The sequence below is a fragment of the Vigna umbellata genome, chromosome 1, assembly GCF_029865625.1.
Source record: "Vigna umbellata cultivar VRB3 chromosome 1, Vumbellata_1.0, whole genome shotgun sequence".
Classification (NCBI taxonomy): domain Eukaryota; kingdom Viridiplantae; phylum Streptophyta; class Magnoliopsida; order Fabales; family Fabaceae; genus Vigna; species Vigna umbellata.
This window is the reverse complement of record NC_142165.1, coordinates 10,951,750-11,056,990: the sequence shown is the minus strand read 5'-3', so window position 1 is coordinate 11,056,990 and position 105,241 is coordinate 10,951,750. Positions and strand designations below refer to the sequence as shown.

General features: G+C 31.5%; 10 protein-coding genes, 1 long non-coding RNA gene and 1 pseudogene across 13 annotated transcripts; 6 read left to right on the top strand and 6 right to left on the bottom strand.

Annotated features, from left to right (window-relative positions):
- The first annotated feature begins 1,265 nt into the window (after positions 1-1,265).
- LOC124836001 (UDP-glycosyltransferase 92A1-like) lies at positions 1,266-3,707 on the top strand. 2 transcript variants are annotated; one of them, XM_088094427.1, is made up of 2 exons: positions 1,266-2,788; positions 3,144-3,707. In XM_088094427.1, exons 1-2 carry the CDS (start codon positions 1,367-1,369, stop codon positions 3,204-3,206), a joined length of 1,485 nt encoding a protein of 494 aa, XP_087950553.1. In that variant the 5' UTR covers positions 1,266-1,366; the 3' UTR covers positions 3,207-3,707. The 2 variants fall into 2 exon arrangements, with proteins under 2 accessions (XP_087950553.1, XP_047167008.2); XM_047311052.2 differs by lacking the exon at positions 3,144-3,707 and having other exon boundaries at positions 1,268-2,944.
- Positions 3,708-5,927: 2,220 nt separating this feature from the next.
- On the top strand, positions 5,928-8,914 carry CER10 (3-oxo-5-alpha-steroid 4-dehydrogenase family protein). Of its 2 annotated transcripts, none has more exons than XM_088094418.1 (5): positions 5,928-6,120; positions 6,491-6,612; positions 6,821-6,860; positions 7,696-8,447; positions 8,590-8,914. In XM_088094418.1, exons 2-5 carry the CDS (start codon positions 6,544-6,546, stop codon positions 8,656-8,658), a joined length of 930 nt encoding a protein of 309 aa, XP_087950544.1. In that variant the 5' UTR covers positions 5,928-6,120; positions 6,491-6,543; the 3' UTR covers positions 8,659-8,914. The 2 variants fall into 2 exon arrangements, with proteins under 2 accessions (XP_087950544.1, XP_087950548.1); XM_088094422.1 differs by having other exon boundaries at positions 5,928-6,224.
- Positions 8,915-11,976: 3,062 nt separating this feature from the next.
- Positions 11,977-15,711, bottom strand: LOC124842653 (3-hydroxy-3-methylglutaryl coenzyme A reductase 2-B). The gene is made up of 4 exons (XM_088094410.1): positions 14,581-15,711; positions 13,890-14,071; positions 13,026-13,369; positions 11,977-12,932 (listed from the first exon to the last, which is right to left on the bottom strand). Exons 1-4 carry the CDS (start codon positions 14,940-14,942, stop codon positions 12,690-12,692), a joined length of 1,131 nt encoding a protein of 376 aa, XP_087950536.1. The 5' UTR covers positions 14,943-15,711; the 3' UTR covers positions 11,977-12,689.
- Positions 15,712-23,574: 7,863 nt separating this feature from the next.
- Positions 23,575-27,243, top strand: LOC148204612 (putative pectinesterase 52; annotated as a pseudogene).
- An 8,088-nt stretch (positions 27,244-35,331) lies between these two features.
- LOC124842656 (TCP-1/cpn60 chaperonin family protein) lies at positions 35,332-41,007 on the bottom strand. The gene is made up of 14 exons (XM_047319190.2): positions 40,848-41,007; positions 40,503-40,763; positions 40,182-40,307; positions 39,596-39,799; positions 38,210-38,379; positions 37,988-38,123; positions 37,519-37,635; positions 37,312-37,431; positions 37,116-37,214; positions 36,948-37,037; positions 36,546-36,633; positions 36,349-36,437; positions 36,189-36,263; positions 35,332-35,735 (listed from the first exon to the last, which is right to left on the bottom strand). The coding sequence occupies exons 1-14, from the start codon at positions 40,860-40,862 to the stop codon at positions 35,643-35,645; spliced, it is 1,683 nt and encodes a 560-aa protein (XP_047175146.1). The 5' UTR covers positions 40,863-41,007; the 3' UTR covers positions 35,332-35,642.
- A 1,792-nt stretch (positions 41,008-42,799) lies between these two features.
- Positions 42,800-46,092, bottom strand: LOC124842654 (3-hydroxy-3-methylglutaryl coenzyme A reductase 1-like). Its single transcript, XM_088094401.1, has 4 exons — positions 44,978-46,092; positions 44,286-44,467; positions 43,433-43,779; positions 42,800-43,325 (listed from the first exon to the last, which is right to left on the bottom strand). The coding sequence occupies exons 1-4, from the start codon at positions 45,907-45,909 to the stop codon at positions 43,083-43,085; spliced, it is 1,704 nt and encodes a 567-aa protein (XP_087950527.1). The 5' UTR covers positions 45,910-46,092; the 3' UTR covers positions 42,800-43,082.
- A 1,272-nt stretch (positions 46,093-47,364) lies between these two features.
- On the top strand, positions 47,365-48,039 carry LOC124824494 (pollen-specific leucine-rich repeat extensin-like protein 3). Its single transcript, XM_047296920.2, has one exon. It carries the CDS (start codon positions 47,365-47,367, stop codon positions 48,037-48,039), a length of 675 nt encoding a protein of 224 aa, XP_047152876.2.
- A 14,149-nt stretch (positions 48,040-62,188) lies between these two features.
- LOC124842655 (uncharacterized) lies at positions 62,189-64,075 on the bottom strand. Its single transcript, XR_007029196.2, has 3 exons — positions 63,940-64,075; positions 63,632-63,766; positions 62,189-62,392 (listed from the first exon to the last, which is right to left on the bottom strand). It is a non-coding gene; the product is annotated as an uncharacterized LOC124842655 (long non-coding RNA).
- A 9,126-nt stretch (positions 64,076-73,201) lies between these two features.
- On the top strand, positions 73,202-80,803 carry B73 (molybdopterin biosynthesis CNX1 protein / molybdenum cofactor biosynthesis enzyme CNX1 (CNX1)). Its single transcript, XM_088094395.1, has 12 exons — positions 73,202-73,642; positions 73,911-74,041; positions 74,218-74,319; positions 74,460-74,543; positions 75,102-75,329; positions 75,509-75,687; positions 75,770-75,874; positions 76,042-76,350; positions 78,381-78,538; positions 78,630-78,736; positions 79,327-79,383; positions 80,462-80,803. Exons 1-12 carry the CDS (start codon positions 73,363-73,365, stop codon positions 80,672-80,674), a joined length of 1,953 nt encoding a protein of 650 aa, XP_087950521.1. The 5' UTR covers positions 73,202-73,362; the 3' UTR covers positions 80,675-80,803.
- Positions 80,804-82,531: 1,728 nt separating this feature from the next.
- LOC148204611 (uncharacterized) lies at positions 82,532-83,650 on the bottom strand. The gene is made up of 2 exons (XM_088112331.1): positions 83,488-83,650; positions 82,532-83,273 (listed from the first exon to the last, which is right to left on the bottom strand). The coding sequence occupies exons 1-2, from the start codon at positions 83,588-83,590 to the stop codon at positions 82,651-82,653; spliced, it is 726 nt and encodes a 241-aa protein (XP_087968457.1). The 5' UTR covers positions 83,591-83,650; the 3' UTR covers positions 82,532-82,650.
- A 1,417-nt stretch (positions 83,651-85,067) lies between these two features.
- LOC148204610 (HSP20-like chaperones superfamily protein) lies at positions 85,068-86,443 on the bottom strand. Its single transcript, XM_088112280.1, has 2 exons — positions 86,303-86,443; positions 85,068-86,031 (listed from the first exon to the last, which is right to left on the bottom strand). Exons 1-2 carry the CDS (start codon positions 86,400-86,402, stop codon positions 85,298-85,300), a joined length of 834 nt encoding a protein of 277 aa, XP_087968406.1. The 5' UTR covers positions 86,403-86,443; the 3' UTR covers positions 85,068-85,297.
- Positions 86,444-94,326: 7,883 nt separating this feature from the next.
- Positions 94,327-101,832, top strand: LOC124845305 (abscisic-aldehyde oxidase-like). The gene is made up of 10 exons (XM_088094389.1): positions 94,327-94,643; positions 95,067-96,761; positions 97,413-97,672; positions 97,782-97,991; positions 98,165-98,383; positions 98,873-99,838; positions 100,066-100,155; positions 100,315-100,413; positions 100,784-100,973; positions 101,385-101,832. The coding sequence occupies exons 1-10, from the start codon at positions 94,496-94,498 to the stop codon at positions 101,600-101,602; spliced, it is 4,095 nt and encodes a 1,364-aa protein (XP_087950515.1). The 5' UTR covers positions 94,327-94,495; the 3' UTR covers positions 101,603-101,832.
- Positions 101,833-105,241: the final 3,409 nt, after the last annotated feature.

Genomic DNA, 105,241 nt, shown 5'->3' with positions numbered 1-105,241 from the left:
TAAAAGTTCATCATAAGGTCTATAATATAATATATGTTTGACATTAAGATATTTTACTTACTTTTCACAAGTCATTTTATTACAAAGTTATTGATCAAAATCACGATATCAACTTCAAGAAAATTTATAAACTATTTGACTATCAAAGATTAGGAGCATAGAATTATTCAGACAAAAAAACATACACTCAACCCATAAACCAAAACAGAAACTAATAATATATTAGAATTAATTTAAAACTAAAAATATCTAATAAAAGTATTAATATAACATTTATTACACTGAAAAAATAATTTTAATTTGAAAAAAAATATAATATTGTTTCATTTTAAAAATTTAAAATTAAACTAACTTAGAAAATAAATATAAAAACTAAATTAAATATAAACAAAAATTATGGGACATATGACATGCGGTTGATATAGTCATGGTATAAATAACTTAAATTGAATCAATTTTAAAAAAAAAGAAGATAAAACTTAATTAAAACAAAAAAAACTATTTAAATTATTTTAACAATGAGACAAAGAACTAATTTAATTATATATAACTCATTTCCTAAAGTAGCATAAATGTTGATTTTTCAATACATTTCAACATAAATATAGGAGTGTTTTTGAAAAAATATATATATATATATATAATGAAATATAAGTAGAAGTAAGAATTAAATACTTTTGTAAATTTAGAATCAGAATTAAAATTCGTTTTTTATTATAAATTTTAATAAATTTTAAAAATTAATAAATATAATATTTGTAATTGAATTGCATTATTTTTGTTTACTTATTAAACATGATTCTTAGCATTTGAGTAATAACGTATTAAACAGTATAATTATTTAAATATAAGTTTAAAATCTCGTTTGACATAAATAAAAAACTTAAACACTTAAATTAAAAAATATATCTATTTATTTTAAAATTTAAAATCAAATTACATAAATAATTTTAATTTTAAATATAAATTTAAGACTTAAAAGATATTTATGTTTTAATAACTATACATTGGCATCATAAAATTATAGTAATTTTTTGTAATTTGGAAAAGCCAGGTTAGATAAAGACGGGAGATGGTGGTGTGTCTGGTCTTGTTAAAGTATACTTTATTCCATGTTCACATGATAAGGTTAAACTTCTGATATTACTATTTTATCCCCATAAAATTTAGAAAATGATAATAAAATGGTTTAAAGTAAATCTTTTGTTTAGTGTATCTTGAATCTAATTTAATTTCATAATTTAGTTATATACTCTAAATTAATCTTATTTATATATTTTAATTTGTCTTTATTTATTTATAGTATTTCATCTAGTTTATCAATACATTCAGAAGAAGTCAAGACCATTGGTTTGAGCTACTTCTAATGGCAGAGACAACCAAGAAAAATGGGCACATCGTGATGGTACCCTTAATGGCACAAGGCCACATCATCCCATTACTGGCACTAGCAAGAAAAATCCTACACTCAACGACGATCTTCACCATCACCATAGCCACCACCCCTCTCAACATTCAACACCTTCGATCTGCACTTTCTTCTTCTCCTTATCAAATCCGTCTTTCTGAGTTGCCATACAACTCTACCCAACATGGTTTGCCACCCAACACAGAGACCACCGAGAACTTAACTCCCACTCAAATAATCAAACTTTTTCGTTCCACACACGCCCTTGAAGCTCCTCTTCGCTCTCTGATATCGCAGATCGCAGAAGAAGAGGGTCATCCTCCACTATGCACAATATCTGACTCTCTCTTGGGTTGGGTTAACAATGTTGCAAAAAGCTTAGGCATTAGGAATATCTGTTTTTCCTCTTCTGGTGCATATGGAACTTTGGCCTATTTCTCTATCTGGGCCAACCTCCCTCACAGGAAAACGCACTCTGATGAGTTCTGGGTTCCGGGCTTTCCTCAAAACCACCGCTTCCACCGCACTCAATTGCATGGATTTCTAAGAGAAGCTGATGGCAAAGATGACTGGTCACAGTGTTTCCTTCCACAGATTGCGCTTTCTATGAAGTCTGATGGATGGGTTTGCAACACTGTTGAGGAATTAGAGCCTCTGGGGTTGCAGCTTCTGAGGGACTACCTTCAACTTCCTGTTTGGGCTGTGGGGCCTATCCTTCCATCTTCTGCACTCGAGGGTTCAAAACATCGCACAGGAAAGGAATCTGGCGTGACTCTTGAAGCGTGCATGGAGTGGCTGGATTTGAAAGATGAGAATTCTGTTGTCTACGTTTCTTTTGGGTCGCAGAACACGATCAGTGCCTCCCAAATGATGGCGTTGGCGGAAGGGTTGGAAAAGAGTGGGAGATCGTTTATTTGGGTTGTGAGGCCACCTGTTGGTTTTGACATTGATGGAGAGTTCAAGGATGAATGGTTGCCGAAAGGGTTCGAGGAGAGAATGAGAGACACCAAGAAAGGGCTGTTGGTGCGGAAATGGGCACCCCAGTTGGCGATTCTGTCACACAAATCAACAGGAGTGTTTCTGAGTCATTGTGGATGGAACTCTGTGTTGGAGAGTCTTAGCAATGGGGTGCCATTGATTGGGTGGCCACTGGCTGCAGAGCAAACATACAATGTGAAGATGTTGGTGGAGGAAATGGGTGTGTCTGTGGAGCTCACTAGAACTGTGGAAAGTACCATTTGTGGTGAAGAAGTGAAGAAGGTGATAGAGATAGTTATGGAGAAAGAAGGGAAAGGAAAGGAGATGAAGGAGAAGGCAAAGGAGATTGCATCTCATATGAGAAAGGCCATAACAGAGAAAAGGGAAGAAAAAGGTTCTTCTGTAAGAGCAATGGATGATCTTGTCAGGACCATTCTATCACCCAACTCTCTGTGATTTTCTTCATTTAGAATTTGACTAACAAAGTTGCTTGTGTGAGCATATCTGTCATAAACTCCTCTGCAATTTATAATTAGACTTTGACAGTGCCACTGTGAATATGTTAAGTTAACTTATATTAAACGTTTTAATATAAAATGATGATTAGTTATCTGAATAAATTTAGCATATATTAACTTACAACACGACAAAACACTGATACGACATGTACGAGTTATGAATTATTGTGTAGTATATTCTGCTGCTTCGCTTATATCATTAACAATTCTGAATCTTTGTTCCTATTTTCTTGTTCCAGACTGTAATTGTTTACTCACTGTCCCCTTCTCCTTGTTTCAAATGCAAAATCTGCACTTCTTAGTTGCAATATGATTAGTATCTCTCCAATCTGGCTATAACATCACGTCCAGAGAAATATTAGATTGACTTTTTCACTTTTCGAAGATATCAAATTTCTGTTCTGATTGATGAGTACATAAGGGAAAACTTGAGGCCAATTTTTTCACATTTGTCTTGTTAAGAATGAGCAATATGTGAAGGGTTTTGTTGTGTTGTTCATCTTTGATACCAATGAGGAGTCATGATTGAGTTGCAGGTCGGTGTTAGGGGAAAAAAATGGAAAAATCCTGAGTGTTATTTTCTTCTATAAAAGTTAAAGTTGACCAGATAGAGATGAAGGCCGGTTGAAGACTTTTGATATTGGTGGTAGGAATTTAATGTTTGTATAAGTTCAAATGTGAAGACAAAGACAATGAATATGCAAGAACAAAAATCTAATGTCAGTCATTTTAACTTCATTTGACTTTGTTTATGCATAATCTTGTTGTTGATGAATTTAATCATGCTTTGCCACTTCTGAGAACTTATGTCTATTTCAAGGTTCACTACGATGTTCATGTAAATATAGCTATTGAAGTTCTAAAAAATTCTTATAATATAAACACTACTGTTAACAATATAATAAAACTGTTTCGGTTATTCCAATTGTACGTTCCAGTTTAGATCGATTGGTTGTCACTTTGAACCGGAGGGGAAGTTACCTGCAAAAGGCACTCCGACGCTCAAGTTAGGAACGATTTAATCAATTGGTCTATATTTTATTATCATAGATCAAGGTGTAGCATTAACCCTATATTTATAGGGCTTATAGCACTTAAGCTCATTAATTCATATTTGATATGACAATAAATCCAATAATACTTGCTAATGTACCTGCTAACTGTCCATTAATATCATATTTTTGTTATGACCTGTCAATCAGTGATAAACAGCGTATATTCGCATTTAATATGGCCATTAACCGTATTAATTGACCATTAATAATATTTACCTTTCTTGATTAGTGTGTCTGATAGTCGATCGGTTACTTGTTTTGACTCCGGATTCTCCTTAGTCAATCGATCACCAGGTATAGTTTAAAAACAATCACTTTCATGTTAGATTTGAACTAGTTTAATCTAATAGAGTCTATGTTAAAGTATAAAATATTTTCTTTCTGTTCTGACAACTATTTTGTACTTATAGAAGACTTAAATTCAGTTTTGCTTTCTATATTGTTATATAATTTTAAGTTCAATGTTTTTTTTTATTGTTTACTTAGATCTTTAAAACTTCACAATTGTTCTTCAACATTAATCTACCATTAATATTCTCAGTGAAAATTGCTAACTGCAACTTAATTGATGACAAGCTAACACGTTGATGTATAAGATGTCTTTAAAGAAAATAAAAAATACACCATAGTAATATTTTATAATTAAAATATTACGTAATAGTGAAGTCGTAATAACCAAAATTTCACAATTATGGAACTTAAAAACTAAATTGCATAATTTTAGATTTTCTCTTACCTATCATTTAATTCTATTTTAAAAAATTATCAAATTAAAAAAATGTGCACACATAATAAATAAGAATTAAAAAAGGGACAAAATGAAAGAAATCTATGGTGTAATTTTGATTATGTTCGATAATTATGTTTTGTTCTCTTTTTCGATTTTTTTATGGTTTTTCTTTTGTTTTGCTTTATTTGAATTGTGTATGGGCGTATATTTTATTTTATATTATTTTTTTATTCATAGACATTATTTTAATTTTTGTGACGAAATTAATTGAACAGTTTTAGTTTCTATAATACTATAATAGTGTAGTTTTAGTCGTTTAGATCATATCCTATATTTTTTGATCCTTTAGTAACATCATACACATGTCTGAGATTGTAATAATGTCATCATCATATTAATATTCTTATCTTCTTCTTTTTGTTAAGAAAGCTTGTGGTTAAATTTTAAAATATAAAAATTAAGTATGCAATTAAAAAAATTGAGACTAATGCTAGAAAAGGATAAAACTAAGAATCAAAAGTGAATATAATATTTCCTTAAATCTCCATAACATTGAATAATAAAAGTTATTTTTAATTGCATATATCATTACTTAAGAGATTTATAGGTAAACAAAATGAACAGAATCATTTGATTTTGTTAGGCAGAACTATAATGAAGTCTTAGGTAAGCAGAAAGTCGGTAGTAGTTAGTTAGTAAATGCACTACCATCCAACTAGATATGTCCTTGCTACTTTGTTTTTCTTTTATATTTTTAATGACAAAAATATTAATTTAAGAATTTAATAACTAGCATTTTTTCATCTAAATAACCATATGATATTTATCTTTTTTCACGTCTTTGTCTAGACATTATCTCAGGTTATAAGCAAATTAAAGATAATAAGGTTAAACTCATCAAACTTTGACAAAATGGGATAGATGATTGGAATGTGCCACTGACAACTATTTTAGGGTTTCTTCGTTTGAAACTTTAGAAAAGAGGATGAAACTAACTCATGCAAAGAATTTGATAAATATTTACACTTTTTTATACCATTCAAACAAAAAGTAATTCTTTTAAAAGAAAAAAGAATTATTTACAAATACAAATTTACTTTTTCATATTTCAATCTCTCAAAATAAAAAATTTCAGTATCAATTTGAAGAACACAAACCAAGTTTGTGGTGAGTTTTAGATTATGAGCTAAAATGGTTAGCTGTCCAACCCCAACTGCATCACATTAATGTTTGAATATGCATATGCATGCCTTCATCTGCTACTCACCACACTTCACATTAATTCATATCTCCCATCTATAATCTTTTTCTATATATCATATATTATATTCAAATTCAAGTTTTGTAAGCTAACATTTCCTTTGTGTTTGTCAGTGACTACAACTGTCAGCACATACATCCCTTCTCCTTCTCTATCTCTTTCCAATTCTGGTGATTCCCCTTTCTTCCTCGTTGCTCTTTTCTTATTTTCCTCCAATTGGGTCATTCAAATCTTAGCAACCAGCTCTTGTTGTTCATTTTTGCCTTATTTTACGGTGACTCACATTCTTTGTCATAATCGAATCACAAGTTTCTTCGTGAAATTTCGGGTTTTTTGCTAGCTTCTTTTTTACGAACGATTACAGAATCTAAAAAGCTTGAAACTTGACGGATATTCCGTCATAATTGATGCAAATTAAATGGGGGGTTTCTTCTATATTAACGTGGTTGTAAATGTTATAGCTTCGAAGAAACAAAATCACACTTTTTGCATTGTGTTTGTGGCTGCTGATGTGAATCTTCATTTGTTTTTTGGTTTCAGACACGCAGTACTGTTGGATCTTGCATATATAAACCCTTTATCCATTCGCAAAGATGAAGGTCACTGTGGTTTCTCGTAGTGGAAGAGAAGTGGTTAAAGGTGGTATTCACCTCAGCGATTCTGTATGTCTCTCTTTCTCTCTAAATTTCTTGTTTTTTTCATTTTGTTTACTTTTTTGCTGTCATGGTAGTTCTGATATCGCGGATTGATTATGAGGAATTAGGTTTTTGTCTATACAATTTCCCCATTTTGACCAAATTTTCAATTGGCAAACGGGGACTTTATTTTTTAAGAGTAATAATTTACTACTATGGTTTATCTTTTGTGTAGGCTACTGTAGCAGATCTGCAGGAGGCAATTCATAAGCAAAGTAAGTGAGAAGCTTGTTCTTACTACCGTTTTTATGTATAAATTACTTTTTTAAGGTAATATTTTAGATGTAAAATGACTAAAATCGAGTTAGCCTGGGCTTAGGTCGGGATGGTGCTACTATAGTTGTAGTGTTGTGATGTTCTTTCCGTTGTTCTGGTGATGGATTTAACTTATTGCATAATGTGATGATAGTTGATAACAGCCTTAGATGTGCATTGATGTTTGTCATTCTTACTACACACTGAAGAAGCCTAAGACATAATAAGATCTGTGTCTATTTAAACTTAAACTGTATTCTGAGGTTTTCATCTGTATCTTAGCCATATCAGGTAAATTTGTATTAAAAAGTATTAATGAATTGAGGCAAATTGAAATTGGTATGAATACTTTTGCATTTATGAAGTATGTGGACTGCATAAATTATAAGTTAATTTAACTTGTGAAGAAACTCATTTCATTTTGTTCTCTCTCTAAGAAGTTTTACAGAGATGTTTTACCTAACAGGTCATTAGTATCTTTTATTAGATTATCAGATCTGCAAGTGTTTTTCAGTAACTTCTTAGTTAAACCTATTCTAGGTTGTTGAACTTGAAATATTCTGATGTTCCTTAGTTTATGAAACACAACCCATGTTTCATTGGATGTGAAATCAAATGAATTATTATTGTTGATACTAACACTAGTTCAACCCTGCATATAACTCCTGTTATTATTGTATGGCTTTGTTTTTCCATCTTAGTGCCTCTCTTGGAAGAAAAAAAAATGCTTATCTGTAACTGTAACTCTGTCTCTATTTACCATTGGATTAACATGATTTGAATGTTCACTTACAGCCAAGAAGCACCCATCAAGGCAGCGTTTGACGCTTGCTGTCCAACCCGGATCAAAGGAAAGGCCTGTTGTGCTTAATTACAAGAAGAGTCTGAAAGACTATTCTAGTGGAAACTCAGAAACCTTAACTGTTGTATTCAAGGACTTGGGCCCTCAGGTTTCTTATCGAACACTATTTTTCTGCGAGTATTTGGGACCTTTGCTTCTCTATCCAGTCTTCTACTATTTCCCTGTTTACCAATATTTTGGTTACCAAGGTGAACGTGTCATCCATCCTGTGCAAACATACGCCTTGTACTACTGGTGTTTCCATTATGCCAAACGAATTCTGGAAACGTTTTTCGTGCATCGCTTCAGCCATGCAACCTCACCCCTTTCCAACGTGTTCCGTAACTGTGCTTATTACTGGAGTTTTGGATCATACATTGCTTACTACGTGAACCACCCTCTGTATACTCCTGTGAGCGACCTTCAAATGAAGATTGGGTTTGGGTTTGGAATACTTTGTCAAATTTCAAACTTCTACTGTCATATTATATTGAAGAATCTCCGCAGTCCTGGCGGTGAAGGTGGATACCAAATCCCAAAAGGTTTTCTCTTCAATATTGTTACCTGTGCAAATTACACGACCGAGATCTATCAGTGGCTGGGCTTCAACATCGCAACGCAAACTGTGGCAGGTTATATTTTCCTTGTGGTTGCTACTTTCATCATGACCAACTGGGCTTTTGCCAAGCACAGGCGTTTGAAGAAGGTATGTTTCCTTACCTTTTACAATTCAGTTCATCAATATGGTCTACAGGAAAAATGTATACATTTCACCACAAAGTTTTCTTGTCCTGCCATGTTAAACATGTGGATTCAACTGTTGATCTTGTTTTTGGTTGAACGTGCAGTTATTTGATGGAAAGGATGGGAGCCCTAGGTATCCTCGTCGATGGATAATATTGCCTCCATTCCTGTAGAAGACGAAGCTGATCAGGCCGCTACTCTCTGCTCACAGGATTCTGAGATTTATAATTGTAGCATAATGAAATTTTCGTCATCTCTTTTTATTAGATATGGATTTGTCTTGCAATGCTTTTGATTATCAAGTTGATTGCTAAATTGTTGAATCAGTGTTTTGCAGAATATTTATAATCATTTCAAGATTGTAGTACTGAGATGCATGTTTCTTCGAAGTCTTCATATTGTTATAACCGTGTTGATTTTGCTGTTTAATATTTGTTGGCTATTTTAGTGTTTCCAGATTAATCATTTTAAAAAATGAAAGCTCTGTTTTCTAACTTATAGACGTAGCAATGACCAGGCTTCATGTCACAACTATTAATCTTCCTTCACACTGATGCTCATGTAATACATAACTTATTATTCTTAATGGCAAGATTTCTCTCCTTTCAGAAAATATAAAGAAAAAAAAATACTTACAAGGTCTGGAAATGTGTTTGTACCGTTCAGTCCTCCGGATTCATAAACCGAACGTCCCCCAAGTCGGCCATCAAGACCGAGCGTCCAAAGCTGACGCTGTCCGACCACACATGGACCGAACGTCCACCCAGGTCGGCCATCCAGACCGAGCGTCCAGAGCTGACGCTGTCTGACCACACATGGACCGAACGTCCACCCAGGTCGGCCATTCAGACCGAGCGTCCAAGCTAACGTTGTCCGACCACACATGAACCGAACGTCCACCCAGGTCGGCCATCAAGACCGAGCGTCCAAAGCTGACGTTGTCCAACCACACATGGACCGAACGTCCACCCAGGTCGGTCATCCAGACCGATCATCCAGTTTGACCGATCAGCAGAACCGAGTGGCCGCCCACCCAGGTTGACATCCCTGGCCGACCACTCTTCTGACCGGCTGTCTCGACCGACCCTCACTAGGTCACGGTTAAACACTAATGACTCATTAAAGCCCTTAATGAAGATTAAGGTATGATTGGGCCGTTATCAGGCCCACGAAAGGTAAAAGCCCATTACAATCATTATAAATAAAGGTTCCAGGTATGATTTCTGGACAGATTGCTTACGATGCAATATATACATGCATTACAGACCACTCGGTCATGTTACTGACTTAAGCATCGGAGTGCCTTTGACAGGTACCCGACCGCCCGGCTTGGAGAAAGAGGAGAGAGCCCGTCCGACCCTTCCCGGCGCGCCCAGTCCCCAGCAAGGAGGTAATTGTCCGGTCTTCTAGTGTCCCTAGAGACAAAGTCGCACGGTCTGCTTCAGTTCGTGGATTTCAGCAACGTTCGCCCGGTCTTCCCCACAGAACTCATCCGGTCTTCGGCAAACTCATGTTTTAGTAGGGTCATCCAGATCCGACCGAAACATTTGGCGCCCACCGTGGGGCCGAGTGGGTATTCCCCATTGTAAACATAGGGAGCCAATGAGCAATGAGGGGCACCTCAAAATAACGTCAACTTCCATTGTTCAGCCCTTTGCACTCGGCTTCATCAGCCCATTGTAAGTGATTATTATATTTTATTGGACATTTATTAAATCATGTGTAGTGACAACATTACATATATTTTGTCTTAGGGTGTTGCTCCCTCCACCACCACACCTTTCTCCCTCCACCTCCCCTTTACTATTTTGTCCCTCAGTAAAATTTTATTTTTAGGGTTATTATTTTTTAATTTTACCCATTCACAACCTATTTCACTAATAACCTATTCTAGTCCCGTACATGAGTAAAATACTTTTCTTTCATTTTAACATTATATTTCTTCCTTTCTTTTTTTCGTCGTTGTGAGATACTACAAGTTGCAAAGGTTGGTGGTGGTGGAAAGAATTATCAAGCAGTCTCCCTCTCGTGGTGCAGTATCGCTCTCGTGGTGCAGTGCGTGGAGTGATGCAGTGCGTGTCGTGCTTCCTCGTATTCGAATAAACCTTGAAATAAAATCCTAAAATAAAAAACGTAACCTTTAAACGGAGGTGACATCCTTCAACGGATGTCAACATCCTTCAACGGATGTCAACATCCGTTTAAGGAAAAACGGATGTCGACATCCGTTTTACCTTAAACGGATGTTGACATCCGTTGAAGATGTCACCTCCATTTAAAGGTTACTATTTTTATTTTAGAGTTTGTTTTATTAGGGGACATCCGTTGAAGGATGTCACCTCCGTTGATGTATACTTCCTCACGCTGGTTGATGCTGGACGCTCCTCGATGTTCTTCCACATCACGGCGGCGACGCTCCTTCACACCACGGCGACAATGGAAGCTTTCAAACCAAAAAAAAAAAATAGGGAAGAAAAAGGAATGGAAGTGCGGGAGGTGGGGAGGTGAAACGAAAATTGGGAAAGGGGAAGAGAGTTCCGTGGGTGCTGGAAAAGTAAATTAGGGTTTCAAATTATTTAAAATAGGATAAAAGTAAAAATCATTTTAACTTAAGGATATAATTGTATTTAAAATAATGTGGGAAGGTAGAGAAAGTATAGGATGATGGTGGAGGAAGCAACACCCTTTATCTTATATTTTTCTAGGGTCTAAACTTGGGCTAGGCTCGACCAGCCCGTTAACACAATATAGACCAAACAATATAATAAAAAATGTTCAATAAAGCTTAAAACACAAAATTACAAAATTTGCCATCATACACCTTTTATAAATAGGAGATCAAAAGAAGATTAGAAGAGGAAAGAAATAAAGGAAAAGTAATTATTTGAATTGAGGAAAAGAAAAAGGAAAAGGTAATAAGTAAAAAGATTGTGTTCTATTTAGAAAATAACTTTTAAAATTGTTATCATGTAAGAAATAGTTTTAAAAATATAAGTTAGAGTTAAAAGAAAATTAAAATTATGACAAACTTAAAAAAATAATAACAATATGTTAAAATAAATAACTTTACAAATTATTCATAATTAGTTATATACCAATCTTTCTTTCATAAATCTTCTCAATTTTAGACGGAAAGTTTGGCGAGAATATTTTGTTTGTTTTACCTATTTATTCTATCTTCTTTTGTGAATTAGAATACATTTACTCCTTTCTTTGTGTAGAAACAAAAATATGGAGTGAAGTGAATATTATTTTTCTTATGTAAACTAAGGACATGATTAGTTTTTAAAGTGTGAAAATCATTCAAGTAAATTTTACCACTTTCAACGAACCAATTTAGAACTTTATTAAACAAGAAGTTCATGTTATAACATAGACTAAAAAAAATAACCGAGTGATGATTCTTATACTTCATTAACTGAAAACACATGTTGCTAATGTATGCCTCAAACACCAATGTTAAAAACATTTCAAGAAGTTAGAACAACAAATAAACTGACAAAAATATATTATTTCTAGTCTCTATCGTGCACATAAACTAAAACATACAGTACCCTTTACAAAAATCTAATGTAAAATTCTGTCAACTTCTACAATACCTTCTCCAAAATAGTTATCGAGATAATTATATTCTCACAATAATACAGTTAAATAGACATAACAAACATTGAATAGATTAATACTAAACAATGGAATCTCAATTTTCCTATACACAATACTAAGAAAACTATAAAATTATTTGCTGGTGAGTTTAATACTACTACCAATTTAATTCTTATGAGGTGGTTGAAAGGAAAGGAAAGGAAATGGTATATATAGAAGTGTTGGTAAATGATGAGAAGTAATTGGTGAAATCTAATTGATAGCACTGGCGGACAAGAATTCCACATTTATGCATTGGCTTCATGAGAGAAATTGCGTGAAGGATAAGCTAAGCATATTATACAGGTGGGAAGAATTGCGATACCACATGACAGATGCCTTGGTTTGCTAAAACGAAGAGATTCAATAATGCAATGAAAAGTGTCCAGGAAAGGAAGGACCCAGAGGGAGAGGGAACAGGTAGAGAAGAAATCTACTTTCCCCTCTCCAAATATAATAAAAGATTCTACAGACAGGATACAAAGCTAATCATGGACAGCAACAGCCTAATCTAATTTTATTCTAGACTCCACAATTAATGGCTACAACAACGTCCACCACATCAAGATGATATTTTGGTTATATCTTTGCTTGATCTGTTGTATTTCATGTGGCTGTTGACTAACTGCCCCGCTGCAATGGCAGACATCAGAGACAGCTCTCCGGCTAAAACAGATCCAGCAACAATGGCGGCCAAAAGTCTTGAGTTTGATCCTGGTGACTCCTTGCTCGCACCCTTCACACCAAGTAAATTCAAGCAAGCAGACTGGGATGCAAGTTGAGTTCCACCCCCAACAGTACCCACCTGAGAGGAAAATTGAAGAATAAACCTTAGCTATTAACTAAATTGGAAAATTGGGTAACGTGTAAGAAAGGATGGGACGGGATGCCAAATCACCTCAATAGAAGGCATGGTCACCGAGATGTGAAGGTCCCTCCCATCATTAACGGCTTCCATCATGGTTATGCAATGGGAACTCTCAATATTTTGTGCTGGATCTTGTCCAGTGGCTATAAAGACTGCAGAAACAATGTTACTAGCATGGGCATTGAATCCACCAAGAGCACCAGCAATAGCGGAACCAGTAAGGTTTTTAAGCATGTTAAGCTCCACCAGGGCAGACACGTTGGTCTTCAATACCTTCTTCACCACTTCTTTAATAATTGCTTCACAAACAACTGATTTCCCACGTCCCCCGATCCAATTTACTGCAGATGGCTTCTTATCCGAACAATAATTTCCTAAAGGATCAAATCAGAACACAACCATCACATTTTTCGTATTAATTTTCCCAGTAAAACAATTTCACCATGCCGTGATTATAGGCATAACAACCAGATCAATATAAAGGATAAAGTCAGAACACAGTCATCACATTTTCGGTCTAATACTCCCTTTTAAAACAATTTCAGCGCCCTGATTATAGCCACCAAATTGAATAGCCAAACAAATAGATAAATATAAACGATCGAGTCAAAATAGTGACATCATTATAGGATACCAGTCTACTGTTCAAATTGACAATAGCTACAATATGTGTGTGCGTGCATGAATGTAAAAGCTAAGACGTCAAAGATGGTAGGGGAAGAAATAAGATAATGTAACTGGACCCACTTCACGATGAAAGAAACCAGTACGGAAAAGAAAGAAGCCAAATAAACGATGTGTAATAGCATATAAACAAACACCGTTGGTGACATCGTCCGATTTAACAGAAGAAAGAAATATAATTCATCAAAACGGGAAAGATAAAGAAATTACCAGAAATGCCAATAACATCCATGTCAGGGAAATCATTCTGAAGAAAGTCAAGAACGTTTTGCACCCCTTTGGAAACCATGTTCATACCCATGGCATCACCCGTGCTACAGGTGAATCTCAAATAAACGTTCTTTCCAGCCATAGCACACTGAATACCTTGCAGCCTGGCAAATCTACTCGACCTGAAACCATTAAACCAAACACCAAAACTCAGCACAAATAAATAAATCTCCCACACTCAAATAAACGACATCCAAGTTCTAGTCATCTATACTAAAAAATTTCCTCCACTCATCCCACTCTCCAATTATCATAAACTTTTAATGGAAAACCATATCTCGCCTAACATTTAAAAAAAATCAACCTAAATATCATTCCCTAAAGTACAGAAATTCACTTAGTATGCGGGTAATAACAAATCTCATTTTAATTTTTCTTATTCAACACAAACACTATTTAAAATTACTTCAACTCATAATTAATTTTGGACTCAATAAATTCTTTATGTGCAACCAACCGTATATATTAATATTCATTTAAAATAAATTAACTGGATATCGACATTTCAACAAATTTTTCGATGATCCGATGAATCCAAACATGCAATTAAAGTGGACAACGACTACGGAATGATAAATTCTAAAATCATGATCACGAACCCAAACTCCCTCTAGAGAGTACCAAAACAAACCTGTTGAAAACAACGGAAAGGGTATCAAAATTGAGAGGATCCTCCAAGAAGAACTTCAACTGTGCAGCCCTCTTAGCAGTGGAGAACCTGACAACAGGGGCCCTTGACATGCAATCCCTCAAAACAACACTGCTGGCCCCACCAGATGCATATATAGCTTTGCACCCTCGATTGGTGCTGGCAACAAGGCACCCCTCCGTGGTGGCCATCGGCACCGTGTACTCGAACCCGTCCAGCAGCAACGGGCCCGCCACCCCCACAGGAATCTGCACGTATCCCACCGGCATTTTACAGCACTGCCCCAAAATCGAGTCGTAATCGAACCCGTCCAGCGCCTGCCCCTCCAGCGACCGCCCCGTCATCCTCTGCAGAGCCGCGCGCCGAGTCGCCGCCGCACGGCGACAGTCTCCAAGGCGAGACTCGAGCGCATAGGACGGCGTAACGCCGTTCACAACGGAGCGGACAATGTCCTCATCGTCTTGGGAGATCAACGAGCACTCAACAGGGGGCAATTTGGTAATTGACGTAGAGGGCGAGGGCCTGGGCGAGGATTCCGAAACAGCTTCATCGACGTCCCACGCGTCGTTCGAGGCGCGTGTGATGAAGGACTGGACGAAGTCGATGCCGAAAAAGCCGAGGAGGTAGATGAATGAGGCAATGAGGGAGAAAATCACGGCAATCTCGGAGAGCGTGACTACGTGCAGAGGTGTGTGGCTGCGGATCTTGTCGCGCCACCGGTGCAGGAGGAAGTATGCGACGGAGAAGAAGAGAGTGAAGAAGATGGCGTTGGTGAGGTATGGTGGCAGAGGGAGCACGTCGGAGGCCTTAGGAGAGGACGCTGATGATGTGGGAGAGGAATCCCTCTTCCCGCGGTTGCGATGGTGAATAGCTCCGTCGTGGGCGGTGGCGGCACGCGGTGGCGGAGGTCCATTGCGCGTGCGAAGAGGGTTGCGGAAAGAACGGTGAATGAATGAGTGAATAAATGGTTAAGGCATGTGATGTGTTATGTGTGACAGCGAAGAACGACGAGTGTTCAACGGAGTGACCGGACCCAACAGCGTCGTCATTTGCTGTTGTTTTGTTTTTATTAAGCACTTTTCTTCTAACTTTTCTACTTTCCCGAACGGCCACAAACACGTAATTATAAAACTTTATTACAAAAAAATAATTATTTTTTTAAATGGTAGTTGCCGTATTAATTATATTAAATAAATTATTAAAATAATTTTTTAATTGAAATTGAAAAGTAAAACAAGTATATTCTTGAAGTTTCTAACCCGATAGATCTATTGAAAGTAAATTACCAGCTAGATCATTTAGTTCATAAACAGTTTCATTGACTGCATCTCTCCAAATAGAGTAAAATAAAGATTGAATTGTTTAATAATAAAGTTGTATAATTAAAGTGAAGTATTATTCTTTCATTAGGTATGTCCAAAGATTATAAATAGGAAAAAAAATGTTTCACTAGGTTGATGATTTCCATAAAATATTTTTAATTAAAACTTTTTTGTCTAAGCTTTAAATAATTTGGGTGTACCTCTTTAATATACTTTAACTAAGTGATTAATTCGATCTAAGTTACAGTAAAATTTTAAATTTATAATAAATACAATAACTTATAATTATTAATTTTTAATCATGATTTATTGGCTAATAAACAACATTTATCGATAATTTTAATTAGATAATACTTAATAATATTGATCATTTAGATCGATAAGTCCTTTCAATGATATTGATTATATTAACTTTCTTCATGCCATACGATACACAAAAATAACTTGACATGTGTTTGATTTTTTCACACTCTTTGTACATGGTGGTTACTTCGGTCAACTTGTCACCCAAGCCAGCAATAATCTTCTCATATTAATTATTACAATATAATAAAAAATAATACTAGAAAAAATTTGCTAGTTTTTAGCATTTGATATTTCTATAATACTAATTATTTTTTCTATATTACTATTTTTTATGATATTTTATTACATAATTAATCAATAAAATTAAATTTAAAAAATATATTTTAGCTTTAGTATGTAAACTACTATCATTTAAAAATAAAAATATTAATATTTATTTTAAAGTAAGTTGATTTTTAAATAAATAGTTATTTTAACGTGTATCCTTACACACATTTTAATCATCATTGAAAAAATTTCTAACATATTTTTTACATATTTAATATGTTAAAAAATGACTTAAATTTAAAGTATTACTTTTTTATATAGTCTTTTTTCTTTTATGATTTCTAAATACTTAATTATTTAATAAAATTAAATTTAGAAAAATATATTTTACTTTTAATTTTTAAAATAATATTATTTAAAAAATAATATATGTTTATCGATAATAAAATATAAAAATACTGTGATGAAATAATTTTGTCTTAAAAAATTCATTATTAAAAAAATATTTATCATTTTAATATTAAATAATAATATAAATATTTTTTTATTAAATATTTTATTTTTTTAAGTATGTAAAAATTAACTTAAGGTTATCTAATAAAATTTATAATTAATGATATTTACATAAAACTTAGTATAAGGTTTTAAAAATAATTACGTTTTTAAAACAGAATAATTAAAATATTATATTAAATAATTTGTTTTAATGGTTTAAAATATATATTTGTTATAAAAAAGTTATACTACTTATGATGTTTATGTTACTTAATATTTTATTTCAAATTTTTAAAGAACATATTTGTAATAGAAAAAGTTATATTTTACTTTTTTAACTTTTTTTTTATTTTTAAAATTTTGTAAATTTTTTCGGTGAGTCAATACTCTTTCATTTTCATATTCATAAATCAATTACAATCTATATAAACAAACAAGAATGAAATTCACCTTTTTTATATCATAAACAATACGTAGTCTCAAACAAAAACGATTATAATCTAATTTAATGTGTATTTATAAAATAATCAAGAGTTTGTGATAGTCAGTGTCAATAATAATTAATGAATTCAAAGTTATGTAATGATTTCTAATAAATATTTTTATTCCATTGTAATATATCGGTGAAATGTAATTATAATATGCATATGACTTAATATATACAATTATTAAAAGTAATTTAAAAACTCTATCTTATCTTATCGTGTCATTTGCATGTTGTTTGTATAGTGTTTTATGGGAAAATATAAGGTTGCAAAACAAAAACCTCAAAAGTGATATAGACTGATGATATAAAACGGTAGCAGCGACACATGGTGGTGACGGCGGCCTAGGGTTTGTGTGGAGAAGATTATGCTGATGAGTTAGGGTTGAGGTGGCAAAAACTGGTTGGTCTATTTGGTGTGTAGAGGATTAATGACGTGGCAGTTTCTCAATGGTCAGATCTGTGTGTAGAGGATTTGGACACGTGGCAGAATATGGTATCTGGTGAAATCTGATTTAGGAGGGGTAGGAATAGGAAAATTTAGGGGTTGCAGGAGAAAAGGCTTAGTGTTTGGGCTTAGTTGTTGGCCTGTTTTAGAAATAGTAATGTATGTAGAGAAATTTAGGAGGTGCAAAGGTAAAGTCTGCCTGTTTGGCCCATTTTTATTTTGCAAACAAAATCTGATTTTGGCCTTGAATTGCCATTTGGACAAATAAAACTTATAATTTCAGCTGCACAAATAAACGTAAGAATTTTGAAGAATAATTTATGCAATTAAAATAACTTTTTAAGTCCCTTTTATTTCCAAACACAATATCCAATAATCACAAATCCTCTTTAAATCAATCATTCAAACACATGAATTTAATAAAAAATTTTAATTTTAAAGCATAAATGTGGGCATAAATATGCACTCATCCGTAGCCGACGTGAGAGTTGGGATCTTTATTTTGGGAATGATCATTTATTCTATTTAAAAGTTTTCAGGCTTGATATTTTATTGTAAAACAGAATATTTGATATTGTCGTTTTGAGCAAACAACGTTTTTAAGGGTGTCACAGTCGCTTGAGGTGGCCTGCTCTCACCAATTCCTCCAACTTATCCTTAAGGGTGTCACAGTCTTCCGTATCATGCCCCAGGTTCTGATGGTACTTGCAATGCTTCTAACCATCAACCTGCCTGGGGGTAGGTGATTGCAGCAGAGTTAACAAATTCGCCCTCAACGCCTCCTCTATTACCCTTGCTTTTGGCGTAGTGAACTGTGTATACCTCGTAAATTTGGATCCCTTAGGGGCCTCTCTCCGCTTAAAGCTCCCCCCATCGTCTCGATCTTGTGATCGCTTTCCCTCCTTTCGTCCTTGGTCTCGGTTCAGCACCTGTGCATACTCCTCCTTTTGCCCCTACTGAAAGGCTCGCATCTCCTTGATGCGTATAAACATGTTGGCTCTATTCTTTAATTCAACCATGGTCAGGGGTTCCTCAGCATACAAGCTATCAGCTAAAGGCCCTGGTTGCAAGGATGTAGTCAAGCTATTTAGTATAAATTTCTTGTCCACATCTTTTACTTGTCGGACGGTCTTATTGAACCAGTCCATGAAGTCTCTCAAAGTTTCGCTCACTTCTTGTCTTATTTTCAGCAAGGCCAAATATGTCAACTCTTGAGCCTTCTTGATGCATACTGTTGCCCAAACAAATTGTGTAGCATTCCAAAACCATTAATAGTCCTGGGTTCTAAAGAATGGAACCAAGCTAGGGCATCTCCCTTTAATGACAAAGAGAAAACTCTGTACCACACCAGATTGTTAGTGGAATAAACAGTCATGGCATCTATGGAGGATTGCAGATGCTCACTAGGATTAGTTGATCCATCATACTTTTACATGGCAGGAAACAACTTATTTTCGGGCATAAGTGCCCCCATTACAGCAGTTGTGAATGGGTGAAGCCCCTCTGCTTCATTTGGTTGCTCCCCCAGACCTATGCCAACTCCTGGATTACGCCTGCTCTCCTGGGCTCCTGCACCACTGTTCGCTTCCTAATTTCTACCCTCGGCTTATGTGTTCCCTGCATCCCCCACTAGCGTCGGGATCGCTGACTGCTGGACCGACTGATACCTATGTCCATCTCACTTTGCCCTTAACGCCACGATCTCCGCCTACATTGCTTCCATTCGCCTTTGCATTTCATGCATCAACTCCCACGGATCCGCCTGTCCTGCCATTCTCGTGATACTAACTGGGTTTCTTCTACAGTCCTCGGGCCCCATGGTGGGCGCCAATTGTTTCGGTATGAAAGGGACCGAGTCTGCTACACCGCTCTTCATTCTGTACTTCGCTTCACTATCTCTAGATCCTACACTCCTTTTCGCCTCTCTTTATACCGATCGGGAGTCGACCTGCACAAAACACTCTGACGCTCAAGTCAGAATAACGTTTTAGCAAGGTTTTGGTATCTTTTTTAGTTAGTTGTTTGTACTTGAACCTTAATCTTGTATTTATAAGCTTTATCAAATGACCAGCCCATTAATCACCCATTAATACCATATAATTTTGTACACTGTAACTTGTTAATTACTCACAAATGTCGTATATCTACCCCTGAAGTGGTTATTAAGCATATTAATTAGCCATTAATGCTATTTATCTTACCTGGGTCAATCTTACCTAGACCAACCTTTAGGTTATTGACCGACAGACATGTTCTGACCGATAGCCCGATCGGTTCTTAGAGGGATGGTTGGGGTTCACTCTTTTCGTCCGGCTACTAGGGGAATAGTACAACAGACTTTAGAAATCTTTTAAGAACTACAAAATTGAAAGAGAGTAAACTAAAAAAAATGTAATTTTCAGTAAACAGTGAAAAGTTTGTTCATAAGAGTGAATTCGAGGGTGTGTTACCAGAATTTGTGTAAGTACATTTTGCTGAAAATATATGATCCTGAGAAAGAGGAGTTACATTTACTTTTCTTCAAGTTGAAGTTTTACTGGATTTGAGATGAAGGTGTTAAGAAAATCTCGCGATACATACACTCAAATATTTTCCTAAAATTGAGTCTTATTATTCATTGATAATTGAAGGCTTTAAATAGCCGTGACACTTACAATATTACGGGAATAAAACTAAAATATCAACTATTTTAAAAATAAAATATCAAATATTTTAAAAATAAAATCTGCTTAATCTATCATAAAATAATATTGTACCTAGATAAATCGAAAATCATAACTATGTATCCCTATTTTATCTCTATCAAATCAAAATAAATATTACTAGACCCAAAAATTAATAAAATAATATTTAAACAAAATTATTAATAAAATCCTAAAATTTAAGTTTATCCCAACAAACTCCCCCATAAACTTAAATTCTTCCTTCCTTCATTCGGCTTTCCAAGTGCATCATTCCACACCGGATTTGCTTCTTTCAATCAGATTTGAGTTGGAGTTATCCAAGCTCTTACTAGTCATACCTTGCTTCAAGCACCTTCTCTCCAATATTTCCAACTCCAGTTCATACAATCGGTTCTTCTTTGCTTTTGCTTGGGTTACTAGATGACCATGCTTATCCTTTAAATACAATACCTGGTCCTTCACAAAAATAGAATTACCTTTTTCAATTATCTGACCCATGCTTAAAATATAGCTCTTCAGCTCGGGAACATAGTAAACATCCCTAATCTCTCACTCTCGTCCATTGTTCTGCATATGTCGAATTGTTCCACGCCCTTTCACGACCACCTTAGAGTCATCTCCGAAAGACACAAATTTAACCTCCACCTTTGTGAGTTTATCAAAAAAGTTCTCATTCCCACACATATGATTGCTTGCCCTGGTATTTATATATCATACCGAGTTGGTAGAAATCTCATCAGTCTTTCATTTCAAGCATGTTCCAACATCCGCCTTCTTTATCTCCTCAAGCTCAACCCTCTGTTTATTCATAATTTCATTAGCTTCATCTAGAAGCCTCCCTATCCGTTGAATCTCTTCATCTTTTTGTTTGAGTTCTTTCTCCAGGTTTTCCTTCTCCACAATTGTTGCATCCTTTACTAAGATCACTCATCCATTGTTGGGATTTGGCTCTCCATGTCCATTGCATCCGAGCTCTTTGCCATCAACAGGATTCCACATTATTCTTCAACATCTTCAGTTCCCCCTTTGTCTCGGTCTTGCAATATTTTACAATATGGCCTACCTTACCACAATTATAGCACTTACTTGATCTACACTCGTTTGCATAGTGACCATACTTGCCACACTTAAAACACTCAACTCTTGACAGATATCCTCGGCCTTTCCCTTGTCCTCGATCACACCAATTCTGCTGATCGATTTGCTCTTCATCATTCTCAAAATTACCTCGGCCACGTACACCTCGTCCTTGGCTTCCTCGCCATTTGTCGTCAGGACCTCGGTTCTGAGTAATCTGAGTTTTATTCAAGTCAAACTATACCTGTAGTGCTTGGTCGTCGGGTTCAACCTGATCATCCCAACTCCTTCTCCTTTGTTCGTGGGCTTCTAATGACCCAACAAGTTCATCCATTGTGAGAACCGACAAGTCCTTCGATTCTTCGATGGCACACACAATACTTTCGAAATATTTTGTAAGAGATCTTAAAATTTTTCCCACAACCCGGCTAAATGACATTTGTTCTCCATTCCTGCCGAGTTGGTTGGCCACCTTCTCCACCCAAGTTATGTACTCGGTTATATGTTCTTTGGGCTCCATCTTCAACTGTTCAAACTCTCTTTTGAGAGCTTGTATTCAGACTTGTCTAATGCGGTTGTCACCTTTATACGCAACCTCTAATATCTCCCAAGCTTCCTTTGTTGATTTAGCATTCGCTATTTTTTCGAATCCTGGCTCATCTATTGCATTGTAGAGAAAATATAATGCCGACCCATCTCTTGCGCGTGTTTTCTTCAACAGGGTTGTATGTGCCATGGTCTGATGTTCATCTTCATCAGGTTCAACGTATACGTCTTCCACCATATCCCAAACGTCTTGGGATCTTAATAACACTTTCATCTGTAGAATTAAAAAAATGACAAAATGAAAGAAATCTATGGTGTAATTTTGATTATGTTCGATAATTATGTTTTCTTCTCTTTTTCGATTTTTTATGGTTATTCTTTTGTTTTCCTTTATTTGAATTATGTATGGGCGTATATTTTATTTTATATTATTTTTTTATTCATAGACATTATTTTAAGGCTTAATACCCTATTGTGTCCCCAGTTTCGCTAGACAATGTCAAATTAGTTCATTCTTTAAAAAGTGTGTCAATTACGTCCTTCCTTAATAAAATTTATATCAATGAAATCCCTTCCGTTAAATCCGTACAAACGACGTTAATAGAAGAGAGAGAAAAATAATTAACGCCGTTTGTACGGATTTAACGGAAGTGATTTTATTTATATAAATTTTATTAAGTAAGGACGTAATTGACACACTTTTTAAAGAATGGACTAATTTGACATTGTCGAGCGAAACTGGGGACAAAATAGGGTATTAAGCCTTATTTTAATTTTGTGACGAAATTAAGTGAGCAGTTTTAGTTTCTATAATACTATAATAGTGTAGTTTTAGTCGTTTAGATCATACCCTATAATTTTGATCCTTTAGTAACATGATTGTAATAATGTCATCACTAAGATGTCATATTAATATTCTTATCTTCTTCTTTTTTTTTGTTAAGAATGAGCTTATGGTTAAATTTTAAAATATAAAAACTAACTATGCCAAATCATTTAAAATTAATTACCTTAATTTTAAAATTAATTTAATATAAAAACTTGCCGCGCATTTCTATTCCAAATCATTTAAAAATTAATTACCTTAATTTTAAAATTAATTTAATGTAAAATTATTTGTCATATTTAAATACTGAATTGGCGCGCGATTCCTCATTTCTATATTTTGGGAGCCTAGTGCACTTTCTACAGAGTAAGTTTTCTTTATTTTCTTCCTTCTTTCATTTCTTTTATCTGTGCATTTATATTAGTACATTGTTTTTATTCGTTTTTCTTCTTCTTCGTTTTTCTTCTGGTTCTTTTCTTCGTTTTACTTCTTTTTCTTCTTGATTTTACTTTCAAAGTAACATGCCGGAGCCGAACATGCAGGAGGTTGCAGAAATGAATCCTGAATCAGGATTTATGCACAAACTACGATCAGGTATTAAATTTGCGCTGGTTATGATGCACAAGTTGTTCAACAAGATGGACGTGGATTTACCAAGATTAGCCAACTTTTTAACTGATATAGGTGAGTGATAAGTGTGAAAAAGAGTTGTTTTTATACTTATAAATGAGCTTAATCTTGTAATTATTCATGTTGTTCCTCCTTGAAAAGTTGTAATAGGTAGTAAATTGTTACGTAAACTATTGTACAGGAAATAGTGTATTATTTAGACTATGTCAGCCAATTTTCGCAAAGCGAAAGCCAAAATTCGCACTGTCAGAAGAAGGAAATTCGCATAGCGCATCCTGTGCGCTGAGCGAATAACATAAGTTAAAGTGCAGCAGTTAAGAAAATTCGCATAGCGCACCAGTACATGTGCGCTGAGCGAATTAATGAAGTTAAGTGGCTTTAAAAGACGTGACAAAAAGACAGAAACATTCGGCTAATAGAAGTTCCGGACAAAAGAAAGAAACGAAAAGTTTTTGTAGTATAGTGGTAAGTATTCAAATATTGTACAGAAAATAGTGTATTATTTAGACTCATATAATTAATGTATCGAATGACTCATCTAATAATTTTTACCGTACTCATCTAATTAGTATATGAACATACTCATCTAATGTGTATTCTTGGACTTATATAGTGTTTTTGTGCTATACTCATCTAATATGTGTATGAAGAAACTTATCTAATGTGTATTGTAAGATTCATCTAATCAGTGAACAAACAAACATGTCTAATATGTATTAATAGATTTGTCTAAATTGTGTGTAGAATGACTTATCTAATGTAGATATCCCAAATTATAGTTATTTCTTTCTTTGTGATGACAAAAAAGTCAACTATTTAGTTAATTTAGCTTCAATGACTTATATGTTATTGAAAAACTTTTATAAATATTATAAATGATTAACATAAATGATATACATTTACTATTATTCTTAATTAAAATAATATTTTGTGAATTAACTTAATGAATGTCATTATAATTTTCATTTAAAAATAAAAATTCACTATTATTATGTTTCATGTTATATCTTATTTAGACTTCCAATTTTGTCAATGTGCTTTATTATTTACCATCCTTTAGAGATAAAGAATAAATAATATATTAGTGGAATTGCTATATTAGTCAAGTTATTTACTTATAAACAAAATATTTCCAGAAACAGCTTAATTACTTTTATACGGGTGAATCACCTTCTTTAAATAAAAAGCTATATAAAATATAATGCCTAAACTTAAGTTTCAAATGTTATGTAATAACTTATAAAATGTAAACATCAACCAAATGCCCTTTGTACATTAACTAAATATACATAAAGAGTTTGTTATAGAAAAAGTGTTCATAATTGTTCATTTTTATCATCAGTAATGAAATTTAGTATATATATATATAAGGCAAGTTTTATAAATTTCAAAACTATTTAAAATTATAGTAAATAAATTTAACAGAATACATACAATGTATTTTAAAATTAATTATGTTTAAATATTAACAAAAAAATGTATATAACAATAAATTTCCAATTTATCTAAACTTGGTATGGATAATATTTGAATTAATATCAAAATTCAATTATTAGATTTGTAAATTACAATGTATAGATATCCAAAATACCCAACTTTACTAAAAATAAATAAATAACTTGATTAATTTCTCACTTCATACACACAACCTCATACTATTAATATAATCATGTATTACAATTTTTTATCCTTTGTTCACATTTTTTTGGTAAATCTTATCCTTTCTTTAGATATTTTAGGAAAAAAAAATGAATTATGTAATTGTTAAACTCATAACTAATTATAGAACTTATTTGTCTAACTTTTTACATTTCTTTTCAACGGTTCGTTTTTAAACAAAGTTTTCTTTTAATAATATATAATATAATAATTTAATGTAAATCTTAATTTTTTTTATAGTTAGTAACCTCTCATCTTTCATTTATTTCCATTATTTTTATTTTGAGAATTCTCAAATAAAAAATAAATAAATGCTATCAAATAACTTATATGTGTTTAGGTATGGTGAAAACATTAATTAGTCTAATGACTGCTTTTTGTTGTAATTATGAGTGATGGGAGTGGGTAGAAACGACCTTAGAGTCTGTGAAGTGAGTTTATATATCAAATACACAGCATTACCTTTTGGTAACACTGAAAAATCTCTCTTTTTTCCTCTCCTATTGTTTCTTTACTGTTCTTGTGGCGGTGCAGCCATGGATTGTTCGGGGAACAAAATCGTCCACACCATTGTAGTTGATCAGCAAGGCAAAGGAGATTTCACAATAGTTCAAGCTGCTATTGATTCCATACAGGAAAACAACTACCAATGGGTTAAAATTCACGTAAATCCTGGCAAATACATGTAAGTTTGTAACGTTCTTCTTTCTTTAATACTTGCATTAGCCTGTTTAAAATTAAGGTTGTTATAAGTACTTATATCAGTAAGTTATATATATATATATATATATATATATATATATATATATATATATATATATATATATATATATATATATATATATATATCAGTGACAGTAACTGTAGTGTTTTGTAACTGGACAGAGAGAAGATTATAATATCGGAAGATAAAGCATGCATCTTTTTAGAAGGGCAGGGAAGAGAGGTAACCACCCTAACATCAAGTGGGCACCAGCGTTGCTACCACCCCCACAGTTGCATCAAGTAAATACAAAATAAACGACCACTTGGGTGCTACATTTGTTTGTGTTCCCTCCAATATAATTGTTATCGGCATTACCTTCCAGAATTCGTATAATCTTGTCGGGTCAGAAACCATTGAACCTGCACCAGCAGCAGCCATATACGGTGACAAATCTGTGTTCATTAAGTGTGGTTTCGAAAGTTATCAAGATACTCTCTTTGATGCACAGGGTCGTCATTATTTCAAAGATTGTTACGTTGAAGGTGAAGTTGACTTCATTTATGGCAACGGTCAATCTTACTATGAGGTTATATTATATAAAATGCTCTAATTTTTATATTCTTTTGAATTAAATGAAAGCAAGTATATACATTTATTGATTTTAATTATTTTTTTGACTTGTAGAATTGTATCATTAATGCGACGCTTGGAAAATCTCCTCCAGGTTTTGTAACAGCACAATCTCGAGGATCAGAAAAAGAAGATAGTGGTTTTGTTTTCAGAGGAGGTTGTGTGATTGGAAATGGTGAAGTGAAGCTTGGAAGAGCTTATGGAGCTTATTCAAGAGTTATATTTTATGGAACATATTTATCTTCCTTAGTCTCCCCTCAAGGCTGGGATGCTTGGGGCTACACTGGCCAAGAGTAGGACTTCATTCATCCTTTAAAATCATAACCGCACATTTTTAACAACTATAAGATTGATATTTTTGGTGTGAGAAACTGGTTTATTATAGCTTTGATGGTGCAGGTCCAGGTTTACTTATGGTGAGGTAGAGTGTAGTGGAGAAGGAGCAAACGCTAGCGGGAGCGTTAAGTGGGAGAAGAAGCTTACAAATTCGCAGTTGGAAGATTTTTCTTTGTCATCCTTTATCAATCAAGATGGATGACTTTCCTACTTACCAGTCAAATTTTAATTAGGATATTAATGTTTAACTAGCTACTCATGAGTTTAGAAAATTTAAAACAAATTTAAAAGTGAGATCTAAAATAAATTTAAGAGTTTTTGAAACTTGCAGTAATTAGTATTAAGAATGAAGAGTTATATTCTGAGTCAATTTATGTACAGACTAATTTTAATTTATAAAAAGTAATTTAAATTTAGTTATCATTTGCTTATGTTAATTAACATATCACATTAAATTTAATGGAACACAGCTTAGCATCTTTAATATTGTTTCCTTACTTTGACTTTGTTTTTTCTCACCTTGAGATGTGAGAAAATTCGCACGTTATATTGAAATTTTAAAATTTGGATTTGTTTCTATGATATTTTAAAATTTTAAAATCAGAGTTGTTTATATATATACGAGTTTATTATTAATAAAAGTAATATTGTAATAGGCTTGAATTTTGAATCTTGAAGAAATACAGTAAATAGATAAACATGCAGATGTATTAGTGAATACAAATTTATATTATCAGACTCTTCCACAGAATGTCTTTATCATTGCCACACTCTTATTCACTTAAGTTATATTCGTTTTTTTAATCAAACGTACCACATCGGAGGGATTATAATAAAAATCATGGTTTATAAATTATTATGAACCATAACAATTTGCTGAGTTAGGTCATGCTAGCTTGTAACCCTAATGGGAGCATTAAGGTAATGGTATATGGTGTGGGCTTGTACTGACATGGGCTGTGAATTGTAATATGAAAAAACTAGTTACCTGTAATTTAACATTAAAACACTTTGAACATTTCATTTCCCTTCCCTTCCTTCGAAGGACCAAAAAATCACATATTTAAAATACGTCGTGCACCCCACACACTTTTATCTTTTTTTAATTTTTAATTTCTTTATTAATTAAAATGATTTATAATAATAAATAATATTTTTAAATAGATTTAAAATAATATAAATTATATCTAATTAATATTTAAAAATTATATTTTATTATAATTTAATTTTATGAATTTTAATTATTATATTATACCTTTTTCTGAATTATAATTAATTAATAATTTTTTTTTATTATAAACTATTTAAAATAATAAAAAAATTTAAAAGTTGAAAACCGTTGGGGTTGACTACTTCTTTACTTAAAGTCGTGCACCTCCTTCACACTTTTATTTCTTTAGTTTTTTATTATTTAAAAATATTTATAAGTTTTATATAATATATTTAAATGTATATAAAACATTTTAAATTATACATAATCAATAATTAAATTTTTTTAATATTATTAAATAAATATATTTTATGGTTTTAATTAATTTTGTAATTAAATTAATTTTTTATAAAAGATATTTCAATTAAATAATTTCTAACCATAACTATTGTGATTACATAAATAAAAATGTATAAACTTATTATATTTCATTATAAATTATTTTTTATTATAATTAATTACAAAAATAGTTAATATTTAGTATTTTTATTAATTAAATAGTTTATAGTGAAAAAAAAATTATTAATTAATTATAATTTGTTAAAAGATATTCACAATCATAAAAATTCAAAAAAATAAATTATAATAAAATATAATTATTTTTAAATTTTAATTACATAATTAAAATAATTATAGTTATAAATTATTTAATTAAAATTATTTTATAAAAAAACTTAATTTAATTACAAAAATAATTAAAATTATAAAATTTATTTATTTAATAATATTAAAAAATATAATTATTAATTCGATATAATTTTAATTATATTAAATACATTTAAAAGTATTATTAACAAATTATAAATGATTTTAATTAATAAAAAAATTAGAAAATATAAAAAGTAAGAATGGGAGGGGGTGCACGACTTCAATAAGAGAAGTCGTTAACCCCCACACAACTTTAATTTTTTTTTTAATTTTTTATGAAAAATGACTTTGTAATCGATTACAAGTCTCTGGTAATCGATTACCATGCTCAAAAGTCGTTTTTGAGGTGCACGACTTCACTACTGAACAGTGTGAAGTCATGTTGGGGGGCACGACTTCTTCAGTTGAAGTCGTTTGGACCTCCTACGACTTCCCCATTTTCGTAATTTAAGTTGAATTTGCACATTCTGGTAACATGTGTGTATTTTTGCCTATTTTAGTAACAAAACCCAAGAAATTGGATTGCATAGAAAAAGTCGAACATTTTTGGATATTGTGGAACATCTTTGGATATTGTGAGAGTATTTATTAGCAATTAGGTTTAATGACTGAGAGATAACCAACGGAAGGACTGCATAGGAAAACGCATGCAAATATTGAAAAATAATATTTTGGGACATAATTTTTTACTTTTCATACTATTCTTTTTTACTTTTTACTTTCTTTTTTTTCTTAAAAAACTATAAAGATTCATTGTTTTAAGACTATTTTTCCGTTTCATACTACTCTTACTCGCAATAGACAGTCAATCGTTGGATTTTGTGACAGTATTTATCACACAACAAATTAGAGTGGATACACAACTCCCAAACAAAACGTATGCAAATTTATATTATCACACACTTTTCCTTATCTTTATAACAATAACTTTTCATATTTCACCATCTTCGTTACGATATTGTTTGGATAAGAATTAAAATCGGAATCCTAATAAATTAAGATAATTAATTTTTATATAACACTTAATATCATTGCTGATAAAATAATAATTAGAAGATAAAATATAATAAAGTGAATTTAAATAAAATCAAAATAAAACATATGATAGTAATTATTGAAAAAATATGAAAAATAATACTATAAATATAGGTATTTGAGAAGGCCGAGAATATGAATAGAAGAAAACTTTACAGAAATGAAAGGAGACAATTTTTCCAGAAGAGACTCTTCAAAAAAAGAGGAAAAAAATAAGGGGAAAGATAAGGAGAAGGAAGAAGGAATGTTACATGAGTTACCTGATGAAATTATTGTACACATCCTTTCTTTTGTGGATGCTAAAACCGCAGCATCAGTTTTGAACAAACGGTGTAGGAATCTTTGGGCTTCCCTGCCCGTTTTTAACTTCGATGACTGATCATTCCAAGATGCTATGTCATTTGAGGTTTTTGTAGATAATTTTTTGTCTTGCAGAGATACTTCCGCCAATGTTTTCAATGTTTATTTAGATTGTCACTATGACGTTTATAATGATCATGTGGTAGATTCTATCATTGAGCATGTTATTGATACACCATCTATCACCACTACCATTCAGCTACTTACAATTCTTGCTCAGTATGTTGTGAGCAACCTTCCTAAACTCTCTGTATGTACATCTCTCACTACTCTCAAACTTTCTTACATATTCATTCGGACCACAAATTTCGATCTTCCTTCTCTTAAACACCTATACCTCTGCTGTTGTAATTTTGATTGTGGTTGGGAAAACCTTTTTGATCCATTTAAGGGTTTTGTCAATTTGGTATCTTTATATGGTGACTTCAATATTTTCAAAATCTCTACACCCCACCTTGTAGACTTAAATATATCTTGTTTTAGAGTGGCTGGGAAATTAGAAGCTGACTGTGTCTTTGAGCTTCAAACACCAAGGCTTAAATATTTTAAATACACTGATTCTTATGTTTTATATTGTTTTTCCACTGAGATTAATCTTCTCTTTGTAGAGAAAATATATATCGATGTAGGTTGGTTGGCTAAAGATAGCGGTTCCTTATATACTTTGATTAAGCTATTTGAAATCATGCAAAGGGCAAAATCTATATCTTTGTCATACGAAATCACTGAAGTAAGTATTGTCAAATTATTATACTTTATAATATCATTGTAGTACAAGAATAGAATTACAATGTTGTCTGATGTGATAATTAATTTTTTTTCGTAGGTTTTATCTATGTTTTCTGGTAAATTAAAGGATCAATCTTCTCCTTTTACTAGAATGCAAACCTTTGAGTTAAAATGTGATGCATCTTCCTCCTCTGCCATGCCTCAGGACATAAAAAAATATTTATTTGGTGCATCTTGTTGATTTATTTTAAATGGATATGAAGGTAAGTTATATTAAAAGTTTTTTTTATTTAAATATAGAAACGCAATTATTTCTTTTTCTGAATATTATGGTGTTTATTTCAGTGTGTTAAGGTGGGTTTAACCCTACTAAAAAAATTTTGGAAACTAAACCTCAACATCCACATAATAACTATTAAAAGTACTAAATTTTATATTCTGTAATTGATTTCTTATTTCAAATTATTAAATAAAACTAATTAATTATAGTATAATAGAATATTTAATATTCAAAATAACTACTTTTTTAAATAATTAAAAGCAATTGCAAACCACACACTTAATTTTATACAACTAAATAGTATTAAAAATTTCTTTTTGCTAAAATATTATAAAGATGTTTTATTTTGTTGTCAATTCTAATACAATTATGTCTTGCAGACACCAATTATTAGAAAATTATATATAATTAGTAATATCAAAATAACCCGATAATAACATATTAAATTAATTTAATATTTGCACTGCTTTTACAGTTCTTAAAAAGAATCACTATTTTGTTTCCTCGACTTTTAAAATATCACTCAATCTGTTTTTAATTATTTAAAATTAAAAATAATTCATAAATTTATTATCTAAAATTTTTGGATCAAAAATAATATTAATATTTTATGTGCAAATTAAACTTATTTTTATTTTGTTTTTTCTCTCTGATAATCTTTTCTCAAAATCATCCTAAGATATATTATAAAAAGAAAATTAATTTCTTAAAAATTTATAAAACAAAGAAAATTTTAAATAGACTTAAAGTACTAAAGAATCACAATGTTATAGTGTTTCAATTATTTAACTAACACATTAAATAATTTATTTTTAACTTTCGATTAGAACACATAACATAAATCTATGTTTATTTTTATGACATTTAAAATGAAAACATTTAGCATGACAAGATTGAATCCTATGGGCCAATACAATTGTAGTCTGCACAAGGTTTATGAGTTTTTTTTTACTTATTATTTATGTTATGAGCATGATTTGTCGAGTATAAAATGAAAAATAAAATCATTTATATTTTATTTCTTTTTCAATAGCTTTCTAAGAAAATAAAAAAGTCTTATTTTTTTTTTAAATTAAGAGCTTCAATTACAGAAAATCTTCTCTTAAATTTCAATTAGGATAGTTTTAGATAGAAAGTTAATTTATGACTTATAACCTAAAAAAAAGTGAAATTAAATATTTAAATTTAAATTTATAAAATGATCCTTTAATTATATACTTAGAGAATCTAACTCAATTAATATTGTCATTTTGCTTTTGTTTCTTGATTCTAGAACTCTCCTCCTATAAAAATTTCAATTTATTTTTTATAATAACTATTTTTGTAACAAATTAGGAGTTAATTATATTTTTTCTTGTATTCAAAATGAACATTTTTTCTAAAAAAAGGCACATGGGTTGGCCCTGGCCCACAAGGCTTTTGAAGAAATTTTGGTCCTGTGGGCTTTTTCTACAAGGGGCTTTTTGGTCCTGTGAATTTTTCTGGCCCTAACCCACGTGGTTTACGGCCAAACCATGTAAGGAGAGCCAAATTGACGGGTCTAACTATTATGAATGTGTAATCTTTTTATATATTATGATCCTATGTTATGAAGGAGTGATGTAGGATATTATTATTATGTATGTTTTATGAAAAGAAATTTCTTACATTGTCGTTTCTTTTGATATTTTTTTATTGTTTTGATTGTTCTTTTGTCTTAATAGAACTCATAATATATAAAAACCAAATTATTTATATATATCTTTGATATTTGATTTCACTGTAGGCATACACTTGTAATAGTATTTATACTTTATAGAATCATAAACATAGATGTTATCATCCTACCACTCACAAGATTAGTTCTCTTGGTGCTTATGACCAAAAGAGTCCAATGGCTAACACCTCCATTCTCTCTCCCCACTATTCCTTTCTATATGACTTTAATAGTTTACCCTAATATCATTACCATAAAGAATTTTTCCTTTAAATTTTATCAACATAATCACCTTACTTGTCCATAACCATAATCATCACCACAAATGTTAATAAACAAAGATACATCAGTTTAATCCCGTATATTTAAAATAATTAAGTCTCAATATTTTTAAACTACTGTCATTTCTAAAATGTCATTTTATTACTGTTAATTAACTAGTTAGTTAATCATATTTAGTTAATTATGATAAATTATCTATTAGCAGATGAACCTAAAATGATAAAAATAGTTAGGTCCAAACTTGAGTTTGAGGAGCTGAAAATGAACAAGAAGAAACATGCTAAGTAATATAAAGTATAATGATAAGCTCGTATAAGTTTAAGTGATTGTTCAAAGAAAAAAAGTTCTAATAAGATACCAACCTTCATATAAAGAACAACATCAACAATATGCTCCAATCTTACATTTTTTATGTAATAATATAAAATAATAAATAATTGTTAGTTCAACACTTATATTTTATGTTAATATTTATACAAGATCACATATTTAAATTAAGTATCAAATAAATTAAGGAAAAATGTATACATTTCACCACAAAGTTTTCTTGTAAAGGATAAATACACATAGTTTATGAAATAAATTAGTTGGCCGTGTTTTTTCCTTTGTAGCTAACTTGATTTTTAGACTCCTTGATATTTCTTCTCCTGCCATGTTAAACATGTGGATTCAACTGTTGATCTTGTTTTTGGTTGAACGTGCAGTTATTTGATGGAAAGGATGGGAGCCCTAGGTATCCTCGTCGATGGATAATATTGCCTCCATTCCTGTAGAAGACGAAGCCGATCAGGCCGCTACTCTTTGCTCACAGGATTCTGAGATTTATAATTGTAGCATAATGAAATTTTCGTCATCTCTTTTTATTAGATATGGATTTGTCTTCCAATGCTTTTGATTATCAAGTTCATTGCTAAATTGTTGAATCAGTGTTTTGCAGAATATTTATAATCATTTCAAGATTGTAGTACTGAGATGCATGTTTCTTCGAAGTCTTCGTATTGTGATAACCGTGTCGATTTTGCTGTTTAATATTTGTTGGCTATTTTAGTGTTTCTAGATTAATCATTTTAAAAAATGAAAGCTCTGTTTTCTAACTTATAGACGTAGCAATGACAGGGCTTCATATGTCACAACTATTAATCTTCCTTCACACTGATGCTCATGTAATACATAAGTTATTATTCTTAATGGCAAGATTTCTCTCCTTTCAGAAAATATAAAGAAAAAAAAAATACTTACAAGGTCTGGAAATGTGTTAATATAAAAATTTCTTTATAAATTATGTTTGACACTAGAAATCATCAATAATTTTAGTCTCTAATGTTTATGGTATGTCAATTTGATTTTTAAATTTCCCAATGATAAATCATTTGAATCCCTGCTTTTACAAGTCAATCTAATCCGTTGCGTATCAGTCCGTCACTTCGGTTCCTAAAATATCAGATCTCTAATTCATTGGTGGCAACAATACTAAAAGTCAGTAGTTGATTTTGGACGACTTTCTTTATAATATTTTTAATTTAAATTTTCCATAAATTAAAATTAATTTATATAGAAATCTTCTATATAGTTTTGAAAGTTCATTACAGATTTTACGAGAGGTCAGTTAATTTTAGCTTGTGAAATATTTCGATTTTTTCAATTATGGAGAAACTTGTTCAAATGTCCAAAATCATCTTATAATTTTAGAATTAATCCAATACATAAGGACTAATATAGTGCCCAATTCAAATGGCTTGTGAATAAGAACATTAAGACATCGTGTCAACCATTAGATTGTGGAGATTTAGTAGCATTTATTACAAACTCGATGGTTTAACTCCAGTCTACTAACAACTTTTAATAATTTAATATTAGTTTGTTGTTTTAACATATTCATAATACAGTTGTCTTAACAATTCCAAGCCGTTGCAAATACAAGATTTGCCCGTGCCTTGAGCGATCGAAATTTCACCCTTTACCAACTACCATAAACAAAGATAAGGTTTTTTTAGTATGTGCCACATTCTCACTCCACTGTTGACTTTCATAGACGTAAGAAAAAAAAATGAAATCACGTGTTTATAAACATACAAAATAATAAATAGCTGACTGAAAAATGAATAACAAGATGCAAAATTTCACACGAAGCTCAAGTCCCATCATCTGCCATGCAACAATAATTATCCCTCCCAAAGTATAAAATGGTCGTGAGACTACTGCTCAAACATTGCTACTTGAAAATCCTAGTTTGATCAGATGATGTTACCAGGATCTCCATTACATTTTCATTTCATGGATTGTAGGTTCAAAAATCGGCATGCTTCTAGAAGAAACAAGCATTCCTAATCCGTAAATTAGACAATGCACAAGACACTCAATCCGTAATATAATCGAATGCATTCCTAATCATCTTCGCATCCCTCGTCCGCGTCCACGGAATCCTCCTCCACGACCTCTGCCCATGGCACTGGCAGCGGCGTCTCCTTGTGCACTCTCAGACTACATATGTTAAATAGATAAAATCAAAATCAGCTGCATAAAGGACAGTGGCCAGAATAAAACAAGCAATGGAAAAAAATTTAAAACCTGGTTACATTAAGAAAAATAAAGGTAGAGTAAGTAGACATGGCGATATAATTATGCAAATTAATATAAAATTCTAAAAAGTCACAAGATGAGATCCCATCCCAGTAGACCAATTGTAAGAGTATCAATCAAAATTGTCCACAAGCTTTCCCACTGTATGTGCAGAGGATTTGTACAGGGAATTCTTTATGTGCAGAAAATTATTAAGAACCATTACCCTTGAAAAGTACAAAATCCTTGACCGATTTGAGAGTGAATTAAAATGTACTTATAGTACTGATAATAGTAAGAGATGAATAATTCATTCAAATAAGTTAAGAACGCAAGCAAAAATTCCCAGCCCATACAATGACACGAAGACATTACCTTGGGGTTTTTAATTGTTTCATCCACACTTAAGATAAGGCAAGCAGCCTCTGTTGCAGCATTTATAGCATTGATCTGCAAATTTATTAACCAATTTAAACACCACACATAAAACATCAGAATCAGCTTATAAAATTAAGTAAATCAATGAGACAGATACCTTCACTATTGCAGGCTCCCAGACAAAGTTGGCAAAAGAGTCAGCAATGCCACCAGTAGCTATGTCCACCCCATAAGGTGCCCCCTCACCTGTAACAAGCAGAAAAATAAGTATATGCCAGCATGCACGCAAGTAATTGTACAATACATATATGTAACCTAGCATGCTTCATTCACACAAAAAGATGGCAACCCAACCAGAAGGAAGTGCATGTTTCTGCCTTAGTTTGTTCAGCACATCAGTTGCATCAAATCCAGCATTGTCGCATAGTTGTCTAGGTATAACCTGCAATAATAACGCAACTTTCTGCATTAAAAAACAAAGCAACCATCTTGAATGCTAGAACATGATCTGTGTACCCTTCCAAAACTGGGACGCTTTCTCATACAAAAACTACCAGACATTTTTGAATCGTATTAACACAAAATTAGGTGGGTTGGGGGGATCTAAACAAAGCTGAGAAGTTATTGAAGTATATCATATTGTCACAAAACAAAATATGTTTTAACAGGAATTGCATTGCGTTACTAACAAAGTTCTAGAATAATAGTAAACACAAAGACAGCTATGGATTTGGCTCAAATTACAAAAACATTTACCTCAAGAGCTTTTGCGTAAGAGTTAATGAAAAGCTGAGACTTCCCAGCGATAGTTCGTGCATGCTGCCTCAGGTACCGGCTTATCTCCATCTAGCAATGAGAACAACATTTTAAATATGTTGACTAATATAATCCACTGATATCTACCGACAAATTTAAGACACATACATCTATAGCACCTCCCCCAGCAACCACAGTTGAATTTTTTAAAGCCCTCCTCACAATCATGATTGCATCGTGCAAACTTCGCTCTGCTTCCTCTATGAACTGTAGGAAAATAGGTAAAATCAAATATCAAATAAAATCCTTTGAGTAGCATGAGTTCAACGTGTTTCATAAACAGTTATCAGAAGATATAACAGACCTGATCTGCTCCACCACGAAGAACTATGGTGGCTGTTTGGCCAGATGGACATCCATTGAAAATATTGAACCTCTCATTTCCAACCTGCCTTTCCTCAAAAACCTCACAAGTTCCAAGGATCTTAAAGCAAATAAAGCACAAGTTCAGCAATAATAAATGAAATTACAGAAAGATCAAATCAAAACAGTCATACAAATAATGTGCAACCTCCTCAATAATGTTATTAACAGATGTTTGTACGGTTCCACCAGTTGCAGCAGCAACCCTTTTTAGATCTTCTTCAGTTACACGACCAGCACAGAAAATGTCTCTATCTGCAAAATACTGTTTCAAGGACAAATTATTTTAAAAAGAACTAAAAAATGATATCCCTGAAAGGCTTTACCAAACACAGTAAAGAAATAATTATAAACCATAATTACAAACAATTAGTAATGACGTCAATCTAAACATTATGAGAATAACAAAAATCAAGTTAATAAGAATATAAAATCAAAGCATAAACAAAAGTGCATTACTACACAAGAGACAATGCATGAAATGTATCAGGAAACTATCTTGGGAGGAGGTAGCACACACCACAGATTGCACATTATTCAATAGAAAAGTTTAATATTCTACGGAGTTTAGAAAAATCATAGTTAAGAAAAATTGAATTAAGAGAAAAAATTAAAACCTGGGTAGCTAGATCACCAATGGCCAATCGTGAAAGAACAACTTTGGCCCCACTGTTGACACATTTGTCTAACTTGTCATAGATGATATTCCATTCTGCATCAACTATTGACTGATATTGCGAAGGATCTGACAACCTGTAGAGAACAAAAAATAGTCTCATTTAATCCTTCCTAAGATCCCAGGTCAGCTTTGTGAAAAAACGAATTTTAAAATAAAACACCTTATTTCAGCATTTTCTTTCTCAGACTTTAGCTCCAATTCAACGTTTAACAATAGAATTTTTGGATTGAGAAACTTCTTGGGTTGTTGCTCAAACCCAGCATATGAAAACGTCTTTTTGAAGGCAACACCATTTACAAGAAATGAGTCCCGCATGGTACCACCAGGAACCTGTAGAAGAAAACCCGAGTCTCAAACCATTGATTTTAAACATAAGTTTCCACATAACAAAGTTGACTTGCATGGAATTAAATGTTTACCACAAACTAAATTCCGCATGACAGTAAAACTCCTTGATTTTCATCTCTAACCACTTTAGTTAATTGATTTATTCTACTTTGTATTAAAATCATTTCAGTTATCAGTTATGAAATACAAATGTACACATTGAAAACTCCAAAAACAATACTGAACAAGAGTGGAAGGCTGATAAATATAATTTCAACAATATGAAAACTAGGAAGCTAAATTGGAGTTATGATATTGCTTTACACTTAATACTCATTCCATAATAATTTTCTTTACAGAGTATTGCACCACAATTAAGTAAACTAATCATTCTCCTAAAGAAAAGACAATTCATCTATTAATTGAATCAACAATTCATCTATTAAAGAAAAGAAATTTACTTAATTTTACAATTATGAAGATTAAAGTTAATGAGCACTAATGTCAATCTGAAGGGAAACAAGATTGATAAGAAATAACAAATGTTTCTTGATATTTTTATGTGACAAAATAGGTTGAAACCAAAAAAAGAATAAAAAATCCGTACATGATAATGTTGATAGAATAGAAGGAAGCAAAGAACAATCCCTTTTAAAGGCCAAGAAGATTCACTAATACTTAAGTTGACAGTAAAGGGAAAACATAGTAATAACAATATCCTTGAAGTATAAGTCTTCCGAACAACACAAATAAGGAAAAACAAAAAAAGAAGTAAATCAGGATAAATGCTTTGGAAAATGCATTTCAAAATTCTCTGCATGATTCAGTCAACAATAGAAAATTTATTATTACCCTATGAACAAATGGATACTGTGAATATATGACTTTATAGCAAGATCTTAATGTAACCTGCTTGTATGTATTCGAATGACTAGTGCTTGGATAACCTAACACAAAAATCCTAAAATCCGGGCTTAGGGAAAACAGCAGCCGAAAAAGACTAAGTAGAACTATAGAAACATATACACACATACAAAAAGTGAAAGGATACCCATACTATTTCCAATAGCATTGTCAGTTTTCTTACTTTTAATACAGTACCTTTTGTTAAGAGTGCCTTTAGGCGCCCTATTTAGAATTTTTGTTTTCCATTAAACTCTCCTCTATTAAGAAACACATCACACGGTCACCAATGTAAAAGGGAGAGTGCAGCACGTACCTTCTTTATTCCAATCATGTTCAACCTGTCATCGTTCCCAATTGCAATTACAGCATCCACAACCATGGATGCAAAGAATTCTTTCTCTCCCCCTATAAGCTTTGAAGAAAGTGTGGTAGAAGCACACTTTGCAAGCAAGCTTTTCTTTTCTTCCAGACTTTTCCCCTCAATGCTAACAGCTAGCTCTTTAATCTTTTCAATTGCCTGTATCAATAATTAAAAAAGACAAATACTATGTGACCAAATTCGTGATATACTTCGACTTCCGGTATTCAACATTAAGACAAAATTCAAACAAAAACTGAGGCTCTGTTTAGATAAATTTTTCCACAAACACTTGTTAGAGAAGTAAAAAGAGAAAGGAAGGAAGGAATCAAACATTTCTCACGAGCATAAATAAACTTACGCAAATGAGAACTTCAGAGAAATTACACTATAGAACTTTTACAAAAAGCTAAGTATTTAATCGATTTAACTTATAACAAAGGCTCATTTTATTTTACCATCTTAGTTTCTTCTATAAAGGCTTAAAGATAAAGTTATTCAAACATTAAAAATATTAATCATATTCGAGAGAGATCTGTACCAAGGTACTTGCAGCCCTGTAGCTCCGTATCAAATTTTGAGAGTGAACGCCATCTTCAATGAAAGGCTTGGCCTCCCTTAAAAACTCAGCTGCGAGCAACACGACAGTGGTGGTACCATCGCCAACCTTTTCACATTCAAAGAAAGAACATTAGAATAACAATACATCATTTACCAGCAAACAAGCAATTCCAATACCACAATTTCAAACATCTGAATTAAGCCCAAAGAAAAACCAGAAGATCTTAACTGCGGAAACGAGAAAAGAAAAATCTAAGGCATTGCATGAGATCGAATGGAAAGGGAAGCGTTAGAAGTTTACCTCGGAGTCCTGAGACTTCGCGATGTCGACAAGGATTTTTGCGGCAGGGTGGACGATGTCAAGGAGCTTCATGATGGTAGCTCCATCGTTGGAGATGGTGACAGCTCCCTTGTCATCGTGGATGAGCTTGTCCATGCCGCGAGGGCCGAGGGTGGTGCGGACGACGTCGGCGACGGCGGTGCAAGCATTGATGTTACTCACCAGCTGTGGCTTCCCTTGCGAAGTGTCCGTGCCTTCCTTCAGCAGAATGATCTGAGGTTGCTGTTTGATCCACCATTTCCAGACTTAGGTAAAGTTACAAAAACACGCAAAAAGAGAACAAAGAGAGCGAGAGAGTGAACATACCAGCATCGCTGACATGGTTGAAGATGCAGAAAAAAGAAAGAGAACTAGGGTTTAAGTTTTGAAGTTGGAAGTGGCACGAGAAGCAGCAGTTTCTGGCTCCTACTCTCTCTCACACACAGCGACGTTAGCTTTCTCTAGAAATGGTTGGTTACCTATTTCGAAGCCAAATTTCAATTTTATCATAGCTTGGGCCAAGGCCCATATACACACAGCAACTAATTTTTACAAGGTTTTCATCCAGTAACCCCCGTTATTTCTTGGCAGACCTTCCGAATTTTTAAAATCACATCTTAAACTTTCGGATTAGTTGTCCTAAAATATTTCCAGAACAAGCTCTTTAAGATTTCAAGAACATGATTCAATAGAATTTTTGAAATGGGATTTTCAGAACTTATGAAATCTATTTTAAATCAAATATTTTAAAATAAAATTTCCTAAACAAACTTTTTAGAATATTTTTCCTCCCTTCTTCTACCTTAACAAAGATGGTGATGCAGTACTGGTGGAGGGCGTTTTAGTCTTTTTGATGTTAACATGAAAGTGCAGTTAGTAATAATAAGGTGCGGGAAGAAAAACAACTTCTAATCATGGTATCGACCCAATATGTTATTACCAATTATATTTGGTGTAAGTGATTATTATATTTTATTGGACATTTATTAAATCATGTGTAATGTGTAGTGACAACATTATATATATTTTGTCTTATATTTTTCTAGGGTCTAAACTTGGGCTAGGCTCGATCAGTCCGTTAACACAATATAGACCAAACAATATAATAAAAAAGGTTCAATAAACTTAAAACACAAAATTACAAAATTTGTCATCATACACCTTTTATAAATAGGAGATCAAAAGAAGATTAGAAAAGGAAATAAATAAAGGAGAAGTAATTATTTGAATTGAGGAAAAGAAAAAGGAAAAGGTAATAAGTAAAAAGATTGTGTTCTATTTAAAAAATAACTTTTAAAATTGTTATTATGTAAAAAATAGTTTTAAAAATATAAGTTAGAGTTAAAAGAAAATTAAAATTATGACAAACTTAAAAAAATAATAACAATATGTTAAAATAAATAACTTTACAAATTATTCATAATTAATTATATACCAATCTTACTTTCATAAATCTTCTCAATTTTAGACGGAAAGTTTGGCGAGAATATTTTGTTTGTTTTACCTATTTATTCTATCTTCTTTTGTGAATTAGAATACATTTACTCCTTTCTTTGTGTAGAAACAAAAATATGGAGTGAAGTGACACAAAAATATGGAGTGAAGTGAATATTATTTTTCTTATGTAAACTAAGGACATGATTAGTTTTTAAAGTGTGAAAATCATCCAAGTAAATTTTACCACTTTCAACAAACCAATTTAGAACTTTATTAAACAAGAAGTTCATGTTATAACATAGACTAAAAAAATAACCGAGTGATGATTCTTATGCTTCATTGAAAACACATGTTGCTAATGTATGCCTCAAACACCAATGTTAAAAACATTTTAAGAAGTTAGAACAACAAATAAATTGACAAAAATATATTATTTCTAGTCTCTATCGTGCACATAAACTAAAACATACCAGTACCCTTTACAAAAATCTAATGTAAAATTCTGTCAACTTCTACAAGACCTTCTCCATAATAGTTATCGAGATAATTATATTCTCACAATAATACAGTTAAATAGACATAACAAACATTGAATAGATTAATACTAAACAATGGAATCTCAATGTTCCTATACACAATACTAAGAAAACTATAAAATTATTTGCTGGTGAGTTTAATACTACTACCAATTTAATTCTTATGAGGTGGTTGAAAGGAAAGGAAAGGAAATGGTATATATAGAAGTGTTGGTAAATGATGAGAAGTAATTGGTGAAATCTAATTGATAGCACTGGCGGACAAGAATTCCACATTTATGCATTGGCTTCATGAGAGAAATTGCGTGAAGGATAAGCTAAGCATATTATACAGGGGGAAGAATTGCGATACCACATGACAGATGCCTTGGTTTGCTAAAACAAGAGATTCAATAATGCAATGAAAAGTGTCCAGGAAAGGAAGGACCCAGAGGGAGAGGGAACAGGCAGAGAAGAAATCTACTTTCCCCTCTCCAAATATAATAAAAGATTCTACAGACAGCGATACAAAGCTAATCATGGACAGCAACAGCCTAATCTAATTTTATTCTAGACTCCACAATTGATGGCTACAACAACGTCCACCACATCAAGATGATATTTTGGTTACATCTTTGCTTGATCTGTTGTATTTCATGTGGCTGTTGACTAACTGCCCCGCTGCAATGGCAGACATCAGAGACAACTCTCCGGCTAAAACAGATCCAGCAACAATGGCAGCCAAAAGTCTTGAGTTTGATCCTGGTGACTCCTTGCTCGCACCCTTCACACCAAGTAAATTCAAGCAAGCGGACTGGGATGCAAGTTGAGTTCCACCCCCAACAGTACCCACCTGAGAGGAAAATTGAAGAATAAACCTTAGCTATTAACTAAATTGGAAAATTGACCAAATATAGAAGGGTAACGTGTAAGAAAGGATGGGACGGGATGCCAAATCACCTCAATGGAAGGCATGGTCACCGAGATGTGAAGGTCCCTCCCATCATTAACGGCTTCCATCATGGTTATGCAATGGGAACTCTCAATATTTTGTGCTGGATCTTGTCCAGTGGCTATAAAGACTGCAGAAACAATGTTACTAGCATGGGCATTGAATCCACCAAGAGCACCAGCAATAGCGGAACCAGTAAGGTTTTTAAGCATGTTAAGCTCCACCAGGGCAGACACGTTGGTCTTCAATACCTTCTTCACCACTTCTTCTTTAATAATTGCTTCACAAACAACTGATTTCCCACGTCCCTCGATCCAATTTACTGCAGATGGCTTCTTATCCGAACAATAATTTCCTAAAGGATCAAATCAGAACACAACCATCACATTTTTCGTATTAATTTTCCCAGTAAAACAATTTCACCATGCCGTGATTATAGGCATAACAACCAGATCAATATAAAGGATAAAGTCTCATCACACTTTCGGTCTAATACTCCCTTTTAAAACAATTTCAGCGCCCTGATTATAGCCACCAAATTGAATAGCCAAACAAATAGATAAATATAAAGGATCGAGTCAAAATAGTGACATCATTGTAGGATACCAGTCTACTGTTCAAATTGACAATAGCTACAATATGTGTGTGCGTGCATGAATGTAAAAGCTAAGACGTCAAAGATGGTAGGGGAAGAAATAAGATAATGTAACTGGACCCACTTCACGATGAAAGAAACCGGAAAAGAAAGAAGCCAAATAAACGATGTGTAATAGCATATAAAGAAACACCGTTGGTGACATCGTCCGATTTAACAGAAGAAAGAAATATAATTCATCAAAATGGGAAAGATAAAGAAATTACCAGAAATGCCAATAACATCCATGTCAGGGAAATCATTCTGAAGAAAGTCAAGAACGTTTTGCACCCCTTTGGAAACCATGTTCATACCCATGGCATCACCCGTGCTACAGGTGAATCTCAAATAAACGTTCTTTCCAGCCATAGCACACTGAATACCTTGCAGCCTGGCAAATCTACTCGACCTGAAACCATTAAACCAAACACCAAAACTCAGCACAAATAAATAAATATCCCACACTCAAATAAACGACATCCAAGTTCTAGTCATCTATACTAAAAAATTTCTTCCACTCATCCCACTCCCCAATTATCATAAACTTTTAATGGAAAACCACATCTCGCCTAACATTTAAAAAAAATCAACCTAAATATCATTCCCTAAACTACAGAAATTCACTTAGTATGCAGGTAATAGCAAATCTCAGTGTAAATTTTTCTTATTCAACACAAACACTATTTAAAATTACTTCAACTCATAATTAATTTTGGACTCAATAAATTCTTTATGTGCAACCAACCGTATATATTAATATTCATTTAAAATCAGTTAACTGGATATCGACATTTCAACAAATTTTTCGATGATCCGATGAATCCAAACATGCAATTAAAGTGGACACCGACTACTGAATGATAAATTCTAAAATCATGATCACGAACCCAAACTCCCTCTAGAGAGTACCAAAACAAACCTGTTGAAAACAACGGAAAGGGTATCAAAATTGAGAGGATCCTCCAAGAAGAACTTCAACTGTGCAGCCCTCTTAGCAGTGGAGAACCTGACAACAGGGGCCCTTGACATGCAATCCCTCAAAACAACACTGCTGGCCCCACCAGATGCATATATAGCTTTGCACCCTCGATTGGTGCTGGCAACAAGGCACCCCTCCGTGGTGGCCATCGGCACCGTGTACTCGAACCCGTCCAGCAGCAACGGGCCCGCCACCCCCACAGGAATCTGCACGTATCCTACCGGCATTTCGCAGCACTGCCCCAAAATCGAGTCGTAATCGAACCCGTCCAGCGGCAGCCCCTCCAGCGACCGCCCCGTCATCCTCTGCAGAGCCGCGCGCCGAATCGCCGCCGCACGGCGACAGTCTCCAAGGCGAGACTCGAGCGCATAGGACGGCGTAACGCCGTTCACAACGGAGCGGACAATGTCCTCATCGTCTTGGGAGATCAACGAGCACTCAACAGGGGGCAATTTGGTAGTTGACGTAGAGGGCGAGGGCCTGGGCGAGGATTCCGAAACAGCTTCATCGACGTCCCACGCGTCGTTCGAGGCGCGTGTGATGAAGGACTGGACGAAGTCGATGCCGAAAAAGCCGAGGAGGTAGATGAATGAGGCAATGAGGGAGAAAATCGCGGCAATCTCGGAGAGCGTGACTACGTGCAGAGGTGTGTGGCTGCGGATCTTGTCGCGCCACCGGTGCAGGAGGAAGTATGCGACGGAGAAGAAGAGAGTGAAGAAGATGGCGTTGGTGAGGTATAGTGGCAGAGGGAGCGCGTCGGAGGCCTTAGGAGAGGACGCTGATGATGTGGGAGAGGAATCCCTCTTCCCGCGGTTGGGATGGTGAATAGCTCCGTCGTGGGCGGTGGGCGGCACGCGGTGGCGGAGGTCCATTGCGCGTGCGAAGAGGGTTGAGGAAAGAACGGTGAACGAATGAGTGAATAAATGGTTAAGGCATGTGATGTGTTATGTGTGACAGCGAAGAACGACGAGTGTTCAACGGAGTGACCGGACCCAACAGCGTCGTCATTTGCTGTTGCTTTGTTTTTATTAAGCACTTTTCTTCTAACTTTTTCTACTTTCTGGAACGGCCACAGACACATAATTATAAAACTTTATTAAAAAAATTAATTATTTTTTTAAATGGTAACCGTATATTAAATAAATTATTAAAGTAACTTTTTAATTGAAATTGAATCTTTTGAAGTTTCTAACCCGATGGGTCCATTGAAAGTAAATTACCAGTTCGCTAAATCATTTAATTCATAAACAATTTCATTGACTGCATCTCTCCATTGCAATAGAGTAAAATAAAGATTGAATTGTTTAATAATAAAGTTGTATAATTAAAGGGAACTATTATTCTTTTATTAAGTATGTCCAAAAATTATAAATAGGAAAAAAAATGTTTCACTAGGGTTGATGATTTCCATAAAACATTTTTAATTAAAACTTTTTTTGTCTAAGCTTAAAATAATTTGGGTGTACCTCTTAAGTATACTTTAATTAAGTGATTAATTTGATCGAAGTCATAGTAAAATTTTAAATTTTCTGTAATCACTTATCTTCTTATTTTTAACATGAATTTATAGATTTTCAGATCAATTTATAATTAGCAAATTTTTAATCATGATTTATTGACTAATAAACAATATTTACCCATAATCTTAATTAGATAATACTTAGTGATATTGATAATTTAGATCGGTAAGTCCTTTCAATGATATTGACTATATGAACTTTCTTCATATTATACTATATACAAAAATAACTTAACATGTATTTGATTTTTTCACACTCTTTGTAGATTCTGTTACTTCTGTCAGCTTGTTACCCAAGCCAGCAATAATCTTCTCATATTAATTATTACAATATAATAAAAAATAATACTAGAAAAATTTTATAAGTGTTTTTGTCATTTGATATTTCTATAATACTAATTATTTTTTCTACATTACTATTTTTTATGATATTTCATTACATAATTAATCAATAAAATTAAATTTAAAAAATATATTTTAGTTTTAGTAGATAAAATACTATCATTTAAAATAAAAATATTAATATTTATTTTAAAGTAAGTTGATTTTTAAATAAATAGTTATTTTAAGGGTTAAATATGTTTTTAGTCCCTGAACTATCAAGCGATTTTGGTTTTAGTCCCTACTCAAAACATTGATGGCATTTAGTCCTTGTAGTATTAAAACATGTAAAAATAGTCCTTAAAAATGGACGGCGTTAACTTTTGGTTGATCTGGCAAACGGTAATGCCACGTCCTCCGCCGGCTTCCCTGTTCTCTATCTGCCACGTTGATGTGAAAACCCTATGTTCATCTTCCTCCGAGAGAAATGCCTAACTTAATAAATCCTCCGAGAGGCGGCAACTGGGTGCGGGATCTCGGTCTGTTAACTGACCTTGCACTTTTGCATATAAACTCCAACAGGTTTTGCGGGATCATCTCACACAGCTTTTCCAACCTTCGGATTCTCTATGAGCTAGACATCAGCAACAACCGCTTTGTTGGGCGGTTCCCTGAACACGTGCTTGAAATTTCAGAACTCAGATACATTGACATCAGGTTCAATGACTTTGAAGGGGAATTGCCTCCTAAGCTTTTCAAACAAAGTTTCGACGCTATATTTTTGAACAACAACCGCTTCTCGTCCAATATTCCTGAGAACATAGGATCAACTCCAGCCACGGTTGAGGTTATTGCCAATAACCATTTCTCAGGATGCGTGCCTTCCAGCGTCGGCGAAATGAAGTCGCTAAACGAGTTTGTCCCTCGTAATGTTTGCAGCTTGCCCCATTTGGTGAACTTCACATTCGCCGATAACTATTTCAACGGAGAGGAAGAAGGTTGCGTACCTCAAAAGAAAGAGCCTCTGTTGGAGGATGAGAATAATTGCATACCAGATAGGCCAAAGCAAAAACAGTCAAACGTTTGTAACGAGGTGATAAGCAAGCCTGTGGATTGTAGCAAAAACAAGTGTGGCCATGGGGGCTCTCCAAGCTTCCGGTGAAGCCTGTACTCCACTCCCGGCGACAGTTGCCCCAATCGGATTCCGATGCCAAACCCCACAGTCTGCAGTGCATCCAAGCCATTCACGCCGCACTAGTTGCCGCCTCTCGGAGGATTTATTAGGTTAGGCATTTCTCTCGGAGGAAGATGAACATAGGATTTTCACATCAACGTGGCAGATAGAGAACAGGGAAGCCGGCGGAGGACGTGGCATTGCCGTTTGCCAGATCAACCAAAAGTTAACGCCGTCCATTTTTAAGGACTATTTTTACATGTTTTAATACTACAAGGACTAAATGCCATCAATGTTTTGAGTAGGGACTAAAACCAAAATCGCTTGATAGTTCAGGGACTAAAAACATATTTAACCCTTATTTTAACGTGTGTGCTTAGACACATTTTAATCATCATTAAAAAAATTTCTGACATATATTTTACATATTTAATATGTTAAAAAATGACTTAAATTTAAAGTATTACTTTTTTATATAGTCTTATTTCTTTTAAACACTTAATTATTTAATAAAATTAAATTTAGAAAAATATATTTTACTTTTATTTCTTAAAATAATTTTATTTAAAAAATAATATATGTTTATTCATAATAAAATATAAAAATAACTATGATGAAATAATTTTGTCTTAAAAAATTCATTATTAAAAAAATATTTATCATTTTAATATTAAATAATAATTTAAATATTTTTTATTAAATATTTTATTTTTTAAGTATGTAAAAATTTAATTAAGGTTATCTAATAAAATTTACAATTAATGATATTTACATAAAACTTAGTATAAGGTTTTAAAAATAATTACGTTTAAAACAGAATAAATTAAAATATTATATTAAATAATTTGTTTTAATGGTTTAAAACATATTTGTAATAAAAAAAGTTATATTTTTAATATTATAATTTTTATTTTACTTTTTTAACTTTTTTTTTATTTTTAAAATTTTGTAATTTTTTTCGGTGAGTCAATACTCTCTCGTTTTCATATTCATAAATCAATTCCAATCTATATAAACAAACAAGAATGAAATACACCTTTTTTATATCATAAACAATACGTAGTCTCAAACAAAAGCGATTATAATCTAATTTAATGTGTATTTATAAAATAATCAAGAGTTTGTGATAGTCAGTGTCAATAATAATGAATGAATTCAAAGTTATGTAATCATTTCCAATAAATATTTTTATTCCATTGTAATATATCGGTGAAATGTAATTATAATATGCATATGATTTAATATATACAATTATTAAAAGTAATTTAAAAACTCTATCTTATCTTATCTTGTCATTTGCATGTTGTTTGTATAGTGTTTTATGGGAAAATATAAGGTTGCAAAACAAAAACCTCAAAAGTGATATAGACTGATGATATAAAAAATAATATGTGTATTTATGTTTCGTTTTTATAGTTTTGCTTTTAGAGTTATGCAAGTATAATATGATTTCTTATGAAGAAGAGTTGCTTTTAAAACAAGTTAAATGATAATATATATTGTGTTAAATGTTATTTAATACTTAATATAATTATTAGTGAGATGTTAGAAATTAAATATTTGTCACTAACACATAACTTAAATTAATGATATGTATAAACACGAGTACGTAGTTATATATAAAAAAAGGAAATAAATAAATTAATATAAATGCACACATGTTATATCTTAATACGTTAAGTCTTACTTTAATTATGATTTTAAAATATGTTATTATGCCTAATAATAATAATTATAAATTTAGACTGGATAATAAAAATGTAAAAATGTTTTATTTGTTATAGAAAAAAAATACATCAATCTAATATAATATAATAATTAATATACGTGTTTGCACAAATGTTGATGGATTCGCAAGAAAATATTTAACATAATTAGTGGTGAGTAAATTTGAATCTTTTACATATAATTGTACTGAATATTTTTTTTTCAAAATAGTCACTTTTTATGTTAGTGTCAAAATACAGAAAATCGAATCGATATTATATTTAAATAATAAAAATTTGAAGTATAAATATAATTGAAGTTTTATTAGTTTAAAAGTATATAAATTTTTTAAATTTTTATTTTGAGAGCTCTTTTCCTTTTTTTCTATACTTTATAATCGCTAGTTAGTCTATTTAAAGATCTTGTTAGGGTGATTCTTAAGGTAAACTTAAAGTAAGTTGATTTGTTACCTTTTTCTTAGTTTATACGTTTCTTTGTCCATGTGGACCATCTTGGTTTGTGTGTAGTGTTTGAATTTTCTATAACCCTTGCGACTGGACATGGTGATTTTCTGGGTTTTTGGTTTGGCTTTGCAGGTCAGAAAGTTATGTTGTTAGGACGATGATGGTGAAGACACAAGTGAAGGAAGAACGTCGGCGCTAATGGAGGATTGCTCTGTGCACGATTTGTGATTTGTAATTTGCGATTGCTGGGTTCATTGCAGGTCTGGTTTTGATGTAAGTTCGAGAATGAGGTGCGGCGTCCATGGATTTTGGATGAGAACGAAGGCAGCAGCGAGGAGGCTCGCGAAGTGATGGCGGCTTTGGGTGACATTCTGCAGCCGCGTGATGGAGATGATTTCACCACTCACGATTTGTTCCTGGTGAGGCAGGGGTGGACAAAGATGAAGATGGTGAGCGAGAAGCGTGAATGAGAAGGCCATGGTCAATGCGTGTTGATGTTCGACGGAGGCGCTACTCTTACGGCGGCGTCTCGACGAGGAAGATGATGGCCTGAAGATTCTCGCGACGCAGCGGAGGCGAGCACGGTTGCGTCAATGGCTGCCTCTGGTTCTCTGTAGGTGCGTTAGTGGCGACGATTTCGGAGGAGGAGACATTCAGGGCTCCAGCGATGGTGGATTTTTCCAAAATGGTAGCAGCGGCACATGGTGGTGACGGCGGCCTAGGGTTTGTGTGGAGAAGATTATGCTGATGAGTTAGGGCTGAGGTGGCAAAAACTGGTTGGTCTATTTGGTGTGCAGAGGATTAATGACGTGGCAGCTTCTCAATGGTCAAATTTGTGTGTAGAGGATTTGGACACGTGGCAGAATCTGGTATCTGGTGAAATCTGATTTAGGAGGGGTAGGAATAAGAAAATTTAGGGGTTGCAGGAGAAAAGGCTAAGTGTTTAGGCTTAGTTGTTGGCCTGTTTTAGAAATAGTAATGTATGTAGGAAAATTTAGGAGGTGCAAGGGTAAAGTTTGCCTGTTTGGCCCATTTGTATATTATTTTGCAAACAAAATCTGATTTTGGCCTTGAATTGTCATTTGGACAAATAAAACTTATAATTTCAGCTGCACAAATAAACGTAAGAATTTCCAAGAATAATTTATGCAATTAAAATCACTTTTTAAGTCCCTTTTATTTTCAAACACAATATATCCAATCATCACAGATCCTCTTTAAATCAATCATTCAAACACATGAATTTAATCAAAAATTTTAATTTTAAAGCATAAATGTGGGCATAAATATGCACTCATCAGTAGCTGACGTGAGAGTTGGGATCTTTATTTTGGGAATGATCATTTATTCTATTTAAAAGTTTTCAGACTTGGTATTTTTATTGTAAAACAGAATATTTGATATTGTCGTTTTGAACAAACAACGTTTTTAATTATGTTTTATTTCCGCCTGTTAAACAAATAAAGTTTGAGTGTATTACAAGATTGTTTTATGGAAACATTTTGTGGGAAATTTTTACACCGTGACATTTTGAAAAATTGGGGTGTTACAATTGTTGTCGTTATAACCATTGGGTCATCCTGGTTAGGGTCGGGAGCATGAAAATCTTCATCAGAAAAGGTAATCTGCGGGAATGGACCGTCGTACCACATTGGCTCGGTTTACGCTTCGCAAGCTCCTCAGGTGCCTCTTTTTGGCCGATGAAGTTGCTCCACCCCCCTCGAATCCACTAGAGATAGTGTTAATATGGCCTTTGAAAGATCGGTCACCAACCTTCCCCGATCCACGCCAATCTCCCCAATTCTTTCCACTATTCCCCGGCTGCCGATTGTTCTTCCCCAATGGGTTGTTGTTCTTGGTCGGCTCTCTCCCTTTCACTTCCTGCACATATCGCTTGAGGTGGCCTGCTCTCACCAATTCCTCCAACTTATCCTTAAGGGTGTCACAGCCTTCCGTATCATGCCCCAGGTTCTGATGGTACTTGCAATGCTTCTAACCATCAGCTTGCCTAGGGGTAGGTGATTGCAGCAGAGTTAACAAATTCGCCCTCAACGCCTCCTTTATTACCCTTGCTTTTGGCGTAGTGAACTGCGTATACCTCGTAAATCTGGATCCCTTAGGGGCCTCTCTCCCCTTAAAGCTCCCCCATCGTCTCGATCTCGTGATCGCTTTCCCTCCTTTCGTCCTTGGTTTCGGTTCAGCACCCGTGCATACTCCTCCTTTTGCCCCTACTGAAAGGCTCGCATCTCCTCGACGCGTATAAACATGTTGGCTCTGTTCTTTAATTCAACCATGGTCAGGGGTTCCTCAACATACAAGCTATCAGCTAAAGGCCCTGGTTGTAAGAATGTAGTCAAGCTATTTAGTATAAATTTCTTGTCCACATCTTTTACTTGTCGGACGGTCTTATTGAACCGGTCCATGAAGTCTCTCAAAGTTTCGCCCGCTTCTTGTCTTATTTTCAGCAAGGCCAAATATGTTAACTCTTGAGCCTTACTTGATGCATACTGTTGCCCAAACAAATTGCGTAGCGTTCCAAAACCATTAATAGTCCTGGGTTCTAAAGAATGAAACCAAGCTAGGGCATCTCCCTTTAATGACAAAGAGAAAACTCCGCACCACACCAGATTGTTAGTGGAATAAACAGTCATGGCATCTATGGAGGATTGCAGATGCTCACTAGGATTAGTTGATCCATCATACTTTTACATGGTAGGAAACAACTTATTTTCGGGCATAAGTACCCCCATTACAGTAGTTGTGAATGGGTGAAGCCCCTTTGCTTCATCTGGTTGCTCCCCCAGACCTATGCCAACTTCTGGATTACGCCTGCTCTCCTGAGCTCCTGCACCACTGTTTGCTTCCTGATTTCTACCCTCGGCTTGTGTGTTCCCTACATCCCCATTAGCGTCGGGATTGCCGACTGTTGGACCGACTGATACCTATGTCCATCTCGCTCTGTCCTTAACGCCACGATCTCCGCCTATATTGCTTCCATTCGCCTTTGCATTTCATGCATCAACTCCCACGGATCCGCCTATCCTGCCATTCTCGTGATACTAATTAGGTTTCTTTTACAGTCCTCGGGCCCCATGGTGGGCGCCAATTGTTTCGGTATGAAAGGGACCGAGTCTGCTGCACCGCTTTTCATTCTGTACTTCGCTTCACTATCTCTAGATCCTACACTCCTTTTCACCTCTCTTTATACCGATCGAGAGTCCACCTGCACAAAACACTCTGACGCTCAAGTCAGAATAACGTTTTAGCAAGGTTTTGGTATCTTTTTTAGTTAGTTGTTTGTACTTGAACCTTAATCTTGTATTTATAAGCTTTATCAAATGACCAGCCCATTAATCACCCATTAATACCATATAATTTTGTACACAATAACTTGTTAATTACTCACAAATGTCGTATATCTACCCCTGAAGTGGTTATTAAGCATATTAATTAGCCATTAATGCTATTTATCTTACCTAGGTCAATCTTACCTAGGCCAACCTTTAGGTTATTGACCGATAGACATGTTCTGGCCGATAGCCCGATCGGTTCTTAGGGGGATGGTTGGGGTTCACTCTTTCCGTCCAGCTACTAGGGGAATAGTACAACACAGTTTAGAAATCTTTTAAGAACTACAAAATTGAAAGAGAGTAAACTAAAAAAAATGTAATTTTCAGTAAACAGTGAAAAGTTTGTTCATAAGAGTGAATTCGAGGGTGTGTTACCAGAATTTGTGTAAGTACATTTTGCTGAAAATATATGATCCTGAGAAAGAGGAGTTACATTTACTTTTCTTCAAGTAGAAGTTTTACTGGATTTGAGATGAGGGTGTTAAGAAAATCTCACGATACACACACTCAGATATTTTCCTAAAATTGAGTCTTATTATTCATTGATAATTGAAGGCTTTAAATAGCCGTGCCACTTACAATATTACGAGAATAAAAATAAAATATCAACTATTTTAAAAATAAAATATCAACTATCTTAAAAATAAAATCTGCTTAATCTATCATAAAATAATATTGTACCTAGATAAATCGAAAATCATAACTTTGTATCCCTATTTTATCTCTATCAAATCAAATTAAATATTACTAGACCCAAACATTAATAAAATAATATTTAAACAAAATTATTAATAAAATCCTAAAAATTTAAGTTTATCCCAACAAACTCCCCCATAAACTTAAATTCTTCCTTCCTTCATTCGGCTTTCCAAGTGCATCATTCCACACCGGGTTTGCTTCTTTCAATCAGATTTGAGTTGGAGTTATCCAAGCTCTTACTAGTCATACCTTGCTTCAAGCACCTTCTCTCCAATATTTCCAACTCTAGTTCATACAATCGATTCTTCTTCGCTTTTGCTTGGGTTACTAGACGACCATGCTTATCCTTTAAATACAGTACCTGGCCCTTCACAAAAATAGAATTACCTTTTTCAATTATCTGACCCATGCTTAAAATATTGCTCTTTAGCTTGGGAACATAGTAAACATCCCCAATCTCTCCAACTCGTCCATTGTTCTACATATGCCGAATTGTTCCATGCCCTCTCACGACCACCTTAGAGTCATCTCCAAAAGACACAAATTTAACCTCCACCTTTGTGAGTTTATCAAAAAAGTTCTCATTCCCACACATATGATTGTTTGCCCTGGTATCTATATATCATACTGAGTTGGTAGAAATCTCATCAGTCTTTGATTTCAAGCATGTTCCAACATCCGCCTTCTTTATCTCCTCAAGCTCAACCCTCTGTTTATTCATAATTTCATTAGCTTCATCTAGAAGCCTACCTATCCGTTGAATATCTTCATCATTTTGTTTGAGTTCTCTCCAGGTTTTCCTTCTCCACAATTGTTGCATCCTTTACTAAGATCACTCATCCATTGTTGGGATTTGGCTCTCCATGTCCATTGCATCCGAGCTCTTTGCCATCAACAGGAATCCACATTCTTCTTCAACATCTTCAGTAACGAGACTCCTCTCCCCCTTTGTCTCGGTCTTGCAATATTTTACAATATGGCCTACCTTACCACAATTATAGCACTTGCTTGATCTACACTTGTTTGTATATAGTGACCATACTTGCCACACTTAAAACACTCAACTCCTGACAGATATCCTCGGCCTTTCCCTTGTCCTCGATCACACCAATTCTGCTGATCGATTTGCTCTTCATCATTCTCAAAATTACCTCGGCCACGTACACCTCATCCTTTGCTTCCTCGCCATCTGCTGCCAGGACCTCGGTTCTAAGTAATCTGAGTTTTATTCGAGTCAAATTGTACCTGTAGTGCTTGGTCGTCGGGTTCAACATGATCATCCCAACTCCTTCTCCTTTGTTCGTGGGCCTCTAATGACCCAACAAGTTCATCCATTGTGAGAATTCGACAAGTCCTTCGATTCTTCGATGACGCACACAATACTTGCGAAATCTTTTGTAAGAGATCTCAAAATTTTTCCCACAACCCGGCTAGATGACATTTGTTCTCCATTCCTGCCGAGTTGGTTGGCCACCTTCTCCACCCGAGTTATGTACTCGGTTATATGTTCTTTGGGCTCCATCTTCAACTGTTCAAACTCTCCTTTGAGAGCTTGTATTCAGACTTGTCTAATGTGGTTGTCACCTTTATACGCAACCTCTAATATCTCCCAAGCTTCCTTTGTTGATTTAGCATTCGCTATTTTTTCGAATCCTGACTCATCTATTGCATTGTAGAGAAAATATAATGTCGACCCATCTCTTACACGTGTTTTCTTCAACAGGGTTATCTGTGCCACGGTCTGAAGTTCATCTTCATCAGGTTCAACGTATCCGTCTTCCACCATATCCCAAACGTCTTGGGATCTCAATAACGCTTTCATCTGTAGAATTAAAAAAAAAGGACAAAATGAAAGAAATCTATGGTGTAATTTTGATTATGTTCGATAATTATGTTTTTTTTTCGATTTTTTATGGTTTTTCTTTTGTTTTCCTTTATTTGAATTATGTATGGGCGTATATTTTATTTTATATTATTTTTTTATTCATAGACATTATTTTAATTTTGTGACGAAATTAAGTGAGCAGTTTTAGTTTCTATAATACTATAATAGTGTAGTTTTAGTCGTTTAGATCATACCCTGTAATTTTGATCCTTTAGTAACATGATTGTAATAATGTCATCACTAAGATGCCATATTAATATTCTTATCTTTTTTTTTTTTAAGAATGAGCTTATGGTTAAATTTTAAAATATAAAAACTAACCATGCCAAATCATTTAAAATTAATTACCTTAATTTTAAAATTAATTTAATATAAAAACTTGTCGCACATTTCTATTCCAAATCATTTAAAAATTAATTACCTTAATTTTAAAATTAATTTAATGTAAAATTATTTGTTATATTTAAATACTGAATTAGCGCGCGATTCCTCATTTCTATATTTTGGGAGTCTATTGCACTTTTTATAGAGTAAGTTTTCTTTATTTTCTTCCTTCTTCTTTCATTTTTTTTTATCTGTGCATTTATATTAGTACGTTGTTTCTCTTCGTCTTCGTTTTTCTTCGTCTTCGTTTTTCTTCTTGTTCTTTTCTTCGTTTTACTTCTTTTTCTTCTTGATTTAACTTTCAGAGTAACATGCCGGAGTCGAACATGCCGGTGGTTGCAGAAATGAATCCTGAATCAGGATTTATGCACAAACTACGATCAGGTATTAAATTTGCGTTGGTTATGATGCATAAGTTGTTCAACAAGATGGATGTGGATTTATCAAGATTAGCCAACTTCTTAACTGATATAGGTGAGTCTTTGATTCCTTTATCAAATTTCTGTAATAAAGGAGTGTATCTTGTGGCATCCCAAATATATAATAACCACAATTATATAACTTAGGCGTCCACATTCTAATAAAGAAAATAGTCAGAGTAGAATAGTAGTTCAGTAGCTGATATTACAGTCATTCACAAAAGGACAGAACTTAAAACTTAAACAGTTTAGAGTACTTCAAAATAACACCAACTTAAATTTAGAAATCCTAAAAATACTATACTACATCATCAACATCCTCCAACTCTTGCTCTAAGGGAACCTCCTCAACAACGTCTGCTCCCATCCAAGTGGATGATCATCGCAAAGGAAAACATACACAAGTAGCACACAACAAAGAAGCAAGGGTGAGCTAGATGAATAAGCAGTAATCATATAGTTCAATCAATAAATATCATCGTGCTTAGCTACATATAAAGAACAATCAAGGCATACCACTTTAAACCATGACTCAAACACTCATATACAGAAGAAGAAAAAATGAGTGAGATCCCCTCTATGCACCAGTTTACGTTCATATATATATATATATATATATATATATATATATATATATATATATATATATATATATATATATATATTATGATAACAATTTATATCATACGTTTCATATGTTAATATAATAGATATCATGCTTTCCTAACTTATATTTTCATAACATTTAATAATATACATACATATATATATTATGATAACAATTTATATCATACGTTTCATATGTTAATATAATAGATATCATGCTTTCCTAACTTATATTTTCATAACATTTAATAATATACATACATATATATATTATGATAACAATTTATATCATACGTTTCATATGTTAATATAATATATATCATGCTTTCCTAACTTATATTTCCATAACATTTAATAATATACATATATATATTATGATAACAATTTATATCATACGTTTCATATGTTAATATAATAGATATCATGCTTTCCTAACTTATATTTTCATAACATTTAATAATATACATACATATATATATTATGATAACAATTTATATCATACGTTTCATATGTTAATATAATATATATCATGCTTTCCTAACTTATATTTCCATAACATTTAATAATATACATACATATATATATTATGATAACAATTTATATCATACGTTTCATATGTTAATATAATATATATCATGCTTTCCTAACTTATATTTTCATAACATTTAATAATATACATACATATATATATTATGATAACAATTTATATCATACGTTTCATATGTTAATATAATATATATCATGCTTTCCTAGCTTATATTTCCATAACATTTAATAATATACATACATATATATATTATGATAACAATTTATATCATACGTTTCATATGTTAATATAATATATATCATGCTTTCCTAACTTATATTTTCATAACATTTAATAATATACATACATACATATATATATATATATATATATATATATATATATATATATATATTATGATAACAATTTATATCATACGTTTCATAGGTTAATATAATATATATCATGCTTTCCTAACTTATATTTTCATAACATTTAATAATATACATACATATATATATTATTATGATAACAATTTATATCATATATTAATATAATATATATCATGCTTTCCTAACTTATATTTTCATAACATTTAATAATATACATACATATATATATATATTATGATAACAATTTATATCATACTTTTCATATGTTAATATAATATATATCATGTTTTCCTAACTTATATTTTCATAACATTTAATAATATATATATATATATATATATATATATATATATATATATATATATATTATGATAACAATTTATATCATATGTTTCATATGTTAATATATATATATATATATATATATATAAATTATTAGATAAAATCATTAATATTAATCTTTGTATTCAATTATTTGTTTTGAAATATGAATGTCATTTAGAGAGTTTTATTATTAAAATGCATTTTAGAGAGTTTGAAAAAACAAATATTTAAACTTCTCCTTAATGTAAAAATAATCTTGTGTAATCAACATAATAACATAATAAATAAATTCAAACATGTAAATTATCTTTTTCTTACACATTAAACAAAGATTTAATTCAGCTAATAAATATTAACTTTAATTGAATTTAAATCCAGTTTTTCTTTTACGTGCAACAAAATAAGCTTAGCGGGAAATAACTAAATATATATTATAAGTTTATTAAATATTTTTGAAACAATATATATTATTTTGAAACAATATATATTATTTTGAAACAATATATATTAAATATTAAATATTTGAAAAAATATATATTATTTTGAAACAATATTTTTGTAAAAAAATAACTAAAAACGTGGAAATCTTGTTTTATCAGGATTTTATTTTGTACTATCATTGTGATTATTAAAAGTATAAATTAATTTTTATAACAGTTTTGAAAAGAGTGATTTTGAAATACACGAAAGCATATAAGAACATGCATCAGAAGAATTCTCTTCCGTGTTACAGCTGTCGATGTTTAGGTCAAGGGAAAGAGTTTTGGATGATTACGATGCCAATTTAAGAATAAAACTTTTATAAATAGTATAATTATTTTAAAATAAATTTTAATTATTTAATCATAAAATACGTGCTTTTATATTATTATTAGTGTGAGAAAATGAATTACAGTCAAACAAATGACACTGGATTTCGTTGTTAAAATATTTAAAGTATAATGAAACAAAATTATTATATTTTATTTTCTCTTAACTTATTTTTTTTTTCTTATAATTTAAAAATAAGATAGAAGAGACTCGAACATGGGAGACGTTGCTTTTTCGGTTTTGGTGAATAAAAGAAAGAGACCAATGAACTAATGACAATTGGAACGTTCTACTCGCACTTTATCCTACATTAATATTTTCATTTAAAAAAGAGAATAATAGTAACTGTTCCAAATTCTACAATATTAACTTATAAATATTTTGGACTTATGTTTTATATTAATTAGTATTTAATTTATATTACTGTTCTGTGCAGGAATTAAGAATTAATTAAATTGATACGAAGTATTGTAAATTTAGAACAAGTTTACCATTTTTGTCCCTTTCTAAATTTAAAATTGACTTTAAAAAAATACAATTGATAATTATATTGAGGTTTGATCCTGAATTGAATTGTTTATTATGGCTTCATTGATTCTATCATTTCAGTAAAATAATAGTATTAATTTATTGTAAAAGATATTCTAATTAGTTTTCCAAATATGACATTTCAAAGTTAAGCTTGGGCTTAACTCACTTTCTTTTCAAAATTATATAAATTTAAATGTTGTAAAGTATTAGGGTGTTGCTCCCTCCACCCCCACACATCTCTTCCTCCACCTCCTCTTTACTATTTTGCCCCTTCCTCCACCTTTCCTTTACTATTTTGCCCCTCAGTAAAATTTTATTTTTAAAATTGTTGTTTTTTAATTTTATTCATTTATAACATATTTCACTGATAACCTACGTAGTTTCTTGTATGAGTAAAATATTTTTCTACAAAGCTTGGTGATCGTGAAAAGAATTATCAAACAATCTTCTTCTTGTTCTCGGTGCAGTACGTGGTGCAGTGCGTTTATGGTGTAGTGTCCTTGTCGTGGTTCCTCTCCAGGTACGTAGTCATAATCCTTCCAATAATCCTAAACCCTAAATCCTTCCCATACTTCCAATAATCCTTTTAATATCCAAGCCTATAATCCTTGCATGAGCCGCAAAACGTAGTAAAATAAAAACGAAACGTAAAAGGAACACTGCCTATGGACGGATGACATCCTTCAACGGATGTCAACATCCGTTTAAGGCAAAACGGATGTCGACATCCGTTTTGCCTTCAACGGATGTTGACATCCGTTGAAGGATGTCATCCGTCCAGAGGCAGTGTTCCTTTTACGTTTCGTTTTTATTTTATTTGTTTATTTTATTTACAGTAATTTATATTTAAATTTATAATTTTAAATGTTATATATGGTTAGTTTTTAAACGTAATAATTTTGTTAAAATATGAATTTGTTAAAATATGAATTTGTTATAGGTGGAGAAGAAGCTTAACGGAAGAGAGAAAGGTAAACGAAAATGGAAGAGAGGAAGAGGTGCAGAGGGAAGTAAATCAGAAGTTTTAAATAAATTAAAATATTAAAATAATAAAAATAAAAAATTTTAACTTTTGAGGATATAATTGTCATTTTATAAGGATATAATTGGCATTTTAAAAAATTGGGGAGGTGGAGGAAGAGACGTGTGGGGGTGGAGGGAGTAACACCCAAAGTATTATTGGAAATAAAGAAATAAAAATCATTATTTGCATGACTTGCATGTTTTGGCCTCTCTAAACTTATGATAGATTCTATAAAATTCAGATAACTCTGACATATTAGAATGCAAATAACCCACTAATATTTTTTATGATTAATAAAGAAAATTTATATGAACCTATTTATATTTTTATTTTATTAAGTTTTAAGTATTTAAAATTAAGTTTTTATTAATTTTTTTAAGTATTGAATATTTAAAAGTTTTGTATTTTTTAATTAAATCTCTACTAATTATTTATTTTTAATTGAATGACGTAAATATTGTTTTATCTTCTTATATGATTTAATTATTTTTAAATATTATTTTATGTGTTACTTTTGTTATTGAATAAGGATAAATTAAGATGAGAGAGAAAAAAGAAACTAAAACTAAACACTAAGTTAATACTAAAATGACTCGTGAAGATAACTAAGGTATAACAAGACAAAATGAAAACTATGTCACCCAATTAAAAGAAAATTTAAATAGTTGAAACCCCATTAAAACATAATACATTTTCAAATACTAAATAGAAAATTGTTTATTTAAAACTCAATTAAAAATATCTAAATTTATGAATTATTTAAATTTAACTAAACCTTATATTTTTCTAACAAAAAGAATTGAAAGGTTAAACTGATTTTTGTTGGGAGACTAATGTTTATACTTAATCTCTGTATCTTTCAGAGAATGTATGATGTGAGAATGAATTCAGACTTTTTATCAAATCCATTTTGTCAAGCACAATATCATGCAGATTAAGAGACAACTTATACTACAAAACATGACAAAATAAATCATAAACCATTCTTCAAGAATCGTTGATTACAAAGCATGGTTGTCATCCTTAAACTTGGTGGTAAGATATCAATTATTGTAAATAAAAATGAATAAAGGGTTGTAGCTTAGGGTTAAAAAATACCTAATTAACATAATCTGTAAATTTGAGATCTGTGATAACTATAAGCTTTATTGTTTAAGATAGTAAATTTAAAGATACTAAGTCACACAGAAGTATGCCTCTGATAAAGTCTGACTTGTATCCTGTAAAAACCATAAACACATGCAATGTAAAAGTAATAATAATAAAGGATTAATAACTCTTTTTATCGAAGAAAAATAATTGCAGATAAAAACACAGAATATGCAGCATGTCAATTTTCCTCTCCATTATTTCTAGTTTCTATATTATGTGTTACATTAAGTGCCTTAGAAACTACGAACATGTATTATCATAAATTGTTTTCTTCAAATGAAATTTTGTCTTCTTTTCTTTTTATTTTTTTTCTATTTTTTTGAAGCTACTTCTCTTTTAATATTAAGATACTTTATAGTTGAAAAGTAAAAAAAAATTCGGACATGGGATTAAGATATTTACGAAACTGTTTCTTTACACTTTTCTTTCGAATTAGTTTAGGTTATTCTACAAACTTAATTAAAAGTTTTTTTATGTCTATGTATCTAGGTATATCTGTCCAAAGACACTCTAATGTTCAAGTCACTAAACAATCCAATCAGAATCAAGTAAATTCTTAAATTTGTAACAAAAACTATCATTTTTAATGGTAGGTTTCGAAATAGGTTTGTAATATGATCTCGACCCATTTTTTAAGTAGCTCTAATAAGTAATCTTGATTAAGAAACATAAGAATTCTTATTATTGGGTGTCATCCAGCCTCTCGGGCTCCCATCTTTGTAACCGTATGATAAATCGCATTTAATAAATCTTAATTACATGGTGCCTAATAGTATTGTAATTTGTACGCAACTTATTCAAATCGGTGGCCACTTCTCATGGTTTTATCCAACCGATTATTCTGTATGTTCGTAGGCATATGGTACAAAAATCAATCACTATAATACTAATTAAGTAATTTGAGTTCAAGAGTTCTCATACAATTGAGTAAAAATAACAGTATAAAGAAACAAAATCGTTTTAAGAACTAACAAGACAGAAAGTACTGTGTTTGGAAATTGAATCAAATGATTAAGTGAGCTATGATCTGCTTGGATGATCAAGTCTTTAAACAAAGATCAAGGCTTCAGTTAGTAAAAAAAATTTAAGGAATGAAAAATTATCATTCTCTTATTTCCAATTTCATCACCTGAATTTTTCACTATTTTCCCTCTCTTGTAGACATTTTCTTCTTCTCTCTACATGAATGTCTAAATTCCAAATCACACAAAATACAGAATAATGCAGACTCCAAATTTGCATAACTCAACAAAATCTACTGACACTAAACAAAAGAAACAAAACTGAGAAGAAATCAGAGTACTGACTATGTTTCTTGTTTCTGAGGTTGTACATTCTTGTGGTTTCCGATCTTGGAACTTTTATCAGCATTCTTGTCTGGAAATATCACGTGAAGCGATGCGTCCAAATCTAACAGAACCTTTCCACATAAATTGCAGACACTGAAATCAAATCATTCAAATGTAAAGATTCGGAGATCAAAATTAATGAATGTTCTTAAAAAGAAATTAGATTTAACTTAATATTAAAAATTACTTAGATTTATATATTATAATTTTAACTTATCTCTGTCGGTAAAATTAGACGAAGAAAGGGGAAGAAATTGTTGAATTACCTGCAAGAATCGACGGAAATGTCACCGTAGATGGGTTCCAATCTGGTGGGGCAAACCCTGCAACAATGACTGCACCACTCCATGCATGCCAACGTTTGTGTTGAGTTTCAAAGTGGCATAAATAACCTAATCAGAGCTTTCTAAATACCATTAAATACCTTTGACTAAGCATATACACCATGCATATCATAATATAATATATATTTCCATATATTCGATATATAAGACCCAAAATATTCAAACTTTATTATACTAATAAAAATATTTTATAACAGAATTATTTTTAAAAATATAATAAACTCTTAATATTTTAAACTTGGATTTGAGTATATCGAAATCTGAACTAAATTATAATTTAGTTACTTTTATTAGGATGGGTTCCCTTAATAGAGTTTATAATTATATATATAAAAAAGATACATATTTTTTTTTTCAATTTTACACTCTTAATTACTATTTTTAAAATTTAAATAATTATTCATAATAAAAATTTATTTTCAATGCAATCATTTTAGTAAATTTTTTAATTCAAATAACTACTCATTATAAAATAATTATATTTGCACTTTTATTATTTTAGTAACTATTTTTTCAAATTTAAATGATTATTTTAGTAACTATTTTAGTAATCACCTTATCTGTAGAAATTAAATATACGTTAGGATGTTTGTAATAAGTCATGAATTGTGTGTATTACATATTTGTTTATCTACTTAATTTGGACTGTGCTTGGTTTTCATGTTCTAGGTTTTACTTTTCTATTAATCATCTGCATATATTTTTATAGATAAAGCAAATTTGATCTCTCTCTTTTCATATCTTTTTATTTTTAACAAATTGCTTAAACCATTTTCCCCTCAAAATTCTCTGATCAAACATGTGTTTTTTTTCCTTCTGTTATGTACAGAAAATAGATAAAACAAAATAAAAACATTTTTAGTGTAATTTTGTTTTTGAAACAGAAAGATGTTATAAATAAGACGATGACTTTGTAAACGAATTTAAAATAGAAAATGTTATTTTAAAGCAAATAGGCTCTTAATTCTAAAGTTCTAAAATTACTTCATAATGCTTAAATCATCACAAATCCCAATTATTTAGGCATAAAACCATAAATTAGGACATGCTTATATTTTGTAACTACGGTAATTAAAAAAATTGTTATCCAAAAAAAAAGTTAACCCATTTGAGACTAGAGGTGTAGAAAAATATAATCAATTTTTAGTAATTTTAGTCCTTATAAAACTTTAAAGGGTAAGTTTTATGATTACAATATTTTATGTTTATTTATGTTTTGTTCTCTCTTCCTCTCCCTATATAAATAATATTTTTAACTCATTTCTGAAATATTTTTTATTTTTTATTTTAGACCTTGACTTTATTTTTTATCATAAAAAAGTAAAAAAGAAAACAATTTAATACATATATCTTCCAATATTATATAAACAAATAATTAAGCCAAAATATTATTTTTTTCATGCCAAAATTTAATTTTACATTTGATAATTTTAAATTTTAAAATTGTGTAATTTTAGTTCAGTACTATTATATCATCCAATTGTTAATATATTCATTGAAATAACATATATGATAAAAAAACTTGTTATTAAACTTTATTATTAATATTGATAACACAAAAGTACATCATAAGTTTGACTTTTTTTTTCCCTTTTTTTAAGAATATTTTTTAAAACTTTTATTATTTTTTATTGAAAAGGACTAAAGAGTAGAGAGATAATTCTATATTTATGCTCTTCCAGAGAAATTTAACTACAAGTATGCTTTTCGAAACCATTTTCAGTCAGAGATCGATCCAAGTACTATTTACAATTAACACTTGAATACTTCATAGAAAACTTTAAAACATATTTATTCGTAACTTTTATTAAAATAAGTTTTTCTTTTTATAACAAAGTTTACTCTAACAAATACCTTAAATGAAAACAGGATTGTCATCATGACACATAACATTTTTTGTCAATTTGAAAAAAATATAATAATGAACTAAAATCACTTGGTTATAAAATATCACAAAAATTAAATATATGATTAAATTTTTATAAAACCAAAATTATTTACTTAGGAATGTTACAATGAATGAAACAAATTGTCAACCTTTGAAATTGTGACACAGCAGAATGGGGCTTATTCTATATTCCTAAGGCCATGAACGAATAAAAGTAATAATTAAATTGCTACCCGACTTTTCTCTTCAATGCTGTAGGGAATGTTTTGAATTTTGAAGTACTCATTGTGAAAGTCTGCGTGCCATAATAGGCTTCATTCAATTTTGTAATTTGCAAATAATTTTTTCTAATAATTAAATAAAAGGTACATTATATATCAATATTCTGAATTGATTTTGTATCTATATATTTCACAAAGTATCGGTGATGAATTTAAATGTAAATATAAGTTAGATACGAGAGAATTAAGTATTATATGAAGGAAAAAATTTTGATTTTTCATTTAGAATTTTTAAGATTTTAAAAAACAGTGGTGTCAATTTTATTGATAAACTTTTCTAAAAAATATTCATCAGCAATATTTGTTTTGATAGATTGATTGATCGAGACAACTACATATAAAGGTCAATATTACAATATTTTAGTTTTTATTTTTATTTTAGCAAATATGTTTGCTTAAAGTTTCACCTTTTGGCATTGATATTATTGTAGTTATCGTGTAATAATTTGTTAATGTACACAGGTTTTAATTGTTGAATATTTTACGTTGAATAAAAATAAAATAAAATGATGCAAATTATTTTATAAGTTAATTTTATTAGTTAAGTTATGTTTTCTCATCGTTGAAGTTATGTATTTATTGAGTTTTGAGTGTTTTGATACATGTTTTTATTATTGTTGTTTTACAAAAGATATTTTGATGTTAAATATATTTTATTGATGTTTGAAATTAACTGTCTAATCACGACCCAAATATTGATCTTTGATGTTAGTTAATCTTTATCAAATTTAATTGTTGTTTAAGAATACAAGTGTTCAGTGAGTAGTTTAATGAACATTTTTTAATGTGTTATACGTACAAGTTAAAAAATTTATTTTTATGATATATATATATATATATATATATATATATATATATATATATATATGAATGTGAATAAATGATATACATAATATCAAAAAATAGGATAAATTGTTTTATTTTTAATTTTTTATCTAAATAAGATAATTTAAATTTATTATATTATATTTTATTTTTCTTAAATATAATATTTTAATTACAAAAAGTAATTTTTTAGTAATTTAAAATATTAATATTGATGTTGTTTTGTAATATTATTTTTTAATCAAATTTTGTTAAAATAATCTCAATTCATATTAACGAAACCTCTTGAGATTTTTATGCGAATTTTGAAATGAAGTATTTCAAATTCCAATTTGTTTAAGTTGAATTTAAAATTTCCTCTTTTGAATAAATCAAATATTTTTGAAAATTATAATTTCTTTTTGAAATTTTGTATACAAAAACAACAATTTATTATAAAATATTTCAAACTTTTCATAAAAATAATTTGCCTTTCTAAAATTTTCAATTCAAATACCCTAATAAAAGATTAAAAAAGAAAGACTATGAGAAGAAATTACACGAAACAATAAAAAAATAAATTATAAATCGATGAACATAAAATAATAAACCACTGTAATAAGTTAATAAACCCTCTTCGTTCCCATCCTCTCCAATTTTTTTGGTCTTCATAAATGGACGGAGTTGATAGAGAGAAATTACAGCTCCTTTGTTGCACCTCGTTCATTTATCATGTAACGTATGGAATTGAAGGTGAAATAAGGGCATGTTCGGATGAAAATCACTAATTCAGAACCTATTTTTGGATCTGAAATTCTATATTCAGAAATATATTCGAAATACAAAAAGAATATTCCAGAACAAGTATCATGAAAGTCATTTCAGAATCTAAAAATATAGTCTAGACTACTAGATTCAATTTTCTTTTTATATTTAGGAATAAATCTTCTATAACATATTTCAAATCCATAAATACACTCCAGACTCTTAGAAATACATTTTGAAATACAAAAAAGAGTTTTCTTGACCCTGTTTCAATGAAGGCAATAGACACAATGAATATGAATTATAATTAATATTCAATTCTGGGAATTGATATGCTCATTTTTTGCTTAAGTGAGCATTATCTAGATTTGTGAATATATAAACATTTTCTTGACCTTTAAATAACATGACAACATCAATTCCACGACTGCTTTTTTTTCTTTTCTGGCATGCTTATATGAATTTTTTTTGTCTGTATATATATCGAACTTTTTGACACTATTCTTCTGGTATTTTTCTTGTTAATTTATGGAATAAATTCAAAGGCATTTTTTGAATTTTATGTGACATTTCAGATTGATATACAATTAGAAACTGAGAATACTTTTTAAGTAATAAGAGAAAATGGACAAAGATAGGGCAAGGAAAAATAGACTAAAGAAACTGCTGAAATGTTTAGAAGATGTGTTAGAAGTTCCACATTAACTAGAGATAATATCAATTCATAGTTTATAAATGAGTGTAAATTTCATTTTACAAGTTAATTTTGTGAAATTGAGTTAGACTTAACATCTCTAACTTTAAAACAAAAGAGAACGAGAAAAGGCCTTTGTCTTACCAACATTTCATTTGAAATTTTCTCTACTATGCACAACTATTTATTGTGTTTGGGGTTACACTTCGGTTCAACCTAATCTACGTATTTGACTTCTTTTTTCCTTATTCATAAATGTCCTTACTACGCTATAGTGCAAATTATCGTTTGTCTGCATTTGAAACTGGAACCCAAACATACACAATGTTGTGTTAAATTGTTTACTTTTATTATAGTCTTGTTCATGTTGTTTTGTTAAATTATTGTTTGCTCTCTTTAGGAGCTTGTAAACCCGGCGGATAAATCAGAGGATGCTAGCTGACATTGCAAAGTCCTTAAAGGCAACAAGTTTCTTTCATAATTTTGTTGTTATTTTCTTGCTTGAATGGTTTAAATTGTAGGCTTTCTTTCGCCACACCGGCATTTTCTCTTTAAATAAATTATTTCAAAAATGGTCTGTCTGTAGAAAAAAAACAGAGATGTTTGGGAAGCGTAAATATAAATGTGGAGACATATATTATGGAATTCTCAGAACACGCATAAGGGAAGAAATCCAAGAAAGCAAAGGTCTTCGACATAATCTTCATTTTGGACATGGAACAATATCGGGGAAGTGAATTCAGTCTACATGTCTTTCCATTTTGTGATAGAGATGAGTGCGTGTCATTTTGTACCGTAGCAGTACTTAGACCGAAAGATGTATGCTTGTGGTCCTTGCATATCTTTTTCAATAATATACTTTTTGATACGTAAAACTTTTATATTCATTTCATATTATTTTTTATTTTTATAAGAATACAAAAGTTTATTTTTTTATACTATTTTTTTCTTGTATTATAAGTTAAATTAATGTAAAAGTACGTTTCTCTATCGTTACTTAATTTTTTTGAAAAAAAATTATATTTTGTTAGACATAAATTTTTTACATTTATTTGATATTTTTTTTAAAATATAAAAATTTATTTTTTATGACCATTTTACTTTTATATTATATCAAAGAAATATAAAAATGTGTCACTATAATATTATTATTTTTAGAAATATTGTGTAACATACTCTCACAATGTTTGGCTTCATGAGTTAGTGCCATCTACGTATAGTTTAGACTAGATTTTTCATTTACTAATTTTGATTTCCTCAGAAAAGAAACAAATTTATTCTAGTTTGCAAATTGGTTGGCCCATCTTTATCGAAAGTAAAATGAACGTGAGTGTTTATCTTTCGCAAAATGTACATGGATATTCTTCAATTGCTTCTTGATAAAATACTATCAAATACTCTAAATAAATTTAAAATGGTCCTAAAGTACCATGCAAATGATGAATGAACTAAATACAAAGTTAAACTACGAGCTGAAGAATATGCATGATTCTGTACAGGTCTAAATATCGTGGTTTAATATCTTAAAATGAGTTATAATGTATGGAAAAGAAATATAAATGTATGTGTTGGATATAAAGAAAGTCTCAATAAAATAAGATAAAAACATGAGTTTATACACACATAAGATACCTCAATTGGTAAAAGGTTTTTTGAAGTGGTACTAAAAACAAATTCGTAAGACTTTGACCAAAAGCAAAACCTCAATTGGTAAAAGGTTTTTTGAAGTGGTACTAAAAACAAATTCGTAAGATATTCTATGAGAAATCTATGTGTATATGTGTATTGAACCTCCCTACATATATGTGTCTTTTTTAGAAAAGTGAAATTGAGAAAAATTAAGAGAAACGGAGAAAAATGATAAGAAATAAAAGAAAATGAAATAAAAGTTGATGAGAATTATTTAATTATATAATCAGTTTGATAGATTAATAAATATTTTAATTTATAAAAATAAATATTATAATTTTATCTTACTTCATAAAAGTAAGTTAAATTAAATTATAATTAATTAAATTATGTTATAATGAAATGTGAATAATTATTTAAAATGAAAAAAATAAATATTTATAAAAATATATTAAATTAAAATTTGATTTAGAAAAATTAAGTTGAAATAAAAACAAAACGCAGTGAATGCCCACAGTGAAGACAATAGATTCCTTGCATGGAGTCACACAGCGAATGCATAGTAAAGTGAGACGGAATGCAGCCTACAAACACAGACTACAAGTGCCTAAAATAATGTAGAGATGCAGAAACGTTAACCAATGATATTAAACCTATTCTAAACTTTAAAAGTGCCTAAAATGATGCAGAAATGGAGAAACATAAAGTGTTTGTGGAAATGCCTAAAAGAAAACCCAATACACAGTAAGTGTTTGATAAAATGCATAAATGAACTAAAAATATGATTTATGCAAATGTGAATGATGGAACACGTCTGGATACCTAAAACTAATCATGATATGCATGAAAAATTGGAAAAGAAACCAAAAATTCACAAAATCACCTCTTAAAACCAATTTTTGCAGCACTTGACAACAAAGTGTGACAGCAAATGCTCATGTATTCTCTATCATGTAAAACTGAACTATATGATACACAGATGCTTAAAACCTATTTGGTACAATACAAATATGTATGAGATGTGTGCACAAACATTAAACAACACGCAATTTACACAATCACAGTTTCAACCAGAATTGGCAGCAACACCAGGGTATATCAGCGCACCAACAATTTTTAATGTATCAGCTTATTTTGATAAGTAGTTCTAGGTACTTACACTACAGTGTAATATCAGCGTGAAGCTGTCAAGGTTGATTCTAAACTAGAAAGTAGAATTTCACTTCTACTTCAATTGATTCTCAATTCCACTTGATAAGGTTCGTTTTTTAGTTCCTTAGAATGTAGATTATCAATTTGGGTTCACTAGAACTCAACATGATTCCATAATTGAATCTAGTAAGTTAGCAAAATCAAGAATCACTTGAAACAAATAATGAAAATCTAAAATTTGCTTTTAAAGGAGGAAAGCTAGTACGAAGCATGAAATACAAGCAGAATTGAATATGAAATTGCAATATAAAAGAAAGAAAACAATGAATTGAATTGGTAGAACAATTTTAAAGACTTGAATTAAAGAAACCTGAATTAGCAATCACACCAGAACCTGAAAAACTTGATTATGCAGCTCACTTTGTAGTCAAGATAACATTGTTCTTTAGATAAAACTAAATTGAAAGTTAAAATCACAAACAAAATACCTAAAATTCATAGAAAATAAGACTGACTTTTAAAGACTAAAACTAAACTAAAAATCAGAAAACTACAATCAGACATTTAAAGCTGTATTCTACTTATCTAAAAGAAACTAAAATTAACTAAATCAAGAATTAATTCAAAAACTAATCTAAAAGCACTTATTTAACACAAATTAAGAAAAACTAAGAATTTGACCATCTAAACTAAAAATGTTCTAATAACAAGAAATTAAACACTAAATACAACTCAAAAAGGGCAATTAGCTTGGAAAATTTATAACATACATCACTTCTCGGAGAAGTTTAATACATTGAAAGCTGAAGAAGTAATCCAAATTCCTGTTTATTCATTCTTGTCTTCTTCTGTCACTTTTTTTTTATTGCGTCTTCTGCTAGTCTTATATTTTCAGTCATCATGTTTTTTCTATTTAGAAGTGAACAATTTATCTTTTATAATTTTTTAAAATTAACAACTTTCACGTGTCAAATTAAAATAATCGGATCATCGTAAATTTTTTAATTAAAAGATAAATACTAAAATACATAGTCCAGTCAGAAAGTCGAAAGCTAACATTAATTACAACCTTGCATCACTTGTTTGAAAATGACCATTTGTATGCAAAATATGATTAGTCGGCAAAAGTATGTTAGCTCAAGCACGTTTGAAAAACACTTACAATTAAAAAAAATTAATGAAAAGAGTTACAGATATATGACAAAGAAAAAGTTCTGACGGACAAAACATAAGTTATCAAAAAGTAAAACAAAGATAAAAGACATTTCAATGTTATTAATAATTTAAATATACTTTCTGGTTCAACTTTAATATCTCTTACCCTTTGTTCACTTGAATAGATTTAGGGAAGAGTGATTGAGTGGATTTGAAGATAAATTTTGTTGTTGTTTATTTGAGTGAATTTGGAGGCAAGTGAGAGTGAATTTGAAAACAACGTTTCTGAGAATTAGTGTAAGATTTGATTGATGTGACAAATTAAAAAATTTATTTCCAAATTCACTCTCACTTACCTCCAAATTCACTCTAATAAACAACAACAAAATTTATCTTCAAATCCACTCAATCACTTCCCCAAATCCATTCAAATAAATAAAGCTTAAAGATAAACTAGTTAAAGAATTTTAAATTCTAGAATTCACAATACCTCAAATAATTTCACATGACTAGACCCGATTTACAACATTCTGATGCTAATACTCTAATTATAATATTTAATGAATCCTATTATGTTATTTTAAATAATGAAACAAGGCATAACTATTTTGGATAGGATTTTCACATAGGTCTTGCCTGACCAACAATAAAAAAAAGGTATATATGTTTATAATCTTTAAATTTAAATATAAAATTAAAATTTATTTATTACCGCTTTATTTTGTCTTAATTAGTATCGAAAATAAAAGGTAGCTTTTTGTATTTGTAGTGTAGTATATAACTACGGTGAAGAAGCACATGGTGGTGTGTTCATCAGCGACCCTTTGCGCCGTGAAGGGACAGTGCTGAATTGGTTGGTATACCTGATGCTCGAACCTTCAAATCAATCCAATTGAACAAGTGGATGAATATAAAACTCTATCTGGTCACATACAACATATTCCCTCTTCACCATAAATCTTCTACTATACGAAACTATGATCCCCGTCGCTGACGCCATCCAAATAGTCCTTAACGCTTCTAAACGTCTTCCTCCACTTACTGTGCCTCTTCACGATGCCCTAGGCAAGGTCCTCGCGCAAGACGTTCACGCTCCCGATCCTCACCCGCCCTACGCCGCCTCCGTCAAGGACGGCTACGCGGTCATTGCCGCCGATGGCCCCGGCGAGTATCCAGTCGTTGCGGAATCCAGAGCTGGAGACGACGCTCTTGGCGTCATTCTCTCCCCTGGAACTGTCGCTTACGTTACTACCGGAGGTTCGCCTTTTCCTCTTTCCATTCTCCTCTTTTCCAAAAAAAAAAATGTAAAATAAGTTTTATAGTTAATTTAATGGGAATTATGTGGAGAAATTGATACTAGCTTGCACGACAAGTTCAGTTCAGTTCGTTTTTGTTTTTTGTTTTACCTCTGTTGATAATGCTTCCAGTATACTTAATTGGAATAGAGCTTTATATATATTTATATCATGGATTATTGATTTATGGCTAATCTTCTCTGTCACGTTTTTTTTTTCTCTTGATTTAGGACCGATACCTGAAGGTGCTGATGCGGTTGTTCAGGTTGAGAATACGGAACTTGTGAACGATGCCTCAGATGGGACTAAGCGGGTCAGAATATTGGTACAAACCACCAAAGGCAATGATATACGCCCTGTGGTATGCTCTTGTCGCTTCTGTGCTGTAACTCTAATCGTAATGCTGAGTGTATGTTTTGTATGGGGTGTCATTTTTAATGTCGCGAAATTTGACGCGGTGTTTACTAATTTTGAGTTCTGTATAATATCGAAGTTTATTAGCTGTTTTGTTCACTGCTTTTTGGTATTCATTGACAGGGAGTTGATATTGAGAAAGGTGCAATAGTGTTGACATCTGGAGAAAGGATTGGTGCTTCGGAAATTGGCTTGCTTGCTACGGTTGGTGTGACAATGGTTGAGGTATTCTTTTAGCGAGTTTCTGGATTCTGTAACCAAGCAAGCTTCTCACTGTATTGGCTAATACTTTCTGAACTTTGGTATGTTTTGTCTAATATTGAGTATTGATACATGTAATGATGGGAAATAATGCTTTAGTGCAGGTTTATCCTGCTCCAACCGTTGCTGTTCTTTCTACTGGAGATGAGCTTGTAGAGCCAACTACCGGGCATCTGAGTCGTGGTCAGGTATTGTTATTTTCTCCTAGGATCCTAGGACTATTGAGACTAGTTTATGAAAAATGTTTAGCAGAACACTTTCAGTTATTAGAACTATCATATGGATGGAAGCTGGTGATTGTAACTTATAATAGACTAAAAATGCATGTCAGCTTCAGGTGTTTGTTATAGGATTATTAATGTGATAATATTTGGAATAGATTACTAAATTCTTATATAAATCAACCTATAGGTAATACCAATATTAATCAGGCTGCTTTCTTTGATTTTAGCATTAGTAGTGTGTTGAAGAATGAAGGTTCAACCAGACATTATAATGGACCTATAGTGCTCAATCTACTCTTTTGCAGAGAAAACATACTAATTGAATTCTTGTAAATGTGGTTGGATGTAAATTTGTTGCTTTGCTGCATAGATGGTGCTTAAGATTTGTTGGGCAACCCAACACTTTTTTACCCCATTATTCAACTAATTTGTAGACTATGTATTTGTGTTCGTGTCATAATTCGCAAGAGTTGCTTGGTAATGTAATTAAAACGGATGTAAGCTAATGTAGTTGCTTTGCAGATTAGGGACTCTAATCGTGCCATGCTCCTGGCAGCTGCAGTACAGCTTCAGTGCAAAGTTCTGGACCTTGGTATTGCTAAGGATGACAAAGAATGTCTAGAAAGGATCTGGGATAAAGCTTTTGCTTCTGGAATTAATATTCTTATAACTTCAGGAGGTGTTTCAATGGGAGACAAAGATTATATCAAGCCTTTGCTTGAAAATCGAGGAAAAGTACATTTTGACAAGGTTATGCCATTCTTCTGTTTTATTGTCTATTTATTAAAAAAGTTCTGATATCATGTAATTTGTGACATGGATGCTATGTGTTTATTGTAGTAGAAGAAGTAGTATTTTTCTGTATAGCGCATTGGTGAGTATAATGTTGTAAATCATGTTTTCTGAATTTAGATTTTTTTATCTTTCAGGTGTTTATTAAACCAGGCAAGCCATTTACATTTGCAGAGATTGACTTTCAATCATCAGAAAGTAAAATTCTAGCTTTTGGGCTACCTGGAAATCCTGTCAGTTCTGTAGTTTGCTTCCATCTCTTTGTGGTCCCTGCAATACGCCTCCTTGCAGGGTGGACAGATCCTCATCATTTGAGGTTACTTAATTTCAAAGTACAATTGTTTTTATGATGATTTGCTTTCTTTTTGAGTTGATTCATTTATTTATTTCTTATGCAGGGTACAAGCTCGACTTCAACAGCCCATAAAGACAGATTCATTTAGACCCGAGTATCATCGTGCTTCTGTTATATGGACTGACAATGATGGAACAGGCAATCCAGGGTAAGTCGATGATGAATTGTTTGTTTTGGTCTGGGTCTAGCTGAATCTACTGCATATCTGTAATCTACATGCAGATCCATTCTCTCTATTGTGTGTTTTTATAGTTTAATGTAGGGAGGTTGTTATCTCTTAATGAATAAAATTTTTATCGTGTCCGTGAATCTCAGTTTTGTTGCTGTGAGCACTGGTCATCAGGTAAGCAGTCGGCTACTAAGTATGAAGTCAGCTAATGCTTTGTTGGAGTTTCCAGCAACAGGAAGAGTAGTTTCTGCAGGGACAGCTGTTTCAGCTATCATAATTTCTGACCTAAGAAACATGGCTTTTGATGAGAATCATATGTCATCAGGTGCGGCATTTGCTTTGCCAGGAATTAAATCACAAAAAGTAACTACTGATTCTTCAGGGGATGCTGAAGTCAGAGTGGCTATTCTTACAGTTAGTGATACAGTTGCTATGGGGGGTGGCCCAGATAGAAGGTATTGATATTATCTTTTATAAGTGTATGCAAAGAAAAAGACATACATAGATCTGAAGATCAAAATTAAAACTTTTTTTTTGTTCTATCTGGATTTTTTTTTTTGGAATCAGAAGAGCCCTTCATTGATTTTTCTGCATTTGATCAATTAGGAAGAATGCTCTCTAGACTAAAATAGTTTCTGTACTTTCTAGATAAAGCAGCTTCTAGATGCTTCAAACGAAATCTTGCACAAGCAGAAATGTGACACCACAACTTTTTATTTTTGAAACTGCTACAATACAATACTATATAAAAAAGGTTAATGAGGTGCTGGCCATATTCATCATATATGTTCTTGATTGCCAAAGTCAACTAGTAATTTTTTGTTATGAATTGAGTGCGTCTAGTATACTCCTCCAAACCAAAGAATTTTTCTGTAGATGTGAAAATAATGGAGCAGTGTGGCACTTTTTATTATTAAAGCTAGATTTTAGTATGCTCATATGCACAGCATTCACAAGCTGTTGAAGGAGTCAAATTAACCAATGTCGTAATACTATCTCTGTCGCCATATATATACTACTTTTAACCAATGAATGACATTATATATGTTAACATTTTTTATTACTTTTCGAAATTACCCCTTAAGATAATTGGACCTCCTCATCTCATTCTGTTCTCCTAGTTGATTAATGTGCGCTTTTCATCTTTTCACATCTGCACAAGAGAGAGAATGAATTTATCTTATCAATCTATAACTTTTATTCTTTATTGACTATGCAAATTATAAAGTAAATAATTTAAAGAAAAATTAATGCAGGAGACAATTTGAATGCCTTGTGAAAAGGGAAAATCAAATTTCTAAAAGGCTCTTATATATGGGCACAAAGGTAATAGTTGTTGAATCATATTCCCATTTGGATAATGCTGAAAGGCATCTAGATACACCTCTTTGAATCATTGTTTGAAAGGGGTCACAAAGTTGATGCAAAACTAAAGAGCGAGCTTGATGTTAGTCAATGCCAAAAAGGGCATTAGAACTACTGAGGGTCTTGCAACAGTCCCAAACTTTAAGTGTTTAAAGATAACATTTATGTTTTGGGAATTGATCTGTCATAGTGTAGAACTGTGTTCAGTTGACTGCATAACCTTATCTGCAGAATATCTGTCTGAGGTTCATATTATTGATTTTTCACACATGCTTCGTTGGGGTTTGTAGTACTTTATTCATGTAAGACTTGTACATTTTTTGTGTTGTCTTGTTTATTTCTTTATTCTCTTAATTTGTTGTTTGTTCACTGCCTTGTGAATGAGTTGAGGAGTTGTGAAACCTGGAACTAAAATTCACTCAAATAGCAATTAGAAATAAAGGGTTGACCTACCAAGTTGCTCTAGACATAATTGGAAAGTGGAAACTTTCTCTCAGCCATCCTTGGGGTTAGACATTCCTTCTTCTCTGTTCTTCTAGCGGTGCATGTCACTACTTGATTAAAATCGTGTATATCCCTCTGTGCTGGGAACACTTAGGTCCAGGTTGAACCCAAAAGAAAAAATGCAGTCAACTAAGAGCTTTGGCCTGTGATTTTATTATCTATGAATTTCTGTACTTTATAAAGTGAAGTTCCTTTATATTTCCCCTGGCCAAAATATTGGAATGGAGTGAATACTTTGGCATACATTAAAATAAATGAAGTTTTTTGAAATAGTTTGTTCCTTCTATGTTAAAATAATGTTATTTAAATTTGAATTACCTGACTTTATGAGGAATGACCAGTTTTTCCGAGAAAATATTGTTGACATGCATATCTGGTAATGTTTTTAAAACCAAACTGGATGTCAAGCTGGCAAGATCTCGAGGTCATGATTTGATGACTTCAATTGGTTAAATTAGTGGTTGAACCATGATGGAACTTCGTAATATAATAAGGATAAATGTGTCCAGAGACGTGTCTGGTTCATGATTCACTTAATTAAACCAGGCAGTTCAGTTGTGTTTTTAAAACATTGGTGTCAGTGTCAAAATGTGCTGACTCCTTTACAAATAAACAGTGGTCCCAGGGCAGTTTCTGTTATTAATTCGTCATCAGAAAAGCTAGGAGGAGCAAGAGTTGTAGCAACGGCTGTTGTTCCAGATAATGTGGCAAAGATTCAGAACATTCTAAGAAGATGGAGTGATATTGAACAAATGGATCTTATAATTACTCTTGGTGCGGCTTTTCTTACTGTCAGCCTCCCTAAAGTATTTAAAAATTTGTAGTTCTGTTGAGTTGACGCTTTATTTTTGCTTTTCCAATCCAGGGGGGACTGGCTTTACTCCACGAGATTTAACGCCAGAAGCTACAAAACCATTGATTGAGAAAGAAACACCTGGTCTTCTGTATGTAATGATGCAAGAGAGTTTAAAGGTATTACAACTATTGTTATACTAGTTAGATGAGTTATTTTTGTGATGTCTTTCGCATTTTGTGGTTTCTCATTTTTTTTGCTTCTTTAGTTTCTTTTTTAAAACCCTTAATTTTTTTCAAATAAGTGTTAAAAGAGCCTTGACCTGACTGATTTGCCTGGACTGGTCAGTCTGCCGTCAGACTCTGCTCTATAAAGGCTATGACCTTAACCAGAAGCCAATATATTTAGAGTAATGCACTTTTTCCAAACTTCTATTCGCAATCATCTTGCTTTGTTCTTTGGTTGAGAATAAAAACCAAAAACATTCATTTGATAAGTAAGTAAAGAAATGAGTTGGTAATTAAGTAAACAATGAGTTTGTGAAGAGCTTGTGTAGAAGTTTGAGAGTAGCATAGCATTACTCACATTTCTTATATCTATATGTTCAAAGGAAGATTAAGTTTTTGAATTTTAATTTTCCATTTAGTTTGTTTGATTAATTCTGTTTTCTGCATACATAGCTATGCTGATACCAGGTCTTCTTACTAGGAAAGTCCATAGTTAGCTTTTGTTGATTTCTGAAGGGCATAATTGATTAATGTTTAAATAGGTGACCCCGTTTGCAATGCTTTCTCGCTCCGCAGCTGGAATCAGAGGATCAACCTTGGTAAGGGAAAAATGCCAATGATATTAATATCTACTTTTAAAGTACCGTATGTGCTGTGCTTTGTCTCCTGGAGTTTTTGCACCTCATTTTAATGTTATAATGGGATTTGCTTTTTGACCGTATCTTTTCATGCATCGTACAAATTTTTTCACACAACAGTATTCCATGAAAGAATGCTGGTCAATCTTCTCTTACTCTTCACATATTAAAAAAGTAAAATTCCTGAATGTGAATTGAACGTCTCATCTCTCAACTGCTTTGTTAATTTGTAAAGGGTTATTTCATCTCAGTGATGGTTGATTTTGTTTTTCAAATGTTCTTTGATAGCTTTGTATGGTTCTATTCTTTATATGGTCTGTTCTAGGAAAATATTTTATTCTCCCACTTGTGAAATATCTTCTTATCAGTAGCAACAAATGAGAAAGTAATTAACTGTCGTTTGTAGGTAGAAAAATGGTTTGTTCAACAGCTATATAGTCCTTTTGGTCAAATTGATTAAATTGGGGAGGGGGGAATCAGGATGGCAGAAAATAACAGAGTATAACAGTTTTAGTAAAATGAAAACCTACTGGTTTATTAAAAGGGATAAAACTTCCATGTCTTTGTTAGATTTTAGACATGAGTTTGATGGTACCAACTGTTTTCATTTCAGTCTTCACCGTTACAATGTGGTTGTTTTGCTTGAATAATTACTATTTTCAGTAAACTCAAATCATGTTGATTTTGAAGCATTTTCATATGATAATTTGTATTTATTACTAGTTAATTGGGTTTCATTTCACTCAGTGTGGTTTTTTAGTTGAATAATTAATATTTTCAGGATACTCAAATCATCATGTAGATCTTAAAACATTTTCATACGGTCATTTGTATTTATTTCTAGTTACTTGAATTTCATTTACTTAGTTATCGTATGCAAGTGCTCTTGGCTTCTAAATGATGCTCCATTAGGATTTAAGGTAAATCTTGCATTAATTGTTGCTGAAACTAGTAAACCCTGAGTTCAGCATGTAATGTGTGTTTCTTCCAGACTTTGTATTTACCGGCTATTTATGGTGATTGATTTGTTGGCATTCAGATCATTAACATGCCTGGAAACCCTAATGCTGTTGCCGAGTGTATGGGAGCTTTACTGCCAGCGCTTAAGCATGGTCTGAAGCAGATCAGGGGAGACAAGAGAGAAAAGCATCCTCGTCACGTTCCACATGTCGATGCAGTTCCTGCAGATGTTTGGGAACAGAGTTATAGGCTATCCACTGCCGATGACGTCTCTTGTTCCTGTTGCAACTAAAGTTAATTATATTTTCTTCTCTGTTTCAAGGTTGTACCCCATGTTTTTCAAGAGAGAAGATGGTTCAGTTAGCAATCAATGTTCGAAAACACTATTTTATCAGAAAACTAAAATTTTGATGCGTGACAATCCTAATTAACTGAAAGATCACTGAAAAATACAGATAAGAAACAAGACTAGGAGAATTGAATTATGTTATTTAATCTTTAATTAAAATTAATTTGATAGATCAAGTCATTTTATTTTATTAACATAACCCTTTGATCAACTATACAAAGAGAGGTTAGTCCTGGATGAAAGAATATTATTTAAGGCCGGACTGCGGTGAAAATAATTTTGTAGAAAATTTGTTTTTATTTTACAATATTTGAAAAGAACGTAACGACTTAATCTCTCCTTATACTAAAAAAGCTTATAAACACATGCAAGGGAAAAATGGTCACCACAATATTTGATGCTGTTTAACCTTACTATTATTCAATTCTGCATCGAGTCCTTGACACAGACAGTCTTCAGTGTTTTTGTCTACTTTCTTTTTTGTGTTTTTAAGATTGTTTTTCAGCAACTAAGAACGACAATAATGTGATCGTAAATAATACTTTCTTTTTATCTATCTTATAAATTGTTTATTAAGAAAATAAATGAGTTACATTTTATTGATTGTAATGAAATAAATGTGTAATATCTTATTTTACTTTTTTCATCTAACACATTAAGTATATGTAAATTCTTTAGAAATTAAGGCAGATAAGGTATTAATATAATTACTGTATTAATTAAAATTGTAACTTTGAATAATTTTTTATTTACAAGTCATGCTTCAACTGAGTTTCCACTGTACTGAAATAAATTGTGTTACTATCTGTGCTGCACCCATTAATAAACAAATGGGAAGTTAATGCTTTACAATTTTAGAGAATTTAAACGTTTGAAATATAAATTGTTTTTATTATTTTATTTTTTAAATGGTTTATTAAGGTAAATCGATTTGAGTTTTTTTTTCAAATTCTTATAAGTTAACATATATTTAAAGTTAAAATGTTAACATTAAACATGACTTGATTTTAAATAATTAAAATTTAAAATAAAATAATTGATGGAGAGAATATAGATAGAGGGAGAAAAAAAGGAGAAAACAATAAAGAGAGAGACAGGAAAACAAACTGAACAAAATCAGAGAACAGTGGAACAAAAGAAAGGAAACAAAATGAGTGAAACAAAAGAAGGGAGAGAATCAGAAGGAAATATAAAATGAGAGAATCTACAGAATTTTATGTTAGATTAAAAAAAAAATTCTGTATTTGAAATAATCGAAATACTTATAAATTTTTACAATTTCAATGCTTTCTTAATCTTTCTATTAAACAACATTTTATTGTAAATTATTCTAAATTCTAGAAAAGGTAAACTATTTTCTTAAAATTTCTCATCAAAACACACGAGGAATGATTTGGTAACACATCATTAAAATTAAATGACACTGTAAATTTTTATGGACTGGATTTTTTACACGATAAATGTTTAATAGTTTAAGAAATACAATAGAAAAATCATATATACTTACACAGCAGGATATATATTATAATATACTACCTTTTCTCATTGATTTTAATAAGCATTAATTTTTAATGGGTATATAATTAGATTTATTTCATCAAAACCAAAAGATATTCATTATCAAATAATCTTCTTTCATTTGCATCTTCCTTTTGCTCTCAAATCTTTGAAGAGAAACTTTAAGAAGCCAAACCATGGAAAATCATACGCAACAAAATAGGTGTGTTATATTTAGTTGCAGGGTGAATTCACGTAAAATAAACACAACATAATGGATACAACACAACATGCAGCAGCTAGTAATGAGAAATCTTATAATGTTTTTCTTTATTAATCATTTACGGAAAGAAATTATGCAATTACACGCAAACGAACAGAGTGTTCTCTTTACGTGTACAAGTGGTTGTTGAAGAAGAAAATCACAGCTCTAGGAAGAATGATTCTGTGTCTGATTCTCCATTGGATATGAATGCATTTTTAGCATAAAGGCCAAGTGCTACAATGGCCACGACCGCATAAATCAGCACCATCCATTTCACAATTTTCTTGCGCTTGTTATTCCCTGCATCAGAATCTCCAACCACTTCATCATCAACCTGATTTCCAGAACCCAGTGCAAAATCTATGAGCCTAGTTTTGGTTCTGGAAACAGGCCTAGTTTTAGGGGCTGGCGTTTCTTCCTTTGTCTCACTTGAGCCATTAGCCTTGGCTTCCTCCTTCTGGGGGGTCTTCTGCTCTGCTGCAGAAACTTCATCACCATTGCTCTTTGTTTCTGCTTTTGGGGTATCTTCTTTCTGCTGTTCAATCTTCTGTGGTGGAGTTGTTGCTGGTTCAGTGGGCTTATTGAGTGAGCGTTTTCCAAATTTGATTGATAGAGTGGAACCCTCAAACTTGGCCGTGACATCGTCGGTGTCATAATCAGACTGAATTGGCAACTCTAAATTGAAACGACGATATCTGTTCTGATACATCAGCCGTTCACCTGTTACCCTTAGGGTAGGCTTTGAGGTCACTTGAACCCTCAATTGATCCCTTCTAAAACCTGCTCATAATTCAAAAGATAGATTCTAAACCTAATTCTATAAAACTAACTTCTCTTAATGCTTAGAGAAGTAACAAAATTAAAAAATGTATATATATATATATATATATATATATATATATATATATATATATATATATATATATATATATTGAAAGCATAAGTTGGTATGATTCTGGGTAAGGTTTGAGAATTAAGAAGAGAAGACATTTACCTGGTAGCATTACATTGACAAGCCTTTCCTCCTTAACCAATTCATAGAGTGGTTCAAAGTCTTCATAGACAAGATCAGATGCTGGCTGTGTTCTTGAAGCCATGTTTTCAGCCCTAGGTATTTCCTCTTTTGGTTGTGATTTTGATGTGTATGTTTGGCTGTTGTTGTTGGTATTGAATTGAACCTTGTGGTTCTTTTATACTCGTAGGTGATGAGACAATAAGGAACATTTTGCACGCAAAATGTAGCATTTTCTTTGCTTTTTTAGTTTCTTTTCGTAGGTGCAAAAACACTGTTTGTTTTGTGTGGTGCAAGGAAAATAATATGCTTTAGTAATGAGAGGAGGTGACCTCGTTCTTTGGTGATGCTAAAACCTAAAAGTAAAATTTTCTTCCCACAAATTCCAACTTTTTTCCTTGCTCAAGATATACTATTTGCAGATGTAATTCCAATCTAATTTCAGTTCTTTTTTTCCCTTCTAAAACATGAACAATAAAACTAAAAAATAACACTCTCTAGGTTAACTCAAAATTTCAAATTTATTCATCAATTTGGATTTGAAAAATAACATTATGTCTTACAGTGCAACATTGTTGAGTGACAAATATTTTTACATCCATGAAAAAGTACAGACGGGGAAGTTTTGTCCTGCATGTCTTTGTTTGGATGGGTGAGTGAAATAAAAAATATTTTTTTTCTCTGCATATGGATAATCTTTCACTTAAAACACTACATAAAAAAATACACATTTTCTGGCAATTTTTTTGAACTTTTTCTTAAAAAGTACTTATGAATTTTGTTATGAACAATAATTTGTAAGAAATTGCTATCAATTCTTTTTTTTGCAAATTATTTTTGCACAAAACGTTTTTTTCTAGAAAATTTTATAATAAATACTTGTGAATTTTATAATTTTGTAGAAAATAATTATCCACAAAAAATTTATCTGTTAATTAAAAAATATGTAGCATTTTCCTTCAAATTTATGCATATGGATAATCTCTCACTTTTAAAAAAGCCATATTTGGGGGAGGCTCCAATTATAATGAAACTTGATATTTACACTTTATAAAATGTGTTCTTAAAGTGCAATATCTTATAAACTACGCTTCCATGGATGTATTGAGAAGTACACTTATATAAATTGTTTTGTTAAAATGACTCGATAATACTTAATTTAGTGGAAATATTGTAATTGTCTGATGATATTTTGGTGGAGTAATTACTTTAATTGCTATGTAATGTTAATAACTACTATTATTGACCTGAATATTTTTTGGTAAGCATTTATCAGGTAGTAATTCACTATGTAGGTCCATTGTAATTAGGGTCAAAGAGTTTATACTTTTATTCAGACACAAGTTATTATATCTACTTGTTACAGTGGTTTAAGATTTGCTTGCTCAAATCAAGGAAATATTCAATCATTGGTTTACGTATTTATAGGTTTCTACTTGTGCTCAAGCCTCTTCATTTTGTCACGTGTTCTGTGATATTATATTTGAAGAACCTTTTTGTTAGTTTCATGAAATCTATAAAAGGTGTATATATTTAATTAGTAGCTATAGCACTGATTGAAATACTGCATATATTCTTTTTGTATATATCACAAGAAACATTGACATCTTCACAATGCACTAACATATACGTAAGGAATTTGTGAGATACACCAATTGTGTGCACCTCTTATTTCACAGGGAAAATTGGTCTATTTGAATCCGCAGTTATTCAAACCAGACCAGTTTCACACTCCTTTATTCAATTCAATCATGCTTTCACATGAACATGAACATGAACATGAACATGGGAATTAAAATTCCTTGAATTTCTCGTATTCTGGTCCTCCCTGAGATGATGATAATGATGACTTGAATGCATTTTTCACATACAACCCTAACACCATAACCAATAAGATCACCACACCAATGTTCATCAATATCTTTGGCCTCTTAATCAGATTACCATACTTGTTACCACCAAACCCTTGCTTAACATCTTGGTCTTCCACTGATCTCAAACTCACAGTGAAATCTAAAACCCTTGTTTTCAGTCTCTGAGTAATCCTAGCTTTTGGCTTCTGTTCTTGTGCTGTTTCTGGCACATTAGTCCTCACCTTCTTTTCAGGAACTTCTTTAGGTGCCTCTTCTTCTTCCTTCTTCTCACCCTTTTCTTTCTCATCACTGATTGCTTCAGTCTCTTTAGCCCCTTCTGTTTTGTTCTCTTCTTTTTCATCACCGCTTGGTTCTTTATCTTTCTGCAGTGACTCTTGCTTGTCTGCATGATCTTCTTGTGCTTGTTCTTTCTCTTTCTGAGAAATTGGAGCTATCTGTGGCTGTGCCCTAGCAAGGGTCATCAGCTTTGGAAACCTGATGCTCAGAACACCACCCTCAAACTTAGCACTCACATCGTTGGTGTCACAATATGGAGGAATGGAGAACTCTCTAGAAAAACGACGACGCTTGTTCTCAAGAATCTGTCGTTCACCGTTGATCCTTAGCAGAGGAGTTGAAGTCACTTGAATCCTTAGTTGTTCCTTTGTGAATCCTTTTCGTTTCCAAACAAAACATAACATTTTTACATAATGTTCATCCTTTTTAATCAGGAAAAGTTAATATAATGATTTGTGATTGAATAAGAATATGAAAATATATATTATCAGTGTATGTATGTATGTATGTATTATATCAGTCCATATAGTTCATGAATGATTATTTTAAGAAAATAATATTTATGAACATGTATTAGATCATTGAGAGACACATCATGCATATATAATATAGAAGCTAGTTGTTTACAGAAAAAGAAGTTAATTTACCTGGCAGCATTACAATGAGGGTGGCACTTCCTTCATCTTCAGACCATTCAAAATAAGGATCAAAATCTTGGTAATCAAAATTAGCTGCTGATTGTGCCATGATTGTTTTTAGCTGATGTTGTTGATGTTTTGCTTTTGACTTGTCTTGTTTTTTTTCTGTTTTGTTGCAGAAGTGTGGTTTTATATATGCAGAGATGGAAGATTGTTATTCATTTTTACACGCAAATTCTAGTTCCTGTTATTTCTCTTTTGCTTTATTACTTTCTTTTCGTGCAAACAATATTGTGTCTCTGTTTTTAGGGCACCGATGCACGAAAAACTATATGCTTTGGTCTGAGAGAAGAGGTAAGTGATACTAAACCTCCAAGAGTCTTCACTCCAAATATGTTGATTTCACAAAAGTTTTAAGCATTTTCGTTTCTTTATTTCTTTTTGAAATAAAGATTTCAAAAATACTATATTTTAAGAAACCGACTTCTTCAAAAGTGTATATATAAGATACACTTAAACATTGAGTTAATTATTGGTTAAGGGGTTTGATTACACACAAATCGTTAATCCTTTAATCAATTTAATGTTTTTGTCTGCCGATATAATTGAATTGTTAGCCATACTTATGCTTTCATCGTGTGTAAAGTTTGTTACTACCTAATTCAATAAACATATTAAAAAATAATTAGATATGTTAAGTTTTTTATTCTGAAATAGTTTAAGTTCATATTTATTAAAAGGCTTAATATCCTATTTTGTTCCTAGTTTCGCTCGACAATGTCAAATTAGTCCGTACAAACGGCGTTAATAGAAGAGAGAAAAAAATAATTAACGCCGTTTGTACGAATTTAACGGAAGAGATTTCATTGATATAAATTTTATTAAGTAGGGACGTAATTGACGCACGTTTTAAAGGATGGACTAATTTGACATTGTCGAGCGAAACTGGGGACAAAATAGGGTATTAAGCGTTATTAAAATAATACTCATATTATAATTAATCTCCACAGTTTAGTATTATAATTATTATTTATAATAGAATATCATTATATTATTATTAACCACATTCTAAATATATGTAAATCTTATAAATACAATTAAAGAAATATTCACTCATATTCACTATTATATATATTTATTAAAAATCCAAACATTTTCAGAAAAGAATGGTAATGACAAATAACATATCAATGCAAATTTTTATTCATTTCTTCCTTTTAAAAAATGTTAAGAAGGAAGAAAAGAATTGGAGTTTTACTCAATGTTCTTTACAACTTTATTTTGGAATTTTTTGAAAAAAAAGTGAGAAACTTAGCTCTTTCCAAAGTAACTAACAGTTTTGTACCTTTTTCGAGCAATATACACAACTAGTTTTTTTTTTTTATACATATTTATAGAATTATTTATATACCAGTACAATATCTCGCAGAGTTAATTACAGTTTGGAATATTTTAAAATAAACCATTTTATTAATAGAAAATTATAATATATACATGTCCCAATAAAATAAATTAAACAAAAAGAAAATAAACTTATTTTCTGTCTTCTCAATCTAGAATGTTTTTTTCTTATGTGTACATATCATTATTACAATTTATGTGTACATACTATCGTTAAAATTTACAAAATAGCGAACAATTACAAAAAAAAAAAGAAGAGAATAAGTTATTATTTTAAAATATCATTTATATATATCAAAATCATTAACACATATTTTCACAGTTCATTCCAATAATATGTCTTATATTAGTAAAATCGATTATACTATCTTCTTTATAGTATTATATTTAATATAGAATTTTTGAAAGCACGAGAAAACATTAAAGAGATGAATAGTGTTTTAAAAAATTTTCACAAATAATGTCTAATAGTTTTTTAGAAGATTGAAAGATAAATAAATAAGTTCAGACGAGAATGTTTAAAATAAGTTTTGAGAAATTTTTTGAAGAAGTAAAGTAATAAAACATTGAGTTTTTTTTTTTAAAAACTCTTAAGGGATTCTATTCATCTTAAAAAAATTATACGAATTTTATCTCTTCAAGTTTATAAGATTATTCCTAGTTCATCTAGTCAACACGACTAGTCCAAGTTTAACCATTTCTGATTTACAAGTATTCTAACTACTTATTGTTTAATCCTAAACAAGACATATAGTATGTTCAACTGAGCTAAATGTACGACACAAACAACAAACAATGTTATAAGCAAAGTACAAATTGATAAATCTTAAAGAGAGAATAGAAACAATACAAAAAATTGAGATCTGTTAAGATTTTTCTCTTTTAGAAAATATTTATTTCAAACGATATATGAGTATAGTAAGCTTGTTTGAATTTTCACGAGTTGAGTACATTATTTTTCTTATCTTCTCTTCAAGTTTTCATCTATTTATAACTTTTCTTGAGAACCATTAGATAGAGTAGTTGACTTCATGAGAACAAGTAACCTTTAGGTAAGAAGTTAGACTCTAGTCTACTTTGTAAAGGTAAAAAACTTTATTATACATTTTATCAAAACAGAGCTTATACGATGTGATAAAGCAAAATGTTTCAAGGGAAACATTCCTAGAATGTTCTTCATCTTTCACAATGACTTTTTTCTTGGGTGAAGCGATTATGATCATATATTTCTACTTTAGTGATATGCACAAATATCAAGAACAAGGTACAAGAATATAGAAACAATTTATCATACATGTATTAAATATTTTGAAGGTCGTATTGCGTGTTTAAAATATTTTTATCATTTGTCATATTATTAATAAATGCATAGTTTGGTAAAACATATATATATATATATATATATATATATATATATATATATATATATAATATCATCATATAGTGTAAAACATTAGATGTTTTATAAAAAACTATTTGTCGTATTTAGCAGTCATATATTAGACCGTGTATTTCGTAAGACGTTTTGCTTGAATTAATAGTGTGTTGAATAAAACTTTCTTTTAGTTTCAGCGTTATTATTGTTTAATATTTTTTTGTTAAACTTCAAAATCTAAATTATTTTAGACTACTCTTTAAATAATCTTGTTTTAACCATCTAAATGTATTCTCTCAATAATGAAAAAAATATTTCAAATTATAATAATACTCATGTATATTATGTTTATAAACTATAACAATGTACTGAAATATAAAATATTTTATTATATTCAAAAACATTTAAAACATATTTTCTCAATGTTTAGACAACAGCACTTTGTCCAATTATAATTATGATTGCTCAATAAATTAAACATATGTCTAAATTAATTAACCCGTCATTCCACTTTACTCAATTAGGTGTGCTCACCTAATGAGCAAAATGGTCTTCCAACAAATAAAATTTTCAAATTTTCAATTAAATGAATTCCCACATTCGTCCAGTTGTTTAATTGATTGTTTAATGATTATGGTTAAATTATATTTTTCACAAGTGTACCAAATTGGTCCAAAAACTATTCTACTTCATTTCTTACACGTAAACTTGAGTAATTAATTTATAAATAAGAACATTTTGAATCAATTTGACCCGTTTGAAACATTCTATATATTTTTAACAACTAAAGATACCATATATTACCACTTAGAATTTCACCACATAATCACTTTCAACAATTAATTCAACATCTCATACAATTCATTATTAACTAGTAGTATTAATTATATTGCAAATTTATATAAGTATTATCCCAAATATTTTAGAAGTCACTATCACTAATACTATCCACATCAAAATTCAAAATACTTTTAATTTTCTCAAACCAAAACAATCTCTGCACAAAAACTCAATATCGCGATCAAGTTATATCATAGTCTTGATCGTATGCTCTAAGGTAATATCAAAATTATAATTAGTTTCTATTACTTTTATAACTTATTTAATCAACTTTAAACTCTCAACTTTACTTTCATCATAAAATGGTTATTTATACATAAAATATTATTATCAATAATCTAAATATATCATCTTGATTTTTGGACTAACATGAATTCATTTTTACCTCCATTAACTTCACATGCAAAGCCTTAACCCTAGGCATCCCTTCCCATAAAACCAACTTAAGAAAAAAGAAAGAAATAAAGGAAAACTTACTAAAAAATAACTTTTTACTAGAGAAATTTTTAATTCTTCAATATAATCTCTACGATGAACTCAAATCTAGGAAATAATGAACACTTATTTTAGAAATATATAAAGAAAAATTAAATAAAATATATTTTAGAAGAATAATAGTTTTTATATAATAAAATTTGAATAGATAATTTTTTTCTATTTATAAACATTTTAACTTAAATAACATAATATTTATATTTCATCTTCTACTATTAAATAATATAATCTGTAAAATAATAATTTTATATCATCACTATTACTGGTATTCTACTAACTAGAAGATGGAGTAATGTTTTTTTATATGTAAATAATTTCTTTAGAGAAAAAAAGAAACAAGTGTTTTCATTTTTAATGAAAATGTCATTGGAAAATTTGATGTTTCACTATAAATATTTTATATATTAGGCGTCTTGTACCTTCAACTCTTAGTTTCGTTATAACTAATTGTAAAATGATTTTCCTTTCCAATTATATGATTTTCATTCCAAAATTTAATTGTGGTGTAAGCAATTTTTTTTCAGTATCACTTTAACGTTTAAATATTTTTTCATACTAATGATGATGATCCATTTTTCATTTTTTAAACTATAAATTTGTAGATTAATTTTTTTTTAAATAATTGAACTTCAATTTTTAGATTAATTTTCTAATTTTTACTTATTGAAAATACCAGTCCTGTCCTAAATAATGAGAAACATGGGTAGATTCACATTTGCTTCTTCATTAATAATAAATTATGACAAATTCATCTTATTTACTCGTATATTATTATCTCGTGTTTCTCTCTATTTTTTTTTCTTCAAGAGATTTACAATAATTCATACTTAATCTTCGTGAGTTGAATTTTTTATTTTTTATTTTATTATCAGATCCAGCATACGTGTCTAGTTATAAAAATTAAATTAAATTCGATTACTTTGTTATTCCAAATTCCTATATAAATTGTTTAGTAATATGTTCGGCGATTATTCCTTTGACAGTAACTACAATTCCTACTACACTTGTTCTACCAATGACTCAATTATTTAATTACATTAATTACTTACATAATTCTCTAAAACAATGTTATTTTAGTAGGTGTAACATCCAAAAATACAATATAAAATTATATAATAGAATAATCACATTAAATAATAATACAGATCAGTCTTACACTAAAGAAGAACGTACGGTTATGGCCGAACGGCCTTACAGAAAGAGTTACAAATCTAAACTGTACCGTATAAGCAAGTATGTTCGAACAGTTTACAAAAGCCTATACCGAACGGTCATACCAAAACAAAGGGAAAGGTGATCGAACGACCACTTTATTATCATACTAAAATTACTAACCGAACGTTCTACTGTTTGGTCTTAACTTCTACCTCGACTAGGTTTTCTTCCTCCAATGCCCCTTCTAGCAGCTCGTCTCCTTCTGCTCACATCCACATGGATGATCATTGCAATGACAAAGGCGAACGTACAAAACAAACAAGATAGGAAACACAGGGTAAGCTTATGTAATTTAATTCATGTATAAACATACATTTCACACAATCAACCAAACAAGATAAATTTCATCAAACGTTTCAAGCAAAGCCTAATACTAGACTGACTGTCCGGACTGTATGAAATCTATGTAGCTACGACGTTCGTGCACCCGGGTGATGTAGTAATAGGATACCCTCAACAGCTGCCACCCGAGGTTAGTCCTATCTGTCCAAATTAACCATAAGGACTAGGACCTCCTGCCGTTCCCACACATGACTTACCCTCCTCTACGTGAGGAGGAGTACTCACGGAACATCAGGATGAACCGCCAGCTTAGCATGCCCACATTCATACTTTACAAATTTCAATATTCATTCATGAGTCATTCCTCCCCGGAACGCTCGTTCATAATCCAACACATTTCATCCATATCACATTATCTTCATCTTTCATTATCAATCATCTCAATTTAACCATTTGTACAAGGATCACTAAGGGTACCAAATACCGGACGTTCAACTTTCACCTTTAAATAGACCGAACACTTGGAGTATGACCGAGAGGTCTCCCGTTCCAGAACAGACTAAGGCCGGAAGATTTACTATCAGGTTGAGAAAGAAACCGAGACAATAGATATCGCAAGAAACGAATGGAATGAACGTTCATTACAACATGAACCAATTAGATGAACTGACTCTGGAGAGCTCCAACCGAACACCAAAAAACCATGCCAAGTACTAAGACTCTAGGCCGGAACCAATGGATGCAGACACTTCAAGACATTCAAAGAATAATCCTTAGAAAGGATTCACATGAAGAAACCGAACGATTATGAAAATTTAGCTTATTTGAGTTTAACATCAAGAAAACCGAATGTCAGTCAATGACCAAGCACGGTTGAGAAAAAACTATTGAAGTTTTGGACGAACGCTATTTTCATTAGATAGATTATAGGAAAGAGAATGAGCGCTTGGTGTAAGACCGAGCACTACTCACTAAGAGCGCTTGGTGTAAGACTGAGCACTACTAAACTTATATTAGAAAACTTGATAAATATAACAAGATACTATTGGGGTAGTGTTTAAGAATAAACGAAAATATACAAATGCATATATATATATATATATATATATATATATATATATATATATATATATATATATATATATACTTAAGTTTATAACCGAACACCAAGAACCAACTATGCTTGGCCGAACGCTTATGCACAGTATTTCGAAACGAAGGCGCTCGTCCTCAACTAGGATTCTTCTCAAATGAAAGAATCCAATTCTAACCAAGTTTACTAGAAAAATCGAACGGTCAAGAACCGTTCAGTTACGAACGTACACTCTCATAGGGAAATTTCATACTTATAAATCAGTTATTTCAATTCAATTTCTCAACATTTATCCACATAAGTTCATACAACCATATCATAGAAATTCTCATATTTCATACAATCCAAACATAGCATAGCAATCATCATATATCATATTAATTCAGTAAATTCAACGAACGTTCATACAATACAATTAACATACAAATTAAATTAATAAGTTTTCCTTACCTCTGAGCGTGACCGAACGTTCCCAGAGGCAGAAATACGGTTCGCCCTACTACAAGGCCTTCTACTTTCAACGCTCAACAATTCTCCAAAACTAAACCAAACAAAAGACCAGAAATGGCTCAGAACGAGATGAACTTCTGCAACCAGAACTTGGGTTTGCATGTGCTAGAGAACGAACGTCTAAAGGAGAAGAAGAACTTACCAGTTCAGAACTCGAAACCGATCGGTTCAAACTGAAGCTCTTGACACCGGAAGTGCTTCTACGGTGCCTAAACGGAGATCGGAGAAGAAAAGGGTGAGATTTGGTAAAGAGAAGGGAGAGCTTTTAGTGAGAAGAAGGAGAAATGAGATTTTTAGAGTTTGGAAAAGAAGGGTGCATGCAGAGAGTGTGACGTGAATTTCTGAAAAATCAGTTTTGCTTCCCATGTCAAAACGAGCGTTAGCTCATCTGACGACACCTGTCTTCCACTATTTGATTTCTGGATCCTTTTCGCTTGACACCTAGCGTCCGTTCAGATGATTTTTGAATGCATTTTTAATGAGGTCTGACAATAGGTATATGTAATTAAGAATAATAAAATAAATATCTTTTATTACGTTGAAAATAATATAAGAAAAGTCAGTGTAAAAAAGTAGGAGTAATTTTAACTAAATCCTATTGATCTTAATAAGAAAAAAAAAAAACTAATATTTTTATAACTGTTTTATATTTTTATAAATATTCTATAAAAAAGAATCATGAAGAATAATCGTGGTATATTTTATTTTGGGATCTCCGAATGGGTGGATTAGTTTTGCTTTAATAATCGATGTGGGACCAGGACCAGTGTGCAAATATGGTAGCATGTGTATCCACGACAGTGCAGTGTTTTCATTGAGTGAAGAAATGACAGGAATACTAGGAAGGTCAAAAATACTGATTGTTCTCCAACATTTTCGAATTTTACACTGTCCATGTGAAGAAAGATGTACGGTTACTGGCACACACATCATAAGAGTTTAAAGTTTTCATGTCTTGCTGAAAACTAACAGAAATAACAGTTGCTGAATTATGGAACTGCCGAATACTCCAACAAGTTTGATTTTTGGTGTTAATGGTGAGAGGTTTGAGCTCTCCCACGTGGACCCATCAACTACCTTGCTCCAGTTCTTGCGCACTCGCACTCGTTTTAAGAGTGTCAAACTCGGTTGTGGTGAAGGTATCTGTATCTATCTATGTATCTATATATATACATATATGGTTCTGTGTTCAGCAATCTTTCTTCTTTTGTTTTTCAATAGTTTAGTTGAAAGTTGTTATGCCCTTGTAGGATGCATGCTGTTTCAGTTTTTGGGCTTGTTTGTTTTTCCTTTCTGCTTTTAATTACCGCCACTTTAAGATGAAGAAACAATGGAAGACTTGTCAATATATAGATTAAAGTGTCAAATACCAGATTTCAAATTATATAAAATTGTATACTTGAGTTTTTATTATGCTTGAAATATATATACAAAGAATAACATAACAAGAGTTGTCTGAGTAGTTTCATCTACTCTGTTTGTTTATGAATTAGAGTGGCTTTTAGCAGTGCTCTGTGGTCTTTTCAATTTGGTACTTGATGTTTTGAAATGGTTGGTTTCAGGGGGATGTGGTGCTTGTGTAGTTTTAGTCTCAAGATACGATCCTGTGCTTGAACAAGTTGAGGATTTTACAGCAAGCTCTTGTCTCACGTTACTTTGCAGCATACATGGTTGTTCAATAACAACCAGTGAAGGAATTGGAAATTCTAAAGAAGGATTCCACCCAATTCATGAAAGATTTGCAGGATTCCATGCCACTCAATGTGGCTTTTGTACTCCTGGAATGTGTGTTTCCCTCTTTGGAACTCTTGTCAATGCTGAAAAGACCGATCGTGCAGAACCACCAGATGGGTTCTCAAAAGTAACTGTTAGTGAGGCTGAGAAGGCTATTGCAGGGAATCTTTGTCGCTGCACTGGGTACAGACCAATTGCTGATGTCTGCAAAAGCTTTGCAGCTGATGTTGATATGGAGGATTTGGGGTTTAACTCGTTTTGGAAAAAGGGAGAGAACAGGGACTTAAAGGTTAGTAGGTTGCCTCGTTATGATCGTAATCAACTGAGTAGTACATTTCCTACGTTTTTGAAGGAAATCAAGCAAGATGTGTTCTTGGCTTCTGAGAAGCACAGTTGGCACCGACCTATTAGTCTAACAGAGCTTCAGAGTTTATTAAAATCAAACAATTCCAATGGAACACGGATAAAAACTGTAGTTAGTAATACAGGTATGGGATATTACAAAGATAAAGAAGACTATGATAAGTACATTGATCTAAGGGGAATTTCTGAGCTTTCAAAGATCAGAAAGGGCCGAACAGGGATTGAAATTGGAGCAGCAGTGACAATATCTAAAGCTATTGAAGTACTGAGGGAAGATATCAGAGGTGAGTTTCTCTCAGATTATGTAATGATACTTGAAAAGATTGCTGATCATATGAGCAAAGTTGCCTCAGGATTTATTAGGAACACAGCCAGTGTTGGTGGCAATTTAATCATGGCACAAAGGAATAATTTTCCTTCCGATATTGCTGTCATACTTCTTGCTGTTGATGCAATGGTTCACATTATGACTGGCACACAATTTGAGTGGCTGACACTGGAAGAATTTCTGGAAAGACCAGCGTTAGGTCTGGAAAGTGTGCTTTTAAGCATTAAAATTCCTAGTTTGGAACTCAATCAAAGTGAATCCTCAGAACCAAGAAGTAGATTCCTCTTTGAGACATACCGAGCTTCTCCAAGGCCGCTTGGAAATGCCCTTCCCTACTTAAATGCTGCTTTCATGGTTAAGGTGTCTCCATGCAAGGATTCTGGTGGAACTCTGATATATACTTGTAGGTTGTCTTTTGGTGTTTATGGGAGTAAACATGCAATCAGAGCCAAAAAAGTTGAAGAACTTTTTGCTGGAAAACTTTTAAGTGCTAGCGTTCTGTACGATGCTGTCAACTTGATTACAGCCACTATTATATCTCAAGATGATAACGTATTAACAGCTTATCGTTCAAGTTTGGCTGCTGGTTTTATTTTTCAGTTCTTTAACCCTCTTATTGACAGTCCTGAAAGAATAAGCAATAGTTATTTGAATGGAAGTTGTAATCATCCTTTTGCTGATGATTTTGAATTAAAAGTCAGTCAAAAGAAGGCACCTCATGACAAAGTTTCAACTTTACTAATATCTGGAAAGCAAGTCCTTGAAGCAGGCCGTGAGTATCATCCTGTTGGTAAGCCATTCGTGAAATCAGGAGCTGCACAACAAGCTTCAGGTGTGTTTTTATCATTAAGTCTTAAGTTGATTCACTGACTGCCGTCTTTTCTTTGCATTTCTATCAACGTTTCAGAGCAGTAAACTAAAATATTTTCATACGAAGTTGGTACCTTTTTGTATTAAATTCCATTTCCTAGAAAGTGAGCCTTAGTGCTATTATAAGATTGCAAGATTATGACCCTGGTGGTAAAATTTTATGGTCTCAGAAACAGCCTCTCTACTTATCATGGTTCTGAGCCTCTCTGGATCCTGTAAATGAATGAGACTCTGAAAATCACTAAGTTAAACATATAACTGTTTTCCATGCTCTTGGTTCTGATGAACTGTGTATCGATATTTTGCATCTTATAGTCTCTGTGTACCTTGTAAATATTGTCGAGATAACTATGTTAAAGGGTCCAATTTCCAGGTCATAAAAACTTGTTCCAAATGATTTTTGTTCTGACGAATTCTGCCTCCATATTTTGCATCCTGAAGTTTCTGGTTTCCTTCTAACTATGCTCAAAATTTCACTTTCATGGTCACAGATTAGTTTTTGTGTCTTATTTTCTCCTGTTTTGATGCCTGTGAATTATGACTTCTCATGTTTAATTGTTTAAATTAATTTATGTTCAGTAGCAATTACATATTTGTAAATAATCAAATATAGGTGAGGCTGTGTTTGTGGATGACATTCCATCACCATCAAATTGCTTACATGGAGCATACATTTATAGTGCTAAACCTTTAGCAAGGGTAAGGAGTATAAAACTCACGCCTGAGTTGCAACTGGATGGAGTAAGGGATATCATTTCAATTAAAGACATTCCCAATGGTGGGGAAAACATTGGATCCAAGACCATATTTGGGACCGAACCTCTATTTGCAGAAGAAAAAGCTAGATGTGTTGGTGATCGTCTTGCATTTGTGGTGAGTTTTTAATCCCTCGTTGTGATCCACAATGTATAAGCTTATTTTTCAATTCTTTGGAGCTTGATATGATAATACTACCATCTCAGTAACTAAATGGCTTCTTTAGGTTGCAGATACTCAGAAAGTTGCAGATATGGCTGCAAACTCGGCTGTTGTTGATTATGATACTGAAAATCTTGAGCCTCCTATTCTATCAGTTGAAGATGCTGTTGAAAGATCTAGCTTTTTTGAAGTTCCTCCATTTCTCGATCCAGAACATGTTGGTGATATATCAAAAGGAATGGCTGAAGCAGAGCACAAGATTCTTTCTGCTGAGGTACACTGCTATATGTTTATTGCTTTTATTTGTTTCCCTTATTCTCTCATTTCACAACTTTGTGCGCCCTGCTTTCCATACAATGTTTAAGCTTGCTCCTGAATATTTAATGTTTAAATGGTTATGCTGAGAAAACATTCATTGTTATCCATCTAATTTGATGTGAAATTCAGATGAAACTTGGGTCTCAATACTATTTCTATATGGAGACACAAACTGCACTTGCTGTTCCAGATGAAGACAATTGCATTACAGTTTACTCCTCAAGTCAATGCCCTGAGTCTGTTCATTCTACTATAGCAAGATGCCTAGGAATTCCTGAAAATAATGTTCGTGTAATTACAAGAAGGGTTGGGGGTGGTTTTGGTGGAAAGGCCTTGAAATCCATACCTGTAAGTATTTAGTTATGTTTTAATGTTCTGAAAATCTTATTCATTACTACATCTCTCTAACTTCTTTTTCATTATAATTTACCATTAAATATTGTTGAGTGTAGAGATGAAGCTTCAAATTTTCGTCGTTTGGAGAAGTTCCTAACAATTTTGCTTAGACATATTAGTATGTGCTCTTGCTGAAATTTCTGAAACTGTACAAAATGTTTCCTCCTATGTGTCATCATCTTTTAAAAGATTTAAATTAGATGCTTCTTTCAATTTGGCTATATCCAGTATATGTTGTATGATATAATTGTTAACAATTAGAATAAATTTTTTTTGTAGTTCTGTGAATCTATTTCCTTGTTGCTTCAAAATATTATCTGCTTTATCTACCCTGTCCTGTCCACACGATTGCAGAAAAGATTCACCAACAGAGAAGTTAAATATGAAAATTATACGTATGCATGCATGTGTGTTTATAATACTAACAGTTTGATCTTGCAGATTGCCACATCATGTGCACTGGCAGCACATAAATTACAGCGTCCAGTTAGGATGTATCTAAGTCGAAAGACAGACATGATAATGGCTGGAGGAAGGCATCCTATGAAGGTAACATACAGTGTTGGATTTAGGAATGATGGTAAGATTACTGCACTGGAACTTCAGATTTTGATCAATGCTGGAATCTATGTGGATGTAAGTGCAATTTATCCACATAATTTAGTTTTTGCACTTAAAAAGTACAACTGGGGTGCACTAGCTTTTGATATAAAGGTTTGCAGAACAAATCATCCCAGTAGATCCGCTATGAGGGGTCCTGGGGAGGTGCAGGGATCATTTATTGCTGAAGCTATTTTAGAAAATGTTGCAGCTACACTTTCAATGGGTGTAGATTCTGTCAGAAGCATTAATCTTCATACGCACAAAAGCCTTCAGTTTTTCTATGAGAACTCTAGTGGTGAACCTTATGAGTATACCTTGCCTTCAATATGGAGTAAGATAGAGGTTTCTTCAAACTATGAGCAGAGAACCAAAATGGTGAAAGAGTTTAACAGGATTAACAGTTGGAAGAAAAGGGGAATTTCTCGAGTGCCGGTTGTGATTCAAGTGACTCTGAGACCAACCCCTGGAAAAGTAAGTATTTTTTCAGATGGGTCTGTGGTTGTTGAAGTTGGAGGAATTGAAATAGGTCAAGGTCTTTGGACAAAGGTGAAACAGATGGCTGCATATGGTCTGAGTGCAGTTCAATGTGAAGGAACTGAAGGGCTTTTTGATAAAGTACGAGTTGTACAATCTGATACTGTGAGCATGATTCAAGGAGGCTTCACTGCTGGGAGCACTACATCAGAGGCAAGTTGCGAAGCAGTTAGGCTTAGCTGCAACATCTTGGTGGAGAGGCTAAAGCCTCTCAAAGAAAAACTGCAGGAGGAAATGGGCTCTATCAACTGGGAGACCCTTATTCTTCAGGTAGCTACTATAAATAAAGTACAAGATCTCATTTTTGAACATTCATAGATTTTTCTTAGTTATCTTCATGAATATGGGAGGAAGTTCTCCGAAGATAAAACCAGTTCTCTTCATAATCATGTTGTAACATGAAGCAAGTGGCATTTTAACAGTTTTCTCTATTTATGATCCATATGTGGAGACTACTCATGATTGAATTTCGCTAATGACAATTTATTAACTTACAGGCATACATGCGAGCTGTGAACTTATCAGCCTCTTCGTTGTACACACCCGGTAATGACGGTTACCTTAATTACGGTGCTGCAGTAAGTGAGGTAAGTTGTCTTTTTTCCTATGCATATCTCATATCTAAATGGTATTTTCTTGAGTCCACTGGTAGTTACTACTTTTCTAGAATGTTAAGTATTTGTGTCATATTTAGACACAAACCAAGTTACTGAGTGCCATGTTTAATAATGGAATTTTTTTGTCAGGTGGAAATAGATCTTCTGAATGGAGAAACCAGATTTTTGCAAACAGATATTATTTATGATTGTGGACAGAGTCTAAACCCTGCTGTGGATTTAGGACAGGTAAGTTGACTACATACTCGTTATAACAAATTAAATCAAAATTTATTAACACATTAAATTTTAGAGACTAAAATATATTTAACCTTAAATTAAATTCAATATTCTAAGAGGGAAAAACTAGAATCAACTCGTGTTCACTTTGCAAAATAGGCTCTGAGTTTGTTAACAACCAATGCAAGAGGTTGAGGAGCCTTGTTAGTAACCAAAGATGATTCAGTTCCTTATGCTAAAAATATCTTGCCAAGAACCAACTCAACCGAAAACCTGAGTTATTAGATGGAGGTCCTATAAAATTTTTGTGGTCTCTTACAAGTTACAGTTATTTAACTAAGAATGTTTATCCTTCTTAACAAACACTTTTTCCCTGCAGATCGAAGGAGCTTTTGTCCAGGGCTTAGGATTTTTCATGCTTGAAGAGTACGAAACAAACCTCGATGGTTTGGTGTTGCAAGACAGCACTTGGAACTACAAAATTCCTACTGTGGACACTATACCTATGCAGTTTAATGTTCAAGTCCTCAACAGTGGCCACCACCAGCATCGTGTTCTCTCTTCCAAAGGTATGACAGAAAAAAGAAGAAGAAAAAACTCTTCTTGCATTGGTCTTATTTATTGTTCCTCTTGAATTCACGTCATTCCTGCATGAAAAGGAAAGTTTTCTGATATTCTGTCATTGAGTCATTATTCTAGCAGCTACATTCCAAAATCTAGGAATGAAGACAGAAAATGTGTTAACCATATATTTTGTAGTGCAAACTTACAGATTCATGTAACACGTCTATAGCAGATATTTTAAAAGTAAACAGTTTGGTATCAAGCATGAGGATTGAAGTAATACTGAGTTCAATTTCATCTGCATATAGTCTGCAGAAAAAAAAAATAGAGATTGATGTTGCAGCCCATGTTTTATTTTAGACTGTATATAAAATTGAGAAAGCTTGAGTGTTAAAAAATGAAATATGTTGGTGCAGCATCTGGGGAGCCACCATTAGTTCTAGCAGCTTCAATTCACTGTGCCACAAGAGCAGCAGTGAAAGAAGCAAGGAAACAGCTTCTTTCATGGAGCAACCAAGATGGAGCAGATTCAGCATTTCAGTTGGGAGTCCCTGCAACGATGCCTGTGGTGAAGGAACTCTGCGGACTTGACATTGTGCAAACATATCTCAAATGGAAAATGACCAACAAGTAAAAAGGTGAACAGTCATAGGTTTGAAGGATTTTCTTTTTCCCAAGACAAAAACCACACACGGAACTAAATTAGTTGTTTTCCCAAGCACATAATAATCATCAACTTTGTTAATTCACTTATTACATCTTAGCTATTTTGAATACAGAACAATGAACTGATTTGAGTGATTATCTGTTTAGTCCTTAACTAGTATTTTAAATTAATATATTGATATATGGTTATCGGTCTCATCCTCTAGTCCAAATACTTATTTTCATCCTCCTCACCTTCTATTTGAATTAGTTAAGTATTTTTAGTTTATTGAATAACCTAAAATAAATAAATAAATATATATTATATATGTATCTGTATTGAATTTTTATAATAAAATTATTAAAATAAATGTAAATAATTTTTTTAGTTTAAATGGTTAAATTTTAAAAAAAGATCAACTAAAAAAGATAATTAAATTTAAAAGATATATTACTGAAAGGATAAAATTAGTAAAATTATTATATTAATTAAAAAATAGTTATATAAAAGGTAAAAGTGAAAAAAAAATGTAGATACAGGAGAATACTTTATATATATATATATATATATATATATATATATATATATATATATATATATATATATATTATTTTCTTTTTCTTTAGTTTTATAATTATTTTTTTCATCACACTCATTTTTCACAACTTTTTTAATGCTTCTTTTAGTTCTATATCTACAAGGACTACTCACATTTTTTAGGTAATTTTTTTATCACAATTTTAATTACATATCATTTTTTCATAAGTATGTTGAATTTGTGTATTACTAATTTAAGTAAATCAAGTAATTTTGGAACTCACATTTGATTATTTATATATTTTTTAACATATATATATATATACATATATATATATTTTCATATGAAAATGTTTGATTTTTAAATTGAGGTGTTTAATTGAAAAAAAATTATTTATTAAGTAATACACAAAGATATATCTTCTTTCTTTTTTGTGTTTAATTTTTTATTTGAAAAAATTTTGTTTCATTTTAAATTTTTTTATTATCTCTTAATGGTTTTTTGAAAAAAAATTCAAATGTATAAGGTACTTTCTATTTTATTATACCTTTAATTATATATTATTTTATTTGATTTTTTTCTTCAATATACCTTTAACTATATCATTTCATTTGATTTTCTTTTCTTTAATAATATATAAAGTCGTTTCTAAAACATACATTTAATTATTTTATTTTAATATATATATTTGTATTTTTTTGTTTATTTTTATCATATAAAACGTTATACATTTTATTTATTACAATAATGAATATTGTTTATCACCTTTTAACATAGATTAAAATTTAAAAGATAATATATATATATATATATATATATATATATATATATATATATATATAAAAGAGTTGTAATTATTATTTGTTTAATATTTATTCTTTTTTCAATTTCATGTGGTGTATTGTAATATTTCTTAGTGTATAAATATATAGAGTTTATTAAAATTTACAGAAAGAAATTAAAAAATTGTCATTATGAATATTGTTTATCACCTGTTAACATAAATTAAAATTTAAAGAATAATATATATATATATATATATATATATATATATATATATATAAAAGTCGAAATTATTATTAGTTTAATATTTTTTCTCTGTTCACGTGGTGTATTGTAATATTTTATTGTGTATAAATATATAGATTTTTTTTAAAATTTATAGAAAGAAATTAAAAAACATTTAAAATATTTTTTTATAATCTTTTGAAACATTCTTTAAATTTATTAAATTCATTTCATTAACATTGATAAAATTAATAAATATTTTTATTGTTATAAAATTTAATTGTGTAATGTTTTATATAAATTTTTTATTAAATTATTATTTTGTATTTTGATTTGAAAAAATTATAATTTTTTCATAAACATTTGACATTGAAGACATAGAAATGCATGTTTTTATATTAAATATTTGATTATATCAGTTTTTATGATTGTTTTTATGATTTCTAATTTTAATAGAAAATAATTAGTTAATATTGAAAGACAAAATCATTAAATATATAAATAAGGATTGAGATGTTTTTTTTAAATAAAAATGAAAAAGTAAAACTTGTTTTGGTATTTAAACTTAATTATGCATTTATATCTTTTTTATAAATGTTAATAATTTTTTAAACAATTTATTGATAATAAATTATGTATTACTGTTTTATTGGTATGGATGTTTGAAATGAATCAATCACGAACTATTGTAAAACAATTGTAAAAAAGTGATAAAAATTTATCAAAAAAACATTTTCCTATAAAAATAGAATACTTACTGAGTTTATTCGACCTAATTTTACATTCTACCACCTTAATATATTTAACAACAAATAGCTTTAAAATAAACAATTATATAGACAATAGAAACAATTTCTAAATAAGTGAAAGACTAATGAAATAGAAAAAATTTATAAAATATTATAAAAAAATTCCTTTATATCTACTAAAATTATATTGAAATATTATCATATTATCTAATAATAAGAGTTAAAAGATTAAAATAAAAATTTATATAATTTTCTCTTACATGTAATAACATAAAGGCAATAATTTATTTCCTATTGTTACAAGGTCTAATTGAGTAACTCTAACAATGGAAAAAAAGAAGAATGGCGTAGAAAAAAAATCATTAAGAAACATATTAAAGGAATGTGAAAAGGTTAAAATATTACATTGGATAAAACTCATCCACATCACCAATAGAGGCAATTGAATGATAGATATACAATAACTAAGTGAACTAAGAATAAAACAAAAAATATTGAAGTAATTTATTATATTTGTTTTATTTATTAAAAGTCTTAATTATAATAAATGAACATGCATAATAAAACTTTATTATAGTTTTTTAACTAATGCACATAATTAATTTTATTAATATAATTTATTAATAAGGTTAAATGAGTTATGGAAACTTTAAAACTTATTTATACTAAAATACACTCATAGGTATAATCACTGTAAAAAAATTGATAAATATAGAATAAATATTTGACATATTTTATTTTTATTATAAAAAAAATATTCTTAATGAAGATATTTTAATTTTGTTAGTTGTATTTAAATTCTGCTAATAATAAAGACGATGAAAATATAATTAATTTTACAATTATTCCAACTTTTTTTTACGCTATAGAGTAACAATTTTGTTTATATATTAATATTAATTTTTTTTCTTTAATAAATATACGTATTAAGAATCAAATACATATTTAATTTATTTAAATTATTAATAAAATTCATTAAATCAAGTTATTTAATGACTCAATTCAGTTTAAGAAGGTTAAGTTGAGATTTATTTATGATTCCATTAAATTTAATTTAATATTTATGATTACATTAAATTAAATTTAATATTTATGATTACATTAAATTAAATTTAATATTTATGATTGCATTAAATTAAATTTAATACATTCCTATATAGGTTGGGTAGTGAGTTTACAATACGATAAAATTATTATTTTATTGACTAAATTGGATTATTTTATAAAATAAAAATTATTAATATTTAAAATAGTTTTTATTTTGAATAAAAAAATATAATTTTGGTTTGTGAAATAAATTTTAAATTAGTTCTTAACATTATCTATCAAAGT

Coding starts and splice junctions, on each gene's coding strand:
- LOC124836001 (XM_088094427.1), top strand. CDS start 1,367: ATGGCAGAGACAACCAAGAAAAATGGGCACATCGTGATGGTACCCTTA. Junction 2,789..3,143: donor GGGAAGAAAAAGGTTCTTCT/GTAAGAGCAATG, acceptor TTCTTGTTCCAG/ACTGTAATTGTTTACTCACT.
- CER10 (XM_088094418.1), top strand. CDS start 6,544: ATGAAGGTCACTGTGGTTTCTCGTAGTGGAAGAGAAGTGGTTAAAGGT. Junction 6,613..6,820: donor GTATTCACCTCAGCGATTCT/GTATGTCTCTCT, acceptor TCTTTTGTGTAG/GCTACTGTAGCAGATCTGCA. Junction 6,861..7,695: donor GGAGGCAATTCATAAGCAAA/GTAAGTGAGAAG, acceptor GTTCACTTACAG/CCAAGAAGCACCCATCAAGG.
- LOC124842653 (XM_088094410.1), bottom strand. CDS start 14,942: ATGACGGGGCGGTCGCTGGAGGGGCAGGCGCTGGACGGGTTCGATTAC. Junction 13,370..13,889: donor GGATGTTATTGGCATTTCTG/GTAATTTCTTTA, acceptor TTGATCCTTTAG/GAAATTATTGTTCGGATAAG. Junction 12,933..13,025: donor TGACCATGCCTTCTATTGAG/GTGATTTGGCAT, acceptor TTTTCCTCTCAG/GTGGGTACTGTTGGGGGTGG.
- LOC124842656 (XM_047319190.2), bottom strand. Junction 38,124..38,209: donor AAAGAAAATGCTGAAATAAG/GTGTTTTATTTT, acceptor TGTTCTCTACAG/GTTGTCAGATCCTTCGCAAT. Junction 37,215..37,311: donor TTCGTGGTGGAGCAGATCAG/GTCTGTTATATC, acceptor ATTTTCCTACAG/TTCATAGAGGAAGCAGAGCG.
- LOC124842654 (XM_088094401.1), bottom strand. CDS start 45,909: ATGGACCTCCGCCACCGCGTGCCGCCCACCGCCCACGACGGAGCTATT. Junction 44,468..44,977: donor CTTTCCGTTGTTTTCAACAG/GTTTGTTTTGGT, acceptor TAATGGTTTCAG/GTCGAGTAGATTTGCCAGGC. Junction 43,326..43,432: donor TGACCATGCCTTCCATTGAG/GTGATTTGGCAT, acceptor TTTTCCTCTCAG/GTGGGTACTGTTGGGGGTGG.
- LOC124824494 (XM_047296920.2), top strand. CDS start 47,365: ATGCCTAACTTAATAAATCCTCCGAGAGGCGGCAACTGGGTGCGGGAT.
- B73 (XM_088094395.1), top strand. CDS start 73,363: ATGATCCCCGTCGCTGACGCCATCCAAATAGTCCTTAACGCTTCTAAA. Junction 75,330..75,508: donor GAAAAGTACATTTTGACAAG/GTTATGCCATTC, acceptor TTTATCTTTCAG/GTGTTTATTAAACCAGGCAA. Junction 78,539..78,629: donor GGATCTTATAATTACTCTTG/GTGCGGCTTTTC, acceptor TTTCCAATCCAG/GGGGGACTGGCTTTACTCCA.
- LOC148204611 (XM_088112331.1), bottom strand. CDS start 83,590: ATGGCTTCAAGAACACAGCCAGCATCTGATCTTGTCTATGAAGACTTT. Junction 83,274..83,487: donor TGTCAATGTAATGCTACCAG/GTAAATGTCTTC, acceptor AATTATGAGCAG/GTTTTAGAAGGGATCAATTG.
- LOC148204610 (XM_088112280.1), bottom strand. CDS start 86,402: ATGGCACAATCAGCAGCTAATTTTGATTACCAAGATTTTGATCCTTAT. Junction 86,032..86,302: donor CCTCATTGTAATGCTGCCAG/GTAAATTAACTT, acceptor GGAAACGAAAAG/GATTCACAAAGGAACAACTA.
- LOC124845305 (XM_088094389.1), top strand. CDS start 94,496: ATGGAACTGCCGAATACTCCAACAAGTTTGATTTTTGGTGTTAATGGT. Junction 99,839..100,065: donor GGGAGACCCTTATTCTTCAG/GTAGCTACTATA, acceptor ATTAACTTACAG/GCATACATGCGAGCTGTGAA. Junction 100,974..101,384: donor TCGTGTTCTCTCTTCCAAAG/GTATGACAGAAA, acceptor ATGTTGGTGCAG/CATCTGGGGAGCCACCATTA.